Source organism: Lytechinus pictus, chromosome 10, assembly GCF_037042905.1.
Source record: "Lytechinus pictus isolate F3 Inbred chromosome 10, Lp3.0, whole genome shotgun sequence".
Lineage (NCBI taxonomy): Eukaryota > Metazoa > Echinodermata > Echinoidea > Temnopleuroida > Toxopneustidae > Lytechinus > Lytechinus pictus.
The window spans coordinates 20,996,141-21,140,319 of record NC_087254.1 but is presented as its reverse complement, the minus strand read 5'-3'; the positions used below and the strand labels follow the sequence as shown (position 1 = coordinate 21,140,319).

At 35.9% G+C, this 144,179-nt stretch overlaps 7 protein-coding genes across 12 annotated transcripts in view; 3 read left to right on the top strand and 4 right to left on the bottom strand.

The window, feature by feature from the left end:
• LOC129269264 (mediator of RNA polymerase II transcription subunit 7-A-like) overlaps nt 1–1,061 on the bottom strand; it is a 5,675-nt gene extending 4,614 nt beyond the window's left edge. The window contains exon 1 of one of the 2 annotated variants that reach the window (XR_010294854.1): nt 889–1,050. The gene's annotated coding sequence lies outside the window, so the exon portion shown is untranslated. Of the gene's footprint in view, nt 1–888 lie in introns of both variants that reach the window. The other variant, XM_064105537.1, reaches the window with a different exon arrangement.
• Nucleotides 1,062–2,548: 1,487 nt separating this feature from the next.
• LOC129269263 (ras-related C3 botulinum toxin substrate 1-like) lies at nt 2,549–18,583 on the bottom strand. 2 transcript variants are annotated; one of them, XM_064105536.1, is made up of 7 exons: nt 18,401–18,583; nt 12,290–12,361; nt 11,425–11,542; nt 10,735–10,797; nt 10,258–10,392; nt 9,288–9,462; nt 2,549–9,108 (listed from the first exon to the last, which is right to left on the bottom strand). In XM_064105536.1, the coding sequence occupies exons 1-6, from the start codon at nt 18,433–18,435 to the stop codon at nt 9,304–9,306; spliced, it is 582 nt and encodes a 193-aa protein (XP_063961606.1). In that variant the 5' UTR covers nt 18,436–18,583; the 3' UTR covers nt 2,549–9,108; nt 9,288–9,303. The 2 variants fall into 2 exon arrangements, with proteins under 2 accessions (XP_063961606.1, XP_054762712.1); XM_054906737.2 differs by having other exon boundaries at nt 5,458–9,462; nt 18,401–18,582.
• A 1,390-nt stretch (nt 18,584–19,973) lies between these two features.
• Nucleotides 19,974–39,109, bottom strand: LOC129269262 (U4/U6 small nuclear ribonucleoprotein Prp31-like). 3 transcript variants are annotated; one of them, XR_010294853.1, is made up of 13 exons: nt 39,036–39,109; nt 33,129–33,317; nt 31,696–31,753; nt 31,250–31,333; nt 30,786–30,883; nt 28,976–29,134; nt 27,656–27,773; nt 27,164–27,321; nt 25,216–25,433; nt 24,183–24,384; nt 23,592–23,690; nt 21,617–23,156; nt 19,974–21,285 (listed from the first exon to the last, which is right to left on the bottom strand). XR_010294853.1 is itself a non-coding variant. In XM_064105535.1 (13 exons), exons 3-13 carry the CDS (start codon nt 33,297–33,299, stop codon nt 23,040–23,042), a joined length of 1,482 nt encoding a protein of 493 aa, XP_063961605.1. In that variant the 5' UTR covers nt 33,300–33,317; nt 38,637–38,698; nt 39,036–39,068; the 3' UTR covers nt 19,974–23,039. The 3 variants fall into 3 exon arrangements, 2 of the variants coding, with proteins under 2 accessions (XP_063961605.1, XP_054762711.1); XM_064105535.1 differs by adding an exon at nt 38,637–38,698 and having other exon boundaries at nt 19,974–23,156; nt 39,036–39,068; XM_054906736.2 differs by having other exon boundaries at nt 19,974–23,156.
• A 19,938-nt stretch (nt 39,110–59,047) lies between these two features.
• LOC129269261 (ras-related protein Rac1-like) lies at nt 59,048–67,896 on the top strand. Its single transcript, XM_054906734.2, has 4 exons — nt 59,048–59,342; nt 60,659–60,776; nt 61,685–61,882; nt 63,648–67,896. The coding sequence occupies exons 2-4, from the start codon at nt 60,684–60,686 to the stop codon at nt 63,807–63,809; spliced, it is 453 nt and encodes a 150-aa protein (XP_054762709.1). The 5' UTR covers nt 59,048–59,342; nt 60,659–60,683; the 3' UTR covers nt 63,810–67,896.
• Nucleotides 67,897–68,371: 475 nt separating this feature from the next.
• On the top strand, nt 68,372–86,017 carry LOC129270324 (ras-related protein Rac1-like). The gene is made up of 5 exons (XM_054907721.2): nt 68,372–68,388; nt 69,544–69,615; nt 74,820–74,937; nt 81,787–81,984; nt 85,201–86,017. Exons 1-5 carry the CDS (start codon nt 68,372–68,374, stop codon nt 85,363–85,365), a joined length of 570 nt encoding a protein of 189 aa, XP_054763696.1. The 3' UTR covers nt 85,366–86,017.
• A 9,171-nt stretch (nt 86,018–95,188) lies between these two features.
• On the top strand, nt 95,189–120,508 carry LOC129269260 (DNA ligase 1-like). 2 transcript variants are annotated; one of them, XM_064105533.1, is made up of 22 exons: nt 95,189–95,422; nt 98,812–98,889; nt 99,541–99,712; nt 100,705–100,834; nt 101,521–101,651; nt 102,149–102,477; nt 102,814–102,903; nt 103,316–103,545; nt 104,192–104,256; nt 104,841–104,942; nt 107,179–107,255; nt 107,752–107,843; nt 108,790–108,880; nt 110,334–110,535; nt 110,992–111,077; nt 111,454–111,646; nt 112,281–112,425; nt 114,513–114,595; nt 117,063–117,215; nt 117,662–117,859; nt 118,474–118,566; nt 119,250–120,508. In XM_064105533.1, the coding sequence occupies exons 1-22, from the start codon at nt 95,400–95,402 to the stop codon at nt 119,331–119,333; spliced, it is 2,847 nt and encodes a 948-aa protein (XP_063961603.1). In that variant the 5' UTR covers nt 95,189–95,399; the 3' UTR covers nt 119,334–120,508. The 2 variants fall into 2 exon arrangements, with proteins under 2 accessions (XP_063961603.1, XP_063961604.1); XM_064105534.1 differs by having other exon boundaries at nt 95,316–95,422; nt 99,565–99,712.
• A 13,625-nt stretch (nt 120,509–134,133) lies between these two features.
• On the bottom strand, nt 134,134–140,706 carry LOC129269259 (protein Tob1-like). The gene is made up of 2 exons (XM_054906731.2): nt 140,422–140,706; nt 134,134–136,868 (listed from the first exon to the last, which is right to left on the bottom strand). Exon 2 carries the CDS (start codon nt 136,862–136,864, stop codon nt 135,890–135,892), a length of 975 nt encoding a protein of 324 aa, XP_054762706.1. The 5' UTR covers nt 136,865–136,868; nt 140,422–140,706; the 3' UTR covers nt 134,134–135,889.
• Nucleotides 140,707–144,179: the final 3,473 nt, after the last annotated feature.

Below are 144,179 nucleotides of genomic sequence, written 5' to 3'. Positions count from 1 at the left end.
TCCCTGTTTTTTTTTATTTTCCCGGTGAAATCCGCCAGGGCCCCCCCCCCCCCCCCCCCGCCTGTTACGCCACTGGTCTCTGTTATATTGGTTGTTCCGCTGAACTCCGTTGGCTCGATCCACTCACCAATTTATACAGAGACCGAAGTTCTAACTCGATCTGTACAGGGACTCAATGCCAATGGCCATACTATGTATTAAGTTTGTATAAACCAGGGAAGTGGGAGTTGCGCGACAGCTGAAGTACTCCATGTAAGTCACTGTTTTTGTTGTTTTTTTCCTTTTTTAATTTTAGTTTTATTTTTTTAAGTTTAATTTTTTCCTATTTTGGTGCATTTCAGGCCAAAATGGAATAATAACCTGGCTTTATTTTGGTCCAGTTCTTATTTATATTATATAATTTCATAATATGAAATAAAGACGAAAATCGATGAGCCCCGTCAAGGGGATTTTGCATTGTTAAACCCCTAATGGCGGCTGCATGATCGTGAGCCGTCTGTGACTGTGTACGAGGAGAAATTTAAAAAACAATGTAAAAAGAAAAACTCCTCGAAACAGACGGCTGCCAGCCGTCTGTTGACGACTCAAATGCGACCCTAAGTTAGTCATACTTGACTCTTGACCCCCCTGAACTAAGTAATTTAAGGCACATGTGCAACACTAACTTCAGAGTCAGATTAACAATCAACACAGTATTACGCAGCTGCCTTTGCCTAGCCTTCACAAGCCAGACTCCTCCCCGGAAGTTCAGGCAGGCGAAGGAATAAAATACCGCACACATGAAACTTGCAATAAAATACCGCACACATGAAACTTGCCTCGCAGTGATCGATCACCGGCAAGTCATTAAAATAACTTAAATAAGCGTAAAATTTCGTATGAACTCACATTAGCCTGGATTGATGTTTGAGCCACTCGAAGACTGAAAATTTGAAACAAATTTCGAACAGATCAGCACTAGAAATAGGCAAGGAAAAACGAAGATTTCTCTTCTGCCGTACCTCTAGTCTAGCTCTTCGGCGCGGCGCCGGCTAGCTAGCTAGCTTGGATGACAATCGTCTAAAGATGGCGCTACAGTGTTCGTTATAATGCATGAACACAAAATTAGCATTTATATTTTTTTCAAAAGCTGTATACTGTATGATTGCAAGAACATGACTTTATCTAACTTAATAGTATTAATGAAAGATAATCGACCCTATACAAGTATCCAGCCCTATCACTTTTTTTCCTTTTTTTTGCCTTCCTTTCTTTCAATATCTTCCGATCTTCGCTTCTTTATATATTTATCTCTTCTTTTTTCCATTCCTTGTTTATTCTTTCCTTTATTTCTGAATTTTAAATTCTTTAAATTGGCTGAGCATCTAGAAATATTACATTGGCTGTCATCATTATCCTTGTAACCTACAATCCAACATGAATCTATTTTTTTCTGGACTTGTCGTCTTGAAAATTATATACGTTTTTGTGTACTTTTCTAGACTGACCCCTCCCAAAGTAAGAAAATAAGGTGATCCTGAGTTTTCTCCTCTGCTCTTGTCTAGCTTCGTCCCCACATTCCCTCCTCCTCCTTCTTCTCCATCATCATCTTATTCTTCCTCTTCTTCTTTTCCCTCCTTTTCCCCCCTCTTATGAAATTATTAATTGCAATGATCACTATATCCATCTCCTGCCATGACCTTCAATGTATTACATGTACATACAGTAGGGAGGCAGCGTAGCTCAGTCGGTTAGAGCGCATGTTTCGGATAAGATCGTAGATCTCAACGTGAGGGGTTCGAGTCCCGCTCATGCCGAAACGCGTCTAACAAAAAAAGTCTGATGCTATAGCGTTGTGTGTTAGCGTGCCTCACCACTGTATTCAGTGCAGGTGTGAATACAGTTGGAAAACACTCCGTCCATCGGAAAGGACGCAAATGTTGGTCCCGTGTATAGGAGAGGTACAACCTATGCACGTTAAAACCAATACACTATTCGTCAAAGAGTAGGGTGTTCACCCGGTGTATTGCACCTGCCGGTCCCGGCAAAAATCCAGGTCAAGTACCCGATGCGTTTATGCCCAGAAGGGCCCTGCATCGTATACATCCAGATCCAGTGGTGCTAAAAAGTTTAGTGAACCCCACCAGAAAATGAATATATTTCAAGTGCTCAAGTTCTGCCTTGTATAAGACATATTTGTAATTGTGAAGTCAGGTGATAAAATATTAAATTCAATAAGGTTTGTTTCTCTGGGCTTGCTAAACATTGTAGTGCTCCTGTATCCATTGTTTGTTAGTTAGTTTGTTTATTTATTTTATGATTATTAAAAACACAATACATATTATATATATAACAAATAGATGGCATCAATTGAAATAAACAAAATGAATTGCAAATATGTTGAATATATAAAATAATCAAAAGGATTGCCCATTGAACACTCAGCATAAAGGAGTACATTTTCTGGTGGGGTGCACTAACTTTTTAACACCACTGTACACTTTACCCTCTGAACACTTCAAAGCCAATACAGACACAGAATGTGGAGAAATACACCATGCAAATGAACTTCATTTGTGAGAGACATGGAAGATTTTTTATTTATCATTGGCCCAATGATCATACAAAATATGGTAAACATATTATCGGGAACATTTTTAAAGTAAAAAAAGGGTCGAGTTTCACTGTGCCTTAGAAGTTTAGAAAGAGATGCATTGAATAATATTACTTCACATACAATCAATCATCTTTGTAATACACTTATGTATGTCATATCACAGGGCTAAAATCAAATCTATTAAGATAAAAAAAAAACTCCTGATTTGAAACGAAGAATACATTTGCTAATCAATTCCATTGCACTTTATAAGAATTTAAACCCCAGATAACTTTGATTAAATTAATCCCATCACCCACCGAAATAAATAAAACACATATTTGAAATGTGTAGGCAGTAATAGACATAACAAGTACTTACAAACATATGTCTATTAAATAAGAAATATTGTTGGAAGTACATAAGAGTAGACTTAGAATAATAACTGTAAAATCTACTGTTCAACAATGAATATTCATAGGGAGGTTTTGTTTTGAAAATATAAAGATAACGAAGAATGTCAGTTCTCTTTAAAATATGCATATTCGTAGAGATAAAAATGCAAATGAAATATTTGTATTGTGACATGAGTAGGCACATTACTATTCATGATAAATATTGTTTAAAAATGAATATTCATAGTCTTATTACTGAATGCATAGCAATGGTAATTATATGAATATTATTATTTCAAAATTTGTACTGATCACAAAACAATATCCAGTCTTTACATTGATGGATAATGGATAGGTACTGTTAAATGAATATTGATATTCAGAATTGGTACGGTACTATAAAAAATGAAGAAAAAAAATCAAATGTAAGGGCAATATAAGATGAACATTTACACAAACGTGAAATAATCCTAGGCCATTAAATTACCCCCTTTTCACTTTTGTGATCCATTTTAGCAATTCTTGGAAATTTATGATTAGTATTGAATATATTTGCTAAATGAATAATAAATGGAATTACAGTATTTTATTATTTTTTTTACAAATGATAAGAAGGCCAATAATTCTAATTGCACAACTTGTCAGCCAGACATGCATATTTTTCCAAGTTACAATAGTGAGTACATGACATCCCAATGAAAGAAATTTTTGGTTCAGAAGTATAACAAATACAATTGCAAATGAGGAATTTCCAAACAAATAAAACTTTTCAATAACCTTTTTCAATTAATCGTTGGGGTTTTTTATTGGTAGGGGAGGGGGTAGACAAAGAGGGTGAAATATTTCCTTTAGGTGGAACCTCATCAATTTTTGCAACTAAATAGCGGCAGTGAATTCAATTCTTAATTTATCTATACAAAGAATTGAGATCAATTTAGAAAAAGTTGGGTAAAAATATGTCTTCAGATGAAATATATGGTGTATACAGTACACCATAACACATAGGTAGATTTATAAATAATTTAGATACTCATCCCTATCTAACAATGAATACAAGGGGTTAAAAAAGGTTTTTATAAAAGCAGCATCTAGTTTTTCTTCTTGTGAAAGGGAAAACAGAAAATAACAGAAGAACAAAGTTTGCAATTCCATTGAAAATTTTTAAAAAAGTTGTGGAATATAAATGATAAAAGCAATCTAGTCCCAAGTCAAGAGGTACGGTTCAGGAATGAAAGAGGGAATAAATTATTTATTTATGCTATTCCAATGACACCGTTCACACCGATCATTCACCATGTCAGGGGCCCGTTTCATAAAGCTGTTCGTAAGTTAAGAGCGACTTAAAGAACGGCTGGTGATCCTTTTTACGCGCTTAACCATCGCCAATGAATATACCGTTTACCATAAGAATGGATCACCAGTCGTTCTTAAAGTCGCTCTTAACTTACGAACAGCTTTATGAAACCGACCCCTGGTTCGTAAGTTATTATGCAACCGTTCTGCAAGTGATTTGATACATTTTGGGACAGTTACCCGGACTGGATGCAATGTACCTTTATACTATGACAATGCACATGTATATTCTATATCAAGGAGATAATAATCTAGGCATCTACACAGTACTGCTATATGAAGTTGAGAAGTTTCACTTTACGTGTTTAGAATATACACAACACCCCAAACTCACAAAAGAACATTATAAGTAGAAGTCCACCCTATAAAGGTCAATCAGTAACTGATAATAGCATAAGGTTGGGCAAATACTTAGTACATCAAAATCAAATAATGAGTTTGTAGTTCGATTATGTCGAATCATGTGTGAGCAGCACTTTCATGTCATGATGACTAGGACAGAAACAAGTGTTTGATTACACATTGAATGCACACATAAAACATTTCAATTTGTCTAAAAAAAACTGTATAGAATTGACATTAAATGTACATGGCTAATGGGACAGATGCCCACAAGTGATTCCACAACATTCTATGATTAAAACTTGAAAAAAAATATATGAACCAGTAATTCTTTGATGGATTTTACAAAACCTTCAACAAGATTTGCCTTTATTTTTCTGATTTTATTTAAACCAGAATGAATCCAGGGTGGACTCCCCTTTCAAATGTTTCAGGATATTCAGGAATGCAACAACTTGACTTTAAACAAATTTCTTTCATCATAAAAAAGAGGTGTAAAACACAACTTTCATCAAAAAGAAATTTGCTTTGGAGGGGAAAAAGGTTACCCCCCAACCTGCATACCACATGGAAATCTACTATGCTATCAATCTCCATGAAAACTGACATTTATTTCTGCATAAATCACAGGACAGTGATAGTAATTTGATTTTTAAAGTCTTCACCATCTTTATCATAGATATGTAACATAATTATTTAACCGTGTACACCATGATTTTATTTCTGAAAAAAAAAAGCCTCTCAAGTAAAAAGCCGACAATGAATAAAAGTAACCAGTTGGAAACGATTCAGTTCCTTACTTTAAACTTGGGTGTTCATTTCTACGAGATAAAAATCATTCAGAAAGCCATGACAACAAAATAGTATCTTGATGTACAACATTCACAAGTAGAACATTCAATAGTCTCTAACATACAAGGGACATTAGGGTGAATCCTAAAATAAAAAAATAAAGTCAATGATTACTCCCTGCCCCAATATTTGTGCTCTAGCTATTACTACAAGGTTGATATCAGACAACTACAAGTGTATCATATTCAGTCATTTTGTTAAACCTATCTAATTGATGCTAGCAAAGATTGGCAAAATGACATTCAAGAATAATATACGTAGGAACATCAAAATCATATAAGATATCAAGCATTATACAAGATTTATATCAGAACAGAGATTGAAACACACTGTTGAATGAAAAGCTTTCATATGAGAAATAATTCATACAGGATGGTCTGTTTCCTCTCAGTACTTTCACAGATCTATACAACTATATACATGATCTATGTACACATTCAAGACAGTACTTTTTTTTTCTTTATAAATACGGGAAAACTTTGCAAGATAGAAAGGTTTACAAATTATGGCACTATTGAGACTGGCGCAATAAACATACCTGTGCATTGAATGAAGGCAAGGATTTTAAAAATAGTTTCCAAATACTCTATCCCATCAATAATTTGTTTATCTCTTCAATTAAGAGACTTTGCATTCCATTCCTATACAAATCCATGTATCCCAGAGCTGCCAATCTGCAAAAGAACATTTCAGAATTTTAAAAGCTGAAAATCAGTATTTTGGTGAGGAAATCAGTATTTTCAAAGAAATACCATAGGACAACCCATAAAACTTAACTCTAGAAATCAGCATTTTGCATGAAACCGTCAGTATTATTCTTATTTTTTAGTACTAAATACAGAAAATCAATACTGCTTGGCAGCTCTGGTATCCCCATCGTTTGGCACATTCATTTTGATCTATCAAGACTTCCATTCCAAAAGTGATACTTGTTGCTTGCAATTTGTGCATTTCATAATACATGTATTCAAGTTCCGCCCTTACTATGACATCACTCCTTCAGTGAATCCTGCGAGTTTCATTGACGACAGTGTATGCAACACCATGCAATAATCAAAATGCTCCTCTTCCAAAGTAATGTCAAACCTCATTAAGTGGTTTTCCTTCGATTCTTTTAGTTCTACAGACTCTTTTCTTTTCTGTGTTTGTGATTCATTTGCTCGGTTAAATATTTTATATGTGGTAGAGTTTCTGTAGGAAAAAGATGTTGACCCAGAATGAAAAGTAGATCTCTGATGACAATGAACGATGGTAATGCATGTACATGTATTAGGAAACACACAAATAAAGACAAAGATCAAATAAAATGCTGACCTATAATCTGACCTTATGAAAATAGAATAGAAATAAAGGAAGATGAACAAAGGTGATTTTAGTCAGTAAGAGAAAGAGTAAGAATATTAAAGCAGAAAAAGAATGAGAAGGAAAAAAATCTCTAAAACAAGTAAAAGGACCATTTTATAGAACCAATTATCTTTGTTGGAGAAGGATTGGTTAAGGTCTGTATGTTCAGAAAGGAATTAATGAATCAAAGTTTGAGTTGACTTTAAATTGATTAAAATCATTGCCAATTCATGATCAAATTACTAGTATTTTTTTTCATGGGATGAAAAGTAATTGAAAACAAAATGTTACAAATGAAATCATCGATGATAAAGAGATATACAATACGTTTATCACAAATCATTAAATACAAAGTAGCTTAGTCACTAAGAGGAATACAATTTCAATGAATACACCAACAGGATAATAAATAATGTATAATAAATACTGAACGAAAAAATGAAGAAAATACAAGATAAAATACATCATTTGGCAATAAATTTACCCTTTTTATCCAATCACGTTTTGTATAGTCCAATGGCCTCAATTAACCAAGATGTGCTCGCATTGGCTTAAAATGGTGGTGAAACCTTGAGTAGCCAAACAATGCACAGCTACTTCACAATCTGATTTTTGGTAATTGAAAACTATCTAGGAATGATTGATCACTAAAGCATGTAGTCTAGTAGACGATTAGGAATAGACCTAGCAGCATAGAAAGCCTTGATGCATTCAACGATTCATGCCATAGATTTCACACAGGTAAACAATAATAATAATAATAATAACAATAATACACAACATGTATATGATACTAATAACATGCCATGTCTTAAATTCTTTTTCCTGGAACAATCTTTGTGGCATTTCTACTTTGCATTTAACCAGTTCTTCATATACGTCACATTCATGATGGCCCAAATGGTTACCTATTGATATAACACAGCATCCAGGCACACATGCACCTGAGACCCACAGAGTACTGAATTCTGTGATATCAACAGACTTCGAAATGACATCACCTATTTTCTGTAGACAGTTTTGACACCAATGACATTTTTGGTGGTTTATCAGATAAACTTCAATTTCTTTAGTACCATCCACTTTAAAAAAAAAAAGCCAAAAAGGTGGTGCTTGTGGCAGGTGCCCTCATACTTCATCACCGAAACACATTCGCCCTGGAATCGAATAACTAATTTATACCCTGTACTATATATTCTAAATCACCCTAACCCTACTACAACCTTCTCTCAGAAACATACAGTCACAAACAAACCTATCTCATTGAGGTTTCATGGTTAAAAACTTGATATGATGTTCAGTCACATGACCAATCACATGACCTGTGTCATACCACTGTTTTTAACAGCCATGCAAACAATTATGCACTATATAATCTTTTGTCTAAGAACAATGAAACTCTGTTTATTACCACTTCTTAAAAAGATGACAGCAAAAAAAGTATGAACAACCTTACACACCAAGCTTAGCTGAAATAATTTAAAAAGCTGGCCAATATTGCAATTATTTTCTCTTCCATTACATCAGGGCAAGATTGTTGATCAAAATGTTCATACGATTATACACAATTACACACACATGCAGTTTAAAAACAAATGTATGGACTTTAGAATCCTACCTCTACTTCAGGTTTTGGTTCAAATTTTTGTTTTGAAGCAATAATGCTTTGTCAAAATAAAAATCAAATAAAGGAGTACAAGTATAAGTAATACTTATATTAGAACAAGTATAGTATTGGAGTATAAAAATAATAAATACAGCATAAGTTATAAAATGATTAAAAATCAAACCAGTTTACAGAACAAAAACCGACAAAAAACATAAACCAAAACAAATTAAACAAGCATGCATCTAACTAAAAAGCATCTAAATGCAAAGACACATTGCTATTTGTTTTACTATCAACTTGTTTTGGGTTGTAATGCAAATACCACATTTTCAATCATACAGTGTCTTGTTGATTTTTTGTTTATAGAAAGAACTCCATCCTTCCAATTTATGCAATACCTGCACAGTACACTAACATAATAGTACATAACTTTCTATACAGTGTCATAATGAGTTGGTGTATTTATAAGAGGAAACCAGATACATATACAATCAAGTTGTTTTTCCTCATACCTAGATTCATGTACTGAGTGTATCTACATGTAGCCCCCGTCTTGAAAAGGGTTGCGATTGATTCAATTAGATCATAACCATGGAAAGCCAACAATGCCATAATTCACCATAAAGAAACATAAGTGACTAGGTATAGTCACATTAAGAGATGAAGAACGTTCATGCACATGTCGGTTTGACCAATAAGCTTGCTGCTTTTTTCACAGAAACAGGTCTTGTGCCTTCTGAAGAATAAATCATCACATCACTGGCTTTCCGTAGTTAAGATTAATTCTAATCAATTGCAGCTCTTTATGAGATGTGGCCCTGATGCATACAAACTCATAAAACTGCACATTGATGTCTACGCTTCTTGGGAGCTTTTGGAGGATAGAGAAAGACTCTGATGGCTTCCTCAAAGACCATCTTGAGTCCTTTTTGCGTCAATGCTGAACATTCTAGGTATTTTACAGCGTTTATTTCCTTGTGCATCTGTATTCCCTACAAAACAAACACACAAAAAACATAGGAAAACTTAATGAAATATAAACATTTTACATGGAATCAACTGATTAACAGTATAAAATATTTTTTTATCTTGTGCATAATTCTTAAAAATTTGATTCACAAAGCTTGTCCACAATTGCCAGTTATACAAGCCATTATTGTAAGCCCCTGCAACTTGCACTCTGATTGGATAAATGTAAAAATGTTAGAAATTCCAGGCATTTATTATTCATTACAAATTTGTGAGTGATGACCTTTGAAAAGTGAGCCATGTAGTATGTGTTTCATAAAACAAATAGGGATTTTCACTGACAAATTTTCTCTGAACCAGTTAGATCCAAGTATTTAATTGGCTTATATCAACAACAGTAAGTGAAAATCACCAACCCTAAAGTATGCTCCTGTCTTAATTTTGTGAAGACATGGAGTTATTGTTATAGTTTTAATAGGGGGTTCAGAATAAAATGACTAAGTTGAAGGTTAAACTTGGGTTTGAGGTAAGGTTCCACCAAAGTTTGGCATTGTCCATGAGAGGGAGAGCTGGTGCTTTGGGCATATATCTGCTTTGTCAGCTATAATCAAAATGACTTCATATATCTATTTTAGATCCTAAATAGTAAACTTAGGGAACATTTGTGCTGAGCTTTGTTTTCTGGGGTCCTGTTGCATAAAAGTTACTACTATGGTAACTACCATGGTAACGATGCTCAACAGCCAATCAAAATAAAGGGTTCCATGCAAGTTGCCATAACGGTAACTTTTATGTAACGGGGCTCAGAAGATTATTACCTGTTGATATCTGATTGGATACTGATTTCTATCTTTGAGTTTATTGACGGTATCTGGATCATCTCTCAGATCTAATTTAGTTCCTACTAGGATGATAGGAGTGTTTGGACAATGGTGTCTCACTTCTGGGGCCCACTGAAAGGAGAAAAAATATTGATTATAAGAAGATATTAATTAATTCTACCTCATAAAGTCACAACGGCATAATAATTCATTCAAATTATATGATACATTACTATACAGAAAGACTCAAAAGTGTCCTTGAAAAGATAACATGGTTAAGAAAGAACTATGGCAGTTTCATATGAAACCTACTTGCAAGTACTTGAAAAGTCTCATAGCAAATTTCCATTTGATTAATCTACATATATTTAACTATCAAAATGCATTATATTTTATAATTTCAGCTGCAGTTCTTATCATAAATTATAAGAATATAATAAGAATGCTATTCCATTTTAAATCTTCAGATCTTACCTTTGCTCTGACGTTCTCATATGATACTGGACTCACCACAGAAAAACAGATCAAAAATACATCCTGAAATAACAAAAAAAAAATCAGAAAACATTTCATCTTTGTACTTTTGTCCATGATAAATTATGTGTACATTTCACATTAGCGAGTTTTTGTAATTGCAACAAGGATGAATTCTACAACATAGTAAATATATTGAAAATGCCTGTCAAATCAATATGAACACCCGAGAAGTCTTTTGTCGAAAATTGATGAACCGGGAACACTGATCACCGTAAGTTTTGGAGCTGACGAAAAAATGCAACCATGTCGTTTGTCCAGAGTCATGGACAACATTGCTGTTTTGATTCACCGATTTTCGACAAAGACTGCTTGATTCTCTACGTTCCAGAAAGCGTCTGTGTAGTGTAAGACAGTGGTTGCGAAAACCTCCTATTGACACCCACACTCCCACAGCAACTCTTTGGTTCACATTTTGGTGGCAAATTACTGTATGCATTGCCTTTAGATGGTTTTTCTTGAAATTAATGAACCAAAATATACTTCACATCTTTTACAAGTTTTAAGACACCAACAAATCTTACTATGAAAATTCAGGTATAAATATATTATGTTAAAAGTTAAGCGTGAGAAAATATGAATTTCTACAGAACATGAGACAAAAGAGGAGATAAAGACAAGATTACTTACTGTTTGGGGGTATGACAAAGGTCGTAACCTATCATAGTCTTCCTGTCCAGCAGTATCCCATAATCCTAAGTTGACAGGCTTACCATCTACCATTACGTTAGCAGAGTAATTGTCAAAGCTGCAGAAAACAAAACGTAGAATGAATTTCCTGAATATTTTCATTTTACATGTTTGCAGGGTGGGAAAAATTACCTTCTGGACGGCAGAAGTTAGTTTGTCTGTCTGGGCCTTATATCACAAAGGTTTAGTTTTTTTGACAACCCAAGATACAGAAATCGTGGTGATCATGAATAATTGTAAAGTTTTTCAGCTAAATGTTGAAATGGGGTGGAAATAATAATGGAAACTGGGATTACATTTTTTTTGTTTACCCTTTCCTGAGACCTTGGTGAGTAGGATTCGGCCAATTTGGATGTCTTGGATGTCATACCATTTCAAGACAGATTTTTACACAATAACAGATTATCATTGAGCGAATATTGTTTCTTTATCCAGTTACAATGTCATTCTACAGTGGGAGAGTATTCTATGGTGATGTTATCATACTTCCACAGTGGAATGAATTCTGCTATCCTACACAATGGAAATGTATTCTGTTGTGATGCATTCATATTTTACACAGTGGAAATGTATTCTATTGTAATGTATTCATACAATCCAGTAGGAATTAATATATTCTATTGTTATGTGTTCATACTAACACAGAGGAAATGTATTCTATCATATTGTATTCATATTTTACACAGTGGAATGTATTCTATTTCAATGTATTCATACTAACACAGAAGGAATTAATATATTCTATTGTAATGTGTTCATACTAACACAGTGTGAATGTATTCTATTGTAATTCATTCATACTTACACGGTGGGAATGTATTCTCCAGGGAAAGCATTTGTGGTGTAACTGATGAGAAGACATGTCTTACCAACAGCTCTGCAAAGAAGATTGATATTAAACAAACTATTAAAGGAGAATGAAACTCTTGGAGCAAGTTAGCTTTTGTGAAAGCAGAAAAATCAAAGAATAAGATCAACAAAAGTTTGAGTTAAATAGGACTAGCAATAGAAGAGTTATGAGCATTTGAATGTCGAGATCACTAATGCTATGGAGATCCTCCTATTGGCAATGCGACCAATGTCACAGATGTCACAGATGAACAACTCTCCCCTTTTGGACACTGAAAATATACCCCAAAACATCTCTTTTTGCTCATTCTAATCATATGACAAACGATTCATCAATGATATAATGTTGTGAAACCTCTGTACTTGTCCTCTCATAAAGAGAACAATTCACCTTGTAATACTCTATAAAAGTGAGAATATAAGTGAAATAAGTACTAAAGTAATGAGGGAGTTGTACGTGTGTGACATCACAGATCTTGGTCGCATTGCCAATGGGAGGATCTACATGGCATTAGTGATCTCAATATTCAAATGCTCATAACTTTCGTATTATTCATTCAATCTTCCTCAAACTTTCAACAATATGTTTCTTTGATTTTTCTCTTTGATATGGATTCAGCTGGTTTCAAGGGTTTCATTCTCCTTTAAGCTCTGATTTAAGTGGAACTATCAATTTATGAGCTGCTCAATCACACAAAACTTTTGTCATAGACCATGGACCGAAAAATGAGATGGACAATCAATGTGAGCCTTCCCTTGATCATGGACCTATTAGAGATGGACATTCAACACGATTCTTTCTTTGATTGAACAAGATCCATCACCTAATGATTATACATTTGCATCTTAATAAGAACAAACAGATGTCTTGGCCACAACCATGATATATCTGTTCATACAAAGGGACAGTTCTCCTGGTCTTGGTCTTCGCTTTTTCCTTTTAATCACTGCTTCACCAATGTTGGCGTGGCTTTCAGATCTCTTTCACAGAGCTTAGATTAGAAATATCAATTTTGTTGCCTTCTTTTCTCTACTTGTTGATATGGGAACCAGCATGGAAAATTCTCCATGGAAATGGGCATGCTGGTTCCCATTTTAAAGAGTAAATAAAGACAGTTTACTAGTGAGATTTATTTTGTCAGTGATGACTGATGATTCTGATGAAAATCTACTAATATGTCTTTATTAAGTTTATTTACCACTGGAAATCGAACCAGCATGTACAATTCTATGGAGAATTCTCCAGAGATGTCATTGCTGGATTCCATATTGAAATAGGAAGCAGCGAGTCTAACTCTAGCATGGAGCAACCACTGATGCATACAAGTTCTCTTTCTTCTCACGTATTGTCAAAATTTGGAATCCCCTACCAGGACCTGCTGTAATAGGAACAAACCCAGCTGTATTTAGAGAGGCTGCACTGCCATTCATCCGCGCGATGCAGCCTCCTGTTGGGTCTCTTATGCTGTAAACCAAAAGGCAGTTTTTACTTGCATGGTGCACACTCACTTTTAATGTATGAAGTGAAATTTCAAATTTCTTCACCATAGCACCTCGCACTGATACACAGAATATTTTCATCCCGGGATAGCTTTGAAGCTGCTGAAAGGGATTACTCTTCAAGGTTCAAGGTGAGGGAACCACGGTTGTGTGAAGAGTGGGGCTAATGCAATTTCGCACCAGACGATCTAGCGGTGCTAGGATTCTAGGAAACTAATTTCAACTAAAATTTTGTCACAATTTTTTGTCAAATGTGATCTATCTAAAAGCCTGGTCCCACTGGCCGACGGACACAAAACGCATTCTTAACGGATACAGCGGACAACAAAATTTCGGAGTGGCTCTATCCCTCTTCATCCACTCCAGACAATGGACAAAATGGGTTATCAATGGAATCACAGTGGATGGATGCTCGATGGATAAAGCGTATGCAAAGAGTACACAACGGATACATAACGTTTTCCAATTGATGGCAAGATTCTTTTCCGCTTTACATCCTCTCTGCATCCGTAAGTGCAGTGGGACTGATCCTTGACCTGAATTTCAGCCACTTTATCTAAGGCATTGGGAACAGCTGTATTTTGGCTTCGATCTCGATGTCACAGATAGCCTATAATCTAGGCGGAGGCTGCAGTTATTGTCTTTGCTGTTATGCTGAACGTAAGCGATACGTCTGATCTGGCGAAGATTACGCATTGTGGCTGCGTTAGCAGCCACTGCCTGTACATTCCCGTCTTGCTTTGGATGTTGTTTTTTTTATTATTAACTTTGAAATGACGCCAGTTTTTCGTACAAAAAATTATCATGCATATGTATGAGAAATAAATCGGACCAATCAGAAATACGTTGGAAAGAAGAAGGTAATGCAAGTCATGTGACATGACATCACTTTCTTCATCCACAATGGCGAGTATGAGTACACGCGAGAAACTTCTGCGAGAGTTTGGATTATGCTGCTGATAAACTCCGCATTCCTAGTGGAAAATTCTGTGACCTTTAAGAATCTGCCATTCGTAGCATTATTGACAGGAGGGATGTGGAAAAAGCGAAATCTACCAGGCAATCCCTCTGTGTAACAATAATATATTTGCTTTTATGATCTCAAGTCGTTGGCACATGACAGCAATACAGGTACCGGTACGGATCCCGGTACCACAACACGTCAAACGACGAGATGAATACATGAATATTATGATTGGCAGACAGGAGTGTACAATGCGTAGTCTTTGCCAGATCAGACGTATCACTTGCGTTCAGCATAACAGCAAAGACAATAACTGCAGCCTCCGCCTAGATTACTGTAGGCTATGTCATAGAGGGTCTACTTCAAATTCTCCATCACCCCATCAGACATTGTGACGCTTGTCCATCGCCGTAGTTTGATATGGACTGAAGTTATACCGACCAAAAGATCTGCCCGTGCATTTGCAAAAATTACGGCAAATGATCCATTTCGAGGCCAAGCAAATTAGGCATCATGTAAAAAACGAACGATTTTGAATTTCACTTTTCAGTGAATATAAAAAATATCACAATATGAGGTGAGATTCGTTAGTATCCTAGCATCGCCAGATCAGTCGGTGCAAAACTTCATTTCAATTACAGTAGCGCCTGAAGAGCTGTAGCTGCTCAGCTTCGCATTATTTGTAAACAAACCATTTCGCATTATGATTAATCTAAGTTATTACTATTAGAGGGTCTAACGTTAGGCCTAGATCTACTAGATCTTTTATTGTTGAACTTGAAGCAAGGATTTTTCTTCACAACTGGGCTTAATGACGACAGTACCGGTACCGTAGACGTAGTCATACTAGATGTAGATTTACCTTGATTTACCTTGATGTTGGGCATAAAGTATAGAAGACTTATTTGCCCCTCTGCATCTTCTTAGAACTTGTCCTCAGTTATAAACGTAACAATTTCACATGCATGTGTGGGTTTGGACGATTTGTGAAAATTCTGTGTCTGGGTCGAAGCGATTATACTTGGTTTTCCAGGCCTTCTCGAGATTTGATTTGAATGAATTTATACTGCTACTGTTTACGACCTCAGAAGGTAGGTCATTCCATAGGTTGATTACTCGTTGCGAGAAATCCCTTTGCCTGAGTGTTGAATGTGCTCTTAGCTTGATTATTTTTCTAGAATGTCCTCTTGTCCGAGATTGAGTGTCAAGTTTGAAGAAATTTGTACAGTCTAAATCATCTATGCCCTGAATAATCTTAAACGTTTGGATCATATCCGCTCTATTTCTCCTATAGGATAACGTTGGTAGATTTAGTTTCTTCAGTCGTTCCATGTAGCTCAAGTTCTTCAGATGTGGAATTAGCTTGGTTGCTCTTCGTTGGATTTTTTCCAGTTTTATGATGTCTTTCTTGAGATAGGGGTGCCATACACTACTGCAGTATTCTAAAGATGGTCGTATGATTGACTTGTAAAGTTGAACCAGACCTCTTTCATCCAAATTTGAGAAGGTTCTCTTGATAAGTCCTAAGAGGCGGTTTGCTTTGGCACAAGCTTTGATCACATGTTTAGAAAATTGCAAATTGTTATCAAAGGTTACTCCCAGGTCATTTTCCTCTGTCACTTTTGGAATTTCAGAAGTGTCATCTGGTACTAGTAGGTAGCTCATACCTGGATTTTTTCTTCCAATAGACATTACTTTGCATTTCTTCTTGTTGAAAGTTAACTGCCAGTCTCCTGCCCACGACGAAAGGTTGAACAAATCATCTTGTAGGCTTACGTTATCATCTTCGTCACGGCAAGGTGCATACAGTTTTGTGTCGTCTGCAAATAATTTGACTACAGAGTTCTTAGAAATCACATCCGGAAGATCATTGATGAAGATAATAAAGAGGGCAGGGCCGATAACACTACCTTGAGGAATTCCACTGGTCACCTCACATTCCTTGGACAGTGCTCCATCTACTATCACCCTTTGTTTGCGATCAGAGAGAAACGCTTTAATCCATGTCCACACTTTTCCTTGAATTCCATATCCTTGTACTTTTGTGAGGAGTCTAGTATGGGGAACACTATCAAACGCTTTGCGGTAGTCCAGGTAAATGCAATCGACTATATCCTTTGCATCAAGGGCAGTACTCCAATCATTTGTGACTTCCAGTAGTTGGGTAGTACAAGATCTTCCTTTCCTGAACCCGTGTTGATGAGGCGTTAGTAGGTTATTGGATTCTAAGTGATCCAATATCTGATCCGTAACAATTGTTTCCATAATCTTACAAACGACACTTGTAAGACTTACAGGTCGATAATTCTCTGGAACATTTTTCGGTCCCTTTTTGTGAATGGGCACCACGTTAGCAGAACGCCACAAGTCAGGGATCTGTCCTGTAATCATTGAGGTGATGAAAATATCTAATACTGGGGCTACCATCTCCTGTAATTCCTTTAAGATCCTAATATGAATTCCATCAGGACCTGGAGATTTGTCTTGGTCCAGACGTCTTAGTATTTTAATTATAGCTGAACTGTCTATGTGGATATCAACTAAGGGATCCACGAAGCATCTGTTCTCGAACTGTGGAATTTCCAAAGTATTTTCAACAGTGAAAACCGAGCTGAAAAACTTATAAAAAACTTCTGATTTCTCTTCATTGCTTTTGGCATAAGATCCCTCAGCATTTATCAAAGTAGGTATTCCTAACTTGGATTTTGTCTTGCTGTGTATATACCTCCAGAAACTCTTTGAGTTGTGCTTGATTTCAGATGAAAGTTTTTTTTTAAAGTCCCTTTTAGCACTGTTAATCTTTTTTGTTGCTTCGTTTCTCATGGTGGTATATATAGCTCTGGATTTGACCGTATTTCTTTTCTTGCGTCTGTCCCTCTGAAAAGCATTCCATGCTTTATGTTTATCTTTAATTGATCTCTTCACTTAAGCATTCATCCATAGTGGTTTAGGTTTGCAATTTGTGGATACAAGTGGAACATATCTTTCAGTTAGATTTGTCATAGCATTGACAAATGACGTGTATTTATCATCAACTTGATCACGATTAAAAACATCACAAAATATATCGTTCTTCCCTGCATCTTTCCTCATTTCATCGTAATAACCTTTGTAATATGCATGTCTATTTCCTCTCTTGGGCTCACTACCTAGTGCTAAAAAAAGTTCAAAGGATATGGCGAGGTGGTCGCTTTTTCCAAGAGGGGCTTGGAGTTTGTCTAGTCTAACGTCAACGCGAGGTTTGTGCTGAAACTTAATTGAAAGAAACTACAAATTTGATTCGGTGACCAGTTCCCAAAATTAATGGCCAATTCTGTACATCATAATTAATAATACATCATTACGTGGCACGCAATAATGCCTTCGGCAGTGTTCAGAATGCATTCTCTGCACTGGCATTCAATCAGTCTTGTGTAATTCAGACTTTCAGTAGCCTGCGCCTGTCGAGTGTCGTATTCATTGCATTGTAAACAGTCATGACTGGACTCGGGAGTGAGCCTCTGACTGAGTCAGAGTGAAAAATGATATTTTGCCATTGCATTGTCACACGAATAAGATTAGAACAAACATCAGTGAACATTGACAAATTACCCTTTAACTTACCCATCGCCTACAACAACACATTTAATGGATTGCATTCTTTCAAATACAATCTCGAAGACAGTAGGAATGCAAGTCCCTTCAATCCAAAAACAAAAGGAGAACAAGAAAGAGATGTTTTCCAGAGGTAGAAATTACCGGACGCGGGCATGAAAACACATCACATCACACAGCACAAGATCGCCTAGATAAAGAGTGAACTGTCAAAGAGTAGCGTATATCGGGTGTAAGCAAGCGAGTGTACTGTGGTACGGGAGTTACTGTTGGCTCCTTCTATAATTTTGATGGGTTCTTCTAGGAGTTTTCTTCTATAATTTCTAACTCTGACAACACAAATCAACCTCTATTTTCCCAAAATTCAGTGAATATATTAAAGCATCTATGGAAAGGGTAGAATTGAGATGTTATTGTTTTCTTTTCTTTCCAAATAATCATGAAAATGAAAAGAAAAGGGTTGGGGGGAAGGAGGAGAATTTAAAAGGTCCGGAATGGTGGATTTCGATTTCAGCCCGCAAAATGTACTACGGGAGTTGGTGACAGTATATGGTCTCAATAAGAGTTGGTCCCTTTGTTGATACACACCGCGTCGACGACTGAATGAAGTTTCCGGGAACTGCGGGATGCAGTTTGTTGAGATTATTGGGATGAGGCCATTTAATAGGGTGGGGGGGGGGGGGGGGGTGGGGGATTGTTAGAAGGAAAAAGATAAACTAGCCATTACTTCACTAATCTATCTTTTTGTCACTATTTTGCCATATTCCTCTATCTCTCCTCGTTTCTATTAAATGAATAGTCCACAAACCACACCCCACTTTAAATGCCCTTTTTACTTGTATTGAGAGGTTTTTGAAAGTGTGACATCGATCTTTCTGTTTATAAATTATTTACCCAAATCGATCTCCTAAACCTTTAATGTCTCATTATCTAAAAGTTCTTCCCTTCTCTCTCACCTTCTTTTTCTTTCTATCTCCTCTCCCTCCCTTAATCTCACTCAAACCCAATCTGAGAGATTGGGGTAGCACACACTGGCATCCGAGGGGGGGGGGGGGGGGGGGAGGGGGCATGAACCCCCACAAAAAAAAATCTCAGAAAGAAAAGAAGACAATGAAAGGAAAAAGGTGAAATATGATTATTATCTGAAAATTATGCCAAAATCTATCACAAAATTAGATTTTCAATTAAAAAGGTCAATCTTTGCTCACTAGAGCAGCTTCTGAAAATTTCGGCTCTTTGTGCCACTGTAGCACAATATCCAATATTCAAATCTCTCTTTCTCTTTATTGCATCTATTTCTTTGAATATATTTACCATCCCCCCCTCTCTTCACTCTTTCCTTCCAATCGAGGTTCTTTGTAATGTGGAGACGGATAGCAAATTACCTATATCCTTACCCCCTTCTCTCTCTCCGTGCTCTCTCGCTTTCAACTAATACTAGCTTTTTCAATTTGGTGATGGATAATAGAAGCATAACCTTACATGTCTCAGTTAAAATTCATGAATGGGATCAATTGCTCTACAATGCACTAATGCAGTGTGTCAATATGTTCATACAATGAAGGAATTGGACTAGAAATCATTCAGATGTCTGTATTTATTATAAAATGTTCATATTTTGCATCAATATATGATAGCACTCTCCTGATTATAAAATTTCTATCTCAATAACATCTGAAAAGACAGAGGTCGAAAAATGCCTGTCCTTAAACATGTGAGCACTCATTCTGTGTGTGCCAAGTAAGTGGCCTTTGACCTTCTCATTGAACTTTGGCATTAATATGATGAAGGCTTCCAAGAATGCATTGTTCAAGATTTGTAAGATTTAGAATCAACTCTTTCATTATTTTCAAGACCAATGACATAAATTAAAACTCTGGTTGTGGTGTCCTTCACATTTGACCTTGACCTTTAGTAGCAGTATAACAGCATGAGGGTATCAATCACCATACTTTTCAGATTATTGTTTTATGTCTGATACTGCAAATTATCCTGATAAATCTTGAGCTCAAGCATGAGTTCAGACCAATTGAAATGTTACTAGAATCTGATCTGGAAAGAGCTAGTCAGGCTAGTATATTGGGATCAGGGAATGTGACCTGCAAACCTCGTCAGAGGGGACATAAATTTTCCAATAGGTCATCATTTTTGGAAGCACTTTCCATTAAAAAATTCTTACAAGCCAAGAAAAGAGAACGAAAAAAAAGGGGGGGTCAAGGGTCACCACCACTTTAGGAAATCCCTCGGAAAAATGTTCTGCTAAGCAAGATAAAAAAAGAGGTCAAAGGCCATCACTAACGTCTAGAAGTAGTTTCTCATCCAAAACATTTAAACAAGCCCCCCCCCCCCAAAAAAAAGGTAATCACTTTCACTTTCAGTGGCTCTAATATCATATTTCAGCTTCCGGGGGGGGGGGGGGGGGGGATGGGGGCATTCTGCCTTCAGTTAGGCTAGCAAAGCATGGGCTTATAAATATCCTAGGGGCTCAATCAACTAAAATTTGCATACAAGTGCAAACACATTTTCAAAACTATTCCTTTACACATTTTATTCACTAATGTACTTTTGTTCACAAGTTTCTACATCATACTTTGTTTTCTCAACGCTACCCTCATAAATTTAGGAGAACTTCATTTTTTTTTTAATTGTTGTTTTCACAAACAGTCCCAAGCTGGTTTCAGCAAGGGGAAAAAATACACAAGGGTTTGGGGCCAATTGTCCCCAAAATGCTCTCAAGAGCCCTGGGGAAACTTAGAAAGAGCCCCTGAAATTGCGAAATATGCATGCGATTACCAATAAATATGTTTCGCATATGATTGTTTTTTAATCACACTTATTCATTCCACTGCGATAAACTGGGTATTCACTCTATGGTTAAGTAATTGGCCCGTATTCTGGAGTCAGGTTTAACTTAGACCATGGTCTAACTCTGTGCGAAAATTATGGGAAGCCAAAAGTCTCAAAATTTTTATTAAGTTGTATGTTTCTTATTCTTACTGTGCTCTTTCCTGATTCATCGATGGTGAAGATAATCATCTATTTATACTTCCTTAACACAATTATGAATGATTTGAGAGCCAAATGAGCTGAAATATGATATCTCTACCGTTAGTGATTTATGTAACAATTGGCTATCCATACTTAAACCACAACTTTAAACCTGAGTTTAAGTTAAACCCGACTTCACAGTGTTGACACACTTCATTCTGACAAGGGTGGCCATACCTCAACACTTTTCAGTTTATGAATTGTTGTTTATGGTGAAGGTAGCAAAATATATTTATTATTACCATAAATTTTGGATCTAATAATACACTACATCTTTCCTCAAAATATCCAATACATTGTGATCACACTGCACTGAACAAATGCCACAGTGGCAATTTTATTCACAGTGTGGTCACTTTGTAATATGTACACACTATGCTGAACAAATGCCACACAGTGGCTATCTTCTTCATAGAGTAGTTTTTATGTTTATTACATAGGCACAGTGTTAACACACTGTGAAAAATGAATTTCAGGGTTGCACAATTTACTATGTGTTCACTATTATCAAAAAGTGAAGAAGTTGGCACACAAAGTATGTGTGGCAACGATATGACATTTTGATGTAATACACACATCACCTCCAGCCCACGTTAAGTTCACACTGTGGTCACACTGTGTTAATACAGTTGACTATACGTCAACTATTCTGGCATACTGTGTTGACTATGCGTTCTTTCTGGCACAATTTAGACATTCAACTGTTTGGTCCAACTATCAAAAATATAAATTAAAGAAATTTCCTTTTTTTTATTTTGACCTCTTGGAACACTTTGTAGTTAGGATTAGGATATCTTTGTCATATCATTGAAGCATAAGGGTAAGGCTTAAATCAATCCAAGGTCATCAACGGTCATGGCCATGGATGCCCTGTTAAAATGGAGATTTGGGGGCCCTTTTACTTTTTCCATTTGTGTTGTAATATAGAAATATGTCCTTTGGGATAATACCCTTGTCTTAAGAAAACAAAAATCAAGACCAGGAACTCATTCATAAAGACAAGTTATAATAACAAATTTCGATAACAAGTTTACTATTAGCCAATCAAATGGAAGGATTTCAGTAGCTTTAAACTATTATTGCAAATTTGTTATTATAACAAGTTTTATGAAACAGGCCCCTGATAAGGATGTGTTCAAAAGACTTTGATATTCCTAGTCCCTTGTAATTTGATGCATACAGATATGTTAATATTGCTGACAGCAACAAATTGTTGAGACCTACCATGTGTCTACATGGGTATGATTTTCTAAGAAGAGCTTCACATCGTCGATGCAAAAAAATAAATTCACAAGTTCTTAATAGTGTTTATGCATTAAGATGTAGCCACACTGCTTGAATTTAACAAGATCATCACGTCGTTGACAAGTCAAGATGTGTCCAGTTTCTTTTGACCTCCTCACAGTAAAATGCAGGATTCCAGCTTTCTGAAATCCTCATGTTGATGCATACAGATGTGTTCACACTTTCAAGATCCTCAATGAACCACACATACGTTTTCCTTATGGCTTCAACTTTTGTAGATCCTCATAACATTGATGCACATAGTTATGTTCACATTGCTTCATCTTGTTATGATACAATGTGTGTGAGAAAAGTTTCAGTTTCCTACAGCGTTATCTTTGACAGTCTGAAACCCTGACATTGCTGAGAAGTATCGATCATTGGCTTCCTTGGCTTTGATCTCATTTGCATGGGGATTCACTATCTCAAGACCCTGTATGATGGAAAACAAAATGGAAAGATAGAAATAACTAAGAAAAGCTTTCAATTTTTTCAATGATATTAGGCAGAATAACATTTAAAATTGTCTATTTCAAAGGATTCATCTTCAAATGCCCTCACATAACGTTACATTAATAACATTATGAAAGGTTCAGGCTGACCATTTTTGTGTAGTGATATACATGCCTTTTTATGTGCAGTGAAGGTGAATAAACTTATCATCACTTTGGTTACTTCAGTGTCTTTTCCTTTAGATTCTTTATAAATTACCTTTGTAAATGACAATCACTTGAATGAGTTTTTGTCACTTTTCAAACCAAGACCAGAATTAAAGTGTATTTTTTGTTCAAAGATAGAGTTACAGTACAAAAATTCTTTATATTGTCTGAAAGAATGGTCTTGTTTGAACAAGAATATGACTTCTCACCTGTAATGGTGTGAAGGCAACACTAGATGCAGTACCAGCTGTTTCTCGTCCTCTAACCGTTGATCTCCCACCATGCATCTGCTGTCGATGTAGTTGTCTCTGTCAAAATAGATATATTCAACAATGATATTGAATTTTGAAAAATATATATTTGTATTCACTCTGCGAACTGCTCAAGATAATGACTATTATCATTCTAACTATCCTGGTCGACAAGCATTTCAAACAATTTCTGCCAGATAGCCATTTACTTTACTTTGGTTAAGTGTTGCACAATGTTTATAAATCCTTGACCATCTGACTACCAGATGAGAGTAAGAACTACTACCACAATGCATGTGTGTTATCCTCTCATGGTTCAACTGACAGTTTTATCAACAAGGTTAGTCTTATTTAAGACACTATTGCATGACTGATTATTCCAGGGTAATTGTTAGCTCTGATTGACTGAGGTCCTGAGGAGAAGCGTATCTATAAATGTATCTACTTTGACCAGATCTTTATTATTATTTGTGCTATTCTCTGCTAATATTCCCTACTTCTTTGCCCTACTCCTCTCCCCCTCCCCTTCACCCCATCTCTCTAACATACCTGTAAACTCTTGGATATTTTGACCTGTGTCTTGTTGTCTACTTGAGCAGCTCGCACCCTTCCTGTGCCACTTTTGCCAACCTGTCCCAGAGAGAATCCCAGGTCTTCTTGGTAAGCATCTTCTTCAATCTCTGCAAAGTTCATTCTATTCGCTTGTTTTCTCATGTCAGTCATGCCAAGCTTGTCTTTCATTTTCCTCACTCTGCATTGAAAGAAAACGAAGAATTTGTCAGTACCACTCTCCAATTGATCCACTTCCCATCACACTATTATAGTTTACCAACATGTAGTACATGTACATCTCTGTAATTTATAACAGATTTGCTTTAAAAATTAGAGAAAAGAAATTAACATCAGAGCTACCAACCTGAACAAGAAAATTTCAGTATTTTTCAAAGAAATACCATAGGACAACACATAAAACTGAAACTTAAGAAATCAGTATTTTGCATGAAGCAATCAGTATTATTCTAATTTTTCAGTACTAAATACAGAAAATCCATACGACTTGACAGCTCTGTAACATGGTCTTTTCAATGATTAGATAAGGCTGAACTATACAGTGCATCCCACAAAAAACGAAACCAAGATTTATTGATGATTTATCATGCCTTAGTCACAAATACAATAGGCAAATGATCTATCATTGTAAAGCTAAGAGTCTCCTCTTTCATTTAAAATAACTTAAATTATTCCTCATTCATGCATGAGTGAGCAAAAACAATTTGAAGAAAGGAAACCAAAAAAAGTCACTTGGCGGGCAGTATCTGAGTTTCAAAAAGAAAATCACATTTTTAAAAAGTTCAATATCTGCTCTTTAATTTGATACCTCAATTTCAGAAAACAGTCAAGAAATAACATAGTTCTGTTTATTTGAAATAAGGCTTGAATTCCAATAATTTCATGAAATGAAGAGGTTTTACAGGATAGCTTTCAGACTGACTCTAAACTCCGTTTTGTTGACGAGCAGCAATACAGAAAGTATTTTTTTACTTGTGCGATAGCTTAGGTGGGAAAAAAAAACCTCACATACCTTCTTCCTCCTCTCTTTTTCCTTGGTTGATCAAGAGGGAGAGGTAAAGCTTTGATTTGTTTGGGTGGAGGAGGCTCCTGCATCTTGGCAAGTTTTCTTTCAATCTCTGCTCTGAGATTTAATCCCATCGTACCTATAGGACTCTCATGAAAGCTATCAATTCTGGAGGCTAGAGTGCACTTGGCCGACACCAGACGAGCAGCCTGTTTCCTCATGTCCTAGCAAATATATCAAAAGTATTATCAATATACCATCCTTTTAGAGTGTAAATTCATTTTCAATTTAAGAATCCATTCTCACTTCAAACTAGTGGCCTGTTTCCTTACATGCTATAAAACATGAACATCATAATGTAGGATAAGGATGCCTATTTTCTTCATTAACTCACTAACTATACATTTATCAATCAAAACCATTGGCACATAATTTTTATTTACATGTAACTATACTTTGTGGTCATTTAATTGGATACGTTCAGACTCACTTGGGATTTCTCGCATTATTACACACGACCAGTTGAAGATCATAGAAAATGTATTTTCAAATGCCCCAAGAAGTCTTTGTCGAAAATTGGTGAATCAGAACAGCAGTTTCGTCCAGGGGAACTTTTCATGAAAGGATTTTATCCGACAATTACCATAGTAACAGTACCTCTCAGCCAATCAGAATCAAGGAAAGTTGTCAGATCTGACAACTTGTCGGACAAAATTGTTGATGAAACGCTCCCCAAGACTCGAAAGAAATGACATATTTGCAAGTTTTTGTCAGCTCCAAAACATAGGATGTAATGCTGTTCTGGTTCACTAATTTCTGACAAGGACCTCCCAGCTGTTCATTGTCATTTGACAGGCATTTCAGCTACATTTACTGTGTTCTAGAATTTGTTCTGTGTGGCGGTGAGAAAAATGTGCGATTCTAAGATCATTACCACAGCAGGAATTTACAAAATGGACAAGATCACAGGAGCATTTAAAGGTCAAGTCCACCTCAGAAAAATGTTGATTTGTATCAATAGAGAAAAATCAGACAAGCATAATGCTGAAAATTTCAAAGTTTCGCTAATTTTTCCCAAAATAGTTATATGCACAATTTAGTCACATGAAAATGAGAGAATCCATGATATCCCTCACTCACTATTTCTTTTGTTTTTTATTATTTAAATTATACAATATTTCAATTTTTACAGATTTGAAAATAAAGACCAACTTGACTGAAACATAAAATGTTAAACAATGGTAATTCCACCAGTACTACAATACACCAGACGGAGGACTGTACTGTTTCCAGAAGAAGATGTTCAGGGCGAAATAAACTTTGATTCACAGGACAATGAGGAGAAAATTAAAATATTTCATATTTCATATAATAAAATACAAAAGAAATAGTGAGTGAGTGATGTCATCAGCTCCCTCATTTGCGTACCGACCAGGATGTGAATATAATTTTTGTGAAATTAGGCAAAACTTAAAAATGTCATAACTTTCTTATTTTACATCCGATTTTGATGAAATTTTCAGTATTATGCTTCTTGGATTTTTCTCTTTTTATTTAAATCCACTTTTTGTTGGGGTGGACTTGTCCTTTAATGACAGAAATAAGCAATTATTTCCACTGACTTTATATTAAAAGTTGCTCAAATTGTTGCATCTGATTGGCTTAGAATGCATTTATCAGTGAAAATCACTGACATTATGGTTTATGAAACACCCCCCAATGGTGACATGACATTTGCTCCTGCAACAATTGCTCCGGGCTTGATTTTGTATAAGATGTAAGATTAGGGTTAGGGTCGAGGTTACAATAGGGTTTTATGTTAGGTTTAGGGTACGGTATAATGACAAACCAAGAGTAGAAGTTGGTCATTTGAATAGTGTGTGGAATTTAGAGCGAGCAGTTGTTGCTGGAGCAATTGTCATGGAACCCTACCATTTAGAAGAGTACAACTAACCTGGGGTGTTGCTTGAACAATGTCACTGTAATAGATGTAGCCGGTATGAGGTAAGACAGCAGAACTGGAGAAACCAGAGAGAGTCTTACGTTGAGCTCCTAATACTAATACATTACAGGAAGGCATCTTAGAGAGATTGGTTAGACCACCAGCAACGCCTGAACAAGGAATAGATAATGTTAATAATGGAAAATTGAAATGAAATGAAAATCCATTTTTCATTATTTGATAAAGAAATCTGAAATGGAAATACACTGAAAATTCATTTTGCCCAATTGATTGTGGGCCGAGCAGTCACTGTGCAACGCCGGATAGTTGATAGTTCATCAGTTCTAACAAGTTTTCTATCATTTTTAAGCATAGGAATAACAAGCTGCTTTTCTAAAGAATATGTACATAGAATAATTGCAAATTCACTTTGGCCAACTTAAAGTGGGGTGATGACATATGATGCACACTAAAACAAATGGTGTAAAAATGTAATTGACTTACCCATAAGTTTAGCAGCAGTTGAGGCACCAACAATAATAGAAAGATTAGGACTAATAAAAGACATTCGTGATTCAACATAGGTGAAGATGTCTGTCTTTGCTTGCTTCAAATCAAAAGCCTAAAGGAAAATAATTAAAGCAAACACAAAATAATGTTTTCTTATTCAACTTTAATGACAAAAAAATTGTCAAAACATCCATGATTAGAAATCATCAGTAAGTGAATCAACTTAACATATTATCTACACCAAATATAGTTAAAAAAAACATGAAAGTTAAAACCACAAATTTGAGAAATTACTGGATCTAATCCACAGATTGCAATTATACCACGAAAGAAGAAAATCCTTGGAAACTAATATTTTTTTATAAAAAAATGGTTGGTTAAATACACTTTTAAAGTAGCCAAAAAGTGTACAAAGCTCTTCGTCCTAGAGTCTCCACCAAACAAAGTATCATTTCAGGTACTATTACTATTAGTACTATAAATTTTAAATCTGATTTTGTTTTGTTTTATTATTTTTTTGAGGGGGGGTGGAGATGATTGAAAGGTTGGTTCTGGTGGGATATGTCAAAGTCACTTTTATTCTACATATATAAAGGTATCAATATCATTTAGAATTCAAGGATAAGTATACGCTTTATTACACATTTAGGGCAATAGTCACTGGTTAGATGCAATGTGACAAACCTTAGCAACATTTTTAGTTTACACGTCAACAGGATATGAAGCAGGAAAGCAGTGTAAACTGATTTTTCAACCTGGTGTCATTTGATCAACATTTGTGTTTTTAATAATATCCCTTCCAAAAAAAGCAAATAAATGAGCTTATGTCATGAACCTTCTTATTGGTTGTAACTTTTTTATTCAAATCACAAATTTTGCATGAAGAATCACTACCTTGTACATGTATCAATGATTTAACATAATCAATGAACAGCAATACCAACCAAGTTACATTCTACAGTATAATAAAGCAGAGTAGTTAAGAAATTGTTAGTGGGCTTGTGATATGATCACATTGCTCAATTTCATTCACTCTTTTCAGGAGCAATGCAAACTTTATAATGCTTTGACTTTTTTCTATTTTGCTTTTGAGTGGTGTATCCCTCTAAAATACATGAGATGGTTTCTTGCACTATATCTGGGCCCGTTGCAGAAAAACTGTTATGATAACTACCATAGTAACAGGGCTCAGCAGCCAATCAAAATCAAGGTTTCCATGAAAGTAGGTCTCTTATGCAACAGGGCCCTTGACACTGAAAATTGTCAAAGAGTTTGTTGCGTCATATCGGAGCAAGACTTTTCGTGTTCACTTACCATATCACATGCTTCAAAGACTGTTGACAATTCTTGTTGAGTAAGTGACGTTCCTTGTGTTGTCGAAGCCGACACACTGACAATCATAATGACAGCATTGGTCAAGATTTCCTGTAGCTTCTCGTTGTTCTTGGCTTTCTCTAAATCATTTCCAAGTTCCTGGTTTATTCAATCACACATGAAAATTATTTAATTATATCAATATTCAATAAAAAATCAATATTCAAATAAATGCAGTTCTTGAATAGGCTTCTAAAATGGCTTCAAATCACAGATGAAGGCAATACGGCTACGACGTGACAACAAATTAGAATTGAATGTGCTTTTATTCCTGTAGAGAGGCTCGCAATAGCCAGGAAATTAGATTTTAGTATTCATACCACTATTCGAAACCTTGATCATTAAGATTTTACAAGTTTGAATGTTTACATCAAATTTCTTCAAAATCAAATTGCTAACCAATCATAATAGAGTGTGCATTGGTCTTTAGTTTTTAATAACTTGAACTGTTGCATTCTGTGTATTTAAGAAACAAATTTTGTAACCATTTACGTTGACTTGGGGCTGTCCCATAAAGATCTTTGTAAAGTTACACATGACTTCACAAACAACTGGAATATGGTGTTATATATGGGTGCCTGGTAGAATTTGCTCCTTCAACGCTTGAGCACATATACGACGGCTCAGTTACAGCCAGGGTTATAAGGTAATACCATACTCTATACAGTGCAGTAGAGCATAGTAGCTGTTGATGCCTGTTGCCATGATTAGATACGCTATTTTATTCATGAGTCCACTGTTTGAAGAGTGGACTCACAATTAAAAAAAGTGGACTCATGAATAAAACAGCGTGGATAACCACGGCAACAGGCGTCCATTTGGCGCACTGTGACAAAAGCACGCATCGGCATTCGACATTTTTTTTAATGCACGGTAAAATAAGCGTAATTTAAACAGGAAATCTGCATAAACCATGGACTCAACCATGGGTTTTCAAAACCACCTTTGTGAATTCGGGACAATAAGTGCCTGACAGTAAATCTGCTAAAGCCAGGGGTGTTATGCAGCCTTGGCGCGCTCTAATAGAGAATTCTGATAAAGAAGGCACCATATAAGCATGTATAATTGTATTTAATTCCATTTTCGGATTTCGCAGTTCTACACACTTACTCAAGTATAATATACAAATATACCAGGCTTTGAGTAAGTATAGCGGGAATTATTTATCCGAGGTTGGACTGGCATTACTATTTTTTTCCCCGAGGGGCGAAGCCCCGAGGGAAAAATAGTGATTTTGCCAGTACAACCGAGGATGAATAATTTATCTCTATACTTTCGAAATAAAGGCCTGGTATATTTGTTTTATATCCTACTTTAATAAGCAATAGATCTTGATAATCTTGTTCTTGTAATCTTAGTTCATCTTTTTAAAATAATCTTAACCAAACCAGCCGCCGCGGCGCTGACTGACCTACTTTTCCTGAAGCTTGCTTAGCTACGCGCTCAGTGCGCGGAACGCGTATTAGTGCTTGCGCCATCATGATCTGTGACGTCAATGATGGAATAGTCGACTATTCCAACATTGACGTCACGGAATAGCACATTTTCTTCGGTGGGCGTTTCATTTTCGACATCATCGCAAAATAGTGAGAATATGTTTGGTCACATGATGCTATTTAAACCAATCAGCATACAGGATTTAATTTATGTAGGATATAATTACTATTATATCTTAAACGCAGCCATTCCAACCCCTTTATCTGAACTCACAGTTACACTATTTTATCCACCAATACAGAGTCAGACTTACCTTTACTGTACCAAGGTATTCAAAAGAATTTGGAACCAGGGAGTCCAGCTCAGGGAAGCGCTTCTGATAGTGGTCTCTGACGAATTTGTGGATGATATCTGAATTAATAAGAGCACAATTTAGAATTTATACATAAAAATCAGTTTCACACACATGAAACCTCATACAGACACATTTTTAAAAACTATTAGCATGATTAAAGTGAAAAAATTTCCTTGAGTTTACAGTGCCTTGTGTCCTCTGGAAAAGGAGCTATTTCAGTCCTATTATTCTTAGTTAACATTATCAAAGACATTACAAAATACTGTTCTTGAAACATTAGAGTCAAAGAGTTCATTTACTTCAGTAGGACAATCCCATAAGTAGTGTACCTTTGACCTATATTCCAGACCTTCCTGAAGTGATATGTCTATTTTCTAGGTTTTATGAACAAAAAAATTTAACAAACAAATAAAGATACTTACTGATTTCATTTTCAATTTCCACCGATAAGTTGTTCGCCTGTACTATAAGTTGATACTCTGGATTTGCCTCGACAGGTCCCATTACTGTTATAAAATAAAATTTTTTAAATATACTTCTGTCTCCTTGACTAAATAATCAGCATTTCAAAAAATATGTTGAATTTAAAACGTGCTGTAATTTTCGGATCATACATATGACTGAACAAAAGTATCAGTGTTATTAGTACCGTAGCTGTAATAAACCATTACATAGGTCTTCTTTATATAGCGGAATTGATACAAATGACACAAAGTCGGGACCCAGTTTACAAGTTGTCAAAAATGACGTACTGATGAAAAAAAGAAAAGCCATTGCCGTTAAATTTTCAATTCATTGAGACATCAAACCTGGTTTGCAAAAAATAATGTAATGGCCCGACTCTAATCTTAAGTGTACAATATCTTACCTTCTCCTTTTCTTGGATTTTCTTGGTAATATTTGATTTGGGTCAAAACGCCCTGCAACTGTAAGGAAGGAAACAAAATATTGGCACTGAAATATCAAATTATACACAATTTTCTTAAATGGAAAGTTTTTTTTAGTGGAAGGGGGGGGGGGGTGAGTGAATGAAGCCCTTCCTTTGATTTTTATTTCCTTCACAAAACTATTTTCAAATACTTTCAATGTGTTGTATATTTCATCTTATATCCCTTACTTAAGATTGTTGTATTAAAGTGTACACAAGGAGAAAAAGAATAGTTTAACTACAAAAAACGTTTGCCATGAAATAATTCATTTTTTTGCTGACGTCACGCATAGTCCATTTTTTCCCTTGGGAAAAGTGAACTATACATTTTTTTACCCCCCCTACCTCGCGATTCGCGAGCTGTGCGGTACGATGCGTGCAGAGCGCTGCTCAGCTAAACGGTACTCTCCACTGCATGCCACGGGAAACTTTCGGCGAGCTACACTAACCAGGTGCGCTCGCTGAACAGACGATCCATACGGCAAGACTTATTATTTTCTCAACTTCTCAACGATTGTTCTACATATCGACTTATTAAAAATCGTTTCGCTGTAAAATGGTAGGAGTGGAAGGGATATAAAACAAATATACAATGACCCATTCTCGGAACAGGCTAAAACTATTCGCACTCAGGAACATCACATAGTACTATTCTCCCTCGGGCCGATGACCCTCGGGAGAATAGTACTATGTGATGTTCCTTCGATGCAAATAGTTTTAGCCAGATCCTCGAGTGTCATTGTATATTTGTATATAATATCTTACTGGTTTTAAATCTGTTTTTTTTCTTTTTTTTAAAATAAATTTCCTCTTTCATTTTGTTTTGGTTAAAGCCTACCAAAGACATTCACATTATTACTTTTTAGACCATATTATATTATGGACCTACCTATAGTGTCTCCATAGAAAAAACTTGTGTTCATTATTTCATTTGGAAATTCATTTGTTCATTGTTAGATTGAGAAGCCATGGTCACATTTCAGAAGTTATTTTTTCATTGTTGATTTTAGAACTTGATATCTCCGAATAATGAGGTAATTTTTAAAGTCCTTTGTGGATCCAGGGAGCGGGGAGGGGGTGAGCAGGCCTTGGCCCCTCCCTAAATCCATTATAATAGTTTTCCTTTAATTACCTTTTGTGCTTGTCACAATTCTAAAAAATAAAAATAAAACAGCTCCCAGTAGTAAGTGAAGATGATAACCCTTTCTCTTCTAATAGTATTCTAATAGTTTTCATTTTATTACTTTATGTGCTTGTCACAATTTTAAATGATAAAAATGCTCTCACACCTCCCAGTAAGTGAAAATGATAACCCTTTCTCTTCTTTCTTTTTTTCTCCCATGCAATCTTGGATCAGCCCCCATTTAGATTACCTCCTGGCTATCACGAAGCTTGGCAATACTTGTGATAGAAGCTTCTCTGCTATCCATCTCCATAGACACATCTTGAATGATATCATCATCTTGATTGTCATCACCATCAACTATATTGCCTTCTTCAGCTATCTCCTCCAAATCAGCCAAGAGTTCATCAGCCAGAGACATCTTGCCTACCTTAAGTCACTGAAAAGGTCAAATCAAAACAGATAACATAATTACATAAATTAAAAACATTATGAAAATTTGACTACAGCACCATTTTCCTTAAAACTGCATATTTGCAAATGAAATGCTAAGTCAATCAAGCTAAAAAAAGAGAAAATAATCTTTAAGTAAATTAGAATCAGTAGAATACAGAAAGCTGCACAATATTCTGTAGTTTGGTAATTGATTAGCATAGAAAAAATGAGAAATGTATAAAGCCAAAGCTAACTTCTAGCAAAAGAAATCTTCAACTTCAAGTGATTTTTTTTACTTGAGCTAATGTACATGTAAGGTGCATGAATTATACATGAGTTCAGGGGTAGAAATTATAAAGTTCTAAGCTGCAACTCATTACTCGTATCATCAATCAATCGAGCATAGGGGGAAAGAAGTGAAACTAGAAGAAGGCGCAAATTAACTGAGTAGTCTGAACAGAAGTCTGGTAGTGTACTGATTTAATCTCTGGACTACTTTGCCCCAGCTAAATTCAAGATCTTTGAACAATTTACATGTAAATATTACATTAGGAATAACAACCAATCAAAATACAGAGAATAAAAGGATCAAACTTAACTGTAACAACCCAATTTATAAACCAATAAGGAATAAGGAGATGAAGATGATAAAGATGTTTGGGTGATTATGTAATAATGAGAATAGAAACTAAGGAATCAGGTGAGGGATGGAATGATTTGGAACACCTGAATAGAAAAGGAATAAAGATGACAAAAGGGAAAAAACAGAAAAAATATGCATTCAGAGTGGAAATGGATGAATGACAACTGAAATAAAGACTAGACTGAACAGAAATGTAAAACAGCTGAAACAAAATTAGAAAATGACATTTGAAATAACCATCTAACACTTATTTGCTTTGAAGACATTGAGCATAGGTTTGTGTCATGGTGCAAATTGCAAGTATCTGAAAAATAAACACCTCTTTATTAAAAAAAAATCATTGCCAAAGTATTAAATTCAGGGATATTTGTATTCATTTATATTTAATCATATTGTGCACATAAACAAGTTTAGCTCAGCTCCATGATGGCTAATTTATTTCATTTTCAATTTTCATGATTTTTAAAAACAAACACCATCACAACTTCTTAACAATCTTCAGTAGATCCTAGTAGTCTACTGCCACTACTGCCTGGCTTTAACGGGCACTGTACAGCTAAAACAGTTTAAAAGGCTCGGCGCTAATGCAGTTTCATACCACATTTCCCAGCAGTAAATTATTTGTGAATGTCATAGCAATAGCAAGTCCCTCATTCACATATCAAGGTCAATATTCCCCCAGTTTTTCTGCTATCGGGAAGGCTGTATTTAAAAAGTATTTTGGTTTCGATCTCGATGTCATCATTCAAATTCTGAGTCAGACATCGCTTCGCTTGGCTTTGCCGTAATTTTGATATGGACTAAAGTTAGCAATCAAAATCATGTGAACATGCAACAAACAAGCAGGTGAGCAGCCACAGGCAAATAAGTTTTGGTCGTTAACTTAGGCACAAAGTGGACCCTCAAAAAAAAGGAAAAGTTAGACCTCCATGTCGCGTTCGTTCTCGGTATCGATCGGCCATTTCGTTTTCAATTTTGAAAGAAGGAGAACGAGCGTCATGGAACTTTTGTTCTGTTGCTGTCTACCCGTGATGATGATGAGAACGAATGAGACAGAACTTTTCCTTTTTTGAGGGTCCAGTTTGTGCTTCGATGTCAGTCAGGATTCTGTGTCATGATAGACCTTCATCCATATAATCGAGATTCGAGGTTAAGTGCATAATTTATTTTCCCCCTTTTATTGGGGTGCTATTGCGACCCCAATTCTACCCCATTTTGGAGAGTATAGGGAGACCACCACATATCGACCACCTCTTTTAAAACCGACAACCTTGCGCGCATAAAAATTATTGCGTATTACAAACGATACGCGCGTGAGAGTAGGCGCAGTGTCCATAGGAACGGTAAGAACCGATTTTACGAGAGAAAAAGAACGGGAAAAAGGTAAAAATTTAATAGAATTTATCAAAATTGTTTTGACTAGACCCGAACCCGCCCCCTTTCCGATAGGAAACGGCTTTAGACATGTTAGAACAAATATCCGTCGTCAATCATCGAATCATGTGCCGGAACTCGCAGTGGAAGTACATGTATGTAGTGAGATGATCATTTAGCAAGTTGACATCATACTCATAGAACTGATTTGGAAGAGTCAAAATATTTCGCCACAACGACAAGAATCGGCCGTAAACTTAGTGTATCGCGGGTGGTCGGTTTCAAAAGGGTGCGAATGAGCAAATGTAAAACCGTCGTATTCGTTGTACGCCGATATTATATTATAACCTCGTTCGTAGGATGAGTGGATATATTATTATGATGGTGGGCCCCAAGTCTGCGCACCTAACAATTTGAGTTAAGATTTCACATGAATTTCTTCTTATTTCACAAAATATTTCAGTTAATAAGGTTCCTTACATTATCATGAGTAAGTGTACCAAATTTCTCATTGAAAATTGAAAGAAAATATAGGATTTTCTAGAAAAAACCTCGGGCAGTCATTTTCAGATTGAAAAAAAAAATGGTACCCCATGTCTGCGCACTCATTCACTTTGCACACGATTCGGGGATTTTGATGAGAAAGGCTGCATTTTGAGGCCGTCACATGAAATGCCCAAATTTCATTATTTTTCCACCATTTTGAGTCAGATTTTTTTATGAATACCTGTCTATGTATTGCATGTGTAAAGTCTGTGTTCGTTGCGTATCTTCTTTTACTAGAATCGCGCAAATACGCGTGTGCGCAGACAAGGGAAGGGGGACTGCGCAGACTTGGGGGAACTTGCCATATATAGGTATGTGTGAATACGGGCGCATCGCGAACGCTGGTTTTGGCTGCACGGTTTTCGCGCGGGTTTTGCTGCAAGTGGCATCGCCTCTGTCTGGGCGGCTCATCGAAAATGGGGTTTCATGCGCATGCGCACATAGTTGATGCAATCTCGTGCCTCCATACAGACAGTTGAAGACTTGCTCTTTCTGTACATGTAAGTTTCAATGTGGATACTCGCCTGTGAAGTGTGGATATCGGAGCTTGAAAGTTCATCAAATTTTTGGATGCGCAAATGATCGAAATGTTTTAATGGTAAGTAGAACTGCAATCCAATTATGTATCTTGACCTTTTAAAAATGTATTCAAATTGAAAAAAAAACTAATATCAAAAGATTCTTTCGTGGAGCAGTCCAGATATAAGCGGCGCGAGCTACCCTTGTCACAGCCGGTCTCTCGGCAGTCGAGCTGCCCGATGCGGTGGGCTCCCGACGGTCTTTCGGCAGTCGAGCTACCGGTACCCGATGCGGAGGGCTTGGTGACGGGAGTGGTCGATAGTGAGTCGTTCATGCTGGATTGAACTGGATCTAAATTGTTCACTTGATAATATTGTGCCTTTTTCTGAAAATGTCTGTCATTATACCGTAGATTGTTATTCTGATATTGATTTAAATATATACATTTTGTCACAAAAACATTCTTTCCTCCTAAGGTTATAGAATCATATTTTATCATTTGGAAACTGGATTCTTTTGGAAGTGGAATATTAATGTTAATCTATAGTGTTTCTTTTTTTTCTTTTGTAGAAAAAAAAATATTTTGAAACTTTTCAATCATGTTTCATTATTTTGAGACTGGATTTGCTTTTGAAAGGAGAATATCATAAATGTTGACTTTTTAATTAAAATGCAAATATTATGTTTATTTTTTAGTTTCTTTTTTTTAAATATATTTTTTTAAGTTTCTTTTTTAAATTATTGTATTGTTTATTTTTTTCATTTTTTTTTCATATTTCATTATTTGGAGACTGGATTTGCTTTTGAAAGGAGAATATCTTAAATGTTGATTTTTTTTTATTAAAATGCACGAACTAGATGTTGTTTATTTTATGTTGTAATTTTTTTCACTCTTGTAAGAAAATACATGAAAACTCAGAGGAAAGAATATTTCATTTCCAGATGGGTCTGAGTCCTGTATTTATGTTTATTATTAATTGTACTATTTATTTTTTTGTTCACTTTTCTTTTTTTAGGGGTGCAGGTGGGGGTTGTATTTTGAATTGGAAAATGGGGATGGGATTGGTACAAGTTTTTGTTTCTCTTGTTTTTAGTGCTTGTTTGGAGCTTTGATGTCTGTTTTGTTGTTGTTGTTTAAAGCTTTGTTATATATTTTTCATGGTTGTTTTTTGCTTTGTTTTGAAAGAAATAGACCACTCTTTTCCTTTTCTTTTGGATTCGACTAATAATTTGAATTTATTTTTCTTTAAAAAGAGAGCTCAAACAGGGCTTTTGTAATACAATGTATGTATACAAATCTAAGAAATTGACAACTGATACAATATATTAAAACTTCATTTTCGTCCTTCTTGATACTTGAAATAAATTGCATACAATTCTACATACATATTTTACACTCAGCTGCTCATTCCTTCTAAAAATGTAATCACATGTCCATTGTCTCTCAAATCAAAAGCTACATATTATAACAAATTGTTGAAACAATAGAATACATAAGGAATTGGTGAAACAATAAAATACATCAGAAAAAAGCACACATATTTTTATTTGGTCATACAAAGTACAAAATAATTTTTTTTCATATGTAAAAAAGGACCCCCGTACAAACACATATACAAAATTACAATACTAAGTTGAAAAAGAGCTTGTAATTTATATCAGAAAACAAAGAAATACATTAGAAATTACAAAAACAATACTTTAGACAAATTCATTAGGAAATTATCTACATGATGCTGTTTTGATGCCAACTAAATTATATGAATTATCTATCATAATCACCTTCATTTGGCAAAAAAAAGAGGCAAGTAATTGTGATTTTCTGTTATTTGCATAATTAATTAGAATTAATTAGAAGAAATTATTTTACACATAATAAGAAAAATTACTAGATGAATTGATACACATCAATTAAGCATTCTCTCACCTTTCCATTGATACCTAAATTACTTCATAGGGCTCAAAAACAAAGAAGTTAGAGCCTGTTGAAGACTTGGGTTCAAAATGGTCACAAAAATGACAAAATGGTCACAAAAATCGATTCTGTACTCCATTGACTTTACATTAAGACAATGACCACAAATTTGGATGAATATGTGCGACTTAAACTGGAATAACTTTATAATTTCTTTATGAAAACTAAAGTTCTTGGTATCATTTTAAAGGTCTTTTTAAGAGCTTTCAAGTGATACCAAATTTATTCATATTTGATGATTTTCATTTTTTTTGTCACATACCTACCATATATGCGAATTGAATCGGAGTCGCCGATCGAAACATGGGAATCTGATCTGCTCAATTTTCTGCAAATAATGAGACGAAAACTAGGTAAAAGTCGAGTCTTGACTCCTGGGCTCCGACGTCGACCCGCTTCGCGAGCCGGAGCTCCCTGGCCCTGCCCCTGGGTTAGTTCCGATGCGATGCCGATGGAGCTGGCTGCACTGCACTCTGCACTTACACTCGCCACTCGGCTGATCGCACACGTTACCAATATGATAGCGCAATAAAAATTACATTAAATTTAACTACGCGATTTCCGCACAATTAACCTACGAATATCACCACTCATTATAAAAAAATAAGAATTGAGACTTCAAACTCAGTTACAACTAATACAAGCATATTTTTAATTTATTTTACCTGCCAGAGCACTGTATCTGCGATTTCTTGGTGTAAACAAAGAACGTTGAGGGCCGGCGCGGTAACAAATCTTTTTCCTTACGAAAAGAATAGGTCCATGGTTAAATTCAGAAAAAAATAACAAATAAATATTAATGAAGTTTTGAGGAAAAGCCATCATAGATTAAGAAAGTTATAATTATAATTTATAGTTTTTGTTTTGTGACGTAAAAAATGTCCCATAGTTTATGTCATGTAATATAAAATGTATAAAGTTCTTTTTTTTGTGGGAAGTTCGTGCATGATGACTAAAAAAAAATTTTCAGGAGCGGATGTGAAATTGGCCGTTTATGGTAAATTATTTTCAAATTATTTGAGAAAATGACATTTCCTTGAATTTTTAAAATACACGATATATGGGAAGCTGCTCGCATATGACGTGACAAATAAAAAAAATATTAAAATCTTTGATGGATTTTCCTTAAACCTTCACCAATATTTTGTAAAGTTCAACTTCAGATTTGCTTGGCATTGCAGTGTATGGTAGGGCTATAAAAAGAATTAGGCCTATGTCCATGGGCGGAAATCCCAGGGGGGACAGGGGGGGGCGTGTCCCCCCTACTCAATTGATTTATTTTATTTAAACACGGTAAAAAGCCCTCGATCAGCCTATGGCTGTTTACAAAACATGAACAGAGTGGCCAATTTTTAGGTCTAAATCTCTTTTTTTTTCTGCTCGCGCTTCGCGCTCGCATCAATTGTTGAATTATATAGCTACCCTGTTCACGATTACAAAAATTGATTAAAATTTTCAATTTTTTTATTGTTGAAATATGTAACGCCTTCATGGCTAAGTGCAAGCAGTCCTTAAAAGACAAGTCCACCCCAACAAAAAGCTGATTTGAATAGAAAGTGAAAAATCAAACAAGCATAACACTGAAAATTTCATCAAAATCGGATGAAAAATAAGAAAGTTATATTATTTTTTAAAGTTTCGCTTAAATTCTAAAAACAGTTATATGCACATCCTGTTCGGTATGCAAATGAAGGGACCGATGACATCACCCACTCACTATTTCTTTTTTTTTTGTTATATGAAATATGAAATATTTTGATTTTATTGTCATTGTCATGTGCTTCATTCCTCCCTAAACACGTGGAATTCCATTATTTTAACATTTTGTGGTTCAAGCAAGGGGGTCCTAATTGTCAAATTCGTAAAAATTGAAATATTGTTTAATTCAAACAATATATAAAAAACAAAAGAAATAGTGAGTGAGAGTGACATCACTGACTCTCTCATTTGCATATCATTGAGTTGAGCATAGAACTGTTTTGTGAAAAATAAGCGAAACTTTAAAATGTCTTTATAACTTTCTTATTTTACATCCGATTTTGATGAAGTTTTCAGTGTTATTCATGTGTGATTTTTCTCTATTTATTTAAATAAACTTTTTTTTGGGGTGGACTTGACCTTTAACAGATACCTTTTCAACAGGTACCATTTCAAAACGTATATAAAAATTTTCTGCTGGCGCTTTGCGCTCGCATTATTAATACTCATCCTTTTCATGATTTACAAAACATGAATAGAGCGTCTCGTTCAGTAAATATTATAGGACTAAATTTCGAAACTTTCCGCTCGCGCTTCGCGCTCGCATCAATTGTCTACTTATATACCTATTCTGCTTGAGTTACAAAAAGCGCTTACAATTTTCATTCTTTAGGTGAAAATGTAAAAAAAAAATCAGCTCGCGCTCGCATTATTTGATTGTTAAATGCTAACTGCACGCAGTCTTTAACAGGTATCTTTTCCATCAGTTCATTTCTGCTCGCGCTTTGCGTTCGTAGTAATTTTTTCAGGATAACAAACATTGCCCAGAATGTTCAAATTTTAGGAAAAAATACATAAAATTTCCAACAAATTAGCTCGTGCTTCGCGCTCCCATCATATAAATAAGGATTATGATATTATACATGAATTTATAAGAATAAAGCTAAGAAGTGACTAATGGGGACTATACCCCTTCAAAGAAACAAAACACAAATCATCTTCGAGCTGCCGATCGGGGAAAATACTCGCTGAAACAAATTTCCGCCCCCCCCCCCTCCTATTGGCGAAGGCTGGATCCGCCCCTGTGTCCCCCCTACCTTTTGGGAGAGATTTCCGCCCCTGCCTATGTCCGTGTTATTAAAATATTACAATGCGTCCCATTTATCAATTATAATTTTAACGCTGCATTATCTCCGCAAACAAAAGTATAAATATAGTTTATGTGATAACTGCCTACAGGATTAAAACCAAAACGGAAGTGGCTCAAGATCCTAATCCTAATTTGAGAAGGGGCATGCACAGTAAAAACGCTGTTTAAGATTTTATACAACGCTGTTTACTATTATGAACCTTACAGTATTTATTTAACCGTTTAAACAATCATGTTTAGATATTGAAAATTAAACTTTGTCGCTTAAAGGGATGGTCCGGGCTGAAAATATTTATATCTTAAGACATAGAGTAGAATTCACTGAGCAAAATGCCGAAAATTTCATCAAAATCGGATAACAAATGATACAGTTATTGAAGTTTAAAGTTTAGCAATATTTTGTGAAAACAGTCGTTATGAATATTCATTAGGTGTGCTGATGATGTCACATCTCCACTTTCCGTTTTCTTATGTTATTACATAAAATCATATTTTTCATTATTTCATACTTGTGTGAATAATATGTCTCCCTTATAATGAAATAAGTTGCATCAATAAATATCTAATGCACTAAATCAGTTGTCAATCCAATTTTTCTAGTTCTTTGAGAGAAAATTTGAATAAACCTATTTTCATATAATAAAATACAAAAGAACAAGTGGGGATGTGACATCATCAGCCCACTAATGAATATTCATGACCACTGTTTTCACAAAATATTGCTAAACTTTAAAATTAACTTACTTTGTTATTTGTTATCCGATTTTGATGAAATTTTCGGCATTTTGCTCAGTGAATTTTATTCTAATTATTAAGCTATAAATACTTTCAGCCCGGACCATCCCTTTAAGATTTAAACACTTGTTTAAACTGTTTAAACAATTACTGTAAGGTTCATATAGTAAACAGCGTTGTATAATTTTTTTTTACTATGTGGACTTCGATAACACCGGGGGGGGGGGGGGGGGGAGCGGCACTGTGTCCTCATTGAAAACCCTTTTACCCAAGAAAACGGTCCCGCTGACAAACGTGTTCGGTACCCCTTTCATCTCAAAGAAAGGCCCGTTTCGTGTATTAAAGGTCTAATCCGAGGGGTCCAACCTAGAAAAACTGATGATTTGAATAAATAGAAAAAAAATCAAACAAGCACAACAATACAAATTTCATTAAAATCGGATGTAAAATAAGAAAGCTATGGCATTTTAAAGTTTTGCTTATTTTTCACTATATAAACTTTATATGCACAACTCAGTGATATGCAAATTAGTCGATTATTGATGTCTCTCGCACTATGTTTGAATTGTACAATATTTCAATTTTTACCGATGTGGACAATATAGGGACCAACTTGATTGAACCATAAGTGAATATTGGTAATTTTACATGTTCAGGGAGGAACAAAACATTGTTTCACATGATAATGAGGAGAAAATTAGAACTATTTAATATTTTACATAATAAAATACACAAGAAATAGTCAGTGGGTGACGTCATCATCAGTCACCTCATTTGCATATATACTGACCATGCAGGGGCGGATCCAGCCTTTGCCAATAGGGGGGGGCCCGGAATTTTTTTCAGCCATATTTTCCCCGATCGGCCGCTCGAAGATGATTTTTGGTTTCTTTGAAGGTGTAATCCTAATAGTCACTTTTTGGCTCTATTCTTATTAATCAACATAAATATATCATAATCCTTATTTATATAATGCGAGTGCGAAGCGAGAGCTAAATTTTTTGGAAATCTTATGTATTTTTTCCTAAAATTTGAACATTCTGGGCAATGTTTGTTATCCTGAAAAAGATGTGTATGCAGCTAAATAATTACCACGAACGCGAAGCGCGAGCAGAAATGAACTGATGGAAAAGGTACCTGTTAAAGATTGCATGCAGTTAGCCATGAAGACGTTACATATTTCAAAAAAATCAAATATTGCGAGCGCGAAGCGCGAGCTAAAATTTTTCGACATTTTTACCCGAAGAATGGAAATTCTAAGCACTTTTTTTTAACTTAAACAGAAAAGGTATATAACTAAACAATTAATGCGAGCGCGAAGCGCGAGCGGAAAATTTCGAGATTTAGACCTACTGAACGAGACATGTTTTGTAAATCATGAAAAGGATGAGTAATTAGGGATCTTCCTTACATTAATAATGCGAGCGCAAAGCGCGAGCAGAAAATTTTCATATGCGTTTTGAACTGATCGAAAAGGTACCTGTTATAGGACTGCACTTAGCCATGAAGACGTTACATATTTCAACAATCAAATCATGAGAGCGCGGAGCGCGAGCTGAAAAAAATTGACATTTCTACATAAGGAATGGAAAATTTTAATAAATTTTTACAATCGTGAACAAGATAGCAATATAACTAAACAATTGATGCGAGCGCGAAGCGCGAGCTGGAAAAAACCAAGATTTAGACCTCAAAACGGGACATTCATGTTTCATGTTTTGTAAATCATGAAAAGAATGAGTAATAGGGAATTTTTATACATTAATAATGAGAGCACAAGGCGCGAGCAAAAAACTTTTGATATTGTGATCTGAAACTGGATAATGAAAATGTCCTTATAGGACATGTCATCATATGAAAATGAAGACTGTCTTCCTATTCCTCTTGCTAAGCTCGAGATGAAACAAAAGGGACAATTCAATTATTGAATTAATATATTATTCATTAATGCCTAATGAGAGCGCAAAATCTGATGATATGATGGCCTGAAAACTGGACATTTCAATCACTTTTGTAATTACAACTAGGATGCATCAGTAAATATATTATTAACTAGATTTAGATTTTTTAGATTTAGATTTATTGATTTATTTCATTTCTTTTCTTTCCATTTTTCACATACAAGTCAAAAATACATAAATACAAATACATAAATACAATTACAAAAATGAACAAAAGTAACGACCTTACATTTGCTAAAATTGGGTAATGTAAATTATACGAACAAAATACGATACTTATTTCATCATTTCATAAAACGTAACATTCTTAAAAGTATGAGTATTCTTGTGTATATTAAAAAAAGAAAGGGGTGAAATGAAAAGAGAGACCAGCTGAGAAGCTTGGCTTGTTGGACGCTGATCTCTCCAATACGTAAATAATGTAAATAACGTAATATAAAGTGAACTTGGTAAATGATCTTTCGAATCAAAGGAACGTAAATAGTAGGAAAATCGCTGAAAGTGTGGAAGATAAATGCATGGTCATGGATGAAAAACAAAAACAAACAAAAAAACAAAAACAAACAAACAAAAAACAGAACAATGGACTATTAATGCGAGTGCAAATTTCGAGCCTAATTTTTGTTATACACTGTCATGAAAAGGGGATTTTAAGTAGTTTATTGTAAAATAAATATTGAGACATATGTAACTCGCCAATCAAAATGCGAGCGTGCAGCGCTAGCTGATACGTTTTGACAATCAGACCTGAAAAGGGATATTTTGAAAACTTTATGGAATACACGAAAATAACACGTACCTGATAAATCAAAATTTGCGACCGCGCAGCGCGAGCAGAAAATGTTAATATTCAGACCATAAAACTGACATTTTTACAGAACACTTAAAAAAAAGATCAATTTGTAAATCACACAAAATAATGAAAGTTCGATTTCCGAGATGAAATATGTGTTGTACTTTATATATTGATATTTAAACTCCATATTGAAAAAGATATGTAAATTACCTAAAATGCAATGCGAGCGCGAAGCGCGAGCGAAAATTTTATTTAGTGACATGAAAGATTTTCTTAATTATTTTCCAAGTCTTCCCCTCATCTCATTTTATTCACTCGTCTTCTTCCTCTTTTGTTTCCCCCTTTTTTTTCTCCTCTCTCTTCCCTTCTTTTTTTCTTTCTTTCCCCCTTTTTTCTTTTTTTGCTCCGCCAATAGGTGGGGGGGGGGGGGGCCTATGCCATGTGCATATGTAACTTCAAAATGTCATAACTTTCTTATTTTACATCCGATTTTAATGAAGTTTTCAGTGTTCTGCTTGTTGAATTTTTCTCCTTTTATTCAAATCAACTTTTTGTTGAGGGTGGACTTGACGTTTAACGAGTGCCACTTAGCTTTCTTATAAGTGCCGTTCTACGCTCTTTTTATAGGCCTACCCGATCAGCGCACGCCTCTTCTCTTATTAAAGGAGAATGAAACCCTTGAAACCAGCTGAATCCATATCAAAGAGAAAAATCAAAGAAACATTGTTGAAAGTTTGAGGAAGATTGAATGAATAATAAGAAAGTTATGAGCATTTGAATATTGAGATCACTAATGCCATGTAGATCCTCCCATGGGCAATGCGACCAAGATCTGTGATGTCACACACGATACAACTCCCTCATTACTTTAATTAGTACTTATTTCACTTATATTCTCACTTTTATAGAGTCTATCACAAGGTGAGGTGTTCTCTTTATGAGAGGACAAGTGCAGAGGTTTCACAACATTATATCATTGAAGAATCGTTTGTCATATGATTAGAATGAGCAAAAAGAGATGTTTTGGGGTATATTTTTGGTGTCCAAAAGGGGAGAGTTGTTCATCTGTGACATCATAGATCTTGGTCGCATTGCCAATGGGAGGATCTCCATAGTATTAGTGATCTCGACATTCAAATGCTTATAACTCTTCTATTGCTAGTCCTATTTTACTCAAACTTTTGTTGATCTTATTCTTTGATTTTTTCTGCTTTCACAAAAGCTAACTTGCTCCAAGAGTTTCATTCTCCTTTAATACCTTGGTCACATTTGCTCTACGGCGGCCGTACGGCGAGTCGAAAACAGCCGTTTTATTAATTTTAATTCAAACCACCTATATGAAGTTGGTACCAAAAATGTTAAAACGGATGTTTTCGACTCGCCGTATAGAGCAAATGTGACCAAGGTATTAGCATTATGTTCTCTTCGATCTGCAGTTAAGTGACATTTTAATTGAATCATCCCTTTCAAATATGTTAATTGCCCCCTTTGGCTCTATTATAGTAAGATTCCTCTTCTGTACATGCAGTGTGCCACTTTTCTGTTTAAATATTAATTAAATATTGATTATCATTAGTACTATTATTGGCATTATTGAGAATCATCATTCTTATGAAGAGGATCCAAATAACATTCAACTCCAGAATGCCCATAAACATGACAGCATGCGCATTGATCACCATCATCGATCATGATCATGGCCTATAAATAATATAATATGGTATATGGCAGACTATAGGCCTACATAAAATATAGGCCTACTAATTTTTGTACCACACGACACATATAACAATAACATAATTATAGCCGGTTGAGAAGTGGAGAATGATGATAACGACTGATAGATAGATAGATTAGATAGATAGATAGATTGATAGATTGATTGATTGATAGATAGATAGATTGATTGATGGATGGATGGATGGATAGATAGATAGCCAGATCTAAGATAGATAGATAGATAGATAGATGGATAGATAGATAGATAGATCTAGATAGATAGATAGATAGATAGATCTATAGATAGATAGATCTAGATTTATATATAGATAGATTAGTACATATAGATAGATTGATTGATTGATAGATAGATAGATATATGGATGGATGTATGGATAGATAGATCTAGATAGATATATGGATAGATAGATAGATCTAGATAGATAGATAGATAGATCTAGATAGATAGATAGGTAGATCTCGATAGATTTATATAGATAGATTAATATATATAGATATAGATTGATTGATTGAGAGATAAATAGATATATAGATAGATAGATAGATAATGGATTGATAGATAGATCTCGATAGATTTATATATATATATTGATTCGGATTTATATATTAATAGAATAGAATATAAATATTCTATTGATATATATTCTATTCTATTACTTTTATATAAATCTGAATCAATCATAATTAACTGATAATCAAGTCATTTCGATCAATGAATCAATATGGAGGTGCCGTGGCCGAGTGGTCTAAGAAGCCTGGCTATACATGGAAAGTCCGGGGTTCGATCCCCGGCCGCGGCACCTACGCCCGTGAGCAAGGCATTTAATCTACAATGTTCTTTTATCCTGCTTTCAAATAAATGGAAATGCTATATGCATTATTGGTAAATAGGTGTGCACTTGTTTGTAATTAAAAAAAAAAAAAAAAAAAAAATATATATATATATATGAATCTATATCTATAAATCTATATATATATATATATATATTAATCTATCTATAGAGTATATAGATAGATTATATATATTTATATATAGATATATATATATATATATATATATTATATATATATATATATATATATCGATCTATTAATGGGCGATGGATCCAGGAATGAACTGATAGATTTATAGATAGATTGATCGAAATGACTTGATTTTATCAGTTATGATTGATTCGGAGTTATATATTAATTCAAATTGATTAATTGAGTCCTACATTGATCGCCAGTTATTGAGTTGCCCAGTTTATAATTAAAAGGCAGTGAAATGTTCTTTCAAAAGAACAGGGCAGTACATGAATGCCCTGAATCAAACTGCGGGGAATTTTCCCCTGGAATTTTCACAATATCATCAATTAATTGTTTTGGGGCTGGGATTTATTGTAAACTTCATCGTTTGTCGTAAACAATTCGGTTATTGCGATATATAGCCAGTTGTCTTGTGCAAGATTTGTTTCCGGGTCAAAAAAAATCTATATTTAGAACGTAGCTGTGTATGCTATATAGATACAACAATCACTTCCGCATATAAAGCAAACGCAATAGAAGTTACGTGTTGAAGCCAGCCACATATTACACACACCCTGCCTGCCTGCCTCCTGCGCGAGGGGAAAGCCGATTTTGAAAGAGGAACATAAACCGAATATTACAGTTTCAATTCTTATTTACAAGAAAATACGACAGTAAACATGCAGGCAATCAAATGTGTCGTTGTCGGTGATGGGTAAGAAACTTAAATTGATATATTCTGGAAATGTGACTGAGCTGTGACGAGTGAGCATAGTCTCTCGTCTTTACTTTGACTTAGGCCCCTATTCCATTCCATGCAATGTCAGGAGGCAATACCCTATAGTGGCGCATGCAGTTTTTCATGCACACATACCCAATGAGGATATCACAAATCCGTGATACATGTAGCCTACAGCCGTTCGAAATACATGACTTAGGAGTTAAATCCTGGGGCTGGGTAGCCAGGCGGCTTCTTGAAAGTAAAAATCATTTACTAACGTAGGCTTACTCTAAACGAAGCCAGGGAGTCCTCCCTATTCTTATTCATCTGCGTGTACCGCAAAAAACCTAGGCTAGGGCCTAGCCCTAGGCCCGCTAGGGCTAGGCTGAAACTTTCGCCCCCGAGATTTCTACTTTCCTTCTAAAACTTTGTAAAAGATCTAGCTCTAAGTCTAAATCATGTACATGGGATAAAACTTCATTTCCGACATTTCTATGCTCTCGTTGTTATTTTTAAACAAGAATTCATAAAAATAAAAAAAAAATATTGTGAAAAGACGGAAGAGACTTGCCCGATGTTTACGCGCTATCTTGTTTCTTATTGTACTTCCCCAACGTTACGCAACGCTCGCGTCCGTAGCTCTTTCATTTAGCAATACTAACCTCACAGTCATGTGCATAAGGTTTATCGCTAATCAGAACCGCAAATTGCATCATTGGATGGAAAAGGGGGCAAGCTGTTGCGATTTACTCTTTTTTAGCTAGCTCTGCGCACACGCACTGCGGTCTCTGCCCCCCCCTTTTTAATCTCATCATGCTTTGCGGTGCAGCTTCCTCTGCTGATATTTGCGGATTCTTGATAAACCTTGTTGCGATTGGCATGAAACTTTACCATGTTTACATGTCTCAAAGACAAAGTCAAAATTTCAAATTCGTGTTAACTTAATGCCAAAGATTAGGTGCTGAGCCTGAGTCAAGTTGTTACTTGCCCGCAACTAGAGTTTTAGACATGTGCATGTTAATAATCTTTTCTGCATTTTTTTTTGTTCTGCAAAGTCTTTATTTAAAAAATTTGTATCAATGTTTGTTGAATATAGTGTATAGATCTGTTAGACCCAATTGTTTATAAATTTTCACCTAGGCCTACATGTAATCACTTTCTTAATCTATCTCAATTAATATTTTGTAAAATCTTGAAATGTACTATTGCCACTCATTCAATGAACAAGGTTGTAATATAACCGTGTTATCTGTTACTACTCCATGTGTGGCAAAATAAGGTTGGCAATGCTTGGCTTATTTTCTCTTTTTCTTTGAGAAAAATGGCCTGATTTTTTTACTCTGTCTGTCACTTTCCATTACATTTATTCATTATATAACTTGGCTCCTGAGTAAATTTCATTCTCTTAATTATTTTTTCTAAATAAAAAACAGATTGAAAAATCACAATTTTCTTGCCATATTATTTTCCACCAAAGGCAATAGAGGATGTATGCACAAAATATGCCAAAATTCAAGTTTTAAGCGCGGTGAATACAGAAGTTATTCCCAAGATACTAATTAAAAATAAATTGCAAATGATTGAAATTAGTATTTTTGGTCACAAAAGTGATAGTTTACAGTCATGTTTTTTTTTTAAGTGTGTGCTGTGTACTGCATTGGCATACCATAGTCCTACATTGTAGATTCCCCACAGGCAGGATGGTTGCACTGAGCAAGTGACTATGTTGTTGTTGTTGTTGTGACTATCGCCATGTTTTACAGCCGCAATTCAACAGCCTATACCCTTCGTTCGACATAGAGCATTGTACGTTCAAATATCAATACGTGCATGCGAGTGCCGCTGAATTGTGCCGCACCGCATGCGATATGCAACCGGGAAGTTGAAGCAGCCATTCGCTCCAGCAGTATGCTCGGTCCCCATGTTAATTGAAGGCCTTTCAACTTGATATCTGTGCAACATCTATGCGGTTTAGTTTTTCCACTTTTTTTTCTTTTATGATTGGTCATTTTGAAGAGACCATCCTAATTTTGTGAGAACGTTCAGGAACTTGGAACGAAAGGTACAGATTTCTTCATTTTTAGCGCATTTTGCGGCGACCCTGCTTTTTAAATCGGCTAAGCGTACATGGAAATATGGCTCAGATTCCGCATTTTTAAGGCAATATTTGACTTTTTAAAGGGGATTTTGGAGTTCAAATCGGGACTTTCATAGGGTGAGTGATAATGGTGTTTGGTGTGTTTTGTGGTGATTGACTGCTGGCTTGTGATTAAGTTTGCCATGTCTAATGGAAGCACATGTCGAATTCTGGGCACGATATTCAACCTCTACCATTTCCTGAGATTCTGGAAGAGTGCTGTGGATCCCAGCAATCGGGCTTCCATTTTTGTGGCATTTTCATCCATCTCAATGATTTGGTGTCTGCTCAGTGTCATTTTGGCTCAGATCTGCTTCTTCTATTGAGCAGAACCTCTGATCTGCCCTGCCCACCTCTTGTCCGCTCTGATCCTGGAGCTATTCACACTTGACTGCCTGAGCTGTAATTACCTCTTCAGGGAGTGAGTTAAAGTCATTTATGACCTGCTGGCTGAATGCATCTTGCCTCGCCTTGGGCGAGCATCTAAGTTTTGAAAGCTTCATACTGTGACCTCTTGTATTGCCTGCTGCACGATAAAAAGAGTTTGTCAGTGGATCATATTACTTTTCCTAGATTCATTCAATTATATCAAACAATATTTTCTTATAATTCATGAAGCTTCCACCATTAATACACATATACCTACAAAAAATGAAAACGCAGTTTAATTTTGCCGAGATATGTTTTGTTTTTTACGATATCAGCTTCCGATCGCACCTGTTGTATATTTACCATTTAGTATTGGTCTATAGTGCGAATTAGTCTACACATATAGTAGTCTGTGTGTAAATTATATGTGTAAGGAGCACAGCCTGAATAGGTGCTCTCACATCGCCCGCTACGTGCATGCATGCTCAGCACACACAGAAGTTGGTGCCAGGTCGGGGATGAGCCATATTAATAGAAAAGAGCCAGAGATGCCAACGAGTGTGGATGCATGCATCTTAGCTTCTCCTGCACCTGGCACCATGGTTTACAACTAAAGCCAACTACAAGCAACCTGCTATTTATCTACCGTGTGGCATCCTTATTTCACATGTCAAGTGAGTAAAAGTTGTTTTAAGTGCTTTGTACCGTAACCTATTCGTCATCTTGGTGAGTCATAATCCTTGTAACTGTTGTCGTGTCTACATGTATCTCTAACCACTCGCCATCATTTCTTTGGTGCCATCACTAACTTATGACGAACCTTGTCGACGCTACATGAGTTTTACTGCACACCCCACTTTGCAAGTGAAATATTTGGTCACTTGAAAATGGTGGTGAATTAATTACCGAACTTATTTCATATGTCAAGTGAGTAAAAGTTGTTTTAAGTGCTTTGTACTGTAACCCATTCGTCATCTTGGTGAGTCATAATCCTTGTAACTGTTGTCGTGTCTATCTCTAACCACTCACCATCATTTCTTTGGTGCCATCACTAACTTACGACACAACCTTGTCGACGCTACATGAATTTTACTGCACACTTCACTTTGCAAGTGAAATATTTTGGTCACTTGAAAATGGTAGTGTATTAATTACCAAACGTGTGTTTTCTGAGGGAAAAGTTTGAAAATTTACAAAATCACAGATCAATCAGCTATTTTGGGCCATATTTTGTCGTTTTGAGAAAAAAAATAAAGACTTCGAAAATGTTTTTTTTCCTTTTTCATCATATTTCTATTTGAATTCCCTTTGGAAAGATGTTGCAAAGTTTTAGGCATATTGAAGTAATTATCTGATGTGTAAATGCACGCGTTCGATAATACACGGCCAATCGGTAATACAGTCAATCACTCACTAATACTTTAACTGTGTACAAGCTGTACATGTAGTACGTTGATCAATATTGAATCGCTATTTTGTTGACTAATGTTTGTATTGAATACAAATTAAATGCAATATTTGCTATGAATTGATTTGTGTGTACATGTTAGTATCAATCTTAAGTAAAAATAAGTACCATTGGGTATTAAGGAATAGCCAAGAGGACTCCGTGATGATAAACCTGTGACATGTATGTAGTTTTTTGGCGATCAACTAGAATGTAGTTCTGTTATCTCTATATAACGGTGTACATGTAGGATTCTATACACATGCCACTGGAAGTTACTTGACAAGGAATCTTAGATATATCGCACCAACTTACAAGTCTTGTCTTTTGGAGCTACAAGAACTGCTTCAAAGTTCTAGTTGGTTTGAAGCATACTCTAAATCCATGTCCAAGTTGATGTGTAATAGTCTATCGAAGTTGACATTTCAGAGTAAAGAGAGAAGGCAATTAAAAAAAATCTAGGAAGTAATATGACCAACTCAAAATACTTTCAAGAAAATTTTGACAATTGACAAGCATTTTATGGATGTGATGTGAGGATTTTCAACAAGTTTGGAGAAGTTGCCTCCTTACAGGTTAACAAAACTGCTTGTTTACAACAAGTGGTTAGACTCTTATAAATAAACTGTTATGACTGGTCTGTACTCAAAAGAAATGCGTATATGAACTGATTTGAAATAAAGATATGGTAATGAAATATGAATTAATGCCAATATGAGGAAGAAAATCTGATAAAATATTGGCTACAGATTATTTTTGTCAGGAATAAGGAATGATTTCACACCGCTTTCGTGCATAATAGAATGATGTGTATGTTGATGGAATCTGATGTGCAGAAATTGAATATTGGTATTTTAGAAAACAAGTTGCCCTCACAATGGGTGGTCTCTGTCTCATGCTTGTGTTCTCACACCATTGGTTAAACTTGTTTCCTCCAGCTCTACAGCTAGTTGCACAGTGCAAGATGACCTGGGAAGTAAAGGTCAAATCTGATGCCTATGTTTTTAAGACCATGACTGGAAATGGAGATCACAGTCCCCTAACAAATTACAACTGAATACGTGTTGTGGTTAATGACATGGATGTTGCTCAAAAGGTCACCAAATTTCCCATTTTAGTGGAACTCCAGTCCGACAGGCTCATTTGGTATCGAGATGCCATTGTGTTTTGCAATGGGTATTTGGTAAGCAAGTTTCAGAACCTGGGTCGCCTGTTGGATCTTTATTTTATTTACCCTCGATAAATACACCCTACATGTTTTGATTATCAGCAGCAAAGATTGAGAGACGTGGTCTTGTGGAAATTATGACACATATGTGTTTCAAGTTTCAAGTTTCATTTATTTCTCCTCAAGAGATCAAGATAAAAATACATAAAAAATAGACAATGTAAACACAATATGCATCAAATTTAAAGAAAGTGAGGAAGGTAATGACCAAAAAGGAAGAAACCTTGTGTGAGGCCAACCCATTGTCTGCCTTGTAGAGAAAATTACCTTTCATCATGAGTGAAACAAATTATATTTTTTATTAGCAAGCTCCAAACTCGTTCTTCTGTCACCTACATGTAAGTGCATTATATGTATGGCACTGTTTAAAACAATGGCATGAAGTAATAGATACAGTGAGTAAACTTGCTAATGCTGGAAGAATGTTGATGATCATCTGTACTAGCCTATATTGCAAATTTGGATAATTAATGCAATTAAAATTATTGGAAACGCCCATTCTGTTTGTCATATTTCAGTCCTTCATTGTATCGTGCATAAAAAGCACCTACAGTTGTAAAATGCTCCCCCCCCCCCCAGCCCCCAACTCCCTCACCTACATGCACACTACTGCAGGATCAGCACCAGGGTTTTTTTTTTTTTTGGGGGGGGGTTTGGGTGGGAATATCTATTGGAATATATATCTTGTAGTAAGCAAAGAACATTATTGACTGTGTGACATTTTGCTGATATCACAAAGCCTTAATCCTTGTGTGTATGATCAAGACAAAATAGGGTATTTCATGTGTGACTGGCATGCGCATACAATTAATTTTATACATGTACATCATACATGTATAAAGATAAAAGGTCTGGCATTGCCTACATCATTTTTTTTTGCTTTAGGAAATGCATACACTTGTTGAGTCCAAAGACTTTTGAGACCTCTCTTTCCTACCGCATTTGGAAATTTGAATTCCCCTTTAAAGGACAAGTCCACCCCACCAAAAAGTTAATTTGAATAAAAGGAGAAAAATGCAACAAGCAAAACACTGAAAATTCCATCAAAATCGGATGTAAAATAAGAAAGTTGTGACATTTTAAAGTTTTGCTTAATTTCACAAAAACAGTTATATACACATCCTGGACGGTATGCAAATTGGCAGACTGATGACGTCACCCACTCACTATTTCTTTTGTATTTTATCATATGAAATATGAAAAATTCAAATTTTCTCCCCATTGTCACGTGAAACAAAATTTTATTACTCCCTGAACATGTGGAATTACCATTATTTTAACAGTTTATGGTTAAGTCAAGTTGGTCCTTATTGTCAAATCTGTAAAAATTGAAATATTGTATAATTCAAACAATAAAAAACAAAAGAAATAGTGAGTGATGGACATCATTGACTCTCTCATTTGCATATCGCTGAGTTGTGCGTTTAACTATTTTGTGAAAAATAAGCAAAACTTAAAACGTCATAACTTTCTTATTTTACATCCGATTTTGATGAAATTTGTTGCGTTATGTTTGTTTTATTTTTCTTTATCGATTCATATCAACAATTTTCTGGGTTGGACTTGGCCTTTAAATGACATCTAGCGAGAGTACGTGTAGACCTCGTCATTGTTTTTAGCCCAATATTTCCGGTACTCTTCAACTTCCATTGACCACATACAGGATGTATTCCTAAAAATGAGAAAAAAAACATTACATGTATCTTGCTCACTAAAAGTGTATGTCGGTTACACTGTACATGTCCATGTACATCCTTGCTTTGTTCCACCAACTTCAATATGCTTCGTTTATTATTGATCATTCAATCACAGTTTTTATGATTTTATGGTACATATGTATATAGAAATACACAAAGCTTTTTTTTTTAAATTTAACAGAAACTTTATCAAACATGTAGTCCAAATTTCAACTATGTGTATATTATGTATGATCCTTTCATAATAAAGATAACTATTGGACACTAAATTAGCCTATGACTAAAATATAAATCATGAAGCTTGAATTACATGTATCTAGAATGCACATACTGTATACATACAGTGTATGTACATACATGTAGCTGCACTTGTACGTAGGAGGAAACAAGGAAATGCATTTGGACCATATTTCCTGGGAAATATTTCTCTCTATATTGGCTGCATACCATGCAGCAATAATGGCAATTGATGTTTACTTATGTACTGCAGAGTGATTTAATTCTGCATTTTTTTGTGATCAAATCACTGAATTGGCACTCATAGACAGGAAATTTCAATGAGGATAAATACTTTGATTTCATCTGCCGGTATATTGCTGGGATAAGGACATAAGATTGCATGTGTAGGCATACATGTACATTGTGTACAGGGTTGGCACGTTTAAAACAGTGTGTTTTAAAACATGTTTTAAAACGCATTTAAAACACCAGGGTGTTTTTACCAAAAAAAATGTATTTTAAAACACCGCATAGACTTGTGTGTGATGATTGTTGATGTGTGATGATTGTTGTTTTTAATACTTGAAATATTTCTTAAGAGGTGTATTATTTTTCTCCTATTCCCATTCCTATTCAACTCGCCAGAAAAATCAATTTCATCTTCCCAAATTACGTTTAACCTCGTCATTAATGTCTCTTTCCTACAATGGTATCAAATATTGGAATAATTTACATAACTCAATCCAGGAAAGTACTACTTTATCTAGATTTAAAAAACTCTGTAAAAAAACAATTACTTAATGAAATATAGGATCCTTGTTTGTATGTGTGTGTGTGTCCCTGTGTGGGTGTGTGTATGGGTGTTTCTAGGTTGTGTATGGATTTAAGTATTTCTTAATCGATTACTTGTTAATTTAATTTGTTGACATTGTTTTCATAATGTATTTTATATATTTTATGTAAAGGGCCAATATTCACAAGCTTCGGCTTCATTTTGGTCCTAACCATCTTATGATATATGTTTTGTATTTGATTAAATTGATTTTATATTGTTTATTGGTTTTAATAAATGAACTTGAATTTTTCTTGAATTTAACTGAAACTCTTTCTCAGCACCTCATTTTGCTCCTCTTTCTCTACTAAGTTCCCCCTTTATTCTCCCTTTCTTCATCACTTTGTCATGTTCCTTTCCTCCCTGTTCAATTGTGCACATCAATCCATATTAAGAATATTCTCATTTTAACAACCATATCTTCTTGTGCTAACATTTTGGACAGGTAAAGAAACACTATAAAAAATAAGCTAAAATACATGTACATGTATATGTATTTTTAGTAGTACTTGAATGAAGTGGATATGTTGCACAAACAATAATATTTTACACATACAGTGTAGACTGTACAACTGACATCATACTCTTGAGGTACACACAAAAGTATTAAAAAGTGAAACTTTGCACTTCTTAAAGATGAAGAAAAGTATTTTAAACAGTATAAGAAACTCAGCTACCAAACCATAACCCTTACTATCCCAGGGGACCTTAATGGCCCCCTAAAAAAGTTCATATGATAAATTCATAAACATGACAGAGTCGCGCAATATCGTTCAAAACTATTTGGGGATGCATGCATGGGTATGCGGTTATGATATTACATAACAAGTGCATGTCAGACCCAGAATTGTAACAAAATGTGACTTCATGTATAAAAGCAATGTGAATTCTTGCCAAAATTTGTATTTGTATCATTATTTTTACTTTTTGTTAGTGATTGGAAAATTATTGCCAATAATTTCAATCAAAAAATAAAAAAAGTAAAAAAATTGTATTTACATGTAAGAAAAAAGTTTGTGAAAAATATTTAAAAAATTTCATACTATTTTTTCCCCTAATATTCATTTGATCAGAATTCCTCAATTAAAAGAAGTTCAAGGGTTTTATTTATAGATTTAGTATTTTATGCACTAAAATTGGCATAATTGATTCAAATGAAATAAAGCATATTGATTTAATGAAATTAAGTTTTGAAACCCCATAAAGAATGTCAATTTCTTCCATTGTGCAATTTTTTCTCCCCCCTAGATTATTTGACAAGACTCAAATTATCCTGGGACTACATGTGCATGTACATGTATGAGGAATAAACTTATGAAATCTCAACTTAAGTGGGGGGTTTTAGGCATTCAATTTCCATGATTTAGTAATTTGGGGGAAAATATGAAATTCAGTAACAAAAATTGTAGTCCTCTCTTACTTCAAAAAATTTATTCAAAACATCAAGAGCTTAAAAATCATATTGTATTAAAAGTGTATGGTTTGATTGATTTACAGAAAATGACATCTTTCATTGGAAACAAATGTTTAAAAACAATTTAAAACACATTTAAACAAAAAAAAACATTTTATTTAATTTTTTTAATGAAAAACTTTTTTTTAATTACAACCCTGATTGTGAGATGTTGTTTGAAGGTTTGCATGGTGGTATGTACAATCGCTGATGTGGTTTACGGTACACCATGTGAAGTGTTATAGAAACAGTGGATAGAAGAAGAGAAGAAATGGATAGGTGAGAAAGTGGAGATTTGAGAGTAGAGTATTCTTTCTTGAAAGTAGTCCTGAAAAGGACTGTAAACCAGGAAAGATTGATGAGTTGAGAACAGCTTGAGTAGTAGAGCTAATGAGGAGATGCTGGCTTGAGTCGGCGGCGAGTAGAGATGATGAGTAGTAGAGAGACTCGACGTTTCGGGCAGGTTGACTGTCCGTCTTCAGGAGTGAGTGTTCGCTCGGCGTGCAGCGGTACTTATGGCGTTCGTGCGGACGTGGGGGAAAGCGCTGGGCTGGTGGTCACGACGGGCTGACGTCGTAGGTGGCGCTCTGTGCGTGGGTCGGCGGTTTTGGCGGGAAACGAGTTGGCGTGGTATGCTGACGCGGTGTGTAGACGGCGGGGTCGACAGCGGGGTCGAAACGTCGAGTCTCTCTACTACTCATCTCTACTCGCCGACTCAAGCCAGCATCTCCTCATTAGCTGTACTACTCAAGCTGTTCTCAACTCATCAATCTTTCCTGGTTTACAGTCCTTTTCAGGACTACTTTCAAGAAAGAATACTCTACTCTCAAATCTCCACTTTCTCGCCTATCCATTTCTTCTCTTCTTCTATCCACTGTTTCTATAACACTTCACATGGTGTACCGTAAACCCTGATTGTGTAAATGCAATATTAACCCCCAGTTTAGACCAGATAAAGATTACCACTGTATGTTATGTGTCTTCTATAATAATCATGCAATGCACATCGAGTGTATCTATCTACACACCAAAGAATGAGAAACATAAACAATGTTTATAGAGTTTATTGAATTATCCTCTGTGTTGGTCTGGATTATTTTGACAGAAAGTTCCATTTAAGTTTACACTTTTTGAATAAAATGAACAGTGTGAATGTGTACAGTACACCGAAAGCACATGTATCATTCAAATATGGTATTGTTTTTACCAATGAATAGTGTGCGTTCAGAGGAGGTCATGCATGTCAAGGGCGTGGGGGGATGCACTGAGGCAGAGGAGTTTCGACACTTGCTACGCAAAAAGAAATTTGTTCCCCTTCTTCTTTCAACAGCTGATTTTCCAAACTTAGTTCCACCTCCCCAAAATGTGCACCCCCCATACCACTTTGGTTCCACCTCCCCATGCTCACACCAGCCTACGCCCTTGCATGTGTACAACCGAACATACATGGAAGTACCCCCCCACGGATCCCTTCTCTTCATGGAAAAAATTACATGGAGGCTCAGGGCAAAGTCGCCCCCAAAATGCCCTAGAGAGCCCAAAGAAGAGCTCTGGGGAAAAATTCAATGCTTCTCTTTTATAGGTGTAAACATTTTCAAACTGATATACAATGTACGTGTACCTCAGATTGATATAATTATAATAATTATATTTTTGTTAGAGTGTTGTATGCAACAATAAATCTATATTTTATCCTTTTTTCTTTGCAGAGCTGTTGGTAAGACATGTCTTCTCATCAGTTACACCACAAATGCTTTCCCTGGAGAATACATCCCTACTGTGTAAGTATGAATGCATTACTATAGAATACATACATGTAGATGCGTAAGCATGAAGCACAAATTTAAACCGGCACCCCTTGTTAAAAATCGTTCCCAGGACCCTATTTCCACATTGTAATATAGCAGAATTCATTCCACTATGGATGACTTCACAATAGCATACATTTCCTCTACCAACAGTATACATGTACTTCAAATTATACAATCATGAGTACAGAGAGTAGTGTAGTACAAGTAGAACTTTGCTCTCCTTAGCAGCTGTTTTAGCAGCTGGTACATGTATGCTTGAAGTATTTACTGAAGCACATCAATGGAGAAATATGTACATGTACATGTAGATATTTCCAGGGGGGTGTTTCACAAAGATTTAAGTATTACTTTGAGTCGCACTTAATGCTGAAGCATATATGATAGGCAACGTGCAATCTTATTGATCAATACGCTTTATATACGCAGTAGTGCGCATCCTGTTGACATTATCTGACCAATGCGGTCATGACTTTTATAACACAGGCAACTAGGCATTTAAGTGCGACTCTAAGTCATACTTCAATCTTTGTGAAACACCCCATGAAGTATATATTGATGAATACCATCACTACATGTAATATTCCATGTATTGACGATGCTGTTAAATGTAGTGTAAACAGAACTTTATGTAGTATTACCATGTGTTTAATTTTGCAAAAAAAAAGTGGAATGCAGGTCATTTTTTTCTTCTTCAAAATTGCATGTTCAGACTTTTCTGTGTTAATTCAATTATGATTTAGAATCATTTGAACTTAAAAACCAAATTAAAACGTCATCAAATTGTCCTACATGTGTGTAAATAATGACAAAATAACAAGAAAAGAGGGAGATGTACATGTATGTAGGCCAGTCAAACCTGTCTTTAATAAGGGCCACCTTTCTGTAGTTGCCTCTTTTGCTTCTTCTCTTAACTGTACATCGTAGACATGTTGTACTGTATTGAAGAATAAGAAGCTTCTAAATGACATGGAATCAATGTATATTAGATAAAAACACATTACATTCACGAAAAAGATTTATATGGAACATGAGAAGGGAATACGTACACTACACACCTCTTCACACTCATTCACAGCATAATATATTCAATTTAGTGTCAATTATTAAGAAAATATTATTCACCATAAGATTATGCGTTTGGTATAAGTATTGATCCGAGAATGTCAGAATCATTCATGTTCATATTATGTGTATAACTTGCACTGGTATTGTCTGAACCTTGGAGTAGAGCTTGTGCATGTGCATTTGTCATATAATTTCTCAATTTTTATTTTTGTTTCATGTAGGTTTGATAATTACTCTGCCAATGTGATGGTTGATGGTCGTCCAGTGAACTTAGGATTATGGGATACTGCTGGTCAGGAAGATTATGACAGGCTGAGACCACTCTCATACCCCCAAACAGTAAGTTATCTCTCAACCTCCTTCCATCTCTCTCTCTATGCTGGATGTAAAAAAATTGGATTGCTACATAAAGCAAAAAGTCAGTGATTTTCACTCAAAAGGCTCTGAGCCAATCAAATGCAAGGATTGTGGTAGCTTATGACAGTAGCTTGTGATAATTGCTATAAATTTTGTTTTATGAAATGTTCCCCTTGGGCCCATAATGCAAAGGTTTAATAGCGATTACAATGAAATGGCCTATCAAGATCAGTGTTGCATGTGCATTTTGCTAGGTAGACTGACAAGGAACCAATCACGTTCTTTCAAATTAGCGATTAATCGCTAACCTTTGTGTTACGGTACCTGGGACCTTTTTTTATCAAAATAAATATATGTGAATCTGTATCAATATCTGTATGCTATGATGAATGATAAGCGATGATGATGATGGTGGTGGTGGTGTTGGTGGTGGTGGTGGTGGTGGTGGTGATGATGATGATGATGATGATGATGAGGTGCAAAGTAGCACCTTATCATCATCATCGAAGTAGTAATACTTTTAATAGTGATGATGATGCTGCTGCTGCTGATGGTGATAATGATGCAGACAATGGTGACGATTAGAACAGATGGTGATGATGACTATTATAAAGAGAATGATGGTTTCGATGCTGCTGATGATGATGAAGGTGGTGGTGATAATGATGATGATTATAATGGTGATGATGTTGTTGATGATGATGATGACGATGATGATGATGTTTATGTTTGTTTTTAGCATCACTGCCATTAATTCACTTCAATATTATGAGGAGTACTTTTTGCCACATCTATTGGACTTGTTGATAACTAATACATTGTACATAAAACCCTACTTCTAGTCCATTACTGTCCAATACTAACCTGGTTTTTCTTCTTGCAAATTCCAGGATGTATTTCTCATCTGCTTTTCACTGGTGAGCCCTGCATCCTTTGACAATGTGCGAGCCAAGTGGTATCCAGAAGTTAGCCATCATTGTCCCAACACACCTATCATCTTGGTGGGAACCAAGTTGGATCTTCGGGAAGATAAAGAGACGGTTGATAAGCTAGCCCAAAGGAACACCTCACCCATCACATACCCCAAGGTAAATAATACAGATTTCTCCTCGCTAGGCACTTCACCATCATCCCAAGTTTTCAGATTGTCTAAGGTGTATTTCTGATCTGGCAAAGTATCCTTCTCATAACATTATTTGTAGTGAAGATGCAATTAGCAGGCTATTGGGTGAATTTCATCTTGTGCTTACAGTCCTAATAGCACTCAGGGTTTTTGGTGAAATACTGTGTATTGTCCCAAGTACACAATTTATGACATGTTCATGTAAATAAACAAGTTTTTATTGAATTTATTAAGAAAGTGTGCAGTGTCCACCTTGCTTCATTACTGAATGATCCAGAACAAAACAAGCAACCGCTGATGTGGTTTATGGTACACCGTGTTTAAATTCTTGAAAGGCCTGAGATAATAAGTGGATAGAGGTAGAAGTGAAATGGAAAGGCGAAAAAGTGAAGGTTAGGAAGTAGAGTATTTCGGAATGAGTGTAGTCATTAAAAGGACTCTAATCCAGGAGTGGAAAGTAGGCATGGTGATTTGCTTGAGTAGAAGGCTGGTTGAGTTGGAGAGGTGAGAGAGGCTTGAGTTTGCGAATGGAGCTGTAGAGCGGGAGCAGAAGAGCAGACTCAACATTTCAGGCAGGTTTACTGTCTGTCTTCAGGAGAAGGACTTCTACCTCTATCCAAAAATTTACACATGGTGTTCCATTAACCACTTCCACGATTTTTCATACCATATCATGCAAACCTTCAAACATCATCTGAAAACGAGCAACAAGCCAACAACATAGAAAGTTCATTTACATTAAATGAGTGATTTGTGTAAATGGGGCAATATATATGCAAGGTTCCACACTAACTTCTTTTCTTGGTGGCCCCAAAAGCAAATTTGGTGGCCCTAAAACAATAGAAAACATTGCAATATATCAAAACTTTGGTAGCCTGACTGGGCCACCAATTGCAGGCTTTTACAAAATTTTGGTGGCCCGACTCTCATTTTTGGTTGCCCCAGGCCACTGCTAATGTCGAGCCCTGATATATGGCGAGTAAGGGTACATGTGTAGTGTATGGTTTTGAAAACATAATCTTGTTCTGGCTCAAGATAATTTATTCAGGGTACCAGACCAGACCTTTGCACGCAGTTTGAACCAAGAACACAAAGTGTGCATGCTCTGGACTCCAGAGCATGTCTACTCTGGAGTGCAAAGTCTCGTTCCATGCTGAAGTAAGAATTCTTTCACATGGGCTGATGGGCTGACAAAAAAACACTCAGACATATACAATCTAATCAATGAATAGAATAGAATAGATAGATAAATATAATTTTACAAAAAAGTAGCCAAAGTTATAATAATAATAATAACACAGTTCTTGTATAGCGCATATCACATTATGTCATAACGTCCCTATGCGCTTCCAAAGGACTTGGATATTATTACCCTGGTTTTAGCCCCTCAGTCTTTTACAGCGCGGTGGCATTTCAAGGAATAAATTCCTGCCAGGTATCCATTCATCTCACCTGGGTTGAGTGCAGCACAACGTGGATGAACTCCTTGCTGAAGGAAATTACACCACGGCTCGGATTCGAACCCACGACCCTCTGTTTCAAAGTCAGAAGACTAATCCACTGGGCTACAACGCTCCACAGTAGGAAGTGATTGATATGGATTTGCACTAATCTTGAACATTAATATTCTTTTGGAAACCCCAAAATCAGAATTATGGTTATTGTTAAACCTGGCATGAAATTGACTCATTTTTATTTATTTATTTTTTGTTAATTATTTTGATTTATAGGGTCTGCAGATGATGAAGGAGATCAATGGTGTCAAGTACTTGGAATGCTCTGCTCTTACTCAAAAAGGCCTCAAGACAGTTTTTGATGAAGCCATCAGAGCGGTACTTTGTCCAGATCAACATAAGAAGAAGAAGAAGGGCAAGAATTGTAAATTAATCTGAAGATATACAAGGTCGTCTTCATACCGCATTATGAGTTCTTATACATACATACTTCTGGCATAAGCGTTATATGCGCCAGGAAACATCACTTCAAGTGAAAGAATTATTTTTCTACTTGAGAAAAATTATGTCATTTTGATCAAAGGGTTTTAACAAATATTTGTGGTATCAAGAGGTGTTACCTCCACACAGCAAACTCTGTACTTATTCTTATTTGTACTTTATATTTCATTTTGGGGATTACAATTTCTTTTTCGTAATGTAAATTCATTCTTCCATTATTCTTTCTTTGGTTTTTTTTATGTCATAAAATATTGAAAGTTTTTATCGAAAGGTCATATTTTGTTGATCAACCAACCATGACCTTTCGATAAAAACAGCACTGTCAAAAGATTGCCATATCACTTGTGGTCTCAATGTGTTTGAGTTTCGATGAAGTAAACAGTTTTTTTTTTCAAGGTGTATGTGAAAGTTCAAGTTAATTATTGCACAGATAATGTGGTTCAGTTTTGCATGTGTTTTATATGTATAAACTTTGTATTATTTTGAGTTTGGAGTTAGCATTTTACTTGCTAACTTGTTTACAGGATTATGTATTTATGTTATGAACTTATATCAAACAAAGAATAGATTTGAACAACAATATTTTGATGAGTGGATTATAAAACTGAGTTTGCATGGGAATTTGGAACAACAAACAAACAATAATGGAATGGTTTATGGTATATAATCATGTGATAATCCTGAAGAAAAAATCTTTTTATATTCTTCTACGAGATACTGGTAGCTTTTACCCATGGAAAAATACTGATCTCATTCTCAGTTATCATATGGTAATGTACTGTGAACGCACACCATGAAAACATTTCAAAGATCATTCGACAACAAACAATTTAAAGGCTTTCTGTTTGATTGAAGATAAGCTGCAAGCAATTTAAGTTAAAGGGATAGTATGGGGCATGTAAATTACACAGTTCCAAAATTCTTGCATATAGATTAATCTGTATGAGATGAATTTAATGGTCAGATGACCAGAGACACTACACGTGTTAAATGATAAGACTTTTACTCTACTTGTAAAAGACTGTCTACTTATATCCATAGTTTATTATTGTCGCAATAAAGATTCATAACCAGAGATATATACATGTATATATTATGCTGCAGACAAGATCAGAGGAAACTATAATGTTGGGTTCATAGTCAGTGGCTTGTTCTTCATCAGCAAAAGGGAGTAACTCTCTTTTGAAAGGGTAAATGTTTTATCACTACTTGGAAAAGAAAAAAAAGTTCTAATGAGGAATGATATGGCAGACTTAAGACTTTCTTTTTCAGTGGGATCAAAATCTTTGACGTGGCATAGTGTTTTTATGATGAGATTGACAACAGGAATTTGGACAGGATTCCATCCGATTGTTTATTATGTCAACAGAACCAAAAAAAATTGATTTTATTGAAATTGGGAGGTTTTGTCACTCCAGCGTTGATACATTCACTTTTCTTAAATCACGCCAGTAACTTGAAACCTTTTGCAAGCATAGCTTAGCATAGGTCCATATATTATCAGTGCCATACAGACTATCTTGCAAGAACCCCTCAAGTTAGTACATGTTGAGGTTCCTCTCAGAATACATTATTTTGTTTATGATTTTGTTTGTTTCCCACATTCCAAAGACAAACATGTTCTTTTTACCAATGTCTTCCATTGAATATATCCACAAAAATCATTATAGATTATGAAGTTTACAAATTTTCCAGTTTCTAGTCACATTACGCAGATATTGCATAATTCAATTTGAAAGGAAAGCAAGTATGGCTGATTTGTTTGCCATTTTTCTTCTTTATTTCACCCTGATATGATCAAATACGAAATACTGAAAAGAAAGCTTCATGCATATGTATTTGCATGTTTCAACTTTCTTTATATAGAAATGAAATATTTGGTCAAAGTTTGAATTTGTATAGCTTTGATATTGGGGTTTGTGCGGCTAAACTTACATTTGAAAGCAAAAATCTTAGTTGCGAGTCTAGAGTATAGTAGCTAGTCATCAAACAGCTCACTTGCAATGTTTGGTCCTCTTGTACATGAAATATGTATATAGATTTTGTATGATGGGCAATTTTTCCATTGTAGATAAAATGAAACAGATTTTGGTTTGTTTTTATTTCGGGAAGGGATGAAATTCTAACCCACAACAAAAAATAAGAATCGGGGACAACAGTTTTTATACTATGCGCGCCTAAGATTTTTGATTTATTAGAATATGAAGATTTTATATTTTCAAGTGCTTTTCACTAGGCCTGGGGATGATGTTTGAATATTCAAAATAATTGAATACATGTATCTCTTCACCAACCTAAAACCTGAACTATTACTTTTTCACTGCTTGAATATTCGTTCCAGAGTGATGGTTATACCCCCATCAACAGTGATGTATCACATCAGACAATAAAAAATGCCATATCATTTTTGCTTTGCGATGTGTATTTGACAAATTCTTTATGGCACGATCATGTCATCTAATGTCTCTGCACAGCAAATCCCAATTGCATGGGCAAAATTGCACGAAATACAAATGATCAAATTATTTTGAGAACTTTAGTAGTAAATTACTTCCCAGGCCTACTTTTAACCACATTGTCACTGCTTCACTTTTTTTTCCTCCGATTTAAATATCATGTTATAAGTGTTTTAGTGTGTTCTGTACATAAACATGAAACAACGTACAGTAATTATCACCATACCAATATCAGGAAAGGGCAGATGAGGCGGGGGGGGGGGGGGGGGGGGTAGAGAGAGGGTGGGGTGGATAGTATAGTAGATCTTTATAATTGCAAGGTTCTTATACTCCTGATATGGAAGGGGGGGTGCATGAGGGGATTGGAGAATCCATTTTTAAAAACTTTTTTATCATGATTTATATTACATTTCATACATTATGCAAACTGTAAATAGATTTTTTGAATTCCCCATGCTGAATTATCAGAAATTTTCAGATCTGACATTTTGAGAAGTTTATTTCAGCATTTCTTCCAGGCTCCAAAATGCGAAACATATTTTAGTCTGTATGAAGGTGCACAATTTTTTTTTCACTTTGATATAAATTAGCATGAATTTACCACTATAATCATATATGCAGGTCAGTATATTTTATGATTTTTGTTTTTCTTTTTTCATTTATCTCTGTTAGTCTACCTGATAATAATGTTGTAATGTTGATCAAACATACTTTTTCTTTTTCTGCTAAATGTCATGTTTGAAATATGTACAAGTTAATACAGACTGATTTGTTTTCTTTAACACACTCGTCAGACTGTTGAGATCAGACAAAGAATTGATGGGGCTTGCCATTGTTAAGACACAATGGCTTTCCCTTCCAATCTTTTGCCTTGGGGATGTAATATAGGAGTGCCTTGAATACCTAACATGGTGGATACATGCACTGTAAACATACATCATATTATTATTTTCACAAGTATTTAAATGTGACTAAAAATAGCATTTTAATTCCCATTTGAGTTACATACTGCAACTTAATGATTAACTCTAGTGGGAATTATATGTTTTAGTACATAATGTGACTGGGAATTTAAGTTCCATTTATAGTTTCATTTAAATCTTTGTGAAAATAATGCTTGTTGGCACTTAAGCATGGCTGTTTATCTGTCATAACACTTTGTGAGACCACCCCCTGTGGTCAGAATTTTCCGACAACAACCAGTCTGGATAACAAAACAAAACAATTTTTTTTTCTTTTGGGCTTCTTAAAAACATGATTTTACATAAAAATGCTTTCAAAGCGAAATTTATATACGACCTGATCTTAAGTTTGGTTTAGCACCGGTATGTAGTACATAATTATGTTTGATTATTAGTTTAGCCCCAATACAACTATATCATTATTATCTGTATCACAAGCATTGCATGACTTTTGTGCCTAATAGAAAGATTTTATGTATCTAAAAGACAAATATTTTCCAGTTTATTATCACCTGAATATTATATCTTGTTAGATTTGAACATTATAAAATTATAAGAATATGTAATCATGAATAATGTAACAATAAAGGGAAATAAAAAGGTAAATATGATTGTTGACTGATTACTTGAATTGAATGACATTTTTTTTTCAGTGGAGAGAGATAGAGGAAGAGGAGGGGGTGGAGTGGGAGAGAGGAGGGGAGCATTGAAATCCCAAAGTAAGAAGAGTTTTTTGTCATCTGCAAAGCATAACGAGGCATTTCCTTTTGAGTTTTGTATCTAACTTTTACATTTCTACCAAACTAAATTTGTTGACCTATCTTTATTTAAGAAACGTGTAACACGTCATGCAACATTGATTTCACTGAGTACTCTTCAGTTGCCTTGGAAAGTCCATATTGGATTAGACCAAACTCAGCTTGCCTGCAGGGTTGGTATATATATATTGTAAATAAAAATCACCATTTTATTATATCTTTTGTCAGAGAGGGATGTACATATTAGGCTGATGTATGTATTTTTTTCAGTGGCCAAGAATTTAGGCCTGTGTATATTATTCAATATACCAACAAGGGAGCGAATGATCGGACCAACCAGGTGATATATATATATTGGTATTGGACTTGGTATTTATTTTCCATATCACAATGTTAAAAAACATACAAGGTAAATGTATGTACATAATAAAATCAAAAGTATAGTGAGATGGCTGGATAAACCCACTCAGCTTTGTCAATATAACAAAACTGTTCTTCCCTGGGGTATATATATTTTCTTAATATCTAAATTGAAATTGACCGATCTAAAACACTCTTTTGAAGGAGTGTTATGAAGATTGGAAATATGAGTAAAGGGGATCTTCAATAATTCATTTTTACAGAGGTAGGTAATGCAGGAAAAAGGTGGACTTTTGATGTCAACACATTTCCACAGGTGTAGGCTTTAGGCCTTTTACGAGGTTCATATAAAGATTTTAAAAAATGATAAAAAAGGAATAAACATTGGCCTTGTTTTACACAGAGAGATAAATATAATAATCATCAAAATACATCTCTTTTGGTTGTAATACAATTCCATGGGTATTTTAAATTAAAGTTTTACCCCCATTTTATACCAGATTATGTAAAACCCGTTCCAAATCAAATTTCTCCTCAAAATGATTTTGTGGTCCCAAAAGATTTGAAAAGGCAAAGTGTCCAGTATTTTTCAGCCCTTTGATAAATAATGAAAACAAAATCATATGAATTTAAGCTGAAATTTATTACATTTTCCTTTTTTTTCTGAAAACATGAGTAAGCATATGATTGACCTGACAAATGCTTAAGTAGAGTAGATCTAGTGCGAATTAAATATTCATTTTGTCTCTATTCTTCATGCAATGCACATTGAGGTATCTACACACCAAATATAGGGGGGGATAATGTTCATAGAATTTGTTGTATATCATCCTCTGTGTTAGTCTGGATTATTATGACAGAAAGTTCCTTTTGAGATAACACTTGTTAAATCAGATGAACAGTGTGAATGTGTACACTGAAAGCACATGTATTATGCAAATATGCTATTAATGAATAGTGTGCGTTCAGAGGAGGTCATGCATGTGTACAACCATACCTAAGTACCCCCTCCCCGGACCTCTTTTCTTCAGGGGAAAAAACTTATATGGGGGCTCAGGGCAAAGTTCCCCCCCCCCGAAATGCCCCCAGGGAGCCCTTGAATTAAATAACATGCTATTTAATTTTTTCTTTGCAGAGCTGTTGGTAAGACATGTCTTCTCATCAGTTACACCACAAATGCTTTCCCTGGAGAATACATTCCCACTGTGTAAGTATGAATGCATTACAATAGAATACATCCCTACTGTGTAAGTATGAACACATTACAATAGTATATATTGATTCCTACTGTGTTAGTATGAATACTTTATAGATAGAATACATTCCTACCGTGTAAAATATGAATACAATACAATAGAATACATTTCCACTGTGTTAGTATGAAAACATTACAATAAAATATATTCATTCCTACTGTGTTAGTATGAATTCATTGAAATAGAATACATTCCACTGTGTAAAATATGAATACAATACAATAGAATACATTTCCACTGTGTTAGTATGAAAACATTACAATAGAATATATTAATTCCTACTGTGTTAGTATGAATACATTGAAATAAAATACATTCCTACTGTGTAAGTATGAACACATTACAATAGAATATATTAATTCCTACTGTGTTAGTATGAATACTTTATAGATAGAATACATTCCTACCGTGTAAAATATGAATACAATACAATAGAATACATTTCCACTGTGGTAGTATGAAAACATTTCAATAGAATATATTAATTCCTACTGTGTTAGTATGAATACATTGAATTAGAATACATTCCACTGTGTAAAATATGAATACAATACAATAGAATACATTTCCACTGTGTTAGTATGAAAACATTACAATATAATATATTAATTCCTACTGTGTTAGTATGAATACAATGAAATAGAATACATTTCCACTGTGTTAGTATAAAAACATTACAATAGAATATATTAATTCCTACTGTGTTAGTATGAATATGAAATAGAATACATTTCCACTGTGTTAGTATAAAAACATTACAATAGAATATATTAATTCCTACTGTGTTAGTATGAATACATTACAATATAATACATTCCTACTGTGTAAGTATAAATCCAGTACAACAGAATACATTCCCAGTGTGTAAGTATGAATGCATTACAATAGAATACATTTCCACTGTGTTAGTATGAACACATTATAAATAGAATACATTCCTACTGTACAGAATACATTCCCAGTGTGTAAGTATGAATGCATTACAATAGAATACATTCCCACCTAATACATTACAATATTCCTGCCATGTAAGTGTAAATGCATTACAATAGAATACATTCCTACTGTGTATATGTAAGTGTAAACGAATTACAGTAGAATACATTTCCTCTGTGTAAGTATGAATGCATTACAAATAAATCCAATTCCATCAGAATAATTTACAATAGAATACATTCCCACTGTGTAAATATGAATACATAAACAGTATGATAATATATATATATTACCTATACCACTTTGTGTTGTATATTAGTAGCTCAATGATTGTACAATAAAATATATTCTATACTGTGTATGATAACATTATGATACAATACATTCCCACTGCTTATTGATTACTCCACAATCAGATTAATTCACACAGTTTAAATATGAAAATATTATGATAGAGGAAATTCCCACTCTTTCCCCATTGTATCAATGCAACAAATTCATTCCCACTGTGTATGATAGGATGATAAAGTCCCTCTGTGTTATAATATCGCAATAGAATATATTCAAACTTTGTAAGTTTGAGAGCATCACAATGAATTCATACATTCCTATACTGTGTATGATGACACATTTGAATACATTCACACTGTGTATGATGACACATTTGAATACATTCACACTGTATGATGACACATTTGAATACATGCACACTGTGTAGACCTATGATGAAACATAAGAATACATTCCCATTGGGTACAGATGTAGTCCTAAGTTCATGATAGCATAACAACACTCTCTCTGTGTTAAAATAATAATGAAGCAACTGATAATTTGTTAAAGTCATACCCATTCAATGTTGAAAAACGGCAAAAGAAGGTATAGGGAAGGAGCTAGGAAGTGGGCATTTGCACATATGCGAAGGGCTTTCTTTTGAAGGCAATGTATTATGGGATATATTCTTATAAATTTTTAGGATGTAGAGAAGCCCATACCACATTACAATACAAAACATGAGGCAAAGATTTAGAATTATACATTATAAATCAAAGTTTGAGTGGCAATATTGTGTTTAACATCCATAATACCAGTTATTTTAGATATTTTCTTACTAGTTGAATTAATGTGAGAATCCCATGTAAGAAACCCATCTCATTGTACGCCCAGGTATGCAAAAATAGAACAATGATTTCAAACCTGTTCAGAAACACTAGAGTAATATCTAATCTTTTATTTTACTTATTTCTGAAAATCACACAAAAGATTTCAAAATATTCAATGACAATTCATTACAAACAAGCCAGTCATAATTAAGATATAGTGCAGTACATTGATCATGTGGATTGAAGATTGAAAGTTTATATGAGAGGCAATCAATGAGGTGTCATCTGCAAATTGTACAAATTTAAAGAAGTTTGACTATTATCATTTATGTAAATTAAGAATAAAAGTGGGTCAAGCAATGCTTCCTTGGGGAACACCTGATGAACTTATTTTAGAATTTGATGACTGGCCATTGTACATGGTAATACTAAATTGTTTCCTATTTTTTGAATAACTACAAAACCAAAAAATGAGGCATGCAAGCCACCATAAAAATAAATTTTATATAGCAAGATGGGATGTGACAAAGTATATTTACGATTTTGATAAATCCATGAAAAACAACGATTACATGTTTATTTTTATGAATATAATTCAAGATTAAATCAGACAGCTCAATTAATGCAAACTCGGTGAACAGTCTTTCATAAAACTGAATTGATTGAGGTTGAGTAGATTACTGGAGATCAAGAAATTGTACAAAGTATTTTAGTATTTCGGGACTTTGGAAAACAATGGCAAAACAAATTAATATCGGTCTATAATTATTGAAATCAAAATTTATCTCCTTTTTATATATAGGCACAACCTTTATTCATTTTATCAGGAAAAAACACCATTTCGTATAGAAATATGCATTATGTGAGTCAATGGTTGCGTAATCAAATATACAGCAGGTTTAATCACATCAATTGACAAAGTACCAGGCTCTTTCCAGGACTGATATTCTTTATGATATAAGCAACTTCATGTTCAGTAATAGGTTTGGAAAACAAAGATTTATCTTTTGGCATGAAATGAAAAAATATTGAATTTGAATTCGGTAAAGGCTGAGTTAGGTTTTCCCCTATATTAAAGGGGAATCCAACCCAAATAAAAACTTGATTTTAGAGTAAAAAGGAAAATCAGACAAGTTGATAGGTGAAAGTTTGAACAATATCGGACAAACAATAAGAAAGTTATGAATTTTTAAAAGTTGTGAATATTGGTTATCACTATACCTATGGAGATTTCAAATTGGCAACAAATGTGATGTCAAAGTGATGTAAGGCAAGGACTACTCTTCCATGTACTCCAATACATAAAATGACTAAAATTACATTTTCCCCTAATGTTTTACTTCAAATTATATTTTCTTTCATGAGGACATAAAACAATATACTACCTAGGCTATATTTAGATTACAGCCTCAGGGGAATGGGTACTTGGGAGAAAACCACAAATTACTTATAAAAATAATAAAGTACATGGCCTATGGGAAAGTTGTCCTTGCCTCTTGTCATAATTTACTTACCCAGTTGCCAATTTGAAATCTACATAGTCTTAGAAAGTTTAAAACAGCCATAACTTTCTTATTGCTTGTCCGATTTCTTTCAAACTTTCACTATTCTGTTTAATTTATTTTTCTCCTTTCAAACACAACATATTATGACCAGGGCTGGATTCCCTTTAAGGAAAAAGTCATTTAATACATTTGCCACATCAAACAGATTTTCTATCGATCTGTATACAGCATAGTGTATAATGCCATTCATTGTTATTGACAGTTTGTTTCTAAGAAAAGAATTTTATTCAAGAATGTCTATGTTTTCTCTAGATTATTACCTTTTATTCTTTTCAAATTTGTTATAAAGATATTTCCTTATTGCCGAACTTAAGGGCATTAAATTTATCACGATATTTATGTCTTCATTCACATGTTGGCTTTGAATGAAAACGTTTACAAAGAATTAAAAAGAGCTCGGGTAATCCGTGTTTTTTTTATAAATATTCTTATATCAACTGGAGATCGCTCTTTTATCACAATAATATTGAAAATCATGTAAGAAGATTATTGTATGCAATCAACATCGCTTGAATCCAGCACTTCTTTCCAGTCATGATCTTTTAGGTCATTAAAAATATATATATATTAAGTGGTCTCTTTTGCTGCTTCTCCTAATTGTCCATTTTCGACATATCAAAGCCGATACTGTATGAGGACTAAGAATTTTCCAAAATAAAACACATTACACTCATGAAAAAGATTTACACGGAACATGTAGGAAAACGTACACACACTTCTTCCCACTCATTCTCATCATAACATATCAGTGACAATCATTAAAGGAGAATGAAACCCTTGAAACCAGCTGAATCCATATCAAAGAAAAAATTCAAAGAAACATATTGTTGAAAGTTTGAGGAAGATTGAATGAATAATAAGAAAGTTATGAGCATTTGAATATTGAGATCACTAATGCCATGTAGATCCTCCCATTGGCAATGCGACCAAGATCTGTGATGTCACACACGTACAACTCCCTCATTGCTTTAGTACTTATTTCACTTATATTCTCACTTATTATAGAATCTATCACAAGGTGAGGTGTTCTCTTTATGAGAGGACAAGTACAGAGGTTTTACAACATTATACCATTGATGAATCGTTTGTCATATGGTTAGAATGAGCAAAAAGAGATGTTTTGGGGTATATTTTCAGTGTCCAAAAGGGGAGAGTTGTTCATCTGTGATATCATAGATCTTGGTTGCGTTGCCAATGGGAGGATCTCCATAGCATTAGTGATCTCGACATTCAAATGCTCATAACTCTTCTATTGCTAGTCCTATTTTACTCAAACTTTTGTTGATCTTATTCTTTGATTTTTCTGCTTTCACAAAAGCTAACTTGCTCCAAGAGTTTCATTCTCCTTTAAGAAAACATTAATTATCATGAGTTTGGTAAAGTATTGATATGAGAATTTTTGGAATCATTCATGTTCATGTATGTGTATGAAAACTTCCACTGAAATGCCAATATTGCTTATAATTTTGTTATATAGTCTGAACCTTTGAATATGACTTTTGCATCGGTGCATTTGTCATATAATTTCTCAATTTTTATTTTTGTTTCATGTAGGTTTGATAATTACTCTGCCAATGTGATGGTTGATGGTCGTCCAGTGAACTTAGGATTATGGGATACTGCTGGTCAGGAAGATTATGACAGGCTGAGACCACTCTCATACCCCCAAACAGTAAGTTATCTCTAAATCTCCTTCCATCTCTCTCTATGCTGGATTAAAACAAAGTTGGATTGCTACATGAAGCAAATAGTAATTTTCACTCAAAAGGCTCTGAGCCAATCAACTTTCATAGCTTTTAACAAAAGTCAGCTAAATTTCGGACTTTTTGTGTGGATTGTTCCCCTGATCATTTTATTGAATAAATATAATGTTAGCATGCATGAATATCTGTATGCTCTGATTAATATTGAAAGTAGCGATGTTGCTGTAGTTGTTGGTGGTTGTGGTGATGGAATGATGATGATGATGGTGGTGCTGCTACTGCTGCTGCTGCTGCTGCTGATGATGATGATCTGATTATGATATGATGATGATGACGATACTGATGATGTTAATGATGGTAATAACGATTGTAATATGATGCTTATGGTGATGACGATGATAATGATGAGGATGGAGATTGTGGTGATGATGTTGTTTATGATGATGGTGGTGCTGACTCTGATCATGGTTCTGATGATGATGATCACGGGCGTACATTCGTGACGTCATGGTTTTTTAAGTAGGGGGTGGAATAGATCACATAGGCGGATCCAGCTTTTGGCGAAAGGGGGGGGGGGGCGCACTGCCGAGCGGCGCACATATTTTTGCACTTCACCGGCGCCATAAAAGAAAATGTTGAAAAAGGGGTAAAGTCTGACCCTGTCAAAATGCTCTTTTCAAAATGTAGGATTTCCAGTCATGCCATTTTGCATGACCACACGCAGATAATATTTCCGGGGGGGGGGGGCAAGACTCGAAAATTTGGTGCACATCTCACATTTGCAAATTTTTCATAGTTTTCATGAAATGTTAAGGAAAATTTTTTTTTTTCACAACAGCAGATCGCGAATGTGCCCCCCTTCCCCCTTGCTGCGTACGACCATTCCCTGAAGTCCACTTAAACATATCTCATTATAACAGAAAATATACATCAATTTAAACATATAATCTTTCTAAAACATATATGGAGAGAGATTGAAAAACTTATTAAAGAAAGAAACAAGCAAAAAGTAACACAAATTATGCATGTTATGTGCGATTTCAAAATCTCGTGTATTAACCCTTTTATTGCGATGAGGCCAATACTTTTGTATATTAATAGAGATACAAGTTTTTTTTTACTATATGTATATATATATATATATATATACAGGGGCGTCGATCCTTTTTGTAAGATTTGGGGGGCAAAATCATGAATCAACTTTCCAAAGGCGCTCGATCAGGGACCTGGGAAGCGGGGGTGCTGGGGGTGCTGAAGCACCCCCAGAAATTTTCCTGGGGGTGCTGCATGTATTATTTTCCATAGGCAGCACCCCCACGATATTCCCCCTGTATTTTTTAAATATGTTATGATGTACATAATTATCACATCCGACAATCGCAAATCATTGACATAGTCCTTTACATATTCCAATAACATCCCTCCTGTAACGCGACTCAATCAAGCTCCGGCACTCCGATACAGACGTGGTCGCGCGCGAGATACGTGATAACCAAAGGTGATAACCATATTTACACACTACTTGATAGCAGGGAGTGACATGGGTGTGGTTGGACTTAAAACTTCCAGGTTTTATGTCGAATCAAGTGTGCGCGCGCCCGACCGCCCGTGTTTTGTATAAACAATTAAAAGTCAGACAATAGAAATCAAATTTCACAGTCTTTTTCGCCCTGCCCCATGGTCCTGGTAAGCGGGGGTGCTGGGGTGAAGCACCCCCAAAATTTGCATGTGTTATTTTCCATAGGCAGCACCTCCTGGAAAGCTAGTGGTAGGTATGATTAATGACAGAAATTTTATCAAAATGAACGAAGTTTTGTAGACCCCCCCCCCGCCCTTCAGAATTTTCCGACACAGTACTTAACATAAAATAGTGTTTAAATTCACCCTTTTTCAGATCGGAATATCAAATATTTTCTGCTCGCGCTTCGCGCTCGCATTATTGATTTTATAATAAAAAAATGTATTTAAAATGCCCAGATAGTAGTTCTAACTCTAAACACACGCACGCATGTTTATTCAGATACGCAACTTGTTTTGGGGGTACTCCGGGCTAAAAATATTTATATCAAATACATTTGATCAAAATAAATCAATTTTTTGAAAATCTGATAACAAATAGTTAGGTTATTTGATTCTAAAGTTTAGCAATATTTTATGAAAATAGTGATATGCATGTCGTCATGAATATATAATAGGTGGGTTGACATGGGCGGTAATCTGTCCCCAAAGGTAGGGGGACCAGGGCCTGTAAAATTTGACCAAAAAGAAAGGTTATCACCCTAAATGTAAGGTCATTTTAACCCTTACAAAATTTGACAAGCCCCCCCCCCCCCGCCCCATAAAAAAAAGGATTTCACCCAAAATGTAAGGTCATTTAGTCTTGAATACATGTATTATTTCGATTGTGAAGTGATGTATTTTTTTCCATCATGAAAGACCAAAATAGGAGGGGGGACATTTGATATTGTGTCCCAAAATGTGACAAGACCCCCCCTCCATAAAAAAAAGGTTTTCACCCAAAATGTAAGGTCATTTAGTCTATAATACATGTATTATTTCGATTGTGAAGTGATGTATTTTTCTCCATCATGAAAGACCAAAATAGGAGGGGGGACATTTGATATTGTGTCCCCCTACTATTTTTGATAGGGGGACACGCCCCCTGTCCCCTCTGGGATTTCCGCCCATGTGGGTTGAAGATATCACATACCCACTGTCCTGGTTGTGTTATTACATGGAATCAAATTGTTTATTTTTTTCATACCAGTGTGAATGATATGTATCCCTTATAATGAAATAAGATGCAGCAAAGAATATCTAATGGACTAAATTAGTTGCCAATTCAACTGTTTTTGGTTCTTCAAGGGAAAATATTGAATAAACCTAATTCTATATAATAAAATACAAAAGAACGAGTGGGGATATGACATCATCAGTTTGCTCATTGAATATTAATGAAGAACATGCTTAAAACTGTTTCACCGGAATAATGCTAATCTTTAAAATGCAATAACTTTGATATTCCTTGTCGGATTTTTATCAAATCTTTATTCTTATGTTCGTCTGATTTTTCTTTATCTGTTCAAACCATATAACATTCAGTGCTGAGTTTCAGATCAGAATATATAAAAAAAAATTTGCTCGCGCTTCGCGCTCACAATATTAATGTCAGAATATATTCAATTACTTATCATTTTCTTGATTTACAAAACATGAATAGAATGTCCCGTTTATAGGTCTGAAATCTCAATTTTGTTTCCGCTCGCACTTTGCGCTCGCATCAATTGTATAGTTATATACCTATCCTGTTCATGATTAGAAAAGTGCTTAAGATGTCCTGTTTTTAGGTCTGAAGTCTCATTTTTATTTCCGCTCGCGCTTCGCGCTCGCATCAATTGTATAGTTATATACCTATCCTCTTCATGATTAGAAAAGTGCTTAGAATGTCTCGTTTTTTTTTTGTCTGAAATCTCAATTTTGTTCCCGCTCGCATCATGTTCCTATCCTGTTCATGATTACAAAAAGTGCTTAGAATGTCCAGTATTTAGGTCGGAATGTCAAAATTTTCAGCTTGCGCTTCGCGCTCGCATTATTTGATTGTTGATATATATATCGTCTAAATGGGAAACTGCAAACAGTCCTTATAACACGTCCCTTTCGATCAGGCCATAGTGTATATAAAAAATATCTGCTCGCGCTGATCACGTTCGCAGTTATTATTTGTTACATACGCATCTTGTTCAGGACCACAAACATTGCTCAAAATTTTCAATTTTCAGGACAAAATGCATGAAATTCCCCCCTCCCCCCCCAAAAAAAAAAGCTCGCGCTACGCGCTCGAGTTATCTAATTATATATCTCTGTTCTTTTATAAGAAGAAAGTTGAGAAGTGACTGTCATATATATGTGTGTGGGTGTGTTTGTGATGGTGTGTTAGGGTGTGTGAGTGAGTGAGTGAGTGTGTGTGTGTGTGGGTGGGTGGGTGTGTGGTGCCCTACTGTGTGTGTGTGTAATTATGGAAAACTCAATTATGTCCACCCCCCACCATTGAGGAGAGATTTCAGCACCCCCACTGAAAAAATCGTTCCCAGGTCCCTGCGCTCGATATCACACAAAACAAACAAACTCACACAAACACACACACACATAAGCATATATATATATATATATATATATATATATATATTTATATGACTCATGAGATAGAAACACATATTTCACCAACAAATTAATGCGAGCGCGAAGCGCGAGCTGAAATTTTTTAGTATACTGACCTGAAAACAGGAAAAAGGTGCCTGTTTAGGACTGTTTGTAGTAACTCATGAGGAGGATACATATCTCACTACACAGATAATGCGAGTGCCGAGGGCGAGCTGAAATATCTTTATATTCTGACCAGAAAGCTTGATATTCTATGCATTTTTGGTACCAATGATTAAGATGGGTATCTAAAAAAAAACAATAGATGCGAGCGCGAAGCGCGAGCTTAAAATTTTGATATTTCGATCTGAAAAAAATGACAGTTTAATGGACGTTTGTAATAAAGAACAAGATTATATCCAGCAAAAGATTATTGCAAATCGAAGCGGGAGTTCTGTTGACGTTTAGTCCTGAAAAAGGGACATTCTATTCACCTATTTAATCATGAAAAGTATGGGGTTTTGCTACAGAAATGATGCGAGCGCGAAGCGCGAGCTGAAAATTTTTATATTCCAATCTGAGAAGCGGATAATTTCTCAATATACGACTGGTTGCGTAATTATACACTCCCGGTACTAGCAACGGGTTTTAGCAAAGTTTTTGGCTAAAATATCGAATCATCTTCATAAAACACTATATAGTAGCTGTCTTAAGCTAAAGGCCATAGAGGTGGCACAATGTGGAATGTGTGAAAAAGAAAAGTGACTGACCTTCTTTTCATTAAAGCATTGGAAAATAAGATCAAAATTAAAGGATTTGCTCTACGCTTTTGTATGATTCTGGGATTTTTAAAATAAATTAAAGATTTCATGACATCTGTCATTCTGTGGGCAACTGCCCCGCCCCAGTCCACTCTGTAAGGGCATGCGATAAGCTTTGTTATGACCATTCAACACTAAAATGTATAACCAGGTGCCGCTGATCATTCTTGACCGGAAGCCGATCTAGATTTGGTTGGCAATAGGCCCTTCTTCATTATTCTACCGGCACCTATTTATTGGAACCAGGGGACGCTGATTATTCTTGACCGGCGCCGATTTAGAACAAGAAGTGCTGATAATTTTTACCGACGTCACGTAAGATTCAGGCAGCGGCAATTCATAATTGACTGGCGCCGATTTAGAACCAGGAAGCGCCGATTATTCTTGACTGGCGCCGATTTTTAACCAGGTGGTGCTGATTATTCTTGTCCGGCGCCGATTTAGATTTAGGTGGAGCTGATTATTCTTGATCGGCACCGGTTAAGACTCAGGCAGCGCCGATTTATAACCAGATGGCGCTGATTATTCTTGACCAGCCCCGATTTAGATATATGTGGCCAGAAGCGGATCTAGAGGGGGGGTTGGGGGGGTTGCAACCCCCCCCAAAAAAAAAAATCCGGGGACCATTTTTTTAAATCTTATCTTTTTTTTAAAACTTGTAACGCCATTTTCACACACAGATTTTCAAAAATTTTCCCTACTGTGGGAGGGGGGACACCCCCCTCCCACACCCTCCCCCTCGCTCGCTTGGACTCGGTCGCTACGCTCCCTCGCATACCACCCCAACCCCCCCCCTTTATAAAAAGCTGGATCCGCCCCTGGTGGCGCCGATTATCCTTGATCGGCGCCGGTTACGAACTCAGGCAGCGCCGATTTTTCTTTACCGGCGCTGATTTATAACCAGATGGCGCCGCCGTTTATTCTTGCCCGGCGCCGATTTAGATTTAGGTGGAGCTGATTATTCTTGATCGGCGCCGGTTAAGACTCTGGCAGCGCCGATTTATAACCAGATGGCGCTGATTATTCTTGACCAGCCCCGATTTAGATATAGGTGGCGCTGATCATCCTTGATCGGCGCCGGTTACGAACTCAGGCAGCGCCGATTTTTCTTTACCGGCGCCGATTTATAACCAGATGGCGCCGCCGTTTATTCTTGCCCGGCGCCGACTTAGATTTAGGTGGAGCTGATTATTCATGATCGGCGCCGGTTAAGACTCTGGCAGTGCCGATTTTCCTCGACTGGCGCCGATTTATAACCAAAATGGCGCTGATTATTCTTGTCCGGCGCCGATTTAGATTAAGGTGGCGCTAATTATTTTTAACCGGCGAAGTTGTTGGGAAAAGGGTAGTTAAAAGAAAAGACAAGGAAGATGATATGATTGCGCTTTGCTGGGGGATAGTCTTTCCTTACTGTTGCTAATATTATATCAGTGTATAATTTTTTTAAGCGGCGCCTTTTCTTTTCTTTCCTTTAATTTTATTTTTTCAAGCAGCGCCTTTTTTTCCTTTTACTTTTCTTTTATTTTTTTGAGCGGCGCCTTCGGCGCCGCTCGAATATTAGGGGGGGGGGCGCGCGCCCCCTGCGCCACCCCCCTGGATCCGCCAATGGATCCCCCTCCCTTGAACAATGTGTGTGACGCAAGGATTTACGCCAGTGGTGGTGGTGGTTGTTGTGATGATGGTGATGATGTTTATGTATAATATTAAATCACTTTGATAATAAGAATTAATTTTTGCCATGTCTATATACGGACTTGGTTGGAATATTTCTTCTTAGATGTGTCAAAGAAAATAACCAATACACTCAAGTCCATTACAGTCCAATACTAACCTGGATTTTCTTCTTGCAAATTCCAGGATGTATTTCTCATCTGCTTTTCACTGGTGAGCCCTGCATCTTGTGAAAATGCGCGAGACAAGTGGCATCCAGAAGTTAGCCATCATTGTCCCAACACACCTATCATTTTAGTGGGAACCAAGTTGGATCTTCGGGAAGATAAAGAGACGGTTGATAAGCTAGCCCAAAGGAGACTCAGACCCATCACATACGCCTTGGTAATTAATACAAATTTCTCCTGAGCACTATACAGTGCGTCCCACAAAAAACGAAACCGAGATTTATCAATGATTTATCATAACTTAATCACAAATACAATAGACAAAATTAATGACCTACCATTGTAAAGCTTAGAATTCTCATTCACGCACGAGTGAGCAAAAACAATTTGAAGAGGGGATACCAAAAAGTCATTTGGCGGGCTGTATTTGGGTTTCAAAATGAAAACCACATTTTTAAAAAGTTCAATATCTGCTCTTTAATTTGATACCTCAATTACAGAAAATGGTCAAGAAATAACAAAGTTCTGATTATTTGAAATAAGGCTTGAATTTCAATAATTTCATAAAATGAAGAGGTTTTACAGGCTAGCGTTCAAACTCTCTCGACACTCCGTTTTGTTGACGATCAGCCATGCATTAAGTCTTTTGTTAACCGTGCGATAGCTTTTGTTGGAAACCGGTGAAAAAAACGTTTATGTAATGAAATTATGGAAATACAAGCATTGTTTCGAGGGAACATAACTTTTTTACTTCTTGACCATTTGTTGTGATTAAGGTATCAAATAAAAGAGCAGATATTGAACTTTTTAGGCATGTGATTTTCTTTTTGAAATTCAGATACCCCCCGCCTAACGAGTTTTTGGTATCCTTTCTTCAAATTGTTTTTGCTCACTCATGCGGGAATGATCTAACTAATATCAGATTAAAGAGGAGATTCTAAGCTTTACATTGATAGGTCATTTGTCTTTTTTATTTATGATTAAGTTATGATAAATCATCGCTAAATCTCGGTTTCGTTTTTTTGTGGGACGCACTGTATAGGCAGTTTAGGCACATCACCATCATCCCAAGTTTTCAGGTTATCCTTACTTCTGATCTGGCAAAGTATCCCACTCATAGAATTTAGATTATTTTGTAGTGAAGATGCAATTAGCAGGCTATTGGGAGGTAAAAGGTAAATGGAGAGGCGAGAAAGTGGAGGTTAGGAAGGAGAGTTTTCTTTCGGAATGAGTGTAGTCCTTAATAATTATGTCTATAACCAGGAGTTGAAAGCTTGAGAATACTTGAGTAGAAGGCTGATTGAGTTGGAGAGATGAGAGAGGCTTGAGTCGGCGAATGGAGCTGTGTAGAGCAGGAACAGGAGAGAAGACTCACCGTGTATGGCAAGTTGACTGTCCGTCTTCAGGAGAAGACCCATACCTCTATCCACTTTTATCTTAGTCCTCCCAAGATCGACTTTACAAATGGCGTACGAGTCCGTAAGCCATGCACTTCCGCGATTATACCACGTACCATGCAAACCGTCAAACGTCATCTGAAAACGAGAAACAACAAAGAAGTTCATTTCCCTAAAAAGTCGGTGATTTGTCTACAATTAAGGGGGAATATAGCCAGGGTACTTGTAGTGTATATGGTTTTGTAAATGAAAACATAATCTTGTTCTGGCTCAAGGTAATGTATTCAGGGTATCATAGCTCATGTGCATGCTATTTGATCCATGAGCCCAAAGTTTGCACGCCCCGAAGCCCAAAGTCACGTTTCATGCCGAAGCCAGAATTCTCCCATTTGGGCTGAAGTATATACAATCTAAAAATGGGGTCCGACCACTTGACCGAAGGCCCGCGAGACCGACTTTTTTTTTCCTTCATCAGGCATGCCGAGTGGTTAAGGCGCCTTGTTGCAGCGGCGTATGCCTGTTATCAGAGGGGGAGGGGGCAGAGCCAAATATTTCCCGGTAACTCCGTCTATAATTCGTGACATAGCTAGGATTTCAGTTTAGGGGCGGTAGTGAGCACGGGAAGTACGCTCCGGGGGGGGGGGGGGAACGCAGGGAGGGGGAGTGTCCCCCGCGAGAAGCGTGGGAGCTCCGACGTTCATGTTCGTTCCTTGTCTGCTCCCGCTCATCTTAATACGTCCTCTGTCTGTTTTCGGGGGGGGGGGGGGTAGAGCCAAATAATTCCTGGTAACTAAATTTAGAATCAGTGGCGCTGCTAGGATATTTCATTTTAGGGGGCGGTGGTGAGCACGCGAATCGTGCAAAACACTGGGGGAGGGGGGTGCAGGGAGGGGGTGTTTCCGCTACTTATATACAGTATAAACTTACGTTGCCTAATTTCACTGATACTACTTAATCATTAACTCTACTCATTTAACGTTTATTTTTATGGTAATTCTTGCTTCATGATCTTGTGCATTTAATGTTTAACAAGAAAACTGGAAATATTATGGAAATACATACACCTGGAACATTGAACCTTCATTACGGGCAATCCTATCTTAGCATTTTTATTTCATTTAAACAGAAAAATAATAAGGGATCTATTTATATTGAATAGTTGAATGAATGAATTAATTAATAAATAAATAAATGAACAATTATTGATAGATTTAGTAGCTAAAAAACAAACAAACGCCACCCCCCCAAAAAAAAAGAAAATACAAAGGTATAGGAGAACGTAAGACGAGCGAGAGCAGACAAGGAATAGTTCAAGGGATCGTCACAGCTTCTCCCTCCATGCATCCCCCCCCCCCCCCGGCCCCGGGAATGCGTTTTGCGCGCTCAGTAAGTGGTTCACAAAGTCATGCATGCTTCGCGTGCTGACTACCGCCCCCTAAAATGAAATCCTAGCAAAGCCACTGATTCTGAGTTACCGGGGAAATTTTTTGCTCTGCCCCCCTCTGATAACAGGCAGAGGACGTATGAAGATGAGCGAGAGCAGATAAGGAACAATTCAAAGGAACGTCGGACCTTCCGCGCTTCTCGCAGGGGGGGGGGGGGGGTACACTTGCCCCCCTGCACCTCCCCCGGAACGCGCTTCCCGTGCTCACTACTGCCCCCTAAACTGAAATCCTAGTTATGCCACTAATTCTAGACGGAATTACTGGGAAATATTTGGCTATGCCCCCTCTGACAACAGGCACCTGTTACGCCGCTGCAACGAGGCGCCTCATAAACCACCCGATGAAGGGGGAAAAAGGTCGGTCTCGCGGGCTGTCACCCTAAAATATTTAATTCATAGAATTTTATTTTAAAAAGGAGCCAATACAGGAAATGATTGATATGAATTTGAATTAATCCTCAACTTAAATATTCTCTGTAAACCGCAAAATCAGAAATGTTAAAATGCAAACTCAAACATTATATTGTTAAACCTGGCATAAAATTGACTCATTTTTATTTATTCATTTTTTGTTAATTATTTTGATTTATAGGGTCTGCAGATAATGAAGGAGATCAATGGTGTCAAGTACTTGGAATGCTCTGCTCTCACTCAAAAAGGCCTCAAGACAGTGTTTGATGAAGCCATCAGAGCGGTACTTTGTCCAGATCAACATAAGAAGAAGAAGAAGAAGGGCAAGAGTTGTAAATTAATCTGAAGATATACAAGGTTGTCTTCATACCGCATTTTGAGTTCTTATACATACATACTTCTGGCATAAGCGTTATATGCGCCAGGAAACATCACTTCAAGTGAAATAATTATTTTTCTACTTGAGAAAAATTATGTCATTTTGATCAAAGGGTTTTAACAAAAATATTTGTGGCATCAAGAGGTGTTACCTCCTCCATACAGCAAACTCTGTACTTATTCTTCTTTGTACTTTATATTTAATTTTGGGGATTACAATTTCTGTTTCGTAATGTAATTTCATTCTTCCATTATTCTTTCTTTGGTTTTTGATGTATTATTACCGATATTTTGTATTATTGAATTTGAAAGGAAAGCAAGTTATGGCTGATTTGTTTGCCATTTTTCTTCTGTATTCTTCTGTATTATGATCAAATACGAATTACTGAAAAGAAAGCTTCATGCGTTATACGTAATGTTTGCACTTTTTGTAATGTCTGGTCAACTATTGAATTTGTATACCTTTTGATATTGGGGTTTGTGCGGCTAAACTTACATTGAAAACAAATATTAGATATTTCACCTGAATATTATCTTGTTGAATTTGAACACTATGCTATTATAAGAAAATGTAATAATTAATAATGTAACTATAAAGGGAAATAAAAGGTAAATTATGATTGTTGACTGATTATTTGAATGACATATTTTCTATGGAAAGAGAGAGAGGGAGGAGATCGAAGGGGTAGAGAGGGGGAGGGAGGGAGTGGGGTTGGAGAGGAAGTAGCAGGGAGAAAGTGGGAGAGAGGGAGAGAGCGGGTTCATAGTCGTGGTGTAGTGGTTACAGACGTGTGTTCGTATCCCACCGCGGTCTATACTTTTCCACTCTCGACCCAGTTCAGAAATTAGGCCGATGTATCACTATGGATTCGTTTTCAATGGCCAAGAATAGGCCTAGCCTGTGTATAATATTCAAATTATAACAAGAGAGCGAAGGATCAACCTGATGATAACATATTTTTTCTTAATTTTTACAACGACTCGAAAATTGAAAATTTGTATGCACCCTTTAGAAGGAATGAAATGTTTTCAAAGGTGAAGTTCACCGTGGTGATAAGTTGGTTTAATAAAATCAGAAAAATAGAGAAAAATATGTTGGAAGTTATCAAAAATCATCGTCAAAGAATGGTTTGTGACGACATTCGTGAGTATACAGCTTCCCATATCGTGTTCCACTTTACTTCCTCCTTTTTACACGGAACATATAAAATACCTGTCTTGTGTTTATCAAAACAAAAGATGTCGTGGGTTGGTTAGCTTCCGGGGTTTGCTTTCAGTTTGCTTCTATTCAATGACGGTTTCGCAAGTTCAATCGCCCCCCCCCCCCCCGGGGTGGATACCATGCGCGACCAAAGAAACACGTAACGTAATAAGGGTGTCAAAACACTAAAATACTGAAAAAAGGGTAGGGGAAGGCGGGTAAGTTGAGCATAGGGGCAAGTTGAGCCACCACCCCCAGGCCAATAACGAATGAGTCAGACATTGTCGTACACGTATTGATGACCCATTATATAACCCTTCACCCCACCACATTGTTTTCAACTTTGAAACAAAAAGTACTTTTTTAGAGGGAATACTTACAAATTTCAGCCAAAATGTAAAAAAGAGTGTGAAATAGATCAGTGCTTTTTACCCACACACGTCTTTCAATATAATAAAAAAATAAGAATGATATTTAGTCCAGGTATGGATTCTCATTCTTGTCATAGTCTTTTACATGATGGATGCATAAGAAATGTGTGGATGTGAAAATATTGCATGAAGTTCGGACTAAGGTAATTTGAGCCAGCCAACGTGGGGCAAGTTAGCCATGGTAATGTATAATAATAAAAAAAACTTAAAAAGCCATATTCTGCATGCAGGCAGAAAGGACCAAATTCACATGACAGTTCTTTTACTTTTAGGGGATGTTAGTACATATATGAGAGAATAAGCAAGTGAAAAGACTTAAAATAAAATTGACATGCTTGTTCTTCCCGCATACATTTTGTACATATAGTTTTTGTGGCTCACCTTACCCCAGAAGGTGGCACAACTTACCCCACAGAATGAGATGGGGCAAGTAGAGCCATTTGACGTCGTTTTTTCAAAGGTCACAATGACTTTCAGTGTGGGGGTAAAAAGATATAGGTGAAAAATATTTCCCAAGAATCAAATTTAAAGGCAAGGTACTTATTTCTACAATGTTATTAGTCATATCAATTCTAACATGCAAAATGCAAAAAGTGTCACAACTTACCCCGCCTTCCCCATTACGGTGCGTATCAAAAAAAGTTTACACTTTGAAAAAGCCCTGGGAATTAAAATATATACATGTGGGTAATTTTTTCACATAATTCTTGGGTTTGGGTCTCATCTATATCCAATGAAAATAAAAGTTTTGACAGAATGTTACACTTGAGTGAGCACTGTCCATTTTTGTAAAGCTTGCAGAAATCTGTTTGCGCAGAAATGCTCGTTTTCACGCTGTATATGTCAAGGGGAAATGGTGAAATAAAACTTACCCTGTGAAACATCTCTCATACATTTCCCTTGCTCTTTTAGTCAATTCAAAGAAAACGGATATACATTTAAAGGGATCGTTTAACTTTGTAAGCAGCTGATTTAAAAAATTCTCAAACTGAGTTGAAACGTGCGTATGAGTGCCTGTATTTGTCCTCAAAAACCCTGAAACAGACCACAATATAGGATGAAAAACTCTAATTTAGATACAAGTAGCAATTTATTAGCCTGATTTTGAGAACCGTCTAGTAGACGGGTGCAGCTTATGACCAGTTTTCTCCAATTCAAAAAGTCCGTTGGCTATTTTGACTGCCTTCTGTTGTGTGTATCTCCTATACACACACTATTAGCTGCACTGTACATTCAGCGTATACCTTGTACACACTGTATGTAGGTCATTCTGTGTTCATCTAGAATTAATGTGTTGTGGTGCACAGATTCCCTGTATACACATAGTCATTGAAACCAACTCCCAATTATTTCAAACTTTGGTTTACATCTCCAAGGTTTTAAAATTGATCCTGTAAATATAATACTTTGAAACTTTTGGGATGGTATTTTTACACTATAAGCCTAATGTTTAGCCCATTTTCAGGAACCAAAAGGAGAATTTTTTAAATCAGAACAAAGTGAAATGATCACTTTAAGAATTTTGTAACAATTTTGCCACCAAAATTAAAATTTTAACACTTAGTAAGCACAACCTTTACCCTTTTTTGTGCCAGCTGGATCTGAGGACATAACTGAATCTGAACAAAAGTTTATATCAGACATCTCCAGCATTTTTTCACTAAGTTTTTATCATTTAAAGTGGGCTTACATTTTCATTTTTCATTTAATACTAACCTTGTTTCTCCACACTTTTCCCAAGCTTCACAATGATTAACAAAATAAAATCAAGCCTAAGGCCATTTCATGTAAATCACAGCTCAGTGTAAAGTAAATATCGTCACGATGGCCTCGGTTTGTGTGGGGGAGTGGGGTGGGGCGCAGTGTTTTGGGCAAGAAAAGGTAAAGATATCTTCAAATCATTTTACTAGCTAAATTTCATGTGTCCTTCATGATTGGTCTACTTTTATTCGCATTACTATTTCAAAGTTCTGCGCAAATCATTTTTCACTAATTTTTGAAAAGTAAGTGATGCTCACTCAAGCGGAAATATTTTTCGACATTTATATCGCTATTTGCTTAAATGGATCTGTACCAACGTTAAAATGTGTAAAAATCTTCAGGATATTACAAACGTATAATTTTACAGGATTTTTTCTAAGTGTAAACTTTTTTTTGATACGCACTGTATATTTCGCGAGGATAGCTACGTGTTTACGGTCCAATTCGCGCGGGTATATTTTATTAAAAAAACTGAAATGGTATATATTCAAAGGATGTAGTTTTTGCTCAAAAACTACGTTTTGGAATACCATTTTTGAAGTAAAACACAATACATTCTAGGTTAGAAATTCATAGAATTTATTGTTTGGCTTGGGCATCGTGCTCGCATCAATTATTGTTGTAGTATAAGGTATTCGTCCTGTTCATGGTTACAAACAGTGCTTACTAATATATTCATTTTTATTTACTTTCAGGGGGAAGGGTTTCACAGTGCTTTTCGAAATTCCATGTTCACGCATGGTATCAACTCGTCAATGGAAGTGCCCCCCTCCCCGGAATCACTATGTCTGCATGTAGAGTCTTGTATACGTGTATATATATAAAAATTGCATTTGGCTTTGAAAAAAAAAAATAATTGCTTTTTTAAATTTTGAAACCTTCACCAATAGGATTTTTGCAAAATTTCTATTTTTAGAATAATTCTATTTTTCTGCTTTTATCATAACCAACTTACATTGTCATGCAGGTGAGTTCTCCTTAAAAAAACTTTGAGAGAAAAAAAAATCAGGGAGTACTTGGGGTGGGCCAAAGGCCTTGATCTTCAATAATTCAAAGTTACAGATTTTAATAATGCATAACTGATGTTAACACATTTCATTCCACTCAGTATACTATAGGCTATACGGTTTATAAAAAGATCGGGCTAAACTTCAAATAATTTTTGTTCTGTTTAACAGAGAGCTAGAGCCTTATGACATCCATCCGAAGAGATCTCTTAAATTTGGTTCTAATAAATTCCATGATTAAAATTTTTTTTTTTCATTTTTATCTAAGCCTATATTAATTGACGGATGGGGCCACAGTGAACCTTATTTTTTGTTTAAAAATAACATGATAGGCCCATGGGGGCCTATATGCCAAAGGATGATAAAAAAATAATAACGGAGGGATCGAAGACCGGCATGGGCGTCAATCCAAACTTGAGCATGGGGGGGGGGGCACAATAGCAACATGCAAGCATGTCACTTTTATAGGTATACTTTCCAGATCCATTACTCTTTCGTCATACTCCACCGCTACATGTACCGTATGTCACAGGGGCGGATCCAGCCTTCGCCAATAGGGGGGGGGGGGGGGGGGGGGCCCGGAATTTTTTTTCACCCGCATTTTCCCCGATCGGCCGCTCGAAGTTAATTTATGTTTGTTTCTTTGAAGGGGTAATATATTTATATATATAATATCATAAGCCTTATTTAAAAAGTGCGAGCTTTTTGTTTATTTTATGTATTTTGTTTTAAAATTCAAATATTTTGGGCAATGTTTATGATCCTAAACGAGATGTATATCTAACCTGAATAATTCCTGCGAGCGCGAAGCGCGAGCAGAAAGTTTTAATATACGTTTTCATCTGATAAAAAAGGATCTGTTACCGGCAGCTTGTTAGCCATGAAGACGTTACATATTTCAACTAACAAATAATGCGAAGCGCGAGCTGAAAATTTTGACATTTTTACCTGAAGAATGAAAAAGGTTAAGTATATAGCTAAATAATTAATGCGAGCGCAAAGCGCGAGCTGAAAAATTCGAGATTAAAACCTAAAAATTGGACACTCTATTCATATTTTGTAAATCATGAAAATGATGAGTAATTGGAAATCGGCTTCCTACATTAATAATGCGAGCGCAAAGCGCGAGCACAAATTGTTTTATTTATTTTTGATATACGCTTTGATCTGATCTGTTAACGGCTGCGTGTTAGCCATGATGACGTTACATATTTTAACTACCAAATAATGCGAGCGCGAAGCGCGAGCTGGAAATTTTGACATTTCTACCTCAAGAATGGAAATTCTAAGCACTTTTTGTAATCGTGAAAAGGATAAGTATATAACTAAACAATTGATGCGAGCGCGAAGCGCGAGCGGAAAAATTCTGGACACTCTATTCATGATTTGTAAATCATGAAAATTAGTAATTGGAAATTTTCCTACATTAATAATGCGAGCGCAAAGCGCGAGCAGAGATTTTTTTATATTGTGATCTGAAACTGGATAATGATTTAAATAGAGAACAAGCTGCGTATCTAAATAAACGCGTGTTTCAGATTTCGACCTAGAACATGTAGAATTAGGGTAATTTGAATACATTTCTTATCATGAAAATCAATAAAGCGAATGCAAAGCGCGAGCTAAAAATATATGATATTCCGCTCTAAAAAGGGTCAATTTAAGCTCTGTTTTTCAAGCACTTTGTGGGAAAATTGTGAGGTGGATATGGATCACAGTTAAAAAGAGCTGATAAGTTTCATTATTATTACTTTGAGTTTTGACATAGGACCGGGACATTATGTCATCCAGGGGCGTCCATCCATTTTTCAGATTGGGGGGGGGGGGGGCAAAATCATGAATCAACTTTCCAAAGGCGCTCGATCACACAAAACAAACAGACTCAAACACACACACACATATGCCTATATGTATATATATATATATATACACACACACACACACACACACACACACACACACATCTCACCAACAAATTAAATTTAAAAAAAATAAAAAATAATAGATGCGAGCGCGAAGCGCGAGCTGAAAATTTTGATATTTTGATCTTAAAAAAAAAGAGTTTAATTGACGTTTTTAATAAAGAACAAGAAATATGTCCAACAAAAGATTATTGCAAATCGAAGTGGGAGTTCTTTTGAGGTATAGAACTGAAAAACGGGACATTCTATTCACCTATTCAATCATGTAAAGTATGGGTTTTTGCTACAGAAATAATGCGAGCGCAAAGCGCGAGCTGAAATTTTTTTATATTCTAATCTGAAAACCGGACATTTTGAGCACAATTTTAGATGAAGAACGGGTTGTGTATCTCAATCCCGCTTGCTGATTTCTGTGTAACATTACAATCTTATTTTATTTTTTGCACATGCGGAATTATTGGGGGGGGGGGCAAAACGATATGTTTGCCCCCCAATATTTTCATTGGTGGAGCGGTTGCCCCCCCCCTGCCCCCCCCCCATGATCGACGCCTCTGATATCATCATATGAAAATGATGACTATCTTCCTATTTCTCTTCCTAAGCATGCAGAGCGCGAAATCTCTTAATATTATGACCTGAAAACTGGACCTTTTTGTAATTATGAATAAGATGCATGAGTTGATATATTTCAACAATCAATGCGAGCGGAAATCGCGAGCCGAAATTTCTGATAAACTGCATGTGATCAAATGGGGATTTTAAGTAGTTTGTTTTAGAATTAATATTGAGATAAACATAACTCACCAATCAAAATGCGAGCATGCAGCGCTAGCTGATACGTTTTCACAATCTGACCTGAATAGGGATATTTTGATAACTTTATGGAATACAGGAAAATAATAGGTACCTGACCAATCAAATTTTGCGAGCGCGCAGCGCAAGCAGAAAATGTTAATATTCAGACCATAAAACCAAAATTTTTAAAGAACACTTTAAAAAAATCAAATTTGCAAATCAAACAAAATAATGAAAGTTAAATTTTCGAGCTGAAATATGTTTTGTATATTGACTTCAAGATTTGATATCTAAGCTCCATATTGAGCAAGATATGTAAATCACCTAAAAGGCGATGCGAGCGCGAAGCGCGAGCAAAAATTGTATATCCCGGCATGAAAGATTTTTTATTATTACTTTCCAAGTCTTCCCCTTATCTTATTCACTCGTCTTCCTCCTTTTATGTGTCCCTTTCTTTTTTTCTCCTCTCTTTTTCCTTCTTCTTCTCTTTTTTTATTTCTTTCCCTTTTTTTCTTTTTTTTGCTCCGCCAATAAGGGGGGCCCGGGCCCCCCTGGATCCGCCTATGCTGTCATGCCGTGCATACCCACATGAAAAAAAAACCCACCACGCACGTGCGGGTCTCCATGTGGGTGCTCGCGTGTACCCCGGCGTCGTACGTACAGGAACGGCTCATAGACGGCTAGCTGCGCTGCTTTTGAATGCGAATTTACCCACCGTTAATTGCATCGAAAAGTTACACGACAGTTGTTTTTTTTTTCTTTATATTTTTTAAGGGGAATCAACTCTCATTTCCTTGAGAAGGTATATATGCACATATCCCCCCCCCCCCAGATGATCACACTTCTTTTGTGTCAAAAACATGGGGGGACATTTGATACTGTGTCCCCCCCTGAAAAAATCATGGGGGGACACGTCCCCCCCGTCCCCCACCGATTGACGCCCATGAAGACCGGAAAAAGGAGAATGCCTATATGCTTTAGGGAGCTTGCTCATTTTCTAAGCATACCCTTTATCTTCTTCCCTCCTAAATCACTAAAGATGCACCCCCCCCCCTCGGCCCGGATTTCCCTTCGAACTCACGCAGACCGTCAAACCGGCGTCAAGCACCGTGCGATCCCCTTCAAATTACTATCTGGAATTTTTTTTTAACTTCAATAATTAGAAAATGAAGATCACCCCTCCCATATGCAATGGCGTGATGCTGGGAATTAATTGCCCCCTGCCAAAGTTCTATTTAAAAATATTTTTGTCCCGCGTGCCCCTATAAGCCCTAGCTGGCTAGCTGTCCCAAAAATATTTTGCCGTCCACTTAAAGGAGAATGAAACTCTTGGAGCAAGTTAGCTTTTGTGAAAGCAGAAAAATCAAAGAATAAGATCAACAAAAGTTTGAGTAAAATAGGACTAGCAATAGAAGAGTTATGAGCATTTGAATGTCAAGATCACTAATGCTATGGAGATCCTCCAATTGGCAATGCGACCAAGATCTATGATGTCACAGATGAACAACTCCCCCCTTCGACACTGAAAATATACCCCAAAACATATCTTTTTGCTCATTCTAATCACATGACAAACTGAACGATTCATCAATGATATAATGTGTGAAACCTCTGTACTAATTGTCCTCTCATAAAGAGAACACCTCACCTTGTGATAGACTATATAAAAGTGAGAATATAAGTGAAATAAGTACTAAAGTAATGAGGGAGTTGTGTGTGACATCACAGATCTTGGTCGCATTGCCAATGGGAGGATCTACATGGCATTAGTGATCTCAATATGCAAATGCTCATAACTTTCTTATTATTCATTCAATCTTCCTCAAACTTTCAACAATATGTTTCTTTGATTTTTCTCTTTGATATGGATTCAGCTGGTTTCAAGGGTTTCATTCTCCTTTAAAGGACAAGTCCACCCCAACAGAAACTTGATTTGAATAAAAAGAGAAACATTCAACAAGCATAACACTGAAAATTTCATCAAAATCGGATGTAAAATAAGAAAGTTATGACACTTTAAAGTTTCGCTTCATTTCACAAAACAGTTATATGCACATCTCGGTCGGTATGCAAATGAGGGAACTGATGACATCACTCACTCACTATTTCTTTTGTATTTTATTATATGAAATATGAAATATTTTGATTTTCTCGTCATTGTCATGTGAAATGAAGTTTCATTCCTCCCTGAACACGTGGAATTCCATTATTTTAACATTTTGTGCTTCAGGCAAGGAGGTCCTAATCATCAAATTCGTAAAAATTGAAATATTGTATAATTGAAACAATAAAAAACAAAAGAAATAGTGAGTGAGTGACGTCATCGACTCTCTCATTTGGATATAACTGGCTCGTTCATATAACTGTTTTATTAAAAATAAGCGAAACTTTGAAATGTCATAACTTTCGTATTTTACATCCGATTTTGATGAAATTTTCAGCATTGTGCTTGTCTGATTTTTCTCTTTTGATACAAATCAACATTTTTCTGAGGTGGACTTGACCTTTAATTGCCCGGTAACGTTCCCCACTTCAAAAATCTTGGTGCTGCTTGCACAGTTGCGCTGCCGTCCTTCAAGCCGACCCGCATGTTTTTTTTTAAATCATTATATTGTTTATTATTATTATGCCATTATATCATCTATATCACGGTTTACCCCCCCCCCCCCCCCCTGTACATGTTTATTTTGAATGGTTCTTCGCGAGCTCGCAATCCTCTCGATCTGTTTCTTTCGCAGATCCGATTCGTTGCAAAAAGTGATGGAATGTGTGTATGATGGGCACCGTATCAAGAGAGCAGTGAAATTCACGCGCGAAATTACAAGAAAACGGCGCGCCGGAATTTCTTCGGATTTGATGTTTTTGTATTACTGATCATCAACAATATGCCAGGTCAACGATCAATAACGTAAGTTTGATTGAAATCTTAGGTTTGCATATCCATTAACTGAATCCACGTGGCGAGTGAGATATAATAAAAATTTCATTAATGCTGTTGAAAGTACTTTTATTTGAAATTTTACACTTTTATTAGGCCCTGCGCCTGCGGGAAGTTCCGATGAATCTGCAGCTGCAGTGTCACTACTAGTGACCCGGCCGGGCGGGCCCCGACAGTCTCGGCAGACAGGCATGGCGGCGGTTGGTAGGCCTGTGGTGGGTGCGGGTGCCAGTTGTTAATTTAATTGTCATGATTGTTGTAATTTTGAAATAGTCAGTTACTGTTAAGAACCCTTTCCAACAATAGATATGGCAGTAGGACGTAGGCCTAGCCTAGACTACTAGGCCTACTATATGATCTAGACTGACTGAAAAACCTTTGGCTTTAATTCTTTGTTCAATCAGACGTGAGACGAGACTGCACTGTTTTGTCATTTGTTCTGCTGCACACCAAATATATAATAGACCTAGTAACTCTCTGTCTCTGTACAGTAATTCAGGCTATATGCTAGGACAATCCCTTGATATTGCTGTGATTTTACTGAGGAAAATCCATCGATGATTTAATTTTAAGAAAGAATATTTAGAATTCTAAGTTTTTGATTTGTGATGTGATGACGAGCTGACGTCTGACCCATATACATGTATGTACCTCTAGCTAGTAGTAGTAGTAGGATGGGGGGTCGGGTGTCCGGACACTTTATATTTTTTAAGCCTTCTTTTTCGTCTTTGGATTACACTAAATATATAAATTCATTAGTTTTAACCATCTTCTATTTTGCTCTCTATAATATTTCCTAACATTTTGTACTAAAAATTGATGAAAATTCGCTTGTAAATTTTTCCAAATGACTTTCTAAAATTGATCGTCCGGGCACACAACCTGTCCGGACACACAACAACTGGGTATACCAGTAATATAAAACATATAAATTCTAAGTTTTTAATGGTTCATAAATAATTAATTTTTTTTTTCATTCAGGAGAATTTGAGAAATAATTTGTCTGATGCATGATATTTGAAGGTACAATCTTTGAAACAAACCCATTTTTATTTTTTTTCAGAAAATTATATATTTATTGTTTTACTACAGAATATGTTGGGAACATTTGCATATAACGTCACAAATCAAAATATCTAATTCTTCATTCCCCTGATGGATTTTCTTCATACCTTCGCCAATATTTTTTAGATGATTTTTTCTGCAATTTTTACAACAAACTTTTTATCGGGGTAAATCCTTTGAAGGTCAAGTCCACCATATAAAAATGTTGATTTGAATCAATAGAGAAAAATTAATCAAGCATTTTGCTGAAAATTTCATCAAAATCGGCAGTAAAATATGAAAGTTATGACATTTTAAAGTTTAGCTCATTTTTCACAATATAGTTATATGAACAAATCAGTGACATGCAATTGAGAGTCGATGATGTCCCTCACTATTTCTTTTGTTTTTTATTGTTTGAATTATACACTATTTTTATTTTTGCAAATTTAAAAATAGGGACCAACTTGACTGAACCATAAAATGTTACAACGATCGTGATTCCACATGTTCAAAGAGGAATAAAATTGTCTTTCACATGACATTGAGGAGAAAATTTGAATACTTCATATTTCATATAATAAAATACAAAAGAAATAGTGAGTGGATGACATCATCAGTCCACTCATTTGCATACATACCATGATTTGCAAATAACTATTTTGTGAAATTCAGCGAAATTTCAAAATGTCATAACTTTCATATTTTACTTCTGATTTTGATGAAATTTTCAGTGTTATGCTTGTTTGATAAAAATCTCTTTTTTTTCTTTCAACTTTTTTTTTGTTGGTGTGGACTTGTTCTGTAAAGGACAAGTCCACCCCAACAAAAAGTTGATGTGAATAAAAAGAGAAAAATCAAACAAGCATAACAAAATCGGATGTAAAATAAGAAATTTATGACATTTTAAAATTTTGCTTAATTTAAAAAAACAGTTATATGCACACCCTGGAAGGTATGCAAATGAGGAGACTGACAACGTCATCCACTCACTAATTTGTATTTTAGTATATGAGTATATGAAATAGGGAATGCTCTATTTTTCTCCTCATTGTCAAGTGAAACAACGATTAATTCCTCTCTGAACATGTGGAATAAGCATTGTTCAATACTATATGATTCAGTCAAGTTGGTCCTTATTGTCAAATCTATATAAAATGAAATATTGTATAATTCAAACAATAAAAAACAAAAGAAATAGTGAGTGCAGGACATCATCGACTTTCTCATTTGAGTTGTGCATATCACTGTTTTGTGAAAAATAAGCAAAACTTTGAAGTGTCATAACTTTCTTAATTTACATCCAATTTTGTTGAAATTTTCAGCGTTTTGCCAGTTTGATTTTTCTCTATTTGAAATTAATGGTGGACGGAAGTAGTGTTTTTATGATGAGTGGTGGTCGAAATCTTCTCTGCCAGTTGGGCCCAACCACTGCCATCCACTGTAGCCATAACACTGGTCATGGCATAAGATAGGACAAGAAAGAAGAAGGGAAGAGTGCGGCTAAGACTACTTGTCAAGAGAAAGGGGTTGCTGTATGTACAGTAAATGTCGCTTGTAACTAAAATTAAATAGTTTACATGTCTTGAATGTCTGAAGATTAACAGAGATTGTTCCACAGTACTGGGGAGCGTTTCATCAACATTTTTGTCCGACATGTTGTCAGATCTGACAACTTTCCCTGAATCTGATTGGCTGAGAGGTACTGTTACTATGGTAATTGTCAGATAAAACAGGACTTGTCAGATAAAATCCTTTCATGAAATGCTCTCCAGGACTCTGATAAAAGATGGTTAATTTGACTAGTTCAGTACAACATTAAGTGTGATCGACTTGTTTCCTGAAGTCATTCGGCTAGTCTTAGATTTAGCAGTACACAGCACATTACTCTAGATATATCCTTAAACTGCGTGAATATATGTAATCACACCAATACATTTATGTACCATCTGGTAATCAGTCTCTCTCATGACTTTGATTTATTTTCTTTACAACTTGTCATCTGAAGCATATTTTTGCAAATTGCAAGGCCCTCTTTCTGTGGTAATAATGCCTTTGATCAAGGAATTCTTAAATGACTGCATTAGAACTAATTGTGTTGTAAATCTCTGATTGACCTACTAGATTAAATGGTAAAAGACAAATATTGTCGCATCTGAGTGTACGATAGCTTCAGCAATATTCCTTCACTGCAACGCAATATTTAGAGAAATGTCTATTTTGACCTTTAACATTCAGTGTAGGATGTGTTATTAAAGCATGCTGTTAGTATTTGCAGTTGTATATGTTATGTTCTTTGGCTTTTATTTTTATAGCTCTTTCTTTTCGTCACCAAAGCCGAAGCCTTCATTACCTCCAGATGCAGTCAAAGAGAATAAAACCAGTGATAAAAAGTAAGTAAAGAAAACACTGATATATATAGAAAAGAAATACAAAGGAGAAAACAGTGTTTTATTATTATAATGGAAACTTCATGTGAATGGCAACCTCCTTGTAAAAATATTCAAACTCTTATGATGTTTAATAAGACAGTATTACCTAAAAGTTGTAAACATGGTCGGACACAGCACAGTATACATGGGGCAGTTGCCCCCCCCCCCCCAGCAATTTTTAAAACTTACGTTCTTTTGCTGAAAATCTTCACAGAATTCACCAAAGGTGTGCATGAAATCCGTCAATTTCATTTTAGAAAATGCAGAAGTTGCCTTAAGACAAGCTTGGTCACTTCTCTCCCTCGCATTTGAGTTTTATTTTTCTAAATTGTTTATGCGTCTTGCCCTCCAGGAAAAAATTTTGTGTACGGCCATGTTTGAAAATGAATCAAAATCTGTAAAATATCTACATCCTGTATATAAATACAGAAAGGTGTTATACATATAATTTTGATAATGAAATTTTTTCAATAACTTGTTTGTTTTGATCACTTTTCAATGTGAAAGTGCTTGGAGTGATAATGCAGGTATGGTTTGGAATAAGGGTTTTTGGATCATTGCCCCTGTAGTATGATACAGAAACATTAGGGTGGTTTCTCTGATTTTATTCAGGGTTCGTTCTCCCCTTCATGCAAGGAACGGATCACCTCCGAACGAGGAACCAGCTCGTAAGAAAGCTAGGAGGATTCTGGACAGCGATAGTGAAGAAGAAGAAAATGAAGACAAGAAACCAGTCAAGATGGAATGCGAGGAGGAGGAACAGAGCAGGAAAGAAGACGTGAATGTAAGTTTAGAATCAACTCTTAATTATTATTTGATAATCTTATTGCAGTGAAGTCCTACTTGATTGATGAATTTGAATATTGGGGATGATTATTGTACACTAACTTGTGGCCCATTGCACTGGAGAATGTCTATTTGACCAGAAATCCATTGATCAACATAGTCTTGTTGGGTGGTATTTTGATAGCCGTGGCTTAGTTTAACCTGTGTTAAATTAGACCACACTTTTATGGGGAGCCAGTTGTCAAGCCATTCACCGATTAAAAATTATTCTTATCCTGCTGCAAAAAAGTTGCCAACAAAGGAGAATAGAAAAATACAAACATATAATAAATTTTAATGAAGTAATCGGCACATTATAATTGCCACGAATATGGAAGAAATATTATGAAGAACAGCATTCCATAGTGTGGTATAAACTTCTAGTTTAGACTAGGGTTAAACCTAGGTTTAATGATCAGAGTACCACCCCTTGTGTTTTTTTTTTGTAAATGGCACCATGCAATGGGTGGTGAGTATAATCTGTTAAAGATGTTCAGGGGCCCGTTGCAGAAAGAGTTGCAATCAATTACAACTCTAAAAATCATGCGCAACTTGATTTTCAACCAATCAACAGCGCGCATTTGGGACTTGCGATTGATTTTTTTACTTGCGTTTAAACGCAACTCTTTCTACAACGGACCCCAGAAAGGGATCTGAAATTTGATACTGTGCTTCAACTAAGCATGATTCTGATGATGGTGTAGACCTTTTCATTGTGAATCAGCTCCGTGGTATTACAAGAAGATTATTCCTGTATTTTCATTTGTGCTCTTTAAGCATGTTCCTCTTAGTACTCTGACATAGCACCATACACAATGAGCTCACCTAATAAGTAGCTAGAATTTAAATGTTGTCGTCCTTAACAAGATTAGGCAACGGCATTGAATTTATTAATTTCCGATGTTTTTAGATGCAGTTAGATTAATGAAATTACTATTATGTTATTTACAGGAGAAGAAAACAGATGTTGAGATGACTTCTCCAAGTGTCAAAGCAGAACCACAGATTACTTCTCCAAGCATCAAAACCGAACCTCAGACTCCAACGTCCACTAAGAAGGATGTTCCTCTCAGAAAGACAGGTAAGAATAGCCCATTGAAGTAATTTTTTATAATAATTTCAATACAAACACTTTATATTTGGTGGCAAATTTATATGAATGAAGTGAGATTTGTTTCCCTTCTGAATATTTTCTTTTTAGAATGAAAATTCAATGTTATTTACTGACTCAGAAGAGAGTATCGTCAACATTTGTCAGCTGATAAGTTGTCGGATCTTAAAAGTTTCCTTGATTTTGACTGGCTGAGAAGCACAGGTGTCGGATAATAGCAACTCATCAGAGCTGAAAACTTCCATGAAACAGTCGCCTGCTATCCATATAGCAGGCGACTGTTTCATGGAAGTTTTCAGCTCTGATGAAGTTTGTGAAGTTTAATGACTTTTTCTAGCTTCCATAAGCTATAAAAAGTCATTAAACTTCACAAACTGATTTTTGTGGCTGCCTACTTGTTTCTGCAGACTGCACAACTGCAGGGTCCAAATGCACATTTTGTCAATTCTAGACTGATGAAGCTGAGATCAGTTTTAAAGAAGATTTTTCTACAATTTGTTTAAAATTGCTGATAACAAGAAACCTTAGCTTCCCCTAATTGTGTAATGAAAACATACAAATCACCCACAGTGTGATTGCAGGAAGTTCTGATACTTATCGTCAGGTGATACGTTAAAATGGAATATAAAGGAACAAATCTTTTTTTTTTATTGTAGCTCGAAAGCATATGAGGAAGAGAGATTCACCTCCTAAACCGGTCAAAGAAGAATCTAAAGACCTTGAAGAAGAGAAGATGGAGGAAGAAAACATTAAGACTGAAGAGAAGACTACTTTAAAGGTTAAAGAGGTGGGGTTATAGAAATCATTATTTTTTGGGTTTATTTTTTCATTTATTTTTTAATTATAATTTTTTTTATTTATGTTATGAATTCTACTTTATTCTTAATTTTAGTTTTTAATTTGACCATTGTCATTTCATTTTTTTTTGTTTTTTTTTTTTGGGGGGGGGGGTGTCACTTAGAAATAAGATACTTCAAGCAAATGGTGATTTGCAATCCTATTTAAATTGATTCCAAAGTAAATTGCCTTGGTGTTCGGTGCAAAGTGAAAGAATCACTCAAATAGAATTCCCAATAATGAACCCAGGTGAAAATATTTTTTCGTATTTATAAAAAATGTTTTTTGTATTTATGTCCTGTAATCAGAAAGGCCTTTTAATCATGTATGATCATGGGGTTTGTAGTAAAATACTGATTTAGGTTATCTTTACATACCTAATTTTGGAAGGAATCGTAGTTTGAATCACCTTTATATCTTTTTGAAATATGGGCTTGTCTCTCTCAGGAGCCTACATCACCGACAGAAAAGAAAAAGAATGAAGACAAATCACCTTCCAAAAAATCCCCCAAACCAAGCAAAGTAAAATCGCCCAGCAGCGACAAGAAGTCCAAGAAATCTAAGACTGAAACAGCAAAGAAAGAAAAACAAGTAAAGAAGGAAGAAAAACCTGTAAAAGAGGAAGAAAAATCAGTGGAGATGAAAGAAGAACCAATGGAGAAGAAGGAATCTAAGAAATCCACTGAGAAAGATGTTAAAAAAGAAAAGGAGGAACCAGCAAAGGAGAAAGAAACCAAAAAGTCGAATACATTCACATGGGGCAGCAGCAGTAAAAAGTAAGTGTAATATGATTGAATTAATGTTTAATCTGTAAAGATTATTTTTCTTAGTTATATTTGTATTTTGTTTTATTTAAAGAATCTGTTTTCAAATCAAATTGACTGGTCCAGAACTGGCTTATTTTTTTGTGGTCTGGTGCTAAGTCTTGGGGTTTAGTTGTAGATCTTTAACCTGCTTTTCTGGTGTTGAGGGTTTTTTTCGGCGGGGGGGGGGGGGGGGGGGGGGGGTAAGTTGCAACTTTCTTATTGTGCTCTAAATTTGAAGGAAGACATGTTTATGTGAATGAATAAATGTTTAGGATTGTTCATATTTGTATAATTATCTTGTTTCAGATCTGATGACAAAAGCTCTGGAACTAGTTATAGACCCGGTTCTGCATCCTATCATCCTGTGGAAAGTGCATGTTGGAAAAAAGGAGAGAGGTCAGTTTACCTTTCAAAATCACTTGTTCATTTTGACATTTTAATCCATGTACCATTCAAGAATGTATTGCGAGAAAAGTTATTATTTTTGATGCATTCTTTACATGTGAAGAGTTTGGAACCTCAGTTTCTCCACCTGTAAATTGCACTTTTTAGATGTTTTGTTACTATAAAGGTTTAGACCATATTTAGACCCTCCATCCCCAAAATACTTAAAAATTATAGAATTAATAGAAAATACTCTATAGCTCACATGAAATGATATGCTTTCGAACTATCATGGTTCAAGTATAAATTCATGAAGTATTAAACTGTCGGTCTCATGCATTTATAGATTGATTACTGCATGTAATTGCCCTTTTTGTTGAATAAGAATACTTGTCACAATCCATTTTTTATCTTTCATGTTTAGTGTTCCATACAAGGCTCTGGCTGACACATTCTCAATCATTGAAGACACAAGTGGAAGATTAAAGACCATTGAGATCTTGTCTGATTTCTTGACCTCTGTAATGCTGCTGACCCCCGATGATGTTAAGCTGTGTATCTACCTATGTCTTAATAAGTTAGCACCTGCTTATGAAGGTCTTGAGCTTGGTATCGGTGAGACCGTCCTCATGAAGGCCATCGCACAGGCCACAGGTTGGTTGGTTTCAACATCTTCATTACTCAATTATGTCACTCCAAAGTGGTGGGACTTAACTCCACAATGTACTAAGAAAATATTGTGACCGTTTACATTCTTATTGGTCATCATATGAGGATCAGATTCAGAGATCACATCATGAATCTTGTGAGGGGTATATACATGTGATATACTACTTTCAGCAAAATGAATTCATATAACAGGCAATTTTCTATTAATCATTCATCTAAACATTAACATTTATATTTCTCATCCTGATCATCTGGTGACATTGCAGCCAAAATGAGAATGGTTCCACTAGCTTGATCACATGCATCATCTTCAGTAGATGTCAAGTAACCAATTTGTAAAATTGGTTACCAATCAAACGATATGTTTTCTGAGAACTTGCCCTCCTACCTTTATGTGTTGTTGCATTTGGGTGTTATTCAAGTCATCAGTCGTTATCCCAGTCTCCCGAATAGATATTGTTGCTTAAAAAGGACTATGTTGCAACACTGAACACCTGTCTTAACCTCCAGCAAAATTTTTGCATTGGTTTTTTACTTTGGAGCATTCATAGCTGAAAATCTTTCCTGTTGAAGATTGTTTTTAGAGGGTGATATAACAAAGTTTCTCTTTCAACTTAATCTTGTGATACAGGGCGATCAGTAGACAAGCTGAAAGTTGCTGCTGCAGAAAAGGGAGATTTAGGACTGGTAGCAGAGGTATGGATTATATTTATATCCACCATGACATATAGATTATCTCTATAAATAGGGTAAAATAAAATCCTACTTTGCAAGGAGCGGTAGTCTCATGCCAAAATATGTTAGTAATGAACATATATGCTTATGGTCAGAATGGTTCGTCTGACAGAAATATTTGCATTAGGTATGATTTTTACTCCTCAGTAATACTTTTTTCCCCTTTTTTAGTCCTGTAAAGGAAAATGTTAAACATTGAAACTGGAATGTGATGAAAAATAACCATGTTTCATTATTCAGGTTCTGCATTATACCAAGCATTGTTTTATCAAGAATCTTTCCGTGATTTTGACCTAGACCTGCAAATTTTCTTTTTTGCCAGTCAGATGCAAGAATTTTGTTTGCTTAGAAATGACACCACTGAAAATCACTGCCAGGCTGGATTCCTAAAACTAGAAAGATAGCTCTTACAATTAGTGTTTATGTTCACAAAATTTTAGATTGCTTGCTATTCATTTACTGAATTATTTATGAATGTACAAAGGAACAAAGTCCAATGATTCAATTTAATAAATCGGTTTCCCTTGTTTTTTTTTCCATCACAGAGCAGTAGAAGTACACAACGTACCATGTTCACCCCTCCAAGACTGACCATCAAGAAAGTCTTCTCTAAACTCAAAGATATTGCCAACCTTAGTGGGAATTCAGTAAGTTCTACCTTGAAATTAATATGGTCTCTCCTAGGGACCGGGTGGGTGTTTCATAAAGCTGTTAGTAAGTTAAGAGCGACTTTAAGAACGACTGGTGATCCTTTCTTGTGGAAAATGGTATATTCAAAGGATCACCAGTCGTTCTTAAAGTCGCTCTTAACTTATGAACAGCTTTATGAAACGGCCCCCTGGGCCAGAATTTAATTCGATATTTCAGCCAGAATTTTAAGTATTTTATGCAGTATTTTGCTTAAATCAGCTTAAGTCAGCCACCTACGAGGATTATGTCTGGCTTGCGTGCAGATTACAAATGTGATAAGTGCAGTTATACATTTTGCGCACAGACAGAGACCTACATTGCACATTATTTAGCTCAAACTTTATGACGTCACAATGGTTATTAGAAAGTATTTTGTTTAATTATGGCTTGATAAAGTAAAATACTAAGATGTGATCTGAATATGAGTTAAAGCATTTAGCCAAGTAAAATGCTAAGTGAAATACTTGAAAAATCAATACTTACAATTTACTACCTGCCCAGATTCTATAAAGGGATAATACCTTGCCAAAGGGCACCAGCTCATCATTTTCAAAGCAGGATAATGTTTCATACAGCTGTTCATAATAACACACAATTCACTCACGATTGGTTACTTGTTCTAGGGTTCCAAGTGAGCTTCGCAATCATTTTGATAAAATTGAAATTATTGTAGATAGTTCTTGTTACCAAATGTCTGAATGTGAGATTATAATTTGACAAAGTTTGACAAGGATTGTAGGAAATTCATCCCCACTATTTTAAACAAGAAACTAGAGTTATCTCATTTAGCACATGGATGGGTCACCAGTGCATTAAGTTTTGTATGAAGTCTTGCCAACAGCTTTATGTGACACACCCCAAGGATTACAGAATTAGAAAAGCACTTCTCTATTATCCCAACTTTCACAAGTGGAGTTCTATTTTTGTTTTCTGAGACAGTTCTTCTCATTTCGTTAAAATGCTCAAATTTTCCACAAAAAGGATATTTTTCCTTCGCCAAATAAAAAATTAAGCTTATTATTTCAAATATTTTCCCCTTCTTAATGGAGCTCTTTTTTCATTTTATCAGGACTATGCTTGAGATTGTGGGATCCAATCTCCTATTTCCTAGTATTACATCATGTCTTTATTAAAGATCAAGCATAACAAAAACCAGGCCCGGCAACCTATCAGGTTGGCCGGCAGGTTAAATTTACATTATTACATGATACATAAATCAGAGTACATTATACATTACGATCATAATACATTATTATTACTGTTTGATACAGTAACATAACTATTATAACATTAAATATCTAAAATACAATACAAATAAATTCAACAACGATGAATGCATTCACATGGTACACAGTAAGATAGAGAGATAGAGAAAAAAAGAAGGGAAAAGAAGTAAGAGAGGGGAAGAGTGAGAGAAAGAAACAAAAAGGGCATTAGATAGATGGGATCGAGGAAGAGAGAGGGGGAGAAGGGGAGGGAGTGGAAGAAATAGAAGAAAAAGCGGTAAAGGGAAAGAGAAGAGAGATCGGAATAATATATCATTTACTGATCAGTACAGTATACAACATTGTCATGAAATGGCAAAAATATGTGGATGTAGATTCAAACGGTCGTAACAATAAAGATTCAAACACGTGGCACTGGGGAGGTAGCATAAAGAGAAATCGGGAGGGGGAGAGAGATAGAGAGGGAGGGAAAGAGAGAGAGACTGAGTTTGGGTAGAAGTAAGGGGGGGGTAGAAAATGGAACAATACTACCATAACTTGTATACGAACATGATGGTATGTTGGATTGAATGACAGATTTAAATATGCGTTAATATAATCAGATTGGCAAATGAAGGAACAGTAGATATATATTTAACTTTAACTTACATAAAAATCTATTATACTTTCATGTATTGGTCAATCTGCCATGTTGGCTCACGCCTGCCTTGAAATATTACGTAAGAATTAAAAAGAACAGTCTTGACTATTTGGTCCCTAAAATCTGGATATCTTTCTGAGTGGGTACTGAGATTGAGTATTTCTTTCATTCTATATTTATTTTGGGGGGTTATTAGACCACGTGAACCAATTTCAATGCATATGAGATTGCTCTTCCAACCTGTTGCCGTGATGTCGTGTACGAGTCCTGCGTTTGATATTTAATATTTTTCTGTGGGTTTTATTAATGTTTGTTTCTATTTCACAGAGTATGTCAAAGAAAGTTGATCTGATTAAAGGACTGCTAGTGGCCTGTAAGGATTGTGAAGCTAGATATCTCATCAGGTATGTACTGAAAGCTGTTTGTAAGTTACAACTTTATTCACTACTGATGACACGATATGTGTTTCATAAAGCTGTTTGTAAGTTATGCATGACTATAAGCAGGACTGGTGAACCTTTCTTGTGCTTCATGATATATCCCTATGTATAGCTGATTTAGCAACTCTAAACATGTATCAATTCCAACAGCTGTATGAAATACTACTGTGATCTCTGTTCTAAATGAGGTACCTAGAATTTTTATTGACCATTAATGGGTGATGTCAAGTATGGTGTTGAAATCTGAAGTTGGTGTTGTGACAACATTAACACCAGCCACAACACTACTTGAAATCAGGCTGGTGTTGGGATTGACCTCAGAAAATATGATGTATTTCTGGCAGTTTGTGTTGAGCGCTGGTGTTGAAATTTGTCGATTCGATTTGGAAAGTTGTGATTCCAATTTTGATGTTTGTGTTGAATGTAAAGTGATTAAACACATTTTTGTCATTGATACCAGGTCACTTGGAGGGAAATTGAGGATTGGTCTGGCAGAGCAGTCTGTTCTTGTAGCCCTAGGTCATGCTGCTGTCTTAGCCAAGCCAGAGTCAGGTACATATATTTCTTGATCTATCGTGAAACTAAAGGAATCCAAACGTGACACCTCTTTTTTCTTTATGTAATCATATTCCTTTCTGTTTGAGAATTCTTAGTTGCATACACACTCATGGGGGTACTATCCTAGGCAAACAATGGTGCTGTACTTCTACATCCATCATAACCACTATCCACTTCCAAACTTTCCTACCTCCACTTCCAACAAAATCACTATCACTTCTACTAACACTGTCTAGCTCCATCACCATCAATTTTACTACACCACTATCACCTCTGTCACCACAACCACTGGAAACACCACCATCACCACCACCACCACTAACACAGGCGAAACCATGACTACTGTTACCACCCCTAATACTTCAAATATATTTTGCAATTATATTGGATACTGCATTGCTATGGTATAGGTCAGGTAAAAATGCAATTTTCATTTATGTTCCTTACAGCCCATCAGGACAGGTTGATGGTATTGATCTGATATTTCTTTTGATTTACAAATATTTTGACTGATGAATGATTAATTTACTATAAGGAAAGTTCGGATCATGTAATTGGCATATAAGAAATGACTAATTAAAAATTAATGGCCCGTATTCTGATAGCAGGTTTAACTTAAACTCAGGTTTAAAGATGTGGTTTAAGTATTGGAAGCCAAAAGTATCAAAATTGTTATTAAGTTGTATGTTTCTTATGTTTACTGTGCTCTTTTCTGATTCATCGATGGTGAAGAGAATCATCTATTTATACTTCCTAGACAATTATGATGATTTGAGAGCCAAATGAGCTGAAGTATGATATCTCTACTGTTAGTGATTTATGTAACAATTGGCTATCCATACTTAAACCACAACTTCAAAAATTAGTTTAAGTTAAACCTGCTATCACAATACGGGCCATGGTGTTAAAACTTGTTTTATTTGTTTGATTGCTTATGTAGATGAGATGATCCTAAAGAGCAAGGTTAATACCTCAGAGAAAGTCAAGAAAGCTATGGAAGAAGCAGCTCTTCTTGTCAAAACAGCATACTGGTAAGTATTTATGCACGATTTAATTAATAATGGGTTGCCGCATAGTTTTGTTGATTATTTTTCATTTATAGACCATCCTTACAATACGAGAAATAGAGAAAAGCAAAATGTTAATCTTGACAAAAACAATAATTTGGGAAAACAATGAATTTCATTTTCTGCCAAGTAATATTAGAAACACCCCCAGTTGCAAGATATTTAGCAAATTGTTAGAATTAATGCTACTGGAAGATTATAATTAATTTGGTATGGTAAATACTGCCTGAAAACAAATAATTCTATATAAGGATTTTGTGAATAATTAAGATATTTTTTCTTGTATATAGTGTAAATATGTTCACTAAAAATGATCACAATTTTCTGCAACAGTTATAAGTAGAATTAGTACTGAATTTGATGTACAATATTGAGATTTAGTTTAAATTTTTGTTTAAACTATGATAATGACATTACTTGGGGCTAACCTTGATTAGCATCTTGCTATTATGTTAGCTCCAGTTACCAAATGTTTTGTTTATATGTGATGTACTATTCCATGTAATTGTACCTGACTGATATATTTGGTAATAAATTCAATTCAAGTCTTTCAAAGGCAATACACCAGAGCCACATTGAATCACATCAGTTTGAGTCCTGTGGACAGTTACATGAAAGTTACCAGCACTGACTGACAAGTTGTCATTATCCAACAGTTACCATAGTAACAGTGAGACACTGGCACTTCACATCCAATCAAAACTAAGGAAAATTTTCAGTCTTGACATCTCGTCAGACACCAAGTGTTGATGAAATGTTTGCTTGTGGCAAATGCCAATGTGAAGTTCAGAAATACTATCTGTCTTTGTATGTAGGCTTCTAAGTTTTGCAAATGTGATTTAAGATTTCAACATATCTAATTTTTATAAATTTTATGGAAGTTAAAGATGGAAAATTGAGTAATTGATTAATACTTCAATTCAGAGTCAGCTTTATGATTTTCACTCCTTTATCAGAGTGCAATTTAATTTTCTTTAATCTAAAGTCCCCAGTTTTCTGTAATAAATAAAACAGGAATATTTCACAGCATTAGGAAAAAGAGGGAATTCACAGAATTTCACAAAAATCTTTTTTTTTTTTCAGGCCTAAAAATTAGAATTGCGAAAATGCAGTATTAATCATGAAAATCAATTAAAATTCAATAAAATTCCATAAATCAATGAAACAAATGATCAAACATGTAAATATTTGGCATTTGTTCACCAAGTTTGTTTTGATTTTCATATAGTGTACACATAAAATCTACTGTTTTACTAATAATTTTGATCTTTGTTTTCCCATATGTTTTGTACAAATCACCGGCTTATATTGTAGAACACTGAAGAACAAGAAAATGCATTTTATAAAACAGAAAACTAGGGATGTGAAGTTCTTGTGTTCTGAAATCCATTTTGTAATCTTGTTTTGCCTTATTTAGTGAGATGCCAACGTACGATGCCCTGATTCCAGTGTTGATGACCCACGGAGTGACGGAGCTTCCCAATCACTGTCGTCTGACTCCATCGATTCCTCTAAAACCTATGTTAGCTCATCCCACCAAAGGAGTATCAGAGGTCCTAGATAGATTCCAAGATACGCCCTTTACTTGTGAATACAAGTATGATGGTGAACGGGCTCAGGTAAGGGTCTACTCTCTTAGTTTTGCGAAATGCAACCATGAAGGAAATATGAATGAAAATTAACAATGTTTTATCAAAGTATAATCCTTATTAATTGATAATAATTCAACCTCTCTGCATTCAGGGTCCCATGACAAAAAGCTTAGCAATTATCGTAGAACATTTTTAATGAATTATTGCATCACCTATAATGTACAATTAATTGTGAAAATCAAGCGTATGATTAATCACTAACCTTTGTTTTATGGGATCCTGGACATTATTTTTTGTTTTTATAAAATCCAACTTGATTTTATGCTTTGTTTTTGACCTGGGATTAAGACAAAAATATCTGTCGACTGGTGCTTTCTAGGGTAGAGAGGTTTTGCTCAAGGGCTTTCTCAGATAGAAAAAGTTATCAGTGATTCCATGTTTGAAGGTTGACATGAAGAATGTATATCTGTTTTGTTCCATTAGATTCATCTGCTTGAATCTGGTAAGATTCACATATATAGCAGGAACCAAGAAGACAACACAACCAAATATCCTGATATCATTGCAAGGTATTTATTCCACCCTTCTTTTCTTATCTTGATGCTTGTTGATCAGCTTGGTGTTTCATAAATTTTCATGATGATCATTTTGTGTAGCAAAGTTAAAAAGGAATGAAAAATGAGGGTCGGAGGTACAAAAGGATTGATTTGATTCATGGGATTGCTGAGCTATAATTGTTTGAATTGAAACTATTTGACCCTTTGTGTTTCAAGTTCTTCCCAGTAATGACAGATCTACTCAATTGTAATTGTTTTCTTCTGTGTGTGTGTGTGAGGGGGGGATGATGTTTATCAGATGACGACAACGTATCTTGGAAACAGAAGCGTTTGCTTGGACTCGGATTGAAAAGAAAATTGTTTAAACTATCGACTGTTTGTGTTTCAGGCTCTCTGCAGCTGTTGACGAGAAGGTAACATCGTGTATCCTGGATTCGGAAGCAGTTGCTTGGGATCCAGAGAAGAAACAGATCTTACCATTCCAGGTCTTGAGTACGAGGAAAAGGAAGGATGCTGATGCCGGAGATATTAAGGTCCAAGTCTGCGTCTTTGCTTTCGATCTTCTTTACCTCAATGGAGAAGTAAGTCTAATAATGTTGATGTTGAGGAGGAGAAGAAGAGGAGGGAGAAGGAAGAGGAGGACTTTGATGATAGTGATGATGAGGAGGAGAAGAAGTGCAACAAAAAAGAATGATGATGGGAAGGAGGATGATGATGATGATGATGATTATGATGATGATGATGACGATGATGATGATGATTATGATGATGATGATGATGATGGATGGTGATGATGATGAGGAGGAGGAGGATAATGTTGATGATGATGATGGTGGTGATGATGATGGTGATGATGATCATGATCATGATGATGGTGATGATGATCATGATGACGATGATGATGATGGATGGTGATAATGATGATGAGGAGGAGGAGGAGGAGGATAATGTTGATGATGTTGATGATCATGATGATCATGAGGAGGAGGATAATTTTGAGGATGTTGATGTTGATGATGATGGTGATGATGAGGATGTTGATGATGATGATGAGGAGGATAATGTTGAGGGTGATGACGATGATGACGTTTATGCTGAGGAGGATGTTGATGATGAAGATGACGACGATGATGATGAAGACGATGATGACTAGGAGGATGATGATGATGATGATTAATTCTGTATATAATTACAACCTTGTTATATTTGTTTCAGCCCCTGGTAAGGAAACCTCTCAGAGAACGTAGAAGTCTATTGAGAGATCACTTTAAGGAAGTAGAAGGAGAATTCATCTTTGCCAAGTCCATGATCTCCTCCGATACTGATGACATTGCTGAATTCTTAGAGGAATCTGTCAAAGGTTGGTTTGTTGAAATGAAGGCAAGAGGGTAAATTTGCCGTTTGAGCTGCTCCTACTTCATCTACTCTTCGTTTGGTCTCATCCCTCATGGTCTAATCCTACTTCCTATACAGTCCGACCTCTCTTATCCAGCCTCCCCTTATCCGGATCTCTCTATTTTCTGGACGCACACTTGCCGAGATTTTTTTTTTTAAATTCAATCTAGTACGTGAGGAAATGAGATTTCAATCTAATCTCAATCCTATACGCAAACTCACTTTGATTACATATATTTTCCAATATAGTCTACATACAACAACATCATTTTTCATGAAAATATCTCACCCAAATCACCGAAAGAACTTAATCAGGATAATTTTCTGGTAAATCAGGGTGCAGCGCAAACATTTCATCACGTTCTCTTTTTGTTTCCCAAGAAAAACAACACATGTCTTGCTAGCTAACACTAGGCCTTAATACGGACAGCGCCATCTATTTCAATTTCATTTCCATAAAAATACCGCCAATAATTTGCCAGTGAATACTGTCTGTACGCGCGCCCACTACAATAGATAACGTGTAGCTACTGCCTTTGGGGAGCTGAGGCAGCAGCTGCTTTTATTTAATATTGGGTCTCCCAGCTCCGGATAAATCCCTAATCCGGATTGGTGCTGGTCCAAACGTGTCTGGCTAAGAGAGGTCGGACTGTATATCCTTGTCTCCCCCAACAACTGGTCTTATTGACATTCGCCATTTCTTTGATGTCCACTTGGTATAACATCATCTAGTCTGTATGGTTAGATGAACTCATGAATTGTATATTCCTTTGTCGAAGTGCAAAATAAGTAGCTGATGAAGTGGTTAATGAGACTATTAGACCAAATTGATAACAGACCAAATGGATTAATCCCATTTGGTATTAACCCTAATTCTCCCGGGGGGGGGGGGGGCCATAATGGCCCCCCCCTCGACAATTTTCGCGATATATCTGCTGCGTTAAAATTTTTGACCTTGCCGCTCACTGACTTTTTGCTTTCAAGTCTCGCGCAAATTTTGAGACCAAATTTGTGACGCCCGGGTACGCGGTTACGACATTACGCAACATTACGTAAGTGCATGTCGGACCCAAAATTGCTCATAAACGTGATTTCATGTACAAATCCAATGCAAATTGTGTATTTAGCCAAAATTCATAAATGTATCATTATTTCAACTTTTACTGATTAAACTTAATCAATTTTGCATTGTTTATGATCAGAATTAAGTCTGGAACGATTTCCATTGAAAAAACAATAAAAAACAAAAAGTAAAAAAACAAGGAAATACATAAGAAATTCATAAAACAATAAAATACATAAGAAATTTATTTCCAAACCGAAGTTTTTTTCAATTGTGATTGTTAAGAATGCTACAAAGAATATTTTTACCAAAAAGTAGCATTCTAGGAGCTTTATTTAGTGAATTAGAGCAAAAAGTATGATTTATGCATAAATTAGCATAATTAATTCATATAAAATAAAATTTCATTATTTTGGAAAATTTTACCATACAGCCTTGTAGATTACATCGCACACTACCAGCGTGCAAATTTTTGCGTCGCTCGCGCGATTGGCGGCCGAGATCTTAAGGGGGGGCCATAATGGCCCCCCCCCCCCCGGGAATGACAAGAATAAAAATACCCCGGGAGATTTAGGGTTAAGACTATCAGAGGAGACCAACTTCTTGTAGACCAAATGAAAATAGACAAACAAGAGCACCTAAAAATGTTTGGCAGACAAAGGATATAATCTGAGGGAACTTTGTATGATTTGAACCCACTTTTTTAGCTCTCTATTTTCCCTACATTACTGAACATTCAATGTATTTGAATTTTAATCTCACATGATGACATGTTATTGATTTTTTTTCAATTTCATTTAAATGAATGAATAGTATAAAAGATATATTTACCACAACAGATATTCCCTTTATGTTTCAAATTTAAATATTATGGTAATGCATTTGGGGAATCAATTCTGAACACCATCACCCCACCCCTATCACACTTGATCAGATTTTTGCAGATAAAGTTACATCTTCAAAATGAACTATTTTTTTCTGACTGACAGGAAACTGTGAAGGTCTAATGGTGAAAACATTGGACAAGGATGCAACCTATGAGATAGCAAGACGATCACATAATTGGCTCAAGGTAAGTTATCAAACACGTAAGCCAGTTTGTACATACAATCTGAGTGTGTGCAGATAGAGCTCATTTGTAGTTAAAGGACAAGTCCACCCCAACAAAAAGTTGATTTGAATAAAAAAAGAAAAATCCAACGAGCATAACACTGAAAATTTCATCAAAGTCGGATGTAATATAAGAAAGTTATGACATTTTTAAAGTTTTGCTTAATTTCACATAATAGTTATATGCACATCCTGGTCGGTATGCAAATGAGGGAACTGATGACATCACTCACTCACTCACTTTTTCTTTTGTAGTTTCTTATGAGAAATATGAAATATTCTAAATTTCTCCTCATTGTCCTGTGAAACAAAGTTTTATTTCTCACTGAAAATGTGGAATTACCATTGTTTAACATTATATGGTTCAGTCAAGTTGGTCCCTATTGTCAAATCTGTAAAAATTGAAATATTGTATAATTCAAACAATAAAAAAAAAAAGAAATAGTGAGTGAGGGACATCATCGATTCTCTCATTTGCATGGGACTATATTGTGCATATAACTATTTTGTGAAAAATAAGCGAAACTTTAAAATGTCATAACTCTCTTCTTTTACACCCGATTTTGATAAAATTTTCAGTATTATGCTCGTCTGATTTTTCTCTTTTGATTTAAATCAACATTTTAATGAGGTGGACTTGACCTTTAAGCTCTAATAAACTGACATGAAACTCACAAACTATTCCCTGGTATAGCAACTCCCAAGCCATGATTCTAAACACTAATCCTTATTGATTATAAAAAAAAGCAGATGAATAGGAAAGTCAGCCTCTATAAACTTGTAGCTGTAAAGCCCATGCATAAATAAGCCAGTTCGTAATTCCATTCTTCGCATGATAAGAAGATTCTGCGCATGATCATCAGGTCATTGGTACTAAAGTGACATGGTAGTTAAATATTTCATGAGATAGGCACCAACTTTGATGTCATGATTATTCATATATTCTTTTGAATTGTGTTTTTGATTAGATCCACAACTAATGCATTTGACGTAGAAATGCAACAAATGCCTTCATAGAGTGTTCATTGGTGTGCTATTCTAGTCACCTGGTCTATTCAATTTCTTCATTCTGCTATGCAAGGCATGCTTACATTATATCTTGCTGTGAAATCTGCCTATCATAATGAAATAAATGGAAGGTAATTTGGCCAAAATTGCCCCTGAAGAAACTACGAAATTGTCTATTGACATGCTCCACAAAAGCAGCCTATTCACTCTTTGTGCATTCCATGGTGTCCACACACAGGTGTTAACCTTTTAAAAGGGGTTGAAACTTGTTCCATTAGACAGCTCTGATACTTTGTGAATGTATTATATAAGTGCTCAAAGAGACTTCTCCAGTTTGTAAAATATCTGAGGATACAAGAGGTCATTGGGACATCGGGTAATTATGAGCTGGTCTAGAACTACTCTACCAGATTGCATACATAACTTATCGCCACTCTTTGTAAGACAGGGCCTGGGTAGTCTTTAACCTGTTACAGAATCAATAATGATACTTAGAACCTAGTTTGCATACTTGTGGCAACTCTTTGTAAGAGGGTCTTGGTATTCTCGTTAACGAATGAACGACAAGTTAAGCATCAACTTTGACTATTTTAGTAATTAGGTCTTCAGCTGCTTGCACGATGAATCTTGGTGTACGATAGTAGTGTACGATATAGAGAATTTGCACAAGCTGATATGTTGGAGGACAAACAATGAACCCTGTGCATCAAACCATGATAAATCATTGTTTTTATGGTCTAATGAACAGGTTTGCAGTTGTTACACCCTCTACTGTGACATCATATGAAACTACTCTATTCAGGCATCAAGTACACTTTGTCTCATCTGGTTTATGGTAGTCGATGGAAATGATACTCCTCTGATTAGTGGCTCAAAGAGCCAGCCTAGACAGCAGGATGACAAGCGTGGAGAGTGTACACATTTCAGGATTATTTTCTCTTTTTGCATAATATAATTGGGTATTATCTGTAGATAGTTTGGATTGGTTCACAATTTCAGATGATACTATCAGTGAAAGTTTCGTGATCGTATGAAAATTTCCCACTTTTATGCAATGGTTTCTGTTCTTTTCTCTCTTCCTTGCTGATGCTCTTATTGTGTACAAAGTGAATGGAGGTTGAATGCATTCTACGCCACCGACAAAATAAATATAAGTGAATGGATCAGTAACTTGAATCAGGATATTGCAAAATATGTGAAATCCTATGGGCCTTATCGTTAATTATTTTCACCTCTCTGTGTGTGCTCTTGCTTTCTGTACAAAGTCTATGAGAGTAGAAAGCAGTCACCAGTGCTGACAGTGACAATATAAACGGGAGTTGACTGGTGACCTGTTTTACGATAATGCCCTTGTGTGTTATGTTTCTCAGGTATCGACGTAAATTTAAGATGTGTATGTTGTGATTGATTAATATTTACAGCTGAAGAAGGACTACTTGGATGGAGTTGGAGATACTCTGGATGTGGTTGTGATTGGTGGTTTCCAGGGGCGTGGCAAGAGAGTCGGTTGCTATGGGGGTTTCTTACTCGCATGCTACGATGAAGAGAATGAAGAGTTTCAATCTATCTGTAAGGTAAGACCCTACTTTCACAGAATGGTTTGGTGTTCAAAAGCTAGTTTCATGAAACAATCTTTACAGATCATTGCCCATTTTTAGCTCATCCGGCCTGAAGGGCCAGATGAGCTTATGCTGTGGCGTGTCGTGGGAGATTCATAACTTCTACACTGAATTTTGAAACTCATTAAAGTATGTCATTCATTTAGCGTCATTTTTTCTTAAAAAAAAAACAAGGGCAAACATAGTTATCAAGAATGCGTATAGCATTTCCATTTATTTTACCGTAAGATCAAAGAGCACTGTCAATTTAATGCCTTGTTCACGGGCATAGGTGCCATGGCCTGGGATCGAACCATGGACTTTAAAGTGTCTAGTCAGGCACCTTAGAGCCACAGAACCTCCATTGAAAAGTTTTATAAGAAGTATGGTGCATTTATATATATATATCTTATATATTGTAGATTGGAACTGGCTTCAAGGAAGAAGAGTTGGAGAAGCACACAAAGTTCTTCAAGGATCATGTTATTGAGAAACCGCGCCCATACTATAACTACGACAGCAGTGTAGCCCCTGATCATTGGTTTGATACGGTACAAGTATGGGAGATCAAAGCTGCCGATCTCTCGGTCTCGCCCGTACACAAGGCAGCTATAGGAATAGTGAGTACATTCATCATTCATTCTTTATGTATTTGTCTTAACGTTTCAAAAAAATAATCCAAAACTTTGGAAATCCAATTATTTTTCTTTTCATCTGATTTTTGTCTCACTTGAATAGCAGAGTGAAACTATAGGCGCCGCTTTTCCAACGGCGGCGACGTCAACATCAAATCTTAACCGAACGTTAAGTTTTTGAAATCACAGCATAACTTAGAAATTATATGGACCAAGTTCATGAAACTTGGACATAAGGTTAATCAAGTATTACTGAACATCCTGCCTGAGTTTCAGGTCACATGACCAAGGTCAAAGGTCATTTAGGCCATTTAATCGCGCGATGCAGGTGAGACTGCCATAGGCGCTCCACTTGTTTTTCTGAAAATTTCACTGAATCTTCTGCACAAGTTTTATCTGTATTCCAATCAAATTGTTTTCAGGTTGAGATACCACATTAATCTAACAAATATCAAATTGATGTAAGTAGGAAAGCATTTCATGAAGCATACAGTCAGTGATTTTTATTGACTAAGTTCAGTTAATAATTTCAGTAGCCCAGGTGTTTTACCCCCTTTTTTTTTTTACTATAAACTAATAATTCTTTCCTTTACACACAGGTTGATCCAGCGAAGGGTATTTCTCTACGATTTCCAAGATTTATCCGTATCCGTGACGACAAAAAGCCAGAGGAGGCAACAGGGGCAGCTCAGGTAAGACCAGTTTACCTTTAAAACGGGGAGGGGAGGGGGAAAGGGGAAGGAATGTGAGGCGGGATGATATCATTAAAAAGTGATTGTGAACTAGATATCTTGTTTTTTCATGTAGTCTGTCTTTTTATTGCAGTAGTAGTAGTAGTATTAGTAGGATGTTGGAGATAATGTTGGTGTTAGTGTTGATGGTGGAGTTCAGGGTGATGATAATGATGGTGGCGATGTTAGTGATGATGGTGATTGGTGGTCATGATGCTGGTGGTGGCGGTCCTGGTGATATTGATGATGACGTTGGTGTTGGTGGAAGTGATGATGATGATGATGAAGTCATGAGGATGGTGGTGGTTGTCCTTATAATGAGGATGATGATGATGATGGTGGTCCTGATGATGATTATTATTATGATGGTGATGGTGAAAGTGATGGTAATGGTGATGATGGTGGTGGTGTCAGGAGGATGGTGCTGGTGGTGGTGGTCTTAGTGATATTGATGATGTATGATGACGGTGGTGTTGGTGGAAGTGATGATGATGAAGTCGTGAGGATGGTGGTGGTGGTCCTGATAATGAGGAAGATGGTGATGATGATGACGATGGTGATGGTGGTGGTGGTGTTAATTTGAATTTGCATAAGGGGCAATTTCATGAAGTAAAATAAATAATCTGTTTCGATCCGTCTTTCAGGTGGCTAGCATGTACAACAATCAGGATCAGATCAAGAATCAACAAGCAAATAAATCCAGCAAAACAGAGGAAGATTTCTATTAAACCCCTCTCAGTGGAAATAGGACCAGCTGATCAAAGGAGGACTTCAACTAAACATGGGCTAGCAAATCAAATAGATCATCTAACAAACAAAACCAGCAAACAGAGGAAATTTCATAATAAACCCAGCTCCAGGTAAATAGACAAAGATTTCTATTAAACTGAAGTATGTAAAATCAGGAATGAATGAGTGGACAAGCCACAAGAATTTAACCAATCATCATTAGCTCTAATTCAATTTGACGGCAAACATTGCTTTTGTGGCAGACAATTCACATGTGGAACTGACATTTCAAATGCATCAACATCAGCTTGATTCTAAGGCTTCCATCTTAATGTACTCCCATAGTTCTGTCTACAGTTTATGGTAATAAATGAAATTGACTGCTTCCCTTGTGAATGTCACTGTCTTGTTTATACTGTTCATATTTATCAGTAATGTTTCTCTTTTCTGGAAAAAAATAATATCTGAATGATTTAACAAAAGCTTTACAAAATTTAATTATGTCGTAAGATACAACTACTTGTGGAAACAATTTAAATTACCTCTGGATTTCATTTCCAAGCACCTAATTTCACCATATCACTCCTTTCTCATTCAAATAAGCTGTTTAGTTAGTTTTTGTGATGTATAACCTTTTCAATAATTTTTTACCAATAGAGTGAATCGGTTTTGCATACATACCTTGGAATGTGGTGAAATAAACCTTTATTTGGGGGTAATTTCAATGTGTAAATAACTCAGAGTTTGTACAAAAGCATTATGAAATAATCAATTGTAAATTACAGCAGCATTTTTAATGTATTTATGTTTGTGTGAATTTGTCTGGAATTTTCTTTTTTAGATAGAGAGATGTAGGAGATCAAGTAGAATGATGCAATCAAAATTACATCATTCACTTGAATTATTGAATAGATTTGATAAGATAAAGCATATATCTATTCAAGAAAAGTCTAGGAAACACTGAAAAGTGTTCAGGATAATAATTTTTGTGTATGCATTTGATCGTAAAACATGGCAATCAATTTTTTTGATTTTTCTATCATATTTCCTAAATCATTGTTGTAAATGGACATACTGCATTGTCGTGAGAAGTAGTTTATACAGTGCGTCCCACAAAAAAGGAAATCAATTTTCAGAGAGTTTTCACAATCATTAAATACGTTTTTACTATAAATTTGATACTTATGGTAAGAGTGGAATCCCATCTTTAATATGAGACCTACAGCTTAGCAAATCATTCACGCATTGCAGATTACAAACAATAAATATTGAGGCGTATCAGAAATGATTTGTGCAGAAACTGGTGTGTGAATCTAGGATCAGTGAGACAAACTTAACAAAGTATACAAGAAAAAAGCTAATGAGCCAGTCGTGGAATAAGCACGGTCGTCGTATCACAAACCAATCTTGCCCAATTTTTCTCGCGCTCCTGATTTTGACATTAAAATGTCAAACTCGTCTTGCTCATTAATGCTTGAAGTGTTTGGTAACAAAATATAGTGGAATAATTGAATTATATGATTATGTAAATTTGATATCATAATTCCTTTGCATTTGAAGATAAATGACATGGGAATCCCGGTTTCCTTTTTAGTGAATGTAACCAAAAAGAATGTGTCTTTTTATTACGTTATGCACTGGATATTATATATAAATATAATCGGGTATCACTACGTTATTGTTAAACACAAATTGCTTTACGTAATGATAATGATAATAATATGCAACACTTATATAGTTCTTAATACACCTGTTAGCACTGCATAATTTCACCCGGCTTTGGCATAGCTGCCATTAACGAGCTTTTTTAAGGAATAAATTCCTGCTGGGTATCCACCTACCTCACCTGGGTTGAATGTGGAAAATGTATATCAATGCCTTTCCTAAAAATGTTAGTTGCGAGGTTGAAATCGGCATGTATTACTTCATGAATTTTACTCAGTAAAATGTACTGTCTCTGACATGTCTGACAGTGTCAGAATGATGATAAAGAATTCGATTCTCATGAATGTTTTTTCATAAAATGAAATTAATGATTCCATGTACTAAATGTATGTAGATATTACATGTTTGTAATAATATTCTTCAGAATTGATCAATACAGTAGTATGAGTTGCCTTACATTCCAGTTTGAAATCACCTTGGTTGACGGTTTTAACAATCTGCCCCCAACGAAAAAAAAACCCAGTGGTTTGTTGCTGTTGCAGCAGCCTATTATACGCCAAAATTGAGAGTATTGAAAAGGAATATATATTTCCAGCTATTTCATAGTTCTTAGATAGTTAGAGCTACCTGTAAGTGTACATACTATTGCATACCTGTATTATTTTGCATTTATAAATAAATACATTTTGGTGCAAGTTCAAGAAATGTTTCCGACTTTCTAATAATGAATATATTAATTTGGAGTGTGTTTTATCCCATTTTCTTTTTTTTGTTGATAATTTTCTTTAGAAGCCTGTTTAACATTAATTCCTTAAGACATTTTAGTAACTATTCAGAATTCGAAATTGATATCACCATTCCAGCTACTGCTGTAATCATAATGAGTTTAATGACAGTTTTCTTTATAAGTTAAATAGATATCTGAGCTTTACAGGCTTCCTGTCTTCGTTTACCCATTTTATACTTGAAAATAATAATAATGGTGTTTTATTTCAAAATTGATTCACAGCAAGTACTGAATTGTTCAAAATTTTTACAGAAAAAAAAACGCCTGAAAGCATGAGTACATGAAAACTTAATGTGAAAAAAATATAAGAATACACACAAAGCATGAATAAATATGATTATATTAAAACCACTTATGCAATCTAAATGTAAGTCACCAAGAACAGCAGATTACTTCACATGACCATGGCTTAATCATGGGTCCTGTATGCTGCCATTCACCGGCAAACGGAGGCAACTGATTTTTTTTTCAAAACTGACTTTATCTTGATTTGGGATATTTTCTGTATGCTCTACATGATTCTAAAGGATTTAGAGTGGCATAGCCCTCAATTTCTGAAAAATAGACGTTTCAAAAGCAAGCTTCTCACATACAACAATGACACATCCTCATTTACTAAGAAACTCATTCCATGGAGTTGCTTCCTTTTGTCATTGGATGGCAGAATAGATTTTGAAAAATAGGTGGAAGGGAGAAATTGTGATACAAATTAATTGTAATTGTATATAAAATATTTCATCTTCCCTCTCCGATTCCTTCTTTCTATCTCTCCCTCTCCACTTCTTTCTCCTCCCTCCTTTCCCCTCTCTCTTCGACTAATCTTCATCGCGCGCCTTTTTTCCATTTCCTCTTCGCCATTTTATTCTCTCCCCCCTCATTCTCTCCCCTATCATTTCATATCGTCCTTCCATTAATACGTGCTTGCCTTTTCTGTAGCCTGTATATCATATTTCTTCCATTGCCATTTATACCCCCCCCCCCCCCCGTTTACAGAGAAAGATAAATTCCCTTCTACAATTAGGGTCATGTCTGCCCACTTAGTCATACCAACAGACGTTAATGGGCTTCTTTGGTCCTTAATACGGATTAACAGAAACCCGCCCCCTCCTTCCACATTGGACAACGCGGGATTCACCCTGCTAATAATAATAATAAAAATAATTACAATAAAAAAACGTCTGGGCAGTCCGCTTTCATCGATGCCTCATTAAAGTTTGTATTTCACAGATCTCGATTTTATTATTTTCCTTTGGTTATAGTCTATATGGCACAAACCCCATTCATCGTGAAAAGGATACAAATAGACAGCAAACGTGCCTTTTTCAATAAGTGTTAAAAGACAATCTTTGAAAGATTGAATTTATGATGGCAGAATTCTTTTCCGTTTATATGTAACTACTGTTTTCGGCGTTCACTGATGGCGATTTACCACCCCCTCTTCGTCTCTCTCTCTCTCTCACACACACACGCACCCTCACACACACACGCACACACACATTCTTCCTTCATTTTCCCTAACTTTTCTTGTCCTGTACGCATGTACGCCCTAATCTCAAATCCGAATCATCAATGCGACGATGATGCAATTCCTGAGGTATTCTCCCAGAAAATCAGCTGACTTGATTTACGTCAATATCAATCATCCACCAAAATAACTCTTTTTAATTCAATAATTCAATTAGAAATGAACGAAAATCACTGAGGAAAAGGGTTCATCTTAATTGATACGTACACTCTGCCTCTTCGGTCCTAACCATTTCCCATTTTCCTGTTTCACGTGAGGCACGCGCAAGTAATATTTTTGTTCGTCCTGTTTTACTTCTATACATTCGGGCAGCCTTAAGCTTACCTCCACCGCATTCCAAAAAGGCAAAATAGTATAATAAAAAAAAAAAAAATCTGCTAATTAACCATTTGGTCTATTCTCATTTTATGCACTATTTATGAATTAATATTTCGTTAGGTAAATTTCAAAATGAAAATAGTTACAAAGTGGAAATTAAACCATCATTGGGCGTTAGACTGAATGCCTGTTAGTATAAGACCAAGTAACGTTATGACCAAACGATTAGTAGACAAAATTGACGGAAGATCAGATCAAGTGGGTCGAGCTCATGGTGTTTGCTGATTTGAGAATTACATGTAGATCATCTGCTAGTAGAAGAAGCTAGTGTATACAAACCAGAACGGAAAAATGTTACAACTTCTTGTCGTATTGAAGCGAAGTTGGGGGGGGGGGGCTATACCAGCCCTAGGCAACGTTACAGCTAAAATGAACATTGTATGCACTCCCATCTGTCTGTAAAGTGATCAATGGAAAATCTAGGGATGCTATTTATAGCATTCCCCTAGGATGAACCCAAGCTTGTATTAAAAACCAAAATCAGAATGAATGCATCCTGTTAAAATAGCATGGGAAATCAGCAACATCCCCCGCACTCTCTTGCTTCACTCCAAAATACCAAGTAAACATTTTTTTTTCTTATGAACTACAGTCTTGTCTGTTCGAAAAATATTGCAATGTCTACTTTTATATCTTTTCAACTAAAATCCTTCATTTTACAAAATGTTTTCTTCTTTTATATTACCTATTTATTTACCTCTCTCTATTAATCTTCATCATAAATCTTATTTTTTCTTCGTTTTAAATCTTTCGATATTTTCCGATTTTCGAGTAGATCTCAAACACTACAATCAAAACTCTTACTTTTCCTTTCATCTGTGCTCTTGATATGAAAGATCATATCATCTCAACTCAGAAGATTTGTTTTGAAGGTATGCAAAGGAGATAAACTATTGTCAAAATGAGCGCCATCATGCGGTCAAAATCAGTGAAAATAATCGCGGTTCCCCTCGTTTTTATCAACTCTTCATCATAATGCAAACTTCAAATAAGTAATTACCTAAGTAAGAAAACAGACAATGTGGTTTTAATCTAGAATAGGTAATGTTTCTCATCGCAAAATCCGTTGTTGTCATATCTTCGCATCATCGTCTCAGCGATTGTGCAGGCCTACGTATATGATATACATTCTAAAAAATGAAAGGATCCAAAGGGGCCAATCACCCTTTAGAAGGACCGATGATTGACAGCGTTTTGAATAAGGAAGGAAAACACCGTCACTGTTCGGCCCTATTCCCCCTATTCCTCTTTTGTGTTTTAAAGTGTATCATTTTTGCCAGGTGTAATGACCCTTAAAGTGAGTGGTTGATGATTTGGTTAAAACCGACGATATATTGAGATAGACCTCATTCCTTTGCAGGCACGTTCGCGGTAATTTGGGCAAAGCCACTGCCTGAAACGACGAATTAAATAAATGTATCCTAAGATGTTAAGTTCCAGCACAAAAATATCCAATATTCAAATATTTCCCATCACAAAATCTATCCTTAATTTCTTTTTAAAGCTTTTCTATTGTACCCAGAATAGAGTTTTTTTGTTAGGCCTTATGTGCTCCTCCCTCTTTCCCTCCCCAGCATCTCTGGGTCATGACGAAGAATTCACTATTACAGATACGGCCTGATGTGAACGGTTCAGTGTAGCATGTATCATGACTAGACACTCGAGTATATTCTAATCATAGCTGATACCATGGGGTTAAGAGGATTTCCATGCTACTACTACACCCGATGAGAATCGTAACCGGCCAGGCACTTAACCCCTGGGGATCGAAACGCCACTAATAAACATCCCAAGATCAACCTGTCTCTAGGACCATATACCCACTCAAACAATGCATACTAGGGCAATTAGCCCCTGTAGGGCAAATACCCCAGAGGATGATTACCCCCATCTAAAATATCTTCCAATTCCCCCATCTAACTGTATATACCCACTAAAATGACAGTGTATTTTAGCATCCACTTCACAGACGTTTTCCGCAACGTTGAGAATCTATTGAAAATGCCCGTCAAATCAAAATGGACAGATTAGAGGTCATTGTCGAAAGTTGGTGGACCTGGACAGCATATCGTCTTAAGATTCGGACTAGACCCCCCCCCCTCTCCCCCCCCAAAAAAAGTTGAAAAAAATTAAAATGTTAATAATTATGTCGATTGTCCCGAGTCCAGGACGACACTGCTGTTTTGATTCACCGATTTTCGGCGGTTGCTTTGTTATGAAGATCTTGTAATAAACAGATTATCTGCGTTATAGGAAGCGTCTAGTACCTATCGGAGAAACCGTCCTCTATTATGACATCTACACCCAATGATGATTACTCCATCTAAAATAGAGGACAGCCATCTTCCAGGATATCTCCTCGGACAATACCCCCAAGTAGTTACGACACCCACCCTGAGCTCCCTGTCAAAGTTCACCCTGACAACTAGGGCAAGCACCTTGCAGGATAAAAAAAAGTATCCATCTAGCACTGGCGTAAATCCGGGGGGGGGGGGGGGATGGGGGGGGTATATCCCCCCCACTTTTCGAGGAGGGAGGGGATGGCCTGTACAAACATCCCCCCCCCCCACTTTTTACGAAAGAAATGAAAAAAAAAATCACAAGAAATAATTGTTTTATTGGTGAAAATTCTTCCTAAAATACCGCTTAACAAATAAAACAATATTATTGAATCATAAAATGCAAATAAAGAGCCAGTTCACAATTTCCAAACGAAATACTTATGTCCTTATTATAACATTGAAGAGAAACCCCCGTTTCTTCCAATTCATCAATGTTGGGGTCTTTGGGAAGGGATTAAGATGGAATGTCAATTTTTTTTAATGTAATCTCTAATAAAACCATTAAACCATCATGGGGTAAAAAAGATAATAATATTGGAGGGGTATTTGCCATATGGACATACAGTGGCGTAACTACGGGGGGCATGGGGGGCACACCCCCCCCCCCCCCCATCGGCTGACCAAAAAAAAAACGGGAAAAGGAGAAAAGAGGGAGAAAGGAAGAGAAACGTAGTGGGAAAGAAGAAAATATTATTCATTATAATGTTATATTATATTATAATTATGTTATGTTACATTACATAAGAAACATATTTTATCATAACTTTATGAAACATAATTTGCCCAGGGCCTACGTCTTCATTGTTCCTGGTGCTCGCATTGTCTGTTTAACGTGATATATAATCCTGTTGTACTAAAACATCCCGTTTTCAAGTCAATATAAACCAAATATATTTCCTAGCACTTGAGTTATCATTGTTTTATGTAGTGACATATGCTTCTTTTTCACGACTCAAAAAGTGATTGCCCCATGTTAAGGTCTTCGTATATATGAAACATTTCCTGTCCGTGATTACGTTCGCATTAGTGGATTGGTGAGATATGTCTGCTTTTCATAAATTCCTAAAATCAGTCCTTAAAATGTCCCTTCTGATCTGAATATAAAAAAATTTCAGCTCGCGCTTCGCGCTCGCATCATTTGGTTAATGAAATACGTATGGTCCTAGTTAATTCTTACAAAAAAACCTTAGAATGCCCCACTTCAGGTCTGAATTATCTAAATTTTCAGCTCGCGCTTCGCGCTCGCGTTGTTTAGCGAGACAGGTACCTATCATGATTACACAAATTTGATTATAATGTCCCTTTTTAGGTGTGAATATAAAAAAATTTCAGCTCGCGCTTCGCGCTCGCATTATTTGATCAGTGAGATACATATAAGTTTAATGACATTGTCCTTAAAATGTCTCTATTAGGTCAGTATAACTGGCAACTGAGCGCGCTCACTAGCGCACTCACTCAGTGATTCAAATTTTTTGCTGGTGCCCCCCCCCCATGCCGTGACCCACGGTACGCCACTGTGGACATATCAATGGCAATTCCTTGCATATCTAAAAACATGATTGCAAAAGAAATGCCAAAATATTTCAGTCATCCCCCCCCCCACCCATCAACACGGATTTACGCCAGTGCCATCTAGCAATATTTCTCAGACAGACCATGGACCTATGAAGAGATGGACATTCATCGCTTAGATAATGAATTCACTAGCAGGTGATTGTCATCTGAATAACATTCTCTTCATACTTGTCTACTTTAGCCCTATGTTATTGAGGTCCTGACATGCGCCCGGAAGTGTCCTGATCGAATAATTTTATATCACAGAAATCGTCTGCTTCTAAAGTTTGCTGCTCCAAATATGAAGCATGTTGACTGAAAGGCACATGCTGAAACAGGGTATCAGCCAACAAAACCAAGACCGTGAAACTGATCCGTCTTTAAGTGATCAGATACATCTTGGTAGTCATGGTAATTGCTTTTGTCACAATACCTAGATGTTCTTATTAAAATGCACATAACCAGGTGACGGTAACTATCATTGGATCAAAGAAAATGCTCTCGTTTATCGTCCATCTCTTTATAGGTCCATAGTTAGACATTATAACCGCTAGGAAAACCACCTCAGTTTTCCCCTAGAAAACTACCTTTAACAGCTCAACAACTAATGAAAATTATATCAATGGTTTGATAATTAAAGGACAAGTCCACCCCAACAAAAAACTAATTTGAATAAAAAGAGAAAAATCCAACAATCATAACACTGGAAATTTCATCAAAATCGGATGTAAAATAAGAAAGTTATAACATTTTAAAGTTTCGCTTATTATTCACAAAACAGTTATATGCACATCCTGATCAGTTTGCAAATGAGGAGACTGATGACGTCATCCACTCACTATTTGTTTTGTATTTTATTATATTAAATATATAATATTATCATTTTCTGCTCATTGTCATGTGAAACAACGATTAATTTCTCCCTGAGCATGTGGAATTAGCATTATTTTATACTTTAAGGGTTCTGTCAAGTTGGTCCGTATTGTCAAATCTGTAAAAAATGAAATATTGTCTAATTCAAACAATAAAAAACAAAAGAAATAGTGAGTGGGGGACATAATCTACTGTCTGATTTGCATACCACTGAAATGTGCATATCACTGTTTTGTGAAAAATAAGCGAAACTTTAAAATGTCATAACTTTCTTATTTTACGTCCGATTTTGATGAAATTTTCAGCGTTCTGCTAGTTTGATTTTTCTCTATTTATTCAAATCAACATTTTTTTCTGGGGTGGACTTAACCTTTAAAATGATTTAAATAATGATCTAACCCAGATAAGCAGAGGGGCTGATTATCCTGTAGAAGTGCTAATTGCCTGGGATAATATACTTTTCCAGGGGCAAACGTACTTGTTCCAGAATGTGGAATCAGTGGTATTATATCATGGAGCTATAGCTCCATGATTATATAGAGTGTCTGCCTTAGTTGTCTGGGGGACATAATACGTGTCATGGGGACGACTTTATTATAGGGGGTGATTAGCTGGAGTAATTATCCTAGGTTCTTTTAATGGTGGTTTTATCTGGAGGTGGGTGTTAAGATATTCTTATCAATGTGATCAGAAATGGCAACCATCGTTCTATTTGTTTATATTTTATGTGGAATACGGTCTAATTTGTGATTTTTATCTTTGTTTTTATCTTTGAAGTTGAATATGAAAATAAATGAAACTCTATTGCTACTGGGGGTGCTGTGACAATGCCCAGCACACCCAGTAACAATAGAATAATCCTTAGTGGACAGGTCCCTGGTATTCTGATGGGGGAGAGGAGACGACCTAATTATGACGTCACTTATCAATGGAATGTTAGGTGTAATAATTAAATCCCCCCGTGGTGTCTACCCTGGATGTGAACGGTCCAATGTAGAATGTTTAAGGCTAGATATTTTACACAACGATTGGTTTGAGACATGGATGATTGTGAACGGTTCAATGAAGCTGTACTATATGACTAGACAATCTTAAACACCACGGATGATATTTTGAGACATACCTGATGTGAACGGTTCGATGAGTCATCGTCCTGAAGGAGATCCCCTTCCTATCGATCTATTTATAGAATGATGATGAGAGGAATGTAGTCCATTGAGAGACTCTCAATCGATGCCCTATCGTTCACTGAATCATTCGTGTGATGAAGCGTTTATCAATACAATACAGAAATAAACCATGTTGTGCTGAATTTTAAATCGGATCCATTTTGGGTCGTAATGAATAAAAGACATTCAGATTCACATACCTTCAGTCTACTAACTCTTGATTCTAATGATATATCAAATTAATTTCCGCTTCAAAGATTCGTATTATTTCGTCTGTCTTTTTCAAAATAGAAGATAATCTGCATTACTATTTAACTTGATTGTCGATAAAAAAAAGGGGGGGCACAAAAGTTGCAATATGAAAATGGTGAATCGAATAATAATATAAGGGTTGAGGTTTAAAGATGTTTAGCTATGTAAAAAAAATGAAAGGGTATGGAAAACAAAGTATTGTTATCAGGTCGTGTAATACTTGAAAATAATCTATTATCATGACTTAAAATATATGGTCTCGTTGGTCATAGAACATTGTAGAATGCTATACAAATCTTATAATTTCTTAGTTTGGTATGTAAAATCAAGCTTTAACTGCCGGTGTTAGGCACTGTATTTTTTAATGATTATAATTTCCGATATTGTTAAAGTGTGTTGAACCTCGATTACCATGATAGCATGATACGTATTTCGTAGGGGTTGAACAATATTTCAATAATTAAACAATTTTGTCAGTATGATACTATGCATACATTATTACATAAGATATTGAACAAGAAGTTTAATAGATGATATCTGCTCATCCTTGTTTTTTTTAAATAAATACCGTCGGTTATGAGAAACCCTGTCCAAATCAATAAAACAAACTTGTCCATTGATTGAAAAAGTTGATGAGTAAATATAAACTCTTTTTGGATGAGAAATAATGTACAGGTCTCTTTCTATCTCTCTCCATGAATCCATCCATCCATCGATCCACCCATCCCTCCCTCCCTCTCTCTCTCCATCCATTATCTATCTATCTATCTGTCCGTCCGTCCGTCTGTCTGTCCGTCCGTCCGTCCGTCCATCCATCCATCCATCCATCCATCCATCCATCCATCCATCCATCCATCCATCCATCCATCCATCCATCCATCCATCCATCCATCCATCCATCCATCCATCTTTCTATCTATCTATCTATCCATCTTTCTATCTATCTATCTATCTATCTATCTATCTATCTATCTATCTATCTATCTATCTATCTATCTATCTATCTATCTATCTATCTATCTATTTATATATCTATATGTCTGTCTGTCTGTCTGTCTGTCTGTCTGTCTGTCTGTCTGTCTGTCTGTCTGTCTGTCCGTCCGTCCGTCCGTCCGTCCGTCCGTCCGTCCGTCTATCTATCTATCTATTTTTTCAAACAGTTATAAGAAAATTATTATGAGTATAAAATAAATTCAATATATTTTCAGTACATAAAAGTATGTTGAAGAAGTTTAAGATAAAAGTGCAGAGATGTGTAATTGATTCTTAATTTAAACCTGGGTTTAATAATAAAAATGCCAACCCATTTGCTTTCCCTGTTGCTCTCACTTTATCATGATTATTAAAGATATATCATTTATAACTATATTTAGTAGTTGTTAATAATTATGTACAAAATATTCATATCCAAAAGAACTGTTGCTGCGCTAGCTGCATGAGCGTCTCTGGACGGTGTGTGCGCTCAATAAGTTATCACTATTATTATTAATATTTTTATCATTATCATTATTATCATCATCATTGATATTATTTTTATTATTATTATTATGTTTCTCCCTTTCCCTTCCCTTCCTCATGTTCTTCCTAATTATCGTCCTGTTGTTTTGCTATATTTTCTTCCTTATCTGTTCTTGAGGGAGCAAGAGTATCTCAGGCTTCTTAAGCTTTCGTGTTGGCATCTTCAAGAAGACGCGATAGCTTCTATGATCTCTATCTTCTCTCACCCTCTACCTCTCCCCAACTCCTCCTCCACCATCTATATCCTCCAACCCTCTCTATCTTCATCCCTCCTATCTTCTCCCGCCCTAAATATCTCCTGAAGTCTCTCCAATCCCCCCCCTCTCTCTCTCTCTCACTATCTCCATCCTCCAACCCTCTTTCTCTTCATCTCTTGCTATCCCCTCCCTCCCCCTCCCTCCCTCCTCTTTCACTTCCTCCCTCCCCCAACCCTCTCAACAATACTTTCTCTTTCTCTCCTTTAAAAAAAAATCTATGTGCTTATGCCGGAGACTCTGTTTCTAAAATCTTATAATCCCTTTACGTCCATATACGTCACATACAACGTCCGCTATCTCGATCCATTATTCAAGGAGGGAGCAATCCGCAACTCTCTATTTTTAAAGTCGCAATCAGTCCTTCATTTAAAGGGGAAATATCTTATTTTAGCTACGGAAATACTGTCACCATTCTCAAAGGTTCATCGAATTCACTGATCAAGAAGGAAAAAAAACTATCAATATTTAGTTTCAAGTAAATTAATATAATACTCACTGCGATAACATTTCCTAAATAATTATTTCAGATCTCAATTCATCAAGCTCAGTTAAGTTTCCATAATATATGTTTTTGGTTAATTCAAATTATTGCTAATACGTGAAAGATATTTTGATCACAACAATTACACAGTAATTTGTCCCGTATTATGTCCTTTTATATAGCGCAGTTACTATGTGCATATACTCAGCTGCGCTTTTATACTTGATATTATTATTACCCCGGCCATGCCGGCTGTAGCTGAGCTGAGATAATTAATAGGCGCTAAAGCGTTCAAGGAATAAATCCTACTTGGTACCCATTCACATCACCTGGTTCGAGTGCAGCAAAATGTGGATAATTTTCTTGCCGAAGGAAATTACGCCATGGCTGGGATTCGAACCCACGACCCTCTGTTTCAAAGTCCGGGGACTACTCCACTGGGCCAGGGCCACAACGCTTCAATACAATATATCACGTAGGGCTATATAATTTCAAATTATTACGGAATACATACACAATCAAGTTTCTAGTATTATAGGCCTGCTGAAATCAAGTCGAAAATTAGACATCCGATCTTCATCTATGGTGTGAGTGGGTATGTGTGTGTGTGTGTTGGGGGGGGGGGGGTTTACGCGTATTCAAGCGAATTGCATCTCGTTTATTTTGAAGCATCTGTATAGCGGAAATAACACCCAAGAAAATAAACTTTGTAGATTATAATAAGCAGTATAAAATAGCGAAGAAGTGAGTGGTGAAGTATAGAAATGTTCTTTTGTATCATATTCCGCTTCCATCATACACTGGTCATTTAGGCGCTCTCGAGAACTAACACCGACTACGTCATATATTGACGTCTGAAATACATTACCATATATAATGAACCAACGCACGTGTGAAAAAAGGTCGTCGATGCTATTCCTCCTTCCGATGTCACATTTTTATCTTCGCATCTCTCTCTCTCCCCCTCTATCAGCCCTACTCTTTCTGTCTGTCTCTCCCTCCTCACCCTCTCTCTCTCTCTCTCTCTTAAACTCACTCTCTAACCCTCCATCTCTCACGCTCTTTCCCTCCATATTTCTTTCTCGTCTACCTCGTCATTTTCCTATCACCAATTTATTTAGTAAATTCAACGGGCGAGAAATTGGGAAGCATTCAACTATTCGCATATGGCCTACCAAAGACAACCGACCAAAAGTGCCCTAAACATTCTCCTGCCTCCAATAATTTAATTAACGATATACACAGCATAGAAAGACCCTTTCTCTCTTTATCAAATCTCCCTTTCTTAACCATTCTATATAGCAATTTTCTTGCATCTATTCCCTTAATTCTTATTCTATAATAATCCTCAAAGGACTCTATCGCCTAAAAGAAGATCCATGTTCATACAACACTTCTTTTTAATAAGCGAGTTTTCTCCCTCCTTCAAAAATACCCCATGTATCCAGCCCAACTTGAAAATGCTCGAACAGACGCTCTCTCTCTCTACGTATCTCGCTATCACGCACCTATATACATATGCACACACACACACCCGCTTGCACCCTTACACTATGCACCTACCCACGCACACACGTGCAATTTCGTCTCTTATCAACCTTCAAATCAACATCCTCTGTTATAAATATAAAATATAAACCAAACATATTTTCAACCTCGTTCTCACATGCTATCCTCCACATGAACACACACACACACACCCCCACCCACACAATTCCCCCAAGCCCACATCAACCATATATATCCTTCAAGCTCACGCACTTTAACACATGTACACCCACACGCACATCCTGCCTAACTCACAGGCACCCTCGCCCACACATGCGAATATCCAAACACGTATACGAATCACACACACAAACACACACACACCCACACACGCACACACTCACATAATATGCAAACAAGTACACCCCTCCCATAAAAAAACCCCGCAGCATCCATTAAGATTAGTATTTCAGTTCTACACTGATTCCCCAGACAAGAAAATAAGAATGTGGAGTGGTTTGGTATGCTCTGAAAGAATATTTAATATAAACTTACAAATTTGATCATAATATAATCATGGCTGAACGGGTAGACACACCATCCAATCCTTGAAAAATAAGTACATGTTGTATTGCACAGTCCGTAACAAACAAGAATTCACCTTTGATGCCTGTTCACACCACTTAAAGCCTGACACCAACTAGTCTGATTCGATCGCATCAAATTAATAATTCTGCCAATATTCTTGGTACAAGGTCAGAAGTCATATCCATTTGAAGAAGCTCATTACTAATATCTTTATATAAAAAAATTTGATGTTATTAGTACTATATTATGCAATTTGAATTTAATTAGATCTTTTATTTTTAGAAGTATGGTGGATCTGACTGATAATAGTGAGATATTTAGTCAGGAATGGGATTTTAGTGAACGTAGATGGCGACAATTAACAACAAGGTGAGATTCAAGGCAAAATATGCACGTTCCTTCTTAGAAAGAAAAATATATAATATATATATCATCAATTTCACACAAAATTTACACAGATATCATAAATAATTGTAATTCTTCAGTAATTAAAGCCTTAGACCCAGAACCATTCCTTACGAAAGGACTGTACACAGACTTTTAAGTCAGTCAATGTTTAAAAGTTAAAACAAGCGAAAAAAATATATATGTACAAATTGCGTAAGAAAATATATCCCATTGGACTAAAAATGTCACGGGGATCAAAATGATACAATTTTTTGTGAATCGATTTTCAAGTACGTCAATGAACTGCACATGGCGACACACATGACAGCCATGTAATCAATTACAACATAATTTGCATATCACACAAGCTACACATAGAATACCATTGGTAATTGAGATACACAATCCACAATATGTGTGTTTGTGCACTGTGTGTATTTTCCTATACATCTAAGAGCAGGGCGGTCGGCTCAAGTGCACTGTCGCCTTTGCTTACTGTCACGTGATAAAAGATTGACCAATAAGAAACTGTACAATTCTCGTGTTGTCGATCATGAGTACAAAATTACTAATTTCAATACTTGATGATTTATGCATGTATAATTTATGAGGTACAGCTGACGCTTACCTAGAGTAAATTGAACAAGTATGATAGATGTCAATCGTATGTACAAAATATGCCAACGGCGGTATAGGGTATGTCAAGAAAAAAGAGATAAAATATGACATATCCTGTACCTTCTCAATTGCAATGACATAAATTCTACATTTATGAAGTGAGTCAAGAATTAAAGCTGTTAGGCCGTATCGAGAGATATTTTTATATATACAATGATGAGAAGAATTCAAAGAGGAGAGGAAAGAGCAAAGACAAAGAAAAAGTGAGAGAGAATAGAGAGGATTGGGATATGGTATCATATAAGATAATCACAAACCACATAACAATACGCAGTACTCAAAGCCATTCATTTCATGTCTATCAGTAAAAAATTCGAGGATTACCGGCCTCCTTTGTAATATCAAAATAGTATGCGCTATATAGTATAGAATAGTAAAATCGTGTAAATAGTATTTGAATTCTTAAACAACAGTAACAATTCATGAAAAAATAGTTCGGCTATGAAGCTGCGGAGTACAACCATAAAACGCGTTGCACTTTTGCAATTCAAAAAACGGAAGTACTTCTTGAGTTTTTTCTTTAAACACAGCACGTTCAAAGTGCAAATGAGGCTATATTTCAGCGATATGAAAACGGTCGCATGGATGATGTTGAATGCCCAGGGATGTTGAGCTAGTTGGCCACAATCAATGAGGGTTGTTGATTATACTGATCAGCTGGGCTTGGAGTGGGTAAACCCCATCCTTCTGGTAAGAACCAACTCTCGGGACTGAGTGCCGTTGGAGAAGAGTGTGTAGTCTGGATACCAGCTCCAGGAGTACCACTAGCATCACTCCAGGGTGTTGTGTACTGTTGCTGCATCGATGGAACAAACTCTCGAGCATTCGGTGATAGCTGCTGAGGAGAACGTTGACTACTGCGGTAGTTCTTCATGGCTGATCGCTGTTTCATGTAGTTTGCAAACTCTGTCGGAGAAAGCTGCTGGAAGTTGACTCGTTTGCCCGAATTCTTGGGTTTGGTAGAGCCGAATTTGGTCTGAGCAAATGAAGCTGCAGTAAAGGTGAGCGCGTTTGGTCGGACGAGAGAGGTTGAACCACTAGTAGAGGTGGAACTACTGGACGATCTGCCACCAGGACTACCCGGGGCTACAGGACTCGTAGTTCCACTCGTAGACGGGACGGATGGTGCGGCATTGATATGAAATCCTTGTAGGGATGAACCCAATGAGTCTACCAATGAGAAAGGAGCTTCAGGTTCAACGCCCTCTTCAACAACTGTCTCCTGCTTGTAGATGACGGTGACTACGCCCTTCTCTGTGATTCGATAACTCACTTCACCAGGATCGATCCACATTGTGAGTTCTTGAGGAAGGTTCTCGACAACTTCATCCACGTCTAGACCACTCTGTAGGATAGCAGCTTCAACGGCAGGATCTACCTTGAGACGGTTGATTCGAATACATCTGTACCCTGAGCCTTTATTTGGTTGACCAGGATACCAGTGGCCGCCAAACTTGAGGTAGAGTGCCTTCTCTATTTCCTCAGCCAGGACGTTAACCCTCCTTCGAGGCAGTTTGTTGTATAGGTGACTTCTAAGGAAGTCAACTGCGCACTGGACCTCTGCTTTCATGCTTTGAGTTGATGCCATCTTTCTGTAAAATACAATAAAACGTAATTATCAGTAATGGATGGTTAAAAATAAAGGCATGTATGATTGAATATTTTTTACTCCCCGGATGGATGGGGAAAACAAGGAAACGAAAATGAATATGATTATGATGGTACCGGACGTACCATCCATTCCGACGCCTTCATCGTGTCTTTCCCACAAACGCACACACACACACACACGCACACATCCATACATATACACACATACAGACATCCAGTAACTTATCCACATTATATCAATAAAATACACACGCACACCCACCCACCGCACATACCATGTTTTCTACTCTATATTAATTAAGATCAAAGTCGTTTCATAATGCCGTGCTTAAGTGTTAGAGTCTTCTGATTCATTTTTAATCCCTTTCTATTAAGTTACACGACCGACTTATATGAAAAAAAATGAAAAAAAATGTATAGCAATTTATGATAAAATATTTTAACAAATGCAGATTTTGCTGTAAAGATATACCAGTATAAGTCAGAAATCCTGTCGAAAGAACAGCTGTTAAGTCCGAACACATCCGGATCTGATTCGACAATCAATATTTCTGTGCAATTCTTTCTTTCTGAAATCTACCGTATGGAAAACCCGGCTACCAATTTACGAATTCGTGGCAGCGAATTGTTCAATCGCCATATGTTGCATTCAAATTGATTCTTTCCTTGCATATATTCATCGGATTGATTTGATTTCTCTTTTGCTATTGAACGAACTAGTTCTGCCAAACTTTACTCTAGATTTGCAGGAAAGAATACACGTGACTATGCAAAAAACATGAACTTTTAATTGTCGTTGAAGCATGGGTTGCATATATATTATCATGAACTTCAGCAATAAGGCTTGTCATTCTTTCATTTAAATGTTTTTTTTTACTGAATTTTACATCAATGCGTTTCACATGGAGAAAAGAAATTACTTTTGCATAAAGGCCTGTACATTGGTCTCAAAAAGATAATTGTTCAATTTCTACTTTTTTAAGCATATACAGTTTGGAAACATCATTACCGTGGCTTATATTGGAAGGAAGTGAAAACCTTAAACAACTAGAAATAGCAGGTTTTATCAAACGCTCATGACAAGCCGCCACGGCGGAAAATCACTTTAACCCAAGCAATACAGCTATGACGTCAGACCATATGGGAAATAGCGTCCGGGGATCAAATAGTGTCTCTCTTCAATTCTCTCTCCCTTGTACTCTCCGGCTATTCACAAGCCAGACGGAAAGAGTGTTTCCTATTTGCTCTAGGATGTATAACCTTCAAGCAACACGGTGCTGACTTGACGCAAGTCGTAGCTATTTTGGGTGCATATTTCTCTTGGCGAAATCATTAGATGCGTAACATAATTCACTCCAGGGAGACCCATTTCAACTTGGAATGTGCAAAATGACAATCGAGTATCACAATCCATAATTATCATCATCTACTTCAGCTACTTGAAACCATTTTCTCTTAAAATCGATGACGTCTCTGTTTTTCTTGAATATAGTGAATTCTTTCTATTTTCAGCTCCTAAAGGACTAAAATATAGGCTAACTAAAGAATCACGTTCGTGTAAAAAACAAAAGCATTTTCTTTCAAAGTTGTGCAATGTTTATTAATAATCTGAACTAAACTTATTTTCTAAAATATATGTTATTGACACATGATGCCCATGATATTGTAAACAAAACTTGCCAATTTATTATGAACTTTGATTATACGTCCCCAATACACGGCGAGATTTGCTTCTTTTCTTTTAAAAGCGCATATTTCCTTGTACTACACAATAATAATAATGCTAAAAGTATTGCCAACTCGGTTGGGATGCAGGGGTAACTCTTTATTTGTTTGTTTTTGCTCCATTTGTCCTTATGCTCCAGCGGGATTATATTATCTGCTTAATTTGTAATATCTACCTATATCTGTATTCTCCCCTTTTTTATTAAGTAAAATCTTTCCTCGTATTTTTTTTTCGGTTTTTTATCACCAGCAGTTTAGTTTAGTTTAATCCCCGCTACCCGTCATTATTTTACTGCTTTTAGTGCCTCTCTCTCTCTCTCTCCGACTTCCCACATTTAATCTGTCTATATCCACCTTCTTCGGTCATTAGTCGACTCCACTCCTCCACTCCCCTGCATCCATCCTTCTATCTTTCTCTTTCACTCTCTGGTTGCTCTAGACCCTGTTCAGTAAACACACTTTCCGGGAAGCCATGTCTATAAGCGGACATCCCGAGTTCCCTCGCACGGCCCTACGACTCACGTCATTAATTCATTAGCATCACTTATCCCCAGACCTTTCTTCCGATCTCAGCGATGCTTTCCGCCACCATTATAGTTTACGCGTTACCCCCTTTCATACATGCGTCTAACACTGATGGTATGCCTCTCCCAATGGATTGCTCAGCCTTTTAGATAACTATACACTCATACACCAATCCATCATAACTACTGCAAATACGGAGCCAATACATGTTTCTCAATTTTTGTTTCGACTATTCCACATCGTGACGTCAGAGGCATCATCGGAACAACAAACACGAATAAATATCTTAAGGTTATGATCGCCTTTCCCGCGTGTCATCTAAGAATTAAGAAAATAAACATCCTTTCCTAATAAAAAATTATCATATCATTATCATGTAATTTCAGTAAGAAAGCATCACGCTGTACAAGAAATATGTACTTCTGTATTACCAAACTACAAATTGCGATATTCACATTACGTAATCCCAAATTAATTTTCTGCATTTTTGAAGAAAAAATACAATGTACGCACCAGGCTTGGCATGTAGTGTAATGATTCACTCACATATCGAATTTTGCTATGATCATTAAAATAATGATCAATAGATCGAGGTTCAAGTCGTATTTTACCACATACCACATCCCCACGATAACATACCCCCAATCAATATCAGCTCACTTTAAATCCGCAAAACCATTCATTAAGAATATAACCGTACTCGATTGATTCGACTTGAGACATTTAAGAATGCCGAACACTATTTTAATAACCAAGACCATGTATCCAATCAGTATCCAAAAAACACATAACATCCCTTGACCAATCATATCACCACGCATCTAACATACCATACATACTTTGCCAAAGTGAAATTAAAACCCCTCCGAAGTAGGCATATCGTATTCTTAAACACCATTTAAGTGAAATATTTTTACTCATCAACTATTAAAGTGAAACATAAATGCATCTAAGAAATTGGTTTTGGAAGAACCTATACAAAAACAACAAAGAAACAAGTAACATACATCAAATATTCTAAAAAAAACTCTCCAAAAGTATTAATTCAAAAGCGAGGAAAAATGAATGAATCGATTGTTTTTCTATCATCAAGAATGTGTATTACCAATTCCCCTTTGAGACAATGAGACCTTAATAGCAAATGTCTCTCTTGTATTATCTTCAAATAGCAATATATGATTATAATTAAGATAAACACAATTGTAATACACAATACCGAAAATTAATAAAGATAAACGAAAAAAACACATTTTCACCTTAATCAGCTTGTATATTTTTACTCACCTTAAATAATAATAAAAGTAGTTTTTATCCAAAAGTAGAAAGCAATACTTCGCAATATATACGTGAACTGTTCCAGACAGATGTTTAATACGGTACCGCGTGCAGATCAAAATACTTTCTCTGTGTATGCATTAGTTTCCCAGTCCTCCTAAACGTGTGCTTGCAAATTGAGATTGAAAAATAACGTGGTTTTGGAGTGGAAGAGTTGATAGTCTGTACGTGTTAGCGGCCCGCGCTTCACAGTCTATACTGTACATCTACAGTTGATGTCGGTACCTTATATTAATACGCACGCACACTTAACCTACGAGCGCACTGCACCATCGCAAAACCCACATACGCACACTAATGCTCCATCCCTCACTTCCCACACAACTGAACGAGGCATGCTCGTTGATGAATGCCCGGAGTTCGTTTTCACCAACACATTCTACTCATCTTTCCCTAATACCCTCACAAATCTCTCTGTCACCTCTTATGAAAGGTTAAAGCATCGTAATGGCAATATCTATTAACTATTCTCGAAGGTATAATCTACATAATAAGCCAAATGAATTAATAATCCTACTATGGAGAGGACATATGCTATCATCTATAATGTCATATTGCAATATATTATACATATATTTATGAGCAAGATACAAAGGGAAACACACAAAAATGTATCTTGATCACAATGGTAATATTTCTATTAGATAGACCCAATAACCACAGAAAAAATGGTAATCGTAGGTTATAACGAAATATTGACCGAATAGATCGAATGTGACTGGTGAAGGAAATAAAGAATTTTGTGTGAGAGAATGGGAAGCTGTAATAATCATTGATACATTGTCTGGATGGTTGAAATGGTGGGAATGATGAGGTATTTAGCACGTGGCAGGTAGGATGTATAACTATAAATAGTTTAGATTAGCTGATCTCAAAGAGAGATAGACATAAACAGCAACTATCGTTCCCATGACTTATCAGTGCATTTAACGGATTGTTACCATGGAATCCAGTTCGGTATGTGTCTTAACTGCACGAAGCAATTTCGAATATTCTTTATCATAATGATAATTATTACCAAACACTTGATTTGACATTCATGTTCTGTCATTATTAAATATGTTAAAATATTCACTATGAAATGCAAAACCACATATTTACTGGTATATAATGGAAGGGTTCAAAACCAAAAAATATATTTCCTGTCAAAATGTACGACTACTAGTACAACTATATTGCCTACCACTACCCTTTTGGTCTTCATTCTCTGTTCTTATGTGTAGTGAAACAAGACAAGGACAACAGCTATGTAATTTTATAGGCCACAAAACTAAAGGTAAAAATCGACATATTGCATTCACAATTACACCTACTACAAGTCAATCTAATACCTATCTTGGACCGATGTCAAGAGTTAAGCATGAATCAATCATGTCTATCAATGATGTTTTAAATTTAATTTGCCAAGGCACGAGTTATCCTGCATGGTTGTGTTTCTTCACGCTGTTTGCAAGTTACGCACGGCTTTACGTACGCACCACTGTTTTCTTCTTGTTTTGAATATTTTCGGGGAAAATTTTCTGTTATACTTATCAAATTTTGATCATAAACTTTATAATCAGTTGCTTCTTAAAAATTATAATTTTATCTACAAAGGTCGGTTTCGACATTGGCGGTTGATGAAATTATGATTTAGAATCAGAATCTGCAATGATGGGTCAATATATTTATTCGTCAATATAATCGTTAACAATCCTTTTCCTTCCCAGCTCTAAATTTCCATGGATAAAAGATTAATGTTAAGTATGATGCGAATGGATATGGCTAGAAAATAATATTAGTGTTCACCCCATGTCTGATGAAAGCCTTTAATATGCCACTTTAACGCATAAACATACACCGACCACAACATTATTAGAAGTGCTCGATAAAGGAGTTTTGATGTAGACCTACACGCTTTGGATGTTATTTTTTACCAAAAGTTCGGATACATCTTCTACCTGGGAAACATCTATTTCCATCTCCCCATCTCTTTTTCTACCAACATCATCAAACCAGGTTGTAGAGCAGAGGATACGAGGTATCCTTAAATAGAAACCAGAAGCAATCAATATATTTTGACGACTGTTTAATTGCAGACCCCAACGGACACGTTCTAGATTCTCTCATACCGAACGAACTAGGTGGGATACAAACTGATATTTTTAAGAAAGGGGAAGAGCGTGACAGAGAGAGAGAGAGAAAGGGGCAACAAAGTTGTTGATAGAAAGATCAGAGAAAGTAGAGAGGGAGAACGCGAGATAAAAAGATAGATGGATAGGTAATGAGAAAATTATAAAGAGGGTGAGAGTAGGAGGGTGTTTGTGTGTGCTGTGCGTGCACGAGTATGTGTCTTAGTGTGAGGGAGAGAGAAAGAGAAGATGTATGCGTCCAAGAAAACAGAATGAGATAGATTTTACAAACACACACCCTCACACACACACACACACACACACACAATGTGATAAACAAAGAGTAAATTACAGAGGCCCGCAAACCCAAACAAAGATACACATGATAGAGAGGGAGTAAATCTCACGCACACAAAGAATACGCACACTCACAATAAAATAAGTTAAAGAGGGATTGAAACTCTCTCTCTCACACATACACACACACTCACCCATTGCCAAACACATGCACTCTTAAATATGATGGGAGCGATAACGCACCCATCGGCTACAAAAAGTAGAGAACAGTGATTTGACAAAAAGAATGTGAATTTTGCTTTATCACCACACACCCTCTCACGCACACGTACAAAAATTTATATACACTTCACACCCCCCCCCCCGACACACACACATATATAAATATATATGTATAAATATATATATATATATATATATATATATATATATATATACAGTTGAGGCCAGAAGTTTGCATACACCCAGGAAATTCAAAGAAAAGTTGACACTTGCCAAACATCATAAAATTTACTGTATATTGTAAGATATTTGTGCTATCATGACGAATTTGATATCAAACAAATGAGTATGTCATGCCCCTTCATCACATTGCTTTGTCATCAGGAGCAGAAAATATTTAGGTGTAATTTTTCCCCCAAAAAATCTTCATATTTTAGACAAATTTAAAATAAAATCTTGACAAAAGCATTTCATATTGCTAGTTACTTCTTAACACAAACATTTCAGATTTCACTTTTTTGTTCAGCGGTGACAGATCATGATAGAAAATGTAATGTAAATCATGGATTGACATTTATATATTTTTATGAAATGATGTTTGAAAATATAATAACAGACAATACATTTGGCACGAATATTATCTTTTTTCTTCAAAGAAAATTCCACCTTAAATATACTTTAATCCCAACAGCATTCCAATCATGTTCATTTCATTTGATACCAAATTTGTCATGGTAGATGGTAGTATTTATATCTCTGAACATATAGTAAATCTTACGATGTTTGGCAAGTAAACAAATTTCAATGAATTCCATGGATTTATGTAAACTTTTGGGTATCAATATATATATATATATATATATATATATATCTTGGTTTTCCACGTATTGGCAATAATAATAATAAGACATCAGAAATGCGAAACAAATTCACGAGTAATGCAGTTTTTGAAGTGCCAACAATTAAGTTCTTTTATTCACTCTCCAAATTTTCGGTAGACATCTACCTTCTTCAGGGAAGATTCGTGAATTGGGACAAGTTTGAATGACAGTTGTTTTTATTAAAACGTGCGCGATC

What these genes read in the sequence shown, in the direction of transcription:
- LOC129269259 (XM_054906731.2), bottom strand. Translation starts at nt 136,864, where the DNA reads ATGGCATCAACTCAAAGCATGAAAGCAGAGGTCCAGTGCGCAGTTGAC.
- LOC129270324 (XM_054907721.2), top strand. An exon ending in GGAGAATACATTCCCACTGT is followed by an intron (nt 69,616 to 74,819) that starts GTAAGTATGAAT and finishes TGTTTCATGTAG; the next exon opens with GTTTGATAATTACTCTGCCA. An exon ending in GACCCATCACATACGCCTTG is followed by an intron (nt 81,985 to 85,200) that starts GTAATTAATACA and finishes TTTGATTTATAG; the next exon opens with GGTCTGCAGATAATGAAGGA.
- LOC129269262 (XM_054906736.2), bottom strand. Translation starts at nt 33,299, where the DNA reads ATGTCTCTGGCTGATGAACTCTTGGCTGATTTGGAGGAGATAGCTGAA. An exon ending in AATACCTTGGTACAGTAAAG is followed by an intron (nt 29,135 to 30,785) that starts GTAAGTCTGACT and finishes TGAATAAACCAG; the next exon opens with GAACTTGGAAATGATTTAGA. An exon ending in AAATATCCAAGAGTTTACAG is followed by an intron (nt 23,691 to 24,182) that starts GTATGTTAGAGA and finishes CTATTTTGACAG; the next exon opens with AGACAACTACATCGACAGCA.
- LOC129269261 (XM_054906734.2), top strand. Translation starts at nt 60,684, where the DNA reads ATGGTTGATGGTCGTCCAGTGAACTTAGGATTATGGGATACTGCTGGT. An exon ending in CACTCTCATACCCCCAAACA is followed by an intron (nt 60,777 to 61,684) that starts GTAAGTTATCTC and finishes TGCAAATTCCAG; the next exon opens with GATGTATTTCTCATCTGCTT. An exon ending in CACCCATCACATACCCCAAG is followed by an intron (nt 61,883 to 63,647) that starts GTAAATAATACA and finishes TTTGATTTATAG; the next exon opens with GGTCTGCAGATGATGAAGGA.
- LOC129269260 (XM_064105533.1), top strand. Translation starts at nt 95,400, where the DNA reads ATGCCAGGTCAACGATCAATAAC. An exon ending in TGTTGGAAAAAAGGAGAGAG is followed by an intron (nt 102,904 to 103,315) that starts GTCAGTTTACCT and finishes TTTCATGTTTAG; the next exon opens with TGTTCCATACAAGGCTCTGG. An exon ending in GGCCATCGCACAGGCCACAG is followed by an intron (nt 103,546 to 104,191) that starts GTTGGTTGGTTT and finishes CTTGTGATACAG; the next exon opens with GGCGATCAGTAGACAAGCTG.
- LOC129269263 (XM_064105536.1), bottom strand. Translation starts at nt 18,435, where the DNA reads ATGCAATCCATTAAATGTGTTGTTGTAGGCGATGG. An exon ending in GGAGAATACATTCCCACCGT is followed by an intron (nt 11,543 to 12,289) that starts GTAAGTATGAAT and finishes TGTTTTCTGCAG; the next exon opens with CTTTGACAATTACTCTGCTA. An exon ending in CTTTGTCATACCCCCAAACA is followed by an intron (nt 10,798 to 11,424) that starts GTAAGTAATCTT and finishes TTGTTATTTCAG; the next exon opens with GATGTATTTTTGATCTGTTT.